Genomic DNA, 129,309 nt, shown 5'->3' on the forward strand with positions numbered 1-129,309 from the left:
AGGATTAAAAAAATTCTTAAACATCTTACCTGTTGAAATTATGAAAAAAGTAGTTTTGTCAAGCTTAACTATACTACTCAAAGATGACAAACCAAAGTGGATACTGTCCTTTTAGTAGCAGTTAATTTCACAGTGGCTGAGGGTAGTATAATGTGGCCATATCATTCTACCCCCATTCTGCTGGGTGGGAGGGAAAAATGGTAAACAGAAGAGGCGAAAGCTATGGCTTTCAGACTACCAGCAAACTATGCATAAAAGCAATGAGGTTACTTCCCTGGAATAGTCGTTTTTTGGGAATAGGTGGGCCTGTTATGTTCACAGCCCATTTCTACATGGTAAAAAATGGTTTTAGGAAAGTTACAAGGCAAGGAGAATAGAGCTGAGAATGGTGGGTTTTAAACTTTATCCCTACCAATTCATTTAACCTGCATTAGAAGTAAGGATTTCTGCACTAGCTAACAATGCTTTAGTGTGAACAGGGATTTTTAATTGGCTAGAAGCATGAACACCATTAGTAATGAAACATTTTTTCCATCTAGGTATTTAGTTTTGTTAGTGGTGTGTTTAAAAAAAAAAAAAATACAAAATGACAAATCCAAGAAACACCAGCCAGGCAGAGACTCTTGACCAGTTTATGAAACTTTGCTCTTATTTTACGAGATTAGATAGGTTTCAATTACAATGAGTGGTTAGGGCAGGACTGAAATAGGACTCACAGGAAAAGAAGAGACTGGCTCAAAGTAGAGATGCATGATTCATACAGGACCACTGGAAAAATAATTGTCCCCACAACTGTTTAAAACTCTTTATGATGAAGCTAGTGAAAGAATTGCTCCAGTTTGCTACAATGTTGATCTAAAATTTAGCTCTATCAACAAGTTCTATTTGCCTTCAGCGAGTTCTGGAAATGTTTTCTTCAAATAGGAAGTGAAAGCCAACTATACAGTGCTCATCATCCACCAAGAGTCCAGGATTTCCTTACTATACCTGCCACATCTATAGCTATCCCATCAATCTAATGTGCATTGGGTCTCTCAGAGGCTCATAAATCAAGTAAACATAGATTTGGCTTTGATGTTTACACAAGACTTCCAGGCCAAGACACCACTGTAAGAGTAACTTTGTTCTTCTGTTCTTTCAGCATGGGAATTAGCTCAGAGTTGCTCATTCCTACAGCAGTTACTCCATTCACTGCCACTATTTCATCTCCGCACCTAATAAAGGAAGAGGAAACTGTTGTCAGGATACAACCCAAACTCCCATTATCAGTCTTACAGAGACACATAGTGACCCTGAATGATCAAGGTCCCATTATGCAAGGCAACATACAAACACGAGACAGTACTTCAGCGTTTACAATCCAGATCAATGGGACACAAAGGGGGGAGGTGTAAGGGCAAGGATGGCTTGCAAAGCTCATGTTAGTGCCATCCTTTGCGGTGGAGAGGTTGGGAGGGGATTAGTGTAACAGATCTAGGAAGCCAGAGGGGACAGGAGAAGAGGCTTAAGTCAAGTGAATGAGGGAAGGGTGGTTAGAGTTCAAGAAAAGAGTCTGTCAGCCCAGAGGAAGACAATCTAGAGAGGAAAACTGTAAAAGGCAGAGATGGGCATGGATGGTATAATCTGTCCAAAGGTCCCTGCTGCAGCTGCTTGTTTAGTAAATAGCTGATGGGGAAGTGCTCATGTGCTTCATAGAGAGTGTGGTCATGCTGGCAGTTTGAATTTGCTTTACAGGCAGATACTGGAGGACACATCCAAACTACCTCATAAAAGGTCCTACTAACAGTTTACAAATCAGTCAGGATGACAACCCCTAGTTAAAACAGCTGCCTTGGAAACAGATCAGTAAAATTAATGCTAAGAAAGAAGAGATGATATCCAGAGAATGGTAGGTCCCGTTGACAAGACACTAATTTAATATCAGAACATAACTGCCAAATAACTGAAAAGTCCTTAGTTGGATTAGTGTCTGTACCATTCACAAACACAGTCCCCTCTAGAATGGTGCGAGATCTCTGCTCTGACAGTATCTCTGGCAGAGGAGCTAAAAGGGCAACACTGACATCTTCTCTGGAAGGAGCCAGCAAGCAGTATATGTTCCTAACTAGAGAGGAAGATACTGTAAAGGGAGTTTCCCAGGGAAAGGCAACTATAGAAGTTAAAGAAGGGAGAGATTAAGCCATGCAGCCTGTTTCAGAGCCAGTAGTTTTCCTAATGCGCCAACCACATTAGTTTTAAACACCCCAATCAACAGGGATGTTTAAATACCAGGCCCTTGAGAGATTATTCACAACTTAATAAGGCTCATTGTCCAGAAGTTTCTCCTGATATTAATCTTAAATATCCCCTTAATTTCATCCAGTTAATGTTAGTTATACCATAATTGCCTCTTGTAGTAAATTAATTCCTTTTCCATTTGGTTATTACACCCTTCACAGAGATGGAGAAAAAAGTATTAACTCACTTATAAATCACTTGTAAGCAGGGCTTGACGAACGGCAGCAAAAGCTGCTTGCCAGCCCTGCACTGCGCACATGCAAGACCCGCATTGCGCGTGTGCGCGCTGCAAATGAACGGGGCACCTGGCTGAAATCTACTCGCCACGGGTGAGTAGATTCAATACTTTGTCAAGCCCTGCTTGTAAGCTTACTCTTCTATCCTAATTGTAGAAATAAAGACAACTGGTTGTGTGGTCATTGGTAAGAGCTGGGATGAAAAGGAACTTGGCTAAATCACTAAACTTCAGTCAGGCTAGTTAAAAAAAAGCTCAATAAAATTACACAGACTACATTTAAACTCAGTACTTCTGGAATGGATATAAATAATGAAAGAAACATTATACATACTTTAGTCTTCTATCACGGAAGGCAGGTGTTCCAGGCACTATAGTTTTAATGAAAAATGGCTGGTTTCCTTTGCCTTCTTCAAAGCCTCCAACAATGCTGAATCCCCAGCTTTCTGAGTTAGTTTTATGAAGGACAATATCTTGACAGCAGTGGAGGTAACTGGAAAACAAGCACTGTCACAGAAGTGGCACACATGATTTGTTCTTAAGCACTTATTTTCCACCTAGAATTGCTTGTTTAAAAATCTTCATTGTTCCTTGTGATGTGGGAGGTCTCAGATAACTTGTAACTTTTGCTATACTACCTGCATCCATCAGGGGACAAAGTCTTATCCCACCACAAGCATAAGTAGACTGCAGTCAAGGTTATTAAGGGGTTACACCTTACAGAATTTTTTTTTAATACAAAAAGTAATTGCAAGAAGTATTGCTGGGCTCTTATAATTAACCTGCAGTCAAGTTTCTGGTTTCAAACATGTATTGTGGGGACTTAGTACAACAGCTGCATTTAGCAGCCAGAGATCACAGATGGAAAGCAAACATTACGGTGGTTAGGCAAAGCAACCTTTCTTCTATTAAATGATCCAAACAATCGTATCAGAGTTTGTTTGTGAAGGGTTTTTCATGCAGGACTTATCACATTTTGGAGTATACCTGCTCAGTTTCTAATGTTTGATGTAATATCATATCCCAAGACTAGGTCTGCTTGCCAGACTTCTTCAAAAGATGACACAAAACTAGTAGCATTTGCTCCTGGAGTATACTGCTCTTAACAGCAAGGGAGAGTCCAGTGACCTATACTAGATATCCAAAAGGAGTGGATGGAGTGCACCAATACTGGGAGAGCAAACATAGCAGCCATAAATCAGCACTCAACAATAATCAGAAGGCATGTAATTAACTCTGGCACTCATTACCACAGAGGCAAAGAATGAAGAAGGTTTAGACATTTATATGGACAATAAAAATGCCCCCAGTTATGTTAAGAGGGGATAACAATCAACACGGGATAGCAAACCTTCTGCTTCAGAACATAAGCCATCTATTAACTGCTTGGTAGGGTAAAACTAGTCCAATGATGCAGTGTTGGTGTCTTACATCCCCATCTGCAGCATCTGATACTGGCTACTGTCAGCCATAAAAAGCTAGGCAATAGACCAGATGGCCATCCATCTGGTCCTGTAGAGTAATTCTTGTGTTTTTAATAGCTCATACACAGCTTTGAACATCAGAAAGAATCTGTTATTGTGAGGAGAAGACTAGTTAGGACACCTGGGATATTTCCTACTCTAACTTCCACCCAGGCAGCTTACTGGAGACAAGACAGAGCCCTGTCATAGAAAAGGCTACCCTTCTGGCAATGCAGTGTGGCAATGTCAGCACAGGACAAATACAAAGGTGTAGAATACAACCAAAATGAGCTAGCCAACAAACTACATTTGACACAAACAATAAGCCACAAGTGCAAATGTAACAGAGTGGAAACTGTAAGCACTGTGGACAGAAGTGTTGAAAGTTAGAGTTGGTCTTGCTTGGAGCAGGGGACTGGATAAGCTGACCTGAGGTCTTTTCTTATCCTCATCTTTTATTATTAGGACTGAATATGCCAGTAAGGCTTCCAGCATTCCTTCTTCGTACTCTGCTCTTCCACTACCAAACTACTCTAACAACAAATATTTAGCTTTCTTCAACAAAACAAGAGCTATCTTCTGGATTAAATATTTACTGGGGGGAGGAGGAGGAACAGACCGTGTTCTAGTAGTAAGCTTCTGATTTTCACACTGCGTTTCAAAACACAGCTCTCAGGGACTGTTTCAAAAAGGCTACATATAGTGATGGCTCAAACATTTCCTAGAAGAAGTTAAAAACTAAAAACCAAACCAAACTGAGCAGTGTATAAAAGTCAGCATGGCAAAAAGCCTGAACACCTACATTTAGCTGAAGAGGGCAATGAGAAACTCAGCATTGATCTGCAATAAGTTTGTTTTTCCTCAGTGGTTTAGTAAAATTATAAAACACACAGCCAACTAGTCATTATTAACCACCACTTTGGGCAACTGGGGAAATTAGTAAGGAACCTCAAGGAATGAATTACCATCATATATATTGTTTGGAACAAATTATGTAAACATTGGCAGACCACAAAATGAAACATACCCGCCACGTGCCCCTCAGACCATATCCTAAAAACTTCACCCCCTGAAAGCATGTCTGCAGTCTGTTGTGTAATATTCTGTATTCAGAAGATGCCAGAATTCAGTTCAGAGCAACAGACTCATAACACACTAGAAATGGAAGGGAACTCGAGAGAACATTGAGTCCAATCCCCTGCCCTCACAGCAGGACCAACCACTGTCTAGATCACCCCTGATATGTGTCTGTCTAACCTGCTCTTAAATATCTCCAGTGATGGAGATTCCACAACCTACCCTAGGCAATTTATTCCAATATTTGACCACCCTGACAGGAAGTTTTTCCTGATGGCCAACCTAAACATCCCTTGCTGCAATTTAATCCCATTGCTTCTTGTTCTATCCTCAGAGGCCAAGGAGAACAATTTTTCTACCTCCTCCTTGTGACACCCTTTTAGATACTTGAAAACTGCTATCATGTCCCCTCTCAGTCTTTATTCTTTACAAACTAAACAAGCCCAATTCTTTCAGTCTTCCCTCATAGCTCATGTTTTCTAGACCTTTTAATAATTCTTGTTGCTCTTCTCTGGACCCTCTCCATTTTCTCCACATCTTTCTTCAAATGTGGTGCCCTGAACTGGACACAATACTCCAATTGAGGCCTAATCAGCGCAGAGTAGAGCAGAAGAATGACTTCTCGTGTCCTGCTCACAACACTCCCGTTAATGCATCCCAGAATCATGTTTGCTTTTTTTGCAACAGTGTCACACTGTTCACTCATACAGGCAGTCCCCGGGTTACGTACAAGATAGGGACTGTAGGTTTGTTCTTAAGTTGAATCTGTATGTAAGTCAGAACTGGCGTCCAGATTCAGACACTGCTGAAACTGACCGCCAGTTCTGACTTACATACAGAATCAACTTAAGAACCCCAGGCGTCCCCAAGTCAGCTGCTGCTGAAACTGATCAGCAGCTGATTCCAGGAAGCCCGGGGCAGAGCAACTCTGCCTCGGGCTTCCTGTAGTCAGCGCTGGTCAGTTTCAGCAGAAGCTGACTTGGGGACGCCTGGGGCAGAGCAGCTGGGGTGCTACTGGACCAACCCAGCAGCACCCCATCTGCTCTGCCCCAGACGTCCTGATTCAGCCGCTGCTGAAACTGACCAGCAGCGGCTGAATCAGGACCTGGGGCAGAGCAGCTGGGGTGCTGCCGGGTTGGTCCAGTAGTGCCCACGGGCGCTGCAGGATCAATCGGCAGCGCCCCAGCTGCTCTGCCCCAGAGTCCAAAACAAAAGCCTGGTCTGCTGGGGGGGGGGGGAGCACACTAGCTGCGCCCCCCCCCCAGCAGACCAGGGACACGGGGAGCGCAGCGGGGTGCCGCGCCTCTGAGGCTTTGCTCTGGCAAAGCCTCAGAGGCGAGGGACCCCGCCACGGCTGCGGCTTCAGTCTGGGTGCCTGTGGTCTGCTGGGGACTGCCTGTATTTACTTTGTCATCCACTATTATCCCTAAATCCCTTTCTGCAGTACCCCTTCCTAGACAATCACTTCCCATTCTGTATGTGTGAAACTGATTGTTCCTTCCTAAGTGAAGTACTTTGCATTTGTCCTTATTAAACTTCATCCTGTTTACCTCAGACCATTTCTCTAGTTTGTCCAGATTATAGAATCTGATTACTCTCCAGCCACTGCTTCAGTGCTGGAAGGGTACTTCTGACATCATGGCTTTTCATGTCAGTGGGAAATGCTGCATAGGGTCCTGTGAGGATGTATACAGCCATCACTACTTTTTAAAATGAGAACACAACTTTATGATCTTAAAGTTGGCGAATTTAATCATAACTTGGCTCAAGATCTCAGCCAATTAGGGTAAGTGAAACCAAACATTGAATATGTGTCAAGCAAGGTACTTCGTGGATACTAGCTCTGAGGCCTATACTTAAAACAAAAGCAGATGACTAGTACCCTAGGAGGCTGACATAATCAAAATGGAATTTTGGAAAGCAGAGTCTGTACAACTAGGAAATCTTTAGAAAGAACACTCTTCACCTTCCCCAGCATTTGTGATGAGATGTAAAAAACTTTTGCTCTGTAGTCACAATACACCTGCCCAAGAGTGACCCCTATAAGGAAACCCTAAGTGCACTAAATGGCATAGAGATTTAGGGGTTGAATCCCAGCTTCCTACATCAACATGAGTTAATCAGGTACAGCTGAGACTAGCTAGTCTCAGAACTTTAGGTTACTTTCAAGAGACAGGCCAAGATTCTATGTGCAAGAAGCCCAGAGACATAGTTCTCTAGAGACATAAGAGCTGCCCTCTGAGGTTTGTTGTTTGGGGGTTACAAACTGATAAACTGCACATGGGAAGGTAGCCACAGGCTTTGCCAATTTGATTCCTTTGGTCACACGAGAAAAGCCTGTAAATAAATCCAAACCCTTAGCAAAGCTTTTGTTTAACCTGAACCTCATGTAATCTCCCTGTCTAGTCACTCAAGCCATAGCCTACATCTCTTCTCAGGATGGAACTCACTCCAAATTGTCCTTTAACCGAGACCAGTAAAGAGGAGCATCTGCTATCTCTTTCCAGAAATGAAAAGCTGAAATGTTCAAACCTTAAAAATGCTCTGCCACATGGAATACAGTAGCAACACAATTCCCACTACTGTTGGTACTAGCAACATATAGTAAAGTCTACCTTCTAATGTATTGTAGCAAGGAAATTCAGAATTTGGCATTCTTTTCCTAGGATTAAAAATTACACAGCTGAGATGAGGTTAAGACTTTGCTTGCTTTGAAGCAAAGCAATGAGATTAGTTGCTAAAAGGCAGTAGTCCTGACTTCTGTTAAGTAGCATAGAACATGATGCTTTAGGGAGGATTGTTTGCAGTGCATGTGTCACAATTCAAATGCAAGCTGTGTAATAAAACACCTTCTCTCCTCCTCCCCCTCAAATAAATACATTCTTGCTTTTGTTCTCAACTTCTGTGACATATTCAATGTGAGAAAATGTTCAGTGAACTGTCAGATACCTAAAGTCTGACCATATTGAAAAGAGGTGAGGTTCAGAAATACTGAAGAGCAATGCAAGTTTATTAATTTATTTGTTTTACTGAGAACATACTGACAACTTATGGTCTATTTTACTTTTGTTAAAAGGGCTTGTCACCAAATTTGACTTGGTTCAGGGTCAGCCAGTGATTCATTTTGCTTAAATGTCAGATAAGGTAGAAAACCTGAATCCCTAGCAATACTAAGGATAGAAAATTGACCAAACAAACTTACCTAGGTAATCCAAGCCATGTGATCCAAAGGGGTGACCAACTGAATCCATGTTCCCTGATATCTGAGAGTGGGTCTGTGGATTCTGGTACCCTCTCTGGTAAAAGGATTTCCAAGGCTTTCAAGACTACAGTGTGGGAAGCTGCATTGGATTTCAGAGCTGAAACAGCTTCATAGTAGTTTAGTTGAGTCAAATCGATGCCATTTATACTCAAAAGCACATCTCCTGCAGATTATATAAAAAAAAAATTATCATGGCCACAGAGATTTATCCTTTTGTAACAGACAACTTCTGACCTTGGGGTGTCACCCAGGACTTAGTGCTTCAAACTTCATTAATGTTTAATGCCAACTTTCACTTACAAAACCACTAAAACCATTCACTGAGTTCATTCATGAAATTATAAAAAGAGAAACTGGGTCTGGAAAGCTGCCTTACCTCTCTTGATCCTGCCATCCCTGAAGAGGCATCCAATAGGTTGCACGCTAGTAACATAAATAGGAAGTTTGTTTTTATTGTCCCTTCCACCTCCAATAGTTATTCCCAAAGATTCCTTTAGGTCCTTTTTTATTGCAACTGTCTTTTCCTGGCTGAGATATCCCTGAGGTAGATCCTACAAAGAAATGGCAATGATTATATGGATTACTAACACAACAGAATTTAGAAAGTCCATAATTAGGGTAGAAGACAGAACTCTATAATTTCACTGCTGGTGAAAGATAGCACATTAACAGCATCTGAAGAGTGAAGCTGTTTGTTCAGCCTCAAATAGCAAAGGCAGCGGAAGTGATAAACCATATTCTGAAGGCAATTCAAACTTGACTCAGAGGGGTTGCTGCCAGGTATCTGAGGTATCTGTCTGTCTACATGTCCATCTAATCCTTTTTCTGTATTGAGGCTTCATATGATGAGTTTCTTTCCTCTTCCTGGTGAAGAAACTACACACTCATTTCACACAGGTCAAACATATAAAAGAGGTTACTCACCTTGTGCACTGGTGTTCTTCGAGATGGGTGTCCCTGTGGGTGCTCCATTGTAGGTGTCTCGATGCCCCTGTGCTTATAATAATTTTTTAGCAGCAGTACCCTGGGTGCAGATATGCATGTGTGGTGCCACTCGTGCCATAGCGAGCGTGCCAAAGCACGCATGTGACATCAACAGTCCCCCGTTCCTTCTCTACTGCAGAGAGACGTTAAGACTGCAAAGCAGAGGGGGGAAGGGAGGGCCATGGAGTACCCATAGAGACATGCATCTCAAAGAACACCAGTTACTGCACAAGGTGAGTAACCTCTTTTTTTCCTTCTTTGAGGAGTGTCCCTGTGGGTGCGCCACTGTTGGTGACTATGGAGCAGTACTCGTGAGAATTTGGAAGGAGGGGCTTCAGATCTGTATTGTGAATGGCAGATAGAACTGCCACTACAAATTTAGTGTGTTGAGAGGCAAACCTATCTATGGCATCGTGTTTTGTGAAAGTATGTACTGAAGCTCGCGTTGCGGCCCTACGAATGTCAGTGTTAGGGACATTCTGCAGGAAAGCTGTAGAGATAGCTATTGCTCTGGTGGAGTGAGCTGGTGGATTTGATCTGGGAGCGGTACTTTGTTGATTGAGAAACACATCTTGATGCAACTGACTATCCATTTAGAAAGTCGTTTGGAAATGGCTTCACCTTTGGAGCGATCTGCTATGGCAGGGGTGAGCAATAATTTTTGACGGGAGGCCATTCCAAGATTCTGGAAAGTAGTCAAGGGCCGCACTCTTCCATGATATTCATGGAGGAGGTGCGGGGGGTCTGGGATGGAGGTTGGGTGCAGAAGGAAGCTTGGGGTAAGGGATTGTGGTGCAGGAGGAACAGTGGGGTCTGGGAACGAGTTTGGGTGAAGGATGCAGTTGTAACCTAAGGCAGGGGACTGGAGTGCAGGAGTTTGTGTTGTAACCTAAGGTAGGAGAGAATTGTGATCTGGGGCAGGAGATTGAGGTGCCAGATCTGGGAGGAGGTGTATGGGTGCAGCAGGGGGGCAGAAGGTTTGAGCATGTGGAGAGACGGGACAGAGGGCTCAGGAAGAAAGGGGCTGGGGTGCCAGAGGCAGGCTCTGGCCAGGAGACTTACCAGCCAGCAGCCCTATCAGCCTACCTGCCTGCAGAGCTAAATGCTTGCAGAGTTTTAAAAGTTTCTCAGCCTGCCTGTCTGCCCCACAACTCCACAGCTGTGTGTGTGTATAATAACTGAGTTGGAAGGGAGGGAGGTGTGTTGTTTCGTATGCTTCCCGTTAGTCAAACAGGCAGCTCCCATTGGCCAGAAAGCTGGTCAATGGAATTGTGCTGGGGGCAGGAGTTACACCTGAAGCCTTCCCCCTTCTCCTCTGGGCTCACAGTTTTTAAAGAGAGTGGTGTGGAGGGCTGCAGGGCAAGCAAGAGAGCCAGTGGCTAGGTGGGCCAGATTCGGCCCATAGGCCATATTTTTCCCATGCCTGTGCTATGGATAGAAACAGTCTAGGAGAACGTCTAAATTGCTTTGATCTTTCTAGGTAGAAGGCAATTGCGTTACAGACATATAAAGGATGGGAAAGTGGAGTCTGCCAGATGATCCTAGCTGGGTCCCAGATGGCCTCATTTATGGGGAGGGCTGTCTTGGATAAGGTGGAGGCATGAAGGTTATCTGTGAGTTTATGCTTGACTTTAAGAACTTCCACTAGGAAGCTGTCCAGTGAATCCATAACCCTTCTGAATAAGTCCTGGAAGGACCTGAAGAAGTCATTCCCAGATGGTGATGTTGGGGGCATGATTGACTTGTCAGGAGAGGATGAAAACAGGCAAGCTGAGGGAAGAGTATCCTGTTCTTGGATCTTCTCCATATCTTCTATGTCAGACCTCCTTGATACTGGAGGTTTGGAGCCACTGGCTGTAGTTTGTGCTGTGCTGCAGCTTGAGATACTGCCATCTGGGCTCTAAAAGGGGCCCAAGGATCCCATCCTTGACAAGACCGGGGAAAAGGTATGGGCAAGAACCAGGAAAAGGGCTGCCACATCTATCCTTGGTTTTGTTGCTGTTGTTGAAGTTGAGAGAACAGTTTGGGAGAAGAGTGGCATGGAGAGAAGGAAATCTCTTCATCATCTTCATCCTCACTAGAAAAGGGTGGCAGGCCTGCTTGGTCCCTCAAACGTAGGAGTGGTGTCAGCGCTGAAGAGGGCGTCCTGTTACTGATGCAATCGCCAGCTCTTGCTGCATAGTCAAGGAGCACAGTTGTGGGAATAACGGTACCAACAGTGCTGTCATCTCGGTATGTGTGGTGTGGGTATGGAGGCATTATCCGCCCGAGCTGTCATTGTCAGTGGTACCAGAGATGTCTCAGTATGTAGCCCCGGTGCTGTCTTAGATTGGGGTCTGTACCGAAGAATCTAAGTGGCCCTTAGTTCCGGTGCCAATGCTATGGTACCAATGGAGCAAAGGCAGTCTTTTTAGGTTTTGAAGCTGAAACCGCAGGATGTGCTTCCTTGACTAGCACCACAACCTTGGACTTATCCACGCCCAGAAGCTGCCCATCTCCTGAAGCCTGTGCCATCAGTACCAAGGATGACTTCTGTTGAAGGGATACCTTTCTTGTAGCCTTCCAGTGGTAGGAGAGGACGTATGCTTCCTCTGACATCTTCTTGGCTGGAGGCTCTTGCAATACCATTGTCCCTTGGTCCAAAACTGCTGTAGGAGACATTTTGCGGTGGAGAGGCTTGCAATACTGGTTCAGACACTGGCCTGTCTTCTCCATCATGAGAAGTTTGAGCTCCAAGTGTCTGTCCTTTAGGGACCTGGAGGAGAGCTTCTTACAACGATGGCATTTTTGTGGGGAATGATCCTGCCCCAGACAACTGATGCACTGAGCATGCCTATCGAACATAGGGATGAACAGCCTGCAAGTAAGGCATCTCTTAAATCCAGATGAGTCTGGCATAAGTAACAACAAACTGAGAAAACAGGGAGTTAAAAAAACAAACAACAACTTTTAAGAAAATAGGAAGGAAGGCACCGAAATTATACAAAGGGCTAATTAGGAAGAATTACTCTAACAGCAATCTTATTTGTATAAAGAACTGGAGCCCTGCTGGGTTCTGACCAAGCCTGAGGCAGCTGAGAAGGAACTGGAGATGGTTGACTATGCATGTGCAGTGGCATGCTCACTAGCAGTGTGAGCAGCACCACGCGTGCATGTTGGCACCCAAGGTATTGCTGCTAAGAAGTTGTGATTATAAGCGCAGAGGTGCAGAAACACCCACAGGGACATTCCTCAAAAAAGAACAGGTGTTACCAACTTTTTATCTTTTGAAATTCTGTTGAGATGGATGTGAACCAGTGACACAGAGTAAAAAGGCATTTCCAAATCTATTTACAAAGGCTGAGCTATCCAATCTCATACATGTTTTAGATCAGAGCTTGTTACTACCATATCCCTGTTTAGAATGATCACATTCCCTATTTCTGTTTTAATAAGCCCAGTATACAGTAGAAACTCAAGAGTTATGAACTGGTCAACTATACATCTCTTTTGGAACCGGAACTAAATAATCAGGAAGCAGCAAAGACAAAAAAGCAGTACAGTACAGTGTACTCTCTATTTTTTTATATCCACGTGTGGAATGAATTTTGTTATGTGCACCAATATGGAGGTGATGTGTTGCAACACATCACTTCCATAATGGTGCATATAACAAAATTCATTCTTCACATGGATAAACTGGGGTGGTGCCAAGGGGTTCAGAGTGTGGGAAGGGGCCCAGGATTGGGAGGGATAAAAAAAAAGATTTAACGCGGTAAGGAAACTGTTTCTGTGCTTGTTTCATTTAAATAGTAAAAAATAAAATTGTCAGGCATGTAGAAGAACATAATTTGTTGGACAAAAGTCAACATGGTTTCTGTAAAGGGAAATCATGTCTTACTAATCTAGTAGGCTATGTCTACACTGGCGGGTTCTTGCGCCAGAAATATGCAAATGAGGCTAAGCGTGGAATATCGCCAAGCCTCATTTGCATATCTAATGAGCTGCCATTTTTGCAGAAGAGGCTCTTGCACCAGAAGGAGCTGTCTACACTGCCTCTTCTGGCGCAAGAAAAACCCTCTTGCGCAATGCCGTTATTCCTGAAAATAATCAGCGTGGCAGCATTGCGCAAGGGGGTTTTTCTTGCGCAAGGGGCAGTGTAGACGCTCCTTCAGGCACAAGAGCCTCTTCTGCAAAATGGCGGCTCATTAGATATGCAAATAAGGCTTGGCGATAGTCCACGCTTAACCTCATTTGCATATTTCGGCGCAAGAACCCGCCAGTGTAGACATAGCCTTAGAGTTCTTTGAAGGGATTAACAAACATGAAGACAAGGGGGATCCAGTAGATATAGTATACTTAGATTTTCAGAAAGCCTTTGACAAGGTCCCTCACCAAAGGCTCTTGTGTAAATTACATTGTCATGGGATAAGAGGGAAGGTCCTTTCATGGACTGAGAACTGGTTAAAAGACAGGAAACAAAGGGTAGGAATAAATGGTAAATTTTCAGAATGGAGAGGGGTAACTAGTGGTGTCCCCCAAGGGTCAGTCCTAGGACCAATCCTGTTCAACTTATTCATAAATGATCTGGAGAAAGGGGTAAGCCAGTGGTCTCCAACCTTTTTACACCCAAGTTCACTTTTTAAATCTCAGTACAGGCAAAGAACTACCGCCCCTCCCCTTCCTTGAAGCCCCGCCCTCTCTATTCTCCTCCTGTCCATCAGTTGCTATCCTCAGCCCTTACTTACACACTCTGATAAACAGTTTATTTTTAAATTATGCGATACATAAAATTAAAATCAGGTGTTAATAGTTATGAAATAAATGGTCTGTTTTTTATTCATGCTATTTAAATCGAAAATGAAGCATTTATAATTATACATTTTGTGGGGACAGAGTTCTGCGGCTAGGGGCAGGGGAGAGAGAGCAGGGTGCTGGGAGGGCAGAGGACAGGGTTTTGCAGCAGGGGACAGAGCGCCAGTGCGGACAAAGTTCGGGGAGTGGGGACGAGGGAGTGGGGACAGAGTTCGGGGAGTGGGGACAGGAGTGGGGACAGCGTTCTGTGGCTGGGGAGTGGGGTGCCAGCTGAAGAGTGCTGTCCGGCCAGCTGGAGGAGGAGGCTGCCTCGCACTCCAGCTGATCGGTGGCTTCCGTTGTGCACCAGCCCATGTGGAGCATGATGCACCCGGGCTGAGCGCCATGGCCAGCTGGCCGGGCAGCCGCTTCTGTTCCCGCCTGCCAGCTGTCCTGCGCTCAGCCCAGGAAGCTTGCTCCAGCACAGCTGGAGCTAGGTGCAGCCTCCCTGGGCTGAGCGCAGGGAACAGAAGCAGCTACCCAGGGCGCTCAACCAGGGTGCACCACGCTCCACAAGGGCTGGTGTACAGGGGAAGCTGCCTGGCCAGCTGGCTGTGGGTTCAGTCCGGAGGAGGCTGCCCCGCGCTCCAGCTGATCGGCGGCTTCCCTTGTGCACCAGCCCACGTGGAGCGTGGTGCACCCTGGCTGAGCGCCAGGGCCAGCTGGCCGGGCAGCCCAGGGAGGCTGCACCTAGCTCCAGCTGTGCTGGAGCAAGCTTCCCGGGTTGAGCGCAAGGCAGCCGGATGGGCGGGAACAGAAGCGGCTGCCCGGCCAGCTGGCCATGGCGCTCAGCCCGGGTGCACCACGTTCTACGTGGACTGGTGCACAAGGGAAGCCGCCGATCAGCTGGAGCGCGGGGCAGCCTCCTCCAGACTGAACCTACAGCCAGCTGGCTGGGGTTTTTCAGCCCTCCCAACCTCCCACCATTCCTCGCATCTACTCACCGCTGGTGTTGTTCCGTGAGTAGTTGCTCCTCAAATGAGGAAATCTAATGTAAAGGTACTGTGCATGCGTGCAGTTCAGAGAGGGCTCAAGAGCTACTCTGAGAGCCTCTGAGAGCGACCGGTAGATCGCGAGCTACCAGTTGGTGACCACAGGGGTAAGCAGCGAGGTGGTAAAGTTTGCGGATGATACTAAATTGTTTAAGATAAAGACAGAAGCAGACTGTGAAGAACTTCAAAAAGATCTCACCGAACTGAGTGATTGGGCAACAAAATGGCAAATGAAATGGAACGTGGACAAGTGTAAAAGAATGCATGTTGGAAAAAATAACCCCAACTACATACAGTATGATGGGGACTAATTTGGCTACCACAAATCAGGAAAGAGATCTTGGAGTTATTGTGGATAGTTATCTGAAAACTTCCACACAGTGTGCAGCGGCAGTCAAAAAGGCAAATAGGGTGTTAGGAATTAAGAAAGGGATAGAAAATAAGACACAGAATATCTTACTGCCCCTGTATAAAACTATGGTACGCCCACATCTTGAATACTGTGTAAAGATGTGGTCTCCTCACCTCAAAAAAGATATTTTGGCCTTAGAAAGGGTTCAGAAAAGGGCAACTAAAATGATTAGGGGTTTGGAACGGGTCCCATATGAAGAGAGGCTAAAGCGACTGGGACTTTTCAGTTTAGAAAAGAGGAGACTGAGGGGGGATATGATAGGTATATAAAATCATGGGTGGTGTGGAGAGGGTGAATAAAAAAAAAGTTATTTATTAGTTCCCATAAGAGAGGAACTAGAGGACACCAAATGAAGTTAATGGGTAGCAGGTTTAAAAGTAATAAAAGAAAGTTCTTCTTCACATAGCGCATAGTCAACCTGTAGAACTCCTTGCCAGAGGAGGCTGTGAAGGCTAGGACTATAACAGAGTTTAAAGAGAAGCTAGATAACTTCATGAAGCTTAGGTCCGTAAAAGGCTTTTAGCCAGGGGTAGGAATGGTGTCCCTGGCCTCTGTTTGTCAAAGGCTGGAGATGGATGGCACGAGACAAATTGCTTGATCATTGTCCACCCCCCGGGGCACCTGGCGCTGGCCACTGTCGGCAGACAGGCTACTGGGCTAGATGGACCTTTAGTCTGACTCAGTACAGCCATTCTTATGTTCTTATTTTGTAAATTAAGATGGCTAAAAGCAGTGTTTTTCTTCTGCATAAAGTTTCAAGCCTGTATTAAGTGAATGTTCAGTTGCAAACATTTGAAAGATCATAACGTTTTGTTCATAATTATATAAAACCTCCATTCCGAAGGTATTCATAACTCTATGCCCTCAGGCCCAGAAAGAAAGAAGGCAATCAGCAATGCAAGGTACAGAGTATGAAGAGGAGGAGAAACTTATTCCTGAAAATATCCAGCATCACTGCATGGGATGAAAGGAGAGTTTATAATGACTCAAATGGCTTATTTATTTTCAATGAGAATCTAAGGGTGCAATTTCTCAAAACAGCTCAGCATTGTCTTAACACTTCTCTACTTAAAGTCAGCTGCAAAACTCTTAGGGTACATCTACACTTGCTCCCTAGTTCAAGCTAGGGATGCAAATGTAGGCGACCGAAATTGCTAATGAAGCGGGGATTTAAATATCCCGCGCTTCATTAGCATGATCTCACCGGCGCATTACTCCACTCAACAGCTGATTCGAACCAGGAAGTGTGTGCCGGGACGCGTTAGTTCGAACGAAGGGGTTTGGTTTGAACTAACGCGTCCTGGCGCGCACTTCCTGGTGCAGAATTAGTGCTTATGAAAATCTCAGCCCTAAGCTTCATGAAATATTAGCATCTCTCGTTCTATATATCTTAAGAGCAGTGAACTCCAACCTTTTTTACACCCAAGATTACTTTTTAAAAGTCAGGACAAGCCAAGATCTACCCCATCCCTTCCCCAAGACCCCACCCCTTCTTTGAGGCCCTGCCCTCTATATTTCCCTCCTCTCCATCATTTGCAGTTCCCAGCCCTTACTCACTCTCACTGGACTGAGACAGGTGCGGGCTCTGGGGTGGGAATGAGGGATTTGGGTGTGGAAAGGGGTGAGAGGTGCAAGCTCTGGGAGGGGATTTGGGTGCAAGAGGAAATGGAGAAGGGGTTGCTAGCTCAGGGAGGAGAATGTTAGGGTCAGGTGGAGGGTTGGGGTGCTGAGCAAGCCACAGGCTTGAGGTGGGGGTGCAGGAGTTTGGTTTGGGATGTATGAGGGGCTCAGGGCGGGGGGGGGGGGAGGTTGGGTGTATGATGGGCTCCACAAGTTTGCAGTGTGTTGGTTGGTGCAGGAGTATTGTGGCAGAAGACTGGGGATGCGGGGGTGCAGGAGTTTGGGGATATGAGGGGCTCAGGGCAGGGGGTTCAGATGTATAATGGGCTCAGCGTTGGGGTCTGTGGGAGGTGCAGGAGAGTTATGATGCTGCAGCCAGATGGGGGCTTGACCCCAATTGGGGGCTTGTTGGCCAGGCTTCATTTTTAAATAAAATATTATGTCCACCACAAAATGTTTCAGCATTGTCTTAATTTATGGGAGGGGCATGGAACATGTTTTGGGTGAGGGGCCATTGACCCACAGAAATATCAGTCAGAGACCACACAAGTGAGATGCAAAAGAACTCCTCCTCCAAACCTCCCCAAGTTCACTGATGTGACCCTGAGACACCTCACTCCCCTGGCACTCCAGCCCCATGGGGGGTGGAGGGTAGGCAGGACTGAAGTTTAAGGCCTCAGGCCAGATTAACTCTTCTGCTGTTCCAGGGTTAGTGGATTTTGTGGGCCCCTCTAAACTTTGAGGTGGGGCCAAAAAAGAGGGATCCAATGTGCAAGACAAGGCTGCCTGTGCGTGGGACAGAGATGGGAGGTGCAGAATCTGGGTGGAAAGTAGAATACAGGAGCAAGCTAGGGGTAGGTGTCTGGCCACAAGGGAGGGAGCGGGTACAGCAGCAGGGTCTTGGTGAGTGTCTGGCCTGGGGCCAGGGAGCTGGTAGAATGTTTGGCCAGGGAAGAGGGGGCAGAGGCAGTTCGGCCGGTACCTGGGGGTCTCCAGGGATGAGGATCTCTGGGGCAGGATCGGTGGGCAGTGCTGGAGGAAGCGCATATGCGGCTCTTTTAAAAAATCCAGCCGCTCTGGATCCTGCACTGCCATCTTAACAGCCCCTCCTCCCCCCAACACTTTCTTGTCTTCCCTTCCTTCCCCGTGCTGCCTTCCTTCCTTCCTGTGGTGTGAGGGGTAAGTCCTGAGGGCTTCGCACCAGATCCCGCTTCTCAGGAAGCGCGAGCTGCTCCTCCCTTTCCCACAACAGCACATGTGCTTTCTGAGGGGGCAGATCTGGCATGGAGCCTCAGAACTCCCTCTCCCTGCCCCATGCTGCAGGAATCCAGAGCTAGCTCCATTTTTGCTGGAGGCAGGAGGCTGAAGTGCCAGCACAGGCTCCTCATTGGGGGTGGGGGAACACCTCCTCATGACTGACTGTTCGTGCCCCAGCGATCAGAGGTGGGTGGGGTCAAATAGAAAAAGGGTGTTAGGGGAGGGCATGGTGGAGTTATCGGGAAAGAAGATATTGGCATCGGCTGTAGCGGTCAGAGGTTGAAGGGTCAAAGAGCAAGGGGCACAGGTTCAAAGGGTGTTAGGCACTGAGGAGCAAGGGGCTGGGTTGGGACTATGGGTTAAGGGGGAAGGCTGGGGCTGAGGGAGAGCATGGGTTAGAGGTCAAAGGGCAAAAGGGGGTGAGTTGCAATGGGTCAGTGGTTATGAAGCCAGGTGTGGCACAGCTCGTGCTTCTGTCTTGGTGGCAGCACATCTGAGGGTGTCTGAGTACGGTCAGGGGGCATCAGAGCTTGTGGAACAGGCAGTTGCAGGGTCAGTGGGGCAGGATTAGGGTTTGGCACAACAGGCAGTCATGGAGTCTATGGAGCAAGGGGCACTGGGAGTAATGGGGCAGGATTGGGGAAAATGGGAGGTTGTCAATTTAAGTCAGGGGTTGCTGTGACACAGCATACCAATGCTGGTAGTGAGAACAAATGCAGGATAGGCTCCAGACAAGACAGAGGTGGTTGACAAAAGGAAGTTGGCAGCAGGGGGTGTTGAGAAGCAAGAGATGGTGGGCACCGGGGTGACAAGCTTGGCAAGACAGACTTATGAGGTAATGGGGTTAGTGGGATACAGGAGATAGTGGATGATGTGTTTGGCAGGTTTAATAATAGAGATACAGAGTACCAGGGTTGGCGGGATGAGGTCAGAAAGTGCTACGATTGGAGGTAGAAGGATGTACAGTGACGACGGGGTCAGCAGGTGAGTGGGTTGGTGGCCAGGTAACATTTTATTTGCACATTTTCATATTCATCATGCAAATAATGAATATGCAAATAAAATTTTACCAGTTCACCAAAAGTTTGTGAATGGGTTTGCCGGTCTGCAGTATAAAAAAAAGTTTGGGAATCACTGCTATATGGGACCAAATGCTACTCTTTAGAACCCTGCAGTTGTCTGTATATATTTTAATAGCACTCAGTGGTAAAGTAATAGATTTAAGAAACAAAAAACCCCCAACATTAGCCCAGAAGAAAATAGCATTATTATTACAAGATTTACCTTATGATAATTAGATTTTCGTCTGTAATGATTCTGATCAGGTCTCCTCTGATGGTGCACTGGACTCCCTCCATTGCTGCTGCTGCTACTGTTTGGTGTGCCACCATCTTCAATAGCATCTGGCAGCTGTACACCAGATTGCCTTAGGACCACAAAGTTCACTCTTGCCGCACTGGTCTGCCAGGAAAAGCAAAAGGAGAAGCTTGAAACTACTGGAACATGATTAAAGGGTTAAGTTTCACCATGGCTCATGCAGAGATTTAACTTTGTGACTTCTGATGATCTCTCTGAAAGTTGCATGACTCATACTTTGTGTAGTATTCTGAAAATGTAATAGGCATGCACCTACTTCTAGGGACCAGATAAATCTATGAAAGGAGCTGATAAGGAGCATCATATGTAAAATACAGGAGGTAATTTTTCTCTTCTACTCAGCATTGGTGAGACCTCAGCTAAAGTGCTATGTCTCAGTTTGGGCACCACAATTGAAGAAAGACGGTAAAGGAATTGGAGAGAGTCCAGAGGAGAGCAACAAAGTGATAAGAGGTTTAGAAAACATGGTCTTGAGCAGTGGTTCTCATCCAGGGTTACATGTACCCAGAGGGTCTTCAAAGATCTTCCGGGGGGGGGGGTTCCTCAATTCATTTAGGGTATAGCTACACAGCAGGGTTACAGTTGAATTAAGCTATGCAAGTTCAGCTATGTCAATTGTGTAGCTAAGTTGAAATAGCTTAACTCGGCTTCAAGTGTTGTCTGCACAACAGGAAGCTGAAGGAAGAACCACTCTTCCTTCAACTTCCCTTACTCCTTGTAAAATGAGGGTTACAGGAGTCACAGTAAGAAGTCCTCCAGCTCAACATTATTTTGAAATCAAGGCTTGTAGTGTAGACGTGCTCTTTGTTGTTTCAAAATAACATCAGCTATTCTGAAATAACGCTGCTGTGTAGACGTACCCTTAGATATTTGCCTAGTTTTACAAGAGGTCACATAAAAAGCATTAGTAAAGTCCATGAAAACTAAAATTACACAGACAATTATTTGTTTATACTGCTTTATGTACAATACACTGAAATGTAAGTACATTCCAACATGTGTATGTTTACATTTCGATTATTTGTTTTATAATATATTGGCAGACTTAACTGGAAGAATCCAGGCAAAGCAAGGCAAGGGGCTGGCAGTGTAACAGGTGCAGGAGTGAGGGCAGGGCCTTTGGAATGTGTCTGGGGGGGGAGTGCAGGAGGAAGAGAGCAGGAAGGGTTATGACAGTGAGGGATGGGGGCGAGGAGGGACTCAGGGCAGGGGTGGGTATCACATCCACCAGGGGCCCTTTTTTCTCCCCCGCCCCGGACCCCACTCACTGCTGTGGCCAAGGGCTGGAAAGAGGGAAGGGTTTGAGGCAGGGGAGCTCCTTACCAGTGTGCTAGCAGGCAAGATGGCAGAGCTCCAGCCCCACTGGCCACTCCATTGATGATATGGCAGTCCCTAGTGGCCACTCTGCATATCTCTCCCCCCGTGGGCTCGCTGCCCCTAGTGGCCACTCTTATATTGTGTCCCTCCGAACAGCAGCCTCTCCCTTTGCATGTTATGGAAAACAGTCCTTTCCCCAGGGTTTCTGGTTGTTTTGATACAACCAAACCCTGACCTTGCTTTAAGTTAGGAGAAGAGGAAGCTGCATACCAAATTTGGTGGTCCTAGCTCTTACTGTTTAGCTTGGACCCCCCACCCCCACCAGACATGGGCTGCTGCCGTGGAGCAGCCTGTCTGCAAGGAGCTCAGACCCCCTGCAGAGAGGGGCTGCTGCCTGTGGATCAGAGGCAGCAGCACAAGGTGGCAGGCAGGAGCCGGTCTGCCTGGGAAGCCGGTTTTTAAGCCAGCTCCCCTTGCTGCTGCCTCACATACAGAGGCAACAGTGCAGGGTGACCAGGGGCTCCTTGGGAATGGATCCCGGAGCGCAATGGCTGCTGCCCCGCCTCCAGGAACTATCGAATGGTCATGTAAATGCTAAAATCTGAAGTGGTCACGTGACTATCCAGTTACACACTAATATTCCATGTATATATACACACATACACACACCTGGTGTTACTTGGGTCCTTAACTCAATATTTGTTTTTCTTCATCTAAATCATTGCTCTGGGTAGGGCTGGGAATGAGGGGTTTAGTATGCAGGCTGCCCTGGGTCTCTCACCACAGCAGATTAGGGCCAGGTGAGAAGCACCTCTCTGCGGTCACTACAGCTCCAGTGGGCATGGCTAGGGGACAGTTGCATGTCCCCCAAACAGACAAACTCTCTCAAATATATAGCAGATAGCTGTCTCTATCCATCCTTGCCCCCTGCTGCCCCAATGGGGTTATAGCTGTCCCAGTCCTCATCTCTGGCACCTTGCTGTCCCCCTTGTAATCATTCTATAAAATAACTGCCTCTGCTTTCCATCTAGCCCCTGCTGCTCCCATGTGGCCATTATATAGCAGAGACCTCCATTTCTATTTATGAGAAGCAATCCTATTCTACATCCCATTTTCCTGGCACAACCAAACCCTTTCCTTGATTTAAGTTATGATAAGAGGAAGCTGTATATCAAATTTCAGCTCTTACTGTTCAGGAGTTTTTGAACAGACAGACACACAAACTTCCTCAAATATATACAGGTTGAACTAGTCCAGCAACATGGTCCAGCATGATTTTAGTTAGCCGGTGGTTCACTTATTGTGGGTGTGACCAACTTTCCCATGGTCCATATTAGATTTTATTCTATACATACCCCACCTTGTGGTCCAGTATTTTGACACTTACTAATTTTAACAGTATGTTTTGGGGCTTTTCAGTCAGTCCTCAACTCTAGAAAGTTGTTTATCATGAACATTTGTTGACTTACTCTCCATAATTATCAGAACTCTTCCCTTTTTCCTCCCACTACTGACTCCCCAAATTACCAGAAAAAGAACTAATTCTCTCTTATCCTTGGATCTTTTCTAAGGCTTAAACTATAGGTTCTGGTGAAATTCCCAGTGTTTGTCATAATTTTCAGGGGGAAAAGTAACAGCTATAGAAGCAGGAGGTTACTACCTCATGAGACTATTCCACTAAATAACATTTTAACTGAGAATTTTATCACCAGCATTCTCAATGCTTCTGTACTTCCAGGCCACATAGCTTCTATTCAGACCTCCCTAGTTTAGCTCTAGAGAAGCCTCACATGTTTTGTTTCATATATTCTGTCCTAGTCTCTGTTACAGATGTGTGCTTTGTGTGCAGGCATTTCTCTTGTCAAAAGGCTACACATAAAGATGATCAGTGTGCCTTTGCTGCACTCAACTACTGGAGACATCTGACTCACTGTGGTATTGTCAGAGATGACTCATGGAAGATTCCTCCCTGTTAGTTTGTAATAACTAACAAACTAATCCCCACCTGTGTAAGGAAACCACTCTCACAAAAACAGTTACTTAAGGGGATCCAATTTGCTCTGGAACGTTTTGTTAGCCTTTGGGTCAGAAATGGAGTACTGCGCTAGAAATGCAGACAGTCACAGAATTACTAGACAGTGGCTCCATTCAATACATTACCTGTATTATCTGTGCAGCAGTCTCAGGTGTTCCCTGCCTCAGGTCCTGGCCATTTATAGAGAGCACTTTGTCATTCCGACTCAGCTTTCCATTTTTGGCTGCTAAGCCTCCATCAAGCAGGTCCAGAATAAAAATCCCTGTCTCATCAGTCTTCCTAATCAGTTTAATTCCCAGGGGTTCAGATGGGTCTCCCTTCATCAATGTAACATGAATCACTTCCCGGTTAACAGCAGGGCTCGAATCCTGTTGGAGAGTCCTGTTGGAAAACCCCTTTTCCTGCAGGACTATAAGGTGAAGAACAGGACCTGGGTGGCGCAACAAGGAGATAGCTTGGCGATGAGTCACACTGCTGATGTTGACACCATTCACCTAGAAAGAGGAAGGAAAATACACCATTTAGGTCCTGGAGAGCCAAAAGGACTTCCATTCTACCTAATAGCACAAGATTAGCAAAAAAGCACACTTGATCCTCTCTATATGAGGAACCATCTCTGAAATAGCAGCTGGGAGCCCATACTATAGACTTGAAGGTTTCCAGGATCTTCATCCTAAATCTTTCTTTTCTCAAGGTAATTTTGTAACTATTCTTCCTCTGCCAGGGGGCAATCATGTAGGGTTCCATCCTGTCTCATTTGAGTTCCATCCTGTCTCATTTGAGTGTGCTTATGGGGCTATTGGAAAGGTTAGCAAGAAGACAAGGGCACCAACATCTTCAATGTTCTAATGACACCTAGCCTATCCTGTTGAATGTCTTACTCCCTTGGCTGAGACTGGGCGTGGGGTGGGGTGGATGAGGCTCAATGAGATAAGATGGATGTGATGCTGATTGGCTTGGAGAAGCAACTTGAAGATATGACCAAGACTGTATTGGCCACTCTGAATGCATGGGCCTGCCAATCCACTAGAAAGTATGATCGAAGGAGCTCGTTGGATTTCCAGTTTTTGGATTTCTATCTGGCCAGATGCAATATTTCTTTAGGATCTAGACCTCACTACCATGGTATGCACCTTTATCACCTTGAGATTAGACTGCCAGCAATGCTCTCTCCATGAAGCATTAATTCAAATTTGGAAACCAAAGCTAGTAGCACGGAATGTGGCAGCTCATTTGCTTGGCACTAGTATTCCATGCTCTGCACTAGCTGCCAGTTGATTTTCAGGGTGAATTTAAAATGCTATTTTTGACATGCAAGGCTTTAAATGATTTAGGACCTGCCTGTTTGAGAGAACACCTTTCCCCCGTGCAATACTGCTGTTAGAGAGATGAAGTGAGGGGTAAGATAATATATTTTATTGGACTATGGCTACAAATACTCTGCATACAAAGCTCATAAAAAGCTGTCAAATACACGAACTAAATAAAATAGACTACTAAAAATTGAAAAGTTCAAAGAAAAAATAACCTAAGGAGATCTGTAACAATAGGCAGTAAAACATTTTCAGACAGAAGAGGTATGTGTCAAATGGAATGAAATTGTTTTAAAATCCTCTTAGTTACATCTGCTTCCACCACTCTCAACAATACTGCTTCCCCCTTTGCACTTGCACCTTTCAAGTTCGGGATCTAGTAAAAAATAAGAACCAATCCAAACCTTCTGAGGTTTAAAAGTGTTTGACACCTTTTTAAAATTTTCTCATTTCCATGTTGCTGTTAGCCCTCTTCAGTTGGGCTCAGAAATAACCAAGCACTATAAAAGAAGCTGCTGTCACGGTATTTCTGGCCTGATAAAACAGGGAGGGTCAGAAATTACTGAAGACAGTATCCAAACTTGGGATGCTTATCCAAATCTCTTGAGGTTTGCATAGCTGACTTATACATTTTGCTATTCCCTATCATAAAATGCCTTCTCTTGGACAAAGAAAGGTGGTAACTTAACTTTATTATAATGAAACAAACGTACCTCAAGGATATGGTCTCCAGGTGCTATTTTTCCATCTGCAGACACAACAGAATCCCGAAAGACTTCCTGAACAACAACATTCCCTAAAGGGGTGTCTTTGCCTCCAACTATCCGCATCCCTAGCTCTTCTTCTGGATCATCTCGGTGAATTTCAATCATACTTGTTTCAGCCACAAGACTAGCTTTCTGAGGCAGGTCTGATTGTGAGAATCAGAAGAGAAAGCAACACGTGAATACAGATAATATCCCTATGTCCTTTTTCTATTCTAGTTTCACACATACATACACACACATACACACACACGTCTAAGATGTCACAAGATGACTTGTCGTTTTGAAAGTTACAGACTAACACAGCTACACCTTGAGACTTTAAAAGCAAAAAAGTTTAGTGTCCTAGCCTCTCTCTCCATATGTTCCCAACTTGTGCTCACGTGGCGCAACACTGATTATCAGATGGTAAATCAAAAATGGAAAAAAAGCATTTTTGAGGCCTTTTGCAAAAAGATGTTTAAGTTGCAATTTTGATCATCTCTTCTATATCTACTGAGAGGTTATTCTAAGTCAAATTACTTAGAATTGAGGTCTTAGTTCCCAGTCTGATGATCAGGCCATTAGAGAAAGGGACTTAGTTTAGTGCTCGAACCAAAGAACTGGAAGCCTAGAACTCTCCTAGAACTCTCCATTCTAATCAAACACTGCTTTGATGTATGACCTTGGACAAGTCATTTAAGCTCTCTAGTTCCATTTCCCTACCCCCTTTGTAAAATAGGAGTAACATTTATCTATTCAGAGGGCGGAGGAAAATTAATTAATACATCCAAAGCATTCTGAAGGTGAAAACTGTTAGCACTCCCTGCACTTTTGGCAAAGAATGTTAAATCCATCATCACTACACCATTTATGCAAGCCAAGCACTTTAGGTGCTGTAATGAAGGCAATCACAATGCTAGCCAAGTACAACTGTAGTTCTCTATCACACAGTGGCTTTAATAGAAGGACTGATATGTACTTGGGAAAACTCCAACACAGAACCATGTTAATCTACACAGTAACTACTAGACAGACTTCCCGCCTCTCCCCCTAGTTCAATTTAAGTGCACACAGGAATTACAAAAAATATTTTGAAACATGTTATCAAGAGCTTTAGGCTATTGATTGTCATTCTAAAGATTTAATCAAGTGAGTCATAGCTATTTTCATTTGTAGTCTGATAGATTTGAAAGTAATCAGTAAAAACAAATCTAAGTACTAGCATAGGCCATAAAAATGCTTCTGTTTAGTAGGAAGGAAGTAAAATAAACAACCTGAACAAATAGTTGCCTCAAAGAAGTAAATACAAAACCAAAAACAGATTGGTCCAAATTCCAGATACTAGCTGCTTGGCATATTCATGATATGTTTAGTATCCTATTCTGATGGGGGTGATACATACACTTTGTCTCCACACAGCTACAAAAGAATATTATTACTGAAAAGTTTCAGGTATATATTTTTTTAAAATTGGTGCTGTCTCGATAGCTCATTAACCTAGGGTTTGTGAAAGAATCTTGCAGTATTTTGTGTACTGTACATGGCCAATATGAGAGGGGATAAGGGAACTACTACTCTTATTAGGGTTGCCAATTCTGGTTGGATGTATTCCTGGAAGTTTCATCACATGACAGTCCTGGAGGCTTAGGAACCTCAGTTCTTAGTTAAAGAACTTTAGTGCTAGTGGCAGAGGCCTGTGTTGTTTCAAATTGAAAGGGCAAGAGTAAAAAGCAAAAGTTGAAGCTTAAAACTATAGTAGGGTTCCAAGTTTTTGTACATACAGTTATGAGCAGAATCCATGACCAGCTCTTTTAAAGACTATCCCTAACATCACTTAAAATTGTTTTTAAAAGGCGATTTGAAACTGAATTGCATTTTGTAGTGTTAAATGCAGCAGTGTCAATGATACTTTGTTGGTAACTGCAGAGAGAGTGACATTACCACCTTCTTCGCCCTCCTCAAAGGCTGGATTAACTAGTCCTGGCTCCGCAGACCCCAGAGATACTACAGCCGCTATAGAGCTTTCTGCCACCAGTGATGATACTCTGTCCGGTGGTTCCACCTCTCTAGCAGTGTTTGTTTCCTCCATGGTAACAGGATCTTCCTTCCCTTTGGAATGAGGATTTTTTCTCCTTTCTAGTTCTGATTTGTATTTCTTGAAGCCAGGACACCTAGAGAGAGTTTGGAAGCAACAATCTCAGCTTATACAGTAAATTTAGCATATACAAGCACTGAATAACTAAGGTGGTTCAGGAAGAAGGATTCAGTTTTGTCAGTCACACATTTTCTTTCCAGCTACCGGTGCTACCAGAGATTCATTCAAATTTCAGCCTCAAATTGACACTGGAAGAAGAGAGAGCGGCAGAGAAACTCCTTTGTCAATTGTTTTTAGTTAAGAGACTGATTAGTTTAATAAATCTGAGCAATACAGTAGGAAGGAGTTTCCTTTGTTAAGATATTTACCATTCCAGCCCTGCTGCTCCCAATGAAGGTGACAATATATTTTGTAAGGCATAAGCAAATACTTATTCCTTCTGTTCTTTTACAGCCAAGGCCAGAATGTTAACCACACATTTGAATCTCAAAGGTTTTATAGCCTTGAATATGCCATGGTTTCCACCAAACAAGCAACATACAAGACCAAGTGAGGCAACATGAGGAATTTTGCACTGCTGCTGCTGTACCCAGTTTATTATAAATAGAAGTTCTCTCTCATCAAGAAGTTCTCTTATCCATCCAGTTTTTCTCATAAGCACTGACAACATTTTAAAAAGCACCCCCCAGACCTTGTACCTGGCAACCCAATAATCAATCAAAACGTTACAGAAGTAGGAGGAGAAGGAAAACAAACTTAAGCTATTACTACCATGTGTAAGAGGATGGATGGCAAGTTCAGGTGGTGATGCACAAGTGACACTGGAGGCTCAATGGTAGTTCCTTTTCCATGAATCATTACTGAACCAGTACTTCACAACTATGATATAGGATACTATGTTATGGGAGTTACCATTGTGTCCAAATCAAATTCCATTTGGAGTATTTATATTTTGGCTACTAAAGTCCTTCTGCAATTTCACCTACTCTTGTATTTCTTCCTAGTCACTCTACACCCAAGCTAAGGATGGCCAAAGATGCCTCTCAAAGGCACAGGGCAATCAAACCTAATGTCCAAAATAGATCTGCTTGTTGACAAATTGGAGGCCCAAGGAATGGTCCTCAGAGCCATTTCAATTATTAATATCGGCATCTCCCTAATACACTGTTGAGATCTTTGCAGTCTGGCTTCAGAGTGCAGGGAAAAATTCAACAAGACTAGTCGTTATTGCTGCTCATTCTTTTTTTCAAGCCACAACTGTGGCTTGGTCTCACTAAAGGTCATCACAAACTGAAGCAAAATACTTTCCATATGGTGGTTTTATGCCACTTAGAATCTATCTTGAATCACCTTTATGTTAACACAGTCCATATATTTTAAAAAAATACTAGACTCTTGGAACCTGTTTTCAGTACTGATTAAGTCACAATGGACTAAACTGCAAGCCACCAAAATATGGTCCGAAAGGTTAACCTTCCAATACGTAACTGCATATTCACTAAAGCTGAACGACATTTCAGCTAGCAGAGATAAGATATGAGCACTTTTAACTCACAGTTACAGGGACTTGGGAAGCGGGGGAAAAAGAATATTCAGTGCTGAAAGTGTGCATAAGGCTCAAGTAAAACAGTACCAGCCTTTAAGAGCTTATAGCGTAAGACACAGGAACAGGAGATAGGATGCACTGCTAAATCTAGAGACTCAAATAGGTTTATTTTTTGAAGAGGGGCTAGGTTTTAAAATAATCGTGAACTCTCAACCTGTATATTGAAAGTATGGATAAAGATAGGGAGAGTGCACCTTAGCTTTAGATACCACAAGAACATGCAACAGAAACACACAAATGCTGCTTTCTTTACCTCAACTACCACCTGCACATTTGTTGACTTTGGTATGGCTATAGACAACCATGATATATTCAAACGGTATCAAATCTATTATGTGTTCCCCATTACATATAAACACAATGTGCGGTCACTGAAACTTTGCCTTTGTTTACAGTATGGCTTGCTCCCAGCTCCATTCTGGGTAATCATTAACTAAGAACAAAGGTTCTTCAAACTCCATGGAAAGATTCCTTTGATGTGTGCACTTTTCTAAAACCATAGTTCTTTGTTCCAGCTCAGATAGTCAGCAATGGAAATGCCAAAAACATCTGTGCTGAGAAGTCAGACTCCCTTTCTCTATATACACATTTTCATTTGCATCTATCCTTATGGAAGAGTGAAGACAGATAATGACATTATAAATAGGTAATTCAGCAAATGCATAATGCATAGGGTGAAAGGAGTTCCACTATTTGGATCAAAGACTCGTATGTTACACCAATTAAGCTAGCAGTGTTTTACCCCTCATTTCTTTCCTCTAAGTGTTCTGGAGCCATGCACTGTGTTTGCAGCAAGAGGTATATATGTTTATAATTACTTCAAAGACGCAGGTACATAAAGACTATTCAGTTAAAAGGAGCACTGTACTCATGCACAGGTCAGGAGCTTGTTGCATTCAGTTTAGTATTGATTCTGCTTATCTGTCTCAACACACAAGTAGTTTAACCTGCACCCTCAACACAGATGCATTAACTACCCAAACATGTAAGTACTGTCTTCAACCTCTCACCTTACTGGCCCCTTCTTCTGTCATTTCTTCCTGATGTTCCGATCTTAACTTAGTTTCTAAATTGTTCTGGGTAAGGAAGCCATTTTTTTGTTCACTAAGGCACCACAAATAGTGTTACAACACTAATAATTATATTATGTAAACATATACACACCTGTTCTGTAAGTGAGCTTCTAGTTCACACCTCTGCATAGTCTGCTGACACTCTTTCTGGAATGGACAGAGGATAGTCAACTTATCCAGCAGGTTTCTCACTAAAATACTAGACTTCCTGCAGTGTTGGAAACACAGTTTTTTCCGATCCATGGGACAAAAGTTATACTCCTGCATGAAGTTCTCAAGGCACTTGAAACAGTATGTATGTCCACAGGGAGTATCCATGGGCTGCAGCAAAGGCTGAAGACAGATATGGCAAACCAATTCATCATCTGCTTCATCTTGGAAGTTATAAAGATGATTGTCCTGTAATAGGTGGCATTGGCCACATTTATGGCAAAGTTCACTGATTTTGGAGTCCTGCTCTTCCATTTCAGGGTCAGCCATCATATCCAACATCGGAAGAAAGTCTGTCAGTTTGAAGAGCAGAAGTTAGTGATCGGACAGGACTTCCCTAATGAAAAGGGGGAGGGGGAGAGAGAAAATTAATCACTTAGTTGTCTAAAATGCAAGTGAAGAGGCCACTGTCAATTTGATATCTAGTCAGCTAAAAGTATGTTAAATGTAGTTTTAAGAAGTACACCTGTCCCAAGTCCTCCTGCCAATCTTTTTGATTTTGCATTCTCCTCCCACTTAATTTCTCCTTTCTGCTGTAACTATGAGAGATACCAACCTACACAATAGGGGAATGTAAGACCCTGATTTAACAAGCAATTGTGCATCTGTTTAAGCATTTTGCTGATTTGGATTCTGAAAGATTGTGCATGGGGAACAGTGACACTGACTAGACACAGTTGTGTCAAATACAAAACAAACTAAATTGAAATTCTTATTTCTTCTAATTACAATAATCAGTGCAAGAAAAAGTGACTTTGTCTTTCTGATTGGTATTGCATGTCTTTATCTTAAAGAGATTAGTGTTAGTGGGGAGATTTGGGAGTGCAGGAGGAAGAAGCAGTGGAAAGAAAATTTTAAGTCTAGGAGGCATTTCCTTCCTCCCAGCCCCCTCCCAAAAAAGCCCCTATTCATTTTAACCATGGGTATATTCTTCACTACTCACCCAGGCACACCTTCTGCTTGTGTTCAATGGGAACTTATTATAAAACAGTTGATTTTTTAGAAAAACAGATAGAAATATCCATCTAGGCCACTACATAATTCAATATCGTGTACCCAAAGTACTTGAACTTCATTAATTTTCTAAATAAACCTCAAAGTTGTGGATGATGAAGTTAATGGGGCACATTCAGATCTGTGCAGCTGGGACTACATAGATTTTGATAGAGTTGCATTCTGAATAATGCCTTGCTCATCATGCTGAGGATGTTGGTTTTTTTAATTTGGCAGTTGTAGTACAGTAAGTTGTAAGGGAAGCCCACAAGGATGGAATTCTACATCCTGTACTTTTCTAAAACTTACATAAAAATAATTAGGAATGAGAGCATTCTAGTGTGCAATAAGGATGTTAAATTGTAGTTATCTGGCTAATCGTGTAGTTAATATAATCTCTATCAACTACACGATTAGTTGATACGGACCACTGTGCAGAGCCGCAGCAGGGGTAGATCCAGGAGCTGGCTTGAACCGGGACAGCTGAGTCCCAGCTCGTGCTGGCTCCAGGAGCCACCCAAGTTGCAGATCTGCGTTTTAAATGTAGTAAGAGTCGCCAGGCAGCATCCTGGACCAGCATGAGCCGAGACTGCTCGATCCCGGCTCATGCTGAGTCCAGCAGCCCTGTTTGAAGTGGCCAGCACTGTCCACTGTGAACAGAGGCTGCTCTGGCACCAGCCCCTGTTCGTGGTAGCCCACGAAGTAGGGCTGCTTGGCGGCAGCAGTCCCTCTCTGGAGGGGGAGGAGGAGAGGAAGGGGAAGTTCCCCCCTGGAAACCCCAGGGACAGGGGCTGCTTCGCAGCAGCTTCCCCTATCCCCTCGCCCCGGCTGCTTCTGATAGAAGTAGTGGGGGGTGGGAGGGCAGGGTGGCATCATGGAGACATTGCTAAGGGGGAAATCAGCTCTTAAGCACTGGCTCCTGTTCCCCCCATTGCAGCCTTTCATTGAGGCAGCTGATGGGGGATGGAGGAAGCAAGTAGTTGATACTTGTCAACTACCTATAAGCTTATGCTTGCTAACATCCCTAGTGTGAAAAGTGCACAAAAATAAATTTTGGATTTGCATGACGTGTCTTGAAACAATTCCTTTACAGAATGTGGAAAAGGTTTAAATCTTGGACAGAGCTTGTTTATTCAAATGCCTGGAGGAGGCTGTACAGAGGAACAGTAACTTACCAAAAACTGTAAGTATAAGTCAGTCAGTTACTGTAAGTGACTCATCACAACTTCCCAGTCTAGAAAAAAATAGAAGGCATATTTCAGATAATAGGAGAATGTTAACAATATACAAGCCCATGTAGTGTAGATGAGGAATGTGGTATCCCATGTTCCAGCACTGTAGAAACCCCAGCATTTGCCAGCTGTAGCAGGCAAGTACATATAGCTAAAGCAGTGGTTTTCAAATTTTTTCTCTCATTACCTAGTTGAGGAAAATTGTTGATGCCCTCAACACAATTTGAATAGAGCATGGACTCCGGGGTGAGATTGAGGATGAGACCTTTAGGGTATAGAAGGAAGCTCAGGCTTTGGGGGAGGGGAGGAGTAAGGGGTACAGCAGCAGGGGCTTACCTTGAGCTGCTCCCAGTCAGCAGTGCAGCAGGGAGAGAGGCTGGGAGGGATGGGGGGGTAAAGCTGGCTTCCTGCTTCTCCTGCACTGCAGACCACGCTGGTCTCCAGAAACAGCCTGCAGCAATTTCCCCGGCCAACGGGAGTGCAGAGCTAGTGCTCATGGCAGGGGCACTGTGCAGAGCCCTTTGCACTCTCCTCCCCACACCTCACCTAGGAGGAGACTGTTGCTGGCAACTTCTAGGGCACAGTACAGTTTGAACTGTCAGGAGAGGCAGACAGCCTGCCTTAGCACCCCCACTGATCACTCTGCAGCAACAAGACCCAGTGCCTGACATTCCACAACCCAGTACTGGGTCATGACCCTAAGTATGAAAACCATTGATCTAAGGCACATAGGTACAGCCTCATTTACCGTATCTTTCAAAAAAAGGAAACTTCTTGGGCCTCACTTATCTTGAAAACTAAGAGGTACTAACATTACAACTTTAGACAAGCCCCTGGCACTACTTAATACTTCCTTTCAGTCAGTCCAATTCCAACAACTTAACACCCCCATCTGCCACACCATGCTTTAGCTATCAGGAAGACACAGAATCACAGCTGTAATTCTGGTTGTATGCTACATGTTTTAATAGTTAGATAAAACACTGATTGGTTTTAAAAAAATACATACTCTCTCAGTGAAAACCAAGAATTCACTCTCACTTTTGCTGATAAGCCATTTTTCAAATGAATCCTACAGGATTTCAATCTCTGTTCTTTCTGCTACAATGGTAAGAGGTAAATCCCATATGTCATTTATAGACTAATGGAAAAGACTTCTGTATCTGACTCCAATAAAAAAAAATAGTTCTAAATGTTATTTCGCTATAATCTCAATGTTAACTCCAAATCAAATTTCTGAAGGGTCCACATTTAAAAATAGGAAACTGGACGCCTAATTTGTCTAACAACTCTAAGTGCTCAGATAGCATTTACCTTATATCACTGTCCTTTCAACAAAGAGGAAGTTGCTTCAAACATTTGCACACCCACTGGCAAGCGTACCTTGCTAACAGCACTAGTGAGGCAGCAAGATTGAACATGCCTGTTTGCTGTTCCTTGATTTCAAACAAAGCAGATGTGTTCAGTGTAAATAAAATTAATAAGAAGTTACTCAGCAAAGACAACTGTTTAAGTATCAGTTTTGATACATTACATTTTTAGAGGATGCCATTCCAGCACTGTGGGTACAGTTCTACTCTCATACTGGTCTGAGTGCATTAGCTTTTATAGAAGCACTCTAATCGAGTATTATACCAAAAGCGAGAGCACAATTAGGCCCTGTAAACTCAGATTCAAGTTTTAAAGATACAATTGAAAATATGCCTGGAGTTATTATGGGCAGTTTCTATCAAGTTTAAACTTCTCATTCTCACCTTAGAGGGCCAAAGATCAACTCCTTTCCATCTCACCACACTTTCGTTTATACTCTCAAGCTTCAGCAACACCGCTTAGGCCAGGTCTATACTAGATTGGAAAGTCAGCTTACCATAAGCCGAGCTCAGCGCTGTCCTCACTGCGGGAGGCTGATGGGAGCAAACACTCCCCATTGGCTTCCCTGAGCAGGAATCGGCTGCAGCTGCCCTCAGTCTTCGATTTATGGGTCTATACTAGACCCACTAAATTGACCGCCGGAATGTCAATCTCCAGTGTGGTGAGTGAAGATATTCCCATAGCTTTCTTCCCCTGCTTCCACTTTTTTGCCTTCTTCTAGGTTGTGGCTTAAGACAATGTGCTAAGCTCCCTATATTATTCAAATCTCTAAAACCCTCTTTTACCACAAACACCAACTACATCAGTCTACCCCAACACAAAGACAAATGTTGTCTTTTACTCTTTGCACTACACAAACAGACACTATGAAGAAGCCAAAGGGCAGCTTACTGTTTACTAAATTGTGGTGTTTTAGATGCTGCTTGTAATTATTAGAACTGGGAGCACTGGTTGTTGGAAATCTGGACGCACAGGAAACAGGAAGGAGGGGGGAGAAGATGGGCCAGGCCTGAGTGAGAGCTACAGAGGGGAGCAGCAGCAGCTTTGTAAAGAGGTTTCACCTTTGTTAAATAAAAGCCTGTTTAAGTTGCTCCTACCTTGCTTGCATGAGACAACATAAATATACACAAATCTGTAAAGCCTAGCTGCGTGCTATTATTGCTCTTGACTGTTTTCTGAGTGCTTCTAAAACAAAGAATACAGTGAATGCCACTGAGGATTCTTCAGACTACACTATCCCAATACCTGTGGTGTCCAATCAGTTCTGAAGCAATCGCCACTATAGTGGTTACTGCTATAGCGAACTAGCCACAGTCAACTGGCCAACTAGCCACATGTGGCTAGCAGCTAGCATACTGGACACCACAGTCCTATATGCTACAGAAAGGGAAGAAGATAGAGCAGGAGGAATAAATCCTAGAAAGCAAAAACTTTCCTCTAGATTTTACAATATAGCATGTCTTATATACATCAGAGTGGAAATTCCTTAGAAAGGAACTATTGTGTTTTGGCTTTACCACACCAAATGCATCCTAGAGTATTTATTTAAAAAAAAAAAAAAAGCGCACAGTAGAACCTCAGAGTTACTAACACCTCAGTAACAGAAGTTGTTGTAACTCTGAAATGTCTGCAACTTGTAAATCTGACCAACACATGATCATTTTTTCAAAAGTTGACATTTGAACATCGACATAATACCTTTGAAACTTTCCTGTACAGAACAAAAATGCAGCTTTCCCTTTTTTTAGTAGTTTACATTTAACACAGAATTGTATTTGTGTGGGTCAGATGGTTTTGTTTTGATTTTGGGGAGGGATTCAGTTAGAAATGGTGCGTGTCGTTGATTGGTCAGTTCGTAACTCTGTAGTTCCTAACTGAAGTTCTATTGTATAGCCTATGTTCTTGTACTATAACACTGAATTACAGAATAATCAAAATTGGGTGTCTTCCTTTCTCTATTAGGTTGTCTAGTATGCCAATACAAAACCATTCCCTGAAATCTGTTAGTTAGTGGATTGACTATTCTTATTTCAGTTGTGTCAAGTAATGGAGCTCCCAGCACTCCTTGTATCAGATATAGATGCCCTTTCTGTGCTCATCTACAGATTAGGAATAGCACTAATTAATAATGTAGCGTGCCAATAAACACACAATGAACCTTTCAGTACCATGTCAGGCTATGGAATTCCAATTACAATTAAATTCAGATATACTCTTAAACTTGCAAATGCTAATTCAATACTCTCATAATAGGATATTTTTCAAAAGAATGCTAGTTTAAAACTTGTGGGCAGGGGGAGGGTGTTTTGTCCATTCAAGGAATTATACTTCTGCCTGTACTAACCTTATCTATACTACTGTAGTACCTCTTTTCCAGAAAAAGAATTGTGGTTGGTCTTAAAGTACCCAGATACAGACAGTCCCCGGGTTAGGTCAATCCGACTTAAGTCGGACCCCTAGTTACGAACGGGGGGGGGGGGGGGGGGAGACTCAGCTAGTGCGGGGTGCCTCCCCCACTGTCGCCGCCTCCGGCGGCGCGGGGGCGCTTCCCCCCAGCAGACCAGGGAGACACGGAGCTAGCGTCCTCCATGGCGAGAAAAGCTGCTCCGCGTCTCACTGGTCTGCTGGGGGGGTGCAGCTAGTGCGCCGCCTCCCCCCCCCCCCCAGCAGACCAGGCTTTTCTCTCCGCGGGACCGCCAAGATGCACCGCGGTCCTGCCACCAGTGTCCTCCACGGCGAGAAAAGCCAGTCCGCGTCTCCCTGGTCTGCTGGGGGGGGGGGAGGGGCGCAGCTAGTGCGCCTCCCCCCCCCCCCCCCCCCCCAGCAGACCAGGCTTTTCTCGCTGCTGGTCAGTTTCAGCAGCAGCTTACTTGGGGACGCCTGGGGTAGAGCAGCTGGGGTGCTGCCGGGTTGGTCCAGTAGCGCCGAGGAGCGGCGCTACGGGACCAACCCAGCAGTACCCCAGCTGCTCTGCCCCTGGCATCCCCAAGAGCAGCTGGGGTGCTGCCGGGTTGGTCCCGCCTCGCCAAGGGTCGGCGCTACCAGACCAACTCAGCAGCACTCCAGCTGCTCTGCCCCAGGCGTGTCCGATTCAGCCGCTGCTGGTCAGTTTCAACAGCGGCTGAATCTGGACGCCAGTTCCAACTTACATACAAATTCAACTTAAGAACAAACCTACAATCCCTATCTTGTACGTAACCCAGGGACTGCCTGTATTACAGTATCACTGTTTGACATGCCATCAACTGAAGGTCTGTCATTTCCCACAATTTCCACTTCCTGTTTTCAGCACTTATAGCTCAACCATAAAAAAAATAGTTTGGAGCACAGATGTGCAAAATAAATTGGGCAGATAGACCTGGATTATATATATGTATACCCCATTCCCTGGAATCCTCTATCTAAATGCTTGACAATCTGATGTATTTATCCTCACAACACTCCAATGAAGTAGGGAAATTATACTATTTCCACTTTACAGATAAGAAACTGAACCAGAAGTGACTTTCCCAATGTCCTACAGAAAGTCTATGGCAGAACAGAGAATTGAACTTGGGTCTTCCAAGACGTAGGTCCCCCAAGATTTAATTTTAAGAATTAGATTTATTCTGCATTGCCTGTGACCAGGGCCAACCAAGGGAGCCGGTGGGGGAGAGGAGATTGTGCAGGCCGCCCGCCAGGTTCTCTCCATAGCTAGCTCACTGGGGAAGCAGTGGACAGACGTCTGAACTGCCCACGACTATGAGGATAACGGATGGGGCTCCCCGGGGCCATACTGCTCTGGGGAATGCCAGGGGCTGTGCTACATGTTCAGGTGCCCCTCTGCAACCCAGGACTACTGCAAGGCTTCTCCCTGCTCCCTTCTCCAGAATCCAGATAAGCTGTGGGAAAGGAGAGAGGGCAGGAAGCCTCCAGCTTCCATTTAGGGTTGCCAGGTGTCCGTTTTTTAACTGGACAGTCAAGTATTTGAGTTTTTTGTTCGGGAAACAAATACTGTACTGTGGGACATGGGGACCAACATGGGTGGGGGAGGGAACCCTGCCCAGTACCAGCCCAGGAACCTTACCTGTGGCTGGCAACATTCAGAGCCACTCCCGTGGCTGGCCAGCCCCTGGATGGTCACTCTGCAGTATGACTGTCCCTCCTCCCCTCTGCTTCCTCAGGCCTTTATGCAAAGAGGTGCGGGTGTGCAAAGTCACCCCACCCAGTATGAGATAGCTCTGGGGCTGCCTTCCTGGTGGACCGCCACTTGAGCTCAGCTCCCCTCCTACCCTCCACTGCACGTAGCCAACACTGGTGCTGGAGCAGCATCCCCCTCTCCCACCCTGTGCGGCTGGAGCACCAGCACCTTGCTTGGGGGTGGGGGAAAGAGGGAGATCCAGCTCACAGGGAAGAAGTGCTCTCCCTTCCCCAGCTGGAGGAGGGTGAAGAGGAGGAGGAGCGCCTTTTCCCTGTGAGCTGGATCACACAGCAAGGCTTGGGGCTTTCTCTTTCTCCCCACCCGCCCCCCACAAGCAGGAAGCCAGCACTGGCGCACCAATAGAATCTGGCCAATGGGAGCAGCAGGAGGAAGTGTCTACGACTAGCACAGGACACAAAAGCAAGTAAGTGTCCCCACGCCCTCATACCCTCAGCCCTCTCAAATACCAACATCCTACCGAGACCCCACACCTCCAGCCTGCTCCTGCATCCTAACCCTTGGCCAAACACCTATCCCTACCCTCTTCCTGCACCTTCCCTCCTGGCCACACACGGCACCCTCCCTTGCTCCTGCTCCCTCCACCTGGCCAGACACCCTACTCCCAGCCTGTTTCTGCATCCTACCTCCCATCCAAACCTTGCAACCTCTCCCACTTCTATGCCCCACCTCCCTCCCAGATCCTGCACCTATCCCACTCACTGGCAACCCTGTCCCACACTCTGAACTCCTCATTTTTGTCCTTACCCCAGACTCTGAGGGGGTCCATAAAATCCACTATCCCTGGAACTCCAGAAGAGTAAATCTGGCCTATGGGAAGCCCCAAACCTCAGTCCTTTCTGTCCCTCTCCCGGTGGGGCTGGAGCACCAGAGGAGTGAAGTGTCTCAGTTGGGGACCACATTACTGAGGGTTGGGGGAGGAGGGATTGGAAGTGGGTTTTTTTTTTTTTTTGGCTTCTCACTTGTGTGGTCCTCAACTGATTTTTCTGTGGGTGAGTAGCCTCCCAAAAAGTTTCTCCACCCCTGCCATAAAGCAAACATGGGAAACTTTTGTGTTGGACACAAATTAATATTTTACTTTATTTAAAATGAAGTTTGATAAACTACCATGAGAAAGTTAAAGCACTTAGTCTGTTTAATAATTTAAATGAATATTTCCTTTATTACTGGTTACATTAAACCATTCTCCCTTAGCTGCAGCACTACCAAAATGGCTTAGGCGTAATTATGTAATTAACAGCAAGTTTCCATTAGTAACTGGTGGTCCACGGAAAGGCTTGCATTCAGCCAGGTGGGCCACGGGCCAAAGAGTTTGAGAACCACTGTGTTATGGGAATGGGAGAGTGCTGTGTTGGGGGGAATGGGCAGGTGAGGCTGGTGGCAGTGTGGCAATGCCAGGGGAATGGCGCCTCCAACCTGTGAGGAGCAGCCCAGGCCTGGCACTGCTAGCTGAAAGCCCCACCCACACTCACCTCGCACTGGCCACACCGAGCAGGTAGAGCAGCAGTAGGCAGAGGCGGCTGAGGGAGAGCAGGGCCATAGCGGTTGCGCTGCCCGCCATGATCTCAGAAGGTAATTTCTATAAAACCTTTATTGGAGTATAAATTTTTAGTATGTTATAACAAAATCATTTTACCAATCACTGTTTCCACTCAAATTTTTATTAACTTCTCTTATGCACACTTATAAAGGCGTTTAAAGTAGTCATGCAATATTTTAAATAATTGCACTTCAAGTGTACAAAAAGCACCCTCCCACAGAAATTCCTGTGTATGGGCCTGATCATTTTTTCCTGCTAGCCAGTAGGCTTCTCCCTGCCCCTTCCTTCTGGCCAGCTAAGGACTCTAGTTCCACCCAGCCCCTCCCTTCTGGGGAATACAGAGCTGTGACTGTGTCCCCCTCTGCGAGGAGCAAAAGTTTGCAGCGTGTGAGTGAGCCTGTGGGGGTTGGGCAAGGCTTGGGAAAGAGGGAGCTGAACTCAGGAAGTACAGCCAGGAACTGACTTCAGGGAACAGTGTGTGTGTTGGGAGCAGGGGCGGGAGGAACCAAGCTGGGGATGGCTGCCACAGGAGTGAGGCTGGGAAGGGAAAGGATGGGGGCATACATGTAAAAGGCTGATGCTCAGTGCAGGGAGACCCTGCGCAAACCAGTAATCAGCTTCTCCCAGCTCACGTTGGATCCCTCCTGCTGTGCCTTTTAAATGTATTAAGAGCCAACAGGTTATCGCTTATCGACTAGTTGATGGAATATCCATCAACTAGTTGATTAAACTAAATTTAACACCCCTAATTTATACCAATATAAAAGATCAAAATCCAAACAGAATTGTTCATACTGCAGAAGCATCATCATTTCTATTTTACACTATTTTTTCTTTTCACTTTAAAACTACCCCATGGAAATTCTCTATGCTACATCGGATCCCCTGTATGATGCATGTTTTTAAAAGTTACAGAATATCAGTTGCATGTGTTACAAGACCATAAAGATTACATTATAGCCTGTTAAAGTACAACTTTACAAAGGAAGAGCAGCTGATTTAAATGGTACTCCTGGGGAAGTAAAACAAACTAGGGATGTTAAATTTTAGTTAACCAAATAATCACTTAACCTTATGAATTCTTATCGGTTACATGACTATTCTATAGTCCCCAGAGGTGGGGATGGCAGCCAGTGCAATTCGGTCCCACTCCCAAAGAGCCCCCTGCCACTCTGCATTGCTGCCTCTGATACAGGAAACTGCTCCGGGAGGGGAGACAGCTTAAAAAACAGCTCCCCTCACCGATTGGCTGCCTGTCGCCCTGCGCTGTGAGTGTGGGGTGCAGTGTGGGGTGACAGCAGCCCATCCAGGGGACTGAGCTCCTGGACCCAGCATGAACTGGAACTGAGACAGGCTGCTGGCCAGTCTCCTAAAAAACTGACTCCTGATACACTTTAAATGCAGAACCACAGTGGGGATATGTCCCGGACTTGGCGCAAGCCGGGACTGAGCCAGGCTGCTGGCCAGTCTGCTAAAAAAATTACTGGTGGAGAGGTGGAGGGTTGGGGGTGGAAACTGCATGTAATCTATAGCATTAACCGATAAGCTTTTGCTTATCAATCGACTACACTATTACATTCCTAAAACAAACCAGACAAGGTAGACATGGAATTTGGCAACTTTCATTACCACCCTTCTATGAATGTCCACTTCCTGGCCCAGGTTAATGATATAGCAACTAGGGATGTAAGCAACTAGTTGACAATCCGATAAGCATAAGCTTATTGGATATTTGACTAACAATGCAACTAGTCACTCTCTCCGCCCTCCCACCCCCAGCTGCCTCTATCAAAGAGAGGCAGCAAGGGAGGGAGCAGGGGCCGGTGCTGGGAAAAGCTGGCTTAAAAGCCGGTTCCTCCCAGCACCATCTTCGCAGGAGGCAGGGGAGATAGAGGCACATCAGGAAATGGCACAAGCGGGAACTGAAGCAGTCTCCACTTGCACGGGTTCTGCTGTGATTCTTCTTTTGAAATGTACAAGAGCCCTGCTCTTCTATACATTTCAAAAGCAGAAGCCCCGCAGGGGAGCCCCTGCTGGCCCTGCACTCCCTGCAGGGCTTCTGTTTTTGAACTGTAGCAAGAGCCTGGCAGTTGAAAGGTGGAGGTGCCCTTAACTAATGAAGTAGTTGATGGAAATCCCATCAACTATTCGATTAGTTAATTAATCTAAATTTAACATCTCTAACAGCAACATCACTCTTCTGGCAATTCTAATATTCTAAAGCAAAGGAACTCCATTTTTAATCTCGTCTTACTTATAACAGTGTAATTTGTTTTATTTTTTTTTCAATCATTATTCCTAATTCATAGCCACGTAACACAAAGATAATCTAGCTCTGTCATTATCCTGGCAATGTTCATTTAATAATTCCAAATGGGTTCCCTCCAACCACCTTTTTATTAAAAAGATAAATACATATTTGCAGAAGTGTCTAAGCATAATTAGCTCGAAGACCTAAACAATGGGTCTCTTCGGGGCCAATTTAACAGAGATTCAATGACATGTGAATTGATCAGAAGACAATTTTAGATGGTAAAGTAGTTGTGATTATTTTAATTCAAAATGTGTACAATGAATGCCAGAAGAGCAGAAAATAAGGGTAGGCATAGCAGGAAAATGAGCTGGCTTTATCATTTTCCCTCTTGATTGCCACATACCTTATACATTCTTGCTAGATGCTTTTTCTGCTACACCCATAACCTTTTCAGACCCCTCTCAGCATGCACCTTACCTCATTTAACACAATGCAATGCCAAGTTTGTACAACTGTCTCTTTTACCACTTACAACAATTTATGTCACTGGTGAATTTGGTCCAGAGCAGCATTCTTAAACTTTTTAAGACCAAGGAACACCAAACAATTTTTTTTATGAGGAACACCAAGGATTTTTTGTTGAGGGAAAAAAAAGGGTCGGGGGGGGGGGGAGGGAGGAGGAAGTTATTTAGAAAAAAAGGGTTGGGAGAAGTTCAGGGGGGAAAAAAGGTTGCCTGCCCCTTTAAGGCCAGCCATTTTGAATTCTGTTGTTCTCGGCAGCACACCTCTGACTGCCTCAGAACACAGTTTAAGAAACACTGGTTCAGAGGCTCCTAAGGGTGCATTTGGCCTTGTGTGTTGCATTATGTTTTGTGTTCTTTCTTCCAATGGAATGTCTCTCCTCCTAGAAATTAAATACTACCCTTACTCTTTTCTTTGATACTCACTTTGGACTTGGCAGCCATCTCTGTACAAAAAAAGTTTTTATAAGACTGTTATCTCCATCCTTAAATTGATCTTTGTATAAACAAGTAGCTTTGTGGAGGAGAAGGGGAAAATTCATCCACTGGTGCAATTTAAGGATCAAGTATTTAAACTTTAATTATCTGGCTTTCTCCTGCAATTAAAACACAAAGTCCAAATCAAAGCAAAAAGACTAGAAAACCTGAAGTTAAGACTCAGGCTTCATCCAAGTAACTAACATCTGAAGAAGTGGGCTGTGCCCACGAAAGCTCATGATACCTGTTTTGTTAGTCTGTAAAGTGCTACCAGACCTTTTGTTGTTGTTTAAGTTTATCCTTTTTCCCAAGGTTCTGGTATGCATTTGAGAAGAAGGGATGAAGACCTCCTGTCAATCAACTACATGACTAATAGGCATTCCTAATACACATCATCTAGTGTCTGTCTGTAAATTCCATTTATTTTGAAGACAGGAAGAAAATACTAAGTCAGCATTATGGTTTACAAGCTCTTATGTGTAATGTGCAGAGGCATGTCTTTGGCATATGCCTTTGTTCTAATAAAACCCTGTCAGTTGCTGCAGTAACTTGAATAAACACATGTCAGTGCTCATATCAGATCTGGATGTTGTCCACATAATACATGTGAAAAGAAAGCACTTTTCACCCACCACAATAATTTCTGAGCAGCATGCCTTACATAATATAATTGTACATCAAACAGGGACACTTTTATAAAATTCAGCATTAAAAATCTACCCAGTTATATACCAGTGAAAATAGTGTGGGGAGTAGTGTTTTAAGATGGAAGTTCCCCTCCTAGCTTAAAGGGAACTTTAATTCTGGAAAGAATGTTTTAAAATTAATGCCTCTAAACATCAATCTATTTACTGATAAGCAACCATTTGCAATTGCTGCTTTTTTAGATTATATGGCATTTCTATACTGACCCCTGATTTCTTATGGAAAAGTCTTATAAACTTTAATGTGGATTAAAACTAATATCTTAATATTAATTTAAAAAGCTTAATTTCTATAGCTTTTTATAGTTATACAGGCTGAACCTCTCTCATCCGGACTCCTTGGAACCTGGTGCCGAACCAGAGAATTTGCCAGACCACAGGAGGTCAATATTGTCTAGCAGCATTGCCAACACTTCCACTGCTTGCTGGGCTCTTAGAAGACATTTAGGGGTAAATTACAGCTAAATGCCAGCACAGAACAGTGAGCATCAGGACTGATGTCTATAAACAAACTTTATGAGAAAACTTGGTCACACCCATGATAAGTGGGCATCCAGTTAACTAAAATGATGCCGGACCACAGATGTAGCTGGACCAAAGAAGTTCAATCCGTACTTCAGAATTATATCCTTGCATTAGAATTATCCATTTTCCGCAGGATAGCTGAAATACCCATAGGGCAATTATTTGCTAAAGCACATTTGCATAAGGAGCTCAATTTTTTTCTACCACCACAAGACATCTGGCAATAAACTAGCAAGAATAGTCTCTCCCCCCTATTCTATCAAATATGTATTTGAAAGCAGAATTTTACCCTATATGGTAGAATATGTTTCATCCCTGTCAATTTCATAGCCACAGATGGAGACATCATATACAAGATACTGATTTTTTTACTGAAGGATTAAGCAGTGAGCCAAGCAGAGCTGAAGATGAATGTTCCTCAGTAAGACAAATTTTGCTCTGTTATACCGGTGTAAGTCTTACACCAGAGTACCACAGCAGACTTTGGGCCAATGTACCTTCTTGACACATGGAGGAACTCGAATCTGACTTCAGCACAGCAAAGCCAGATTATCAGAGGCAACCCAAGAGCACATGTGAGGAGATAGGTAATGAATTGCCCTTTAGAAATTCCCCAATTCTGGGCCTAGACTAGACTGGACTCATCCTTCAGGTTGTTTTAACATGTTCAAGGTGACAACAGCAATTGGCTGTGCTACTATGGCTGATCTATGCCATCCATGGACACCAACAATGGTGGGTTATTCTGTCAGAGTGAAAGTTTCTGGAGTGGTGCAAAGCCGTCAAACGTTTGAGCCCATCTTTTTTCCCCCAAAGTAAACTACAGACTGTCTAAAATTATTCTTAAATTGTTTTCTGGATTTTCCCAACATCTTAATTGAACGTGGATGAGAAAAGTGAAAAGCAACTCATTAAAGCTTCAGATTCTAGAAAGTAGAAGCAAAAAAAGATCATTGGACAATTAAGTCTGCTGCCTTTTGCATGTTAATAGGCAGAAAAGCATTATGGCTTTTTTTTTTTTAATTAGGATTGTATTCTGTTCTCAGTTACACCTACACAATATAACCATCTTCAATGTGGCTATGTGGATGTAATTTAGGGCAGAATTTTTTCCTTTCATCTAATAATTTTGTTGGTTGTTTCTCACTGAGTTTAGAGACTAGCAAAAATAAAGTTTGTTTCCTTCTACTGTGTTTTCTCCAGCTGCGTGTTTTCTTGACTTTGCTAAAATAAGGTCTGAGCCTACATCAGAAATATCAATAGCTTCTATAGAACCATTGTTACCTTATCCTGAGTGCAGAAATGTACATATTTATACTGTGAGTAAGCAGATACTTATCTTTTAGTTTCTTTTCCTTTCTGGTTAAAGTTGCTGGAGTGACTACAAAGGAGACTGAACTCTTTTAATCCAGAAAAATAGGGCAGTGACAGCACATGCTTCCCCAGACTGTCACCTGCCAGTGCTCCTCTAATTTGCTTGAGTATGTGATAGAGTATGTGAGGGAGGATGTTTTCTCTAGCTCATAGGTCTATTAATTTCTTGGCCTTTTTTCAAGACTGCCAACATCTGGCTAGCTGGCAGAAACGGTGCAGTTTTTTTGTCACAGGACTCTTTTACATGGCATTTATTTCACACAGGCCTCACAACATACAGACAAATGGTAAAAATCTTTTGGTTGCGATCAACTGAGGTGTATTCAAATAGTACACAGTGCCAAGCTTCAGCAGCAGCTGAGCTGTCTCTCTCTCCTGGGTGTGGTTCACAGTCCCATGCAGTGGCACTTAGACCACTTGGACCAGAGATAACAATGAGTGACCTCTACAGCCTTAGCTGAGAGCCAGCTGGCTTATAGCTGAAGCTATAGAAGCTCATACTTTAAGTACCAGAGATCCCATGTTCAATTCTACCTGCAGGTGGTTACATGTGCCTATGTGTTTATAGCATGTCTCCCTCCTGACCAGGGGAAGGGATGAAAGCCACAAGAACCCTGGATCTGATTACCATCTCCAACTACCTTGGCAGTCCCACATCTTGCTATAAGTAGCCAGAGGTTGGGACAAGCAGCCCATATGTGACTATCTTTACAATACCTGCACAGTATAGTGTTTGTTTCCTCTCCCATCTCTTTTGATACCTGACTGGTTACTTCAGATTTCACATGATGTCTGGTTGACTTGTTAGTCTGTAACTCAGACAGGGTTCAAAAAGAACTAAATAAATTCATGTAGGATAGGTCTATCAGTGGCTGTTGAACAGGATGAGTAGGAATGGTGACAGGGGAGGGATCACTTGATGATTATGTGTTCTGTTCATTCCCTCTGGGGCACCTGGCATTGGCTACTATCAGTATACAGGATACTGGGCTAGATGGACCTTTGGTCTGACTCAGTATGGCCATTCTTATGTCCTTATCTCTGGGGTTCCTATCTTTGAGGTTGTACTGTACTTCTTCAGACTAAGGTTCACAGGGCCTGAAGGGACTGTCCATGTCTATTCCTTACAGAGAAAAATGTCAGCACCTAATATATAGCTGAATGCTTCCTTCATCTATTATGTATAGGTTTGCTCCTCATTATATTCTGGGCTGGTAATGGTTCACTGCAGATGAAGAATTAAGACATAGCATATGATTCCAACCGGAAAAACACAAAACATTTGGTCACTAGCTTTTTTCCAAAAACCCAACACAACAATCCATAGAAAGGATTAACTGCCACTGAAAGACTATGCTTTCAAAGAATGAGCCTGCTCTAATTGTCATCAGAAAAAAATACATTTTTATAGAAGAACAATTATTATTTTACTCAAATTAAAAAAAAAAAAAAAAGAAAAGAAAAAGATAGAACCTCTTAGATCTACTCTAGAAAGTCACTTTCCGAAATAGTTCCTTGCATAACCTCTGGCTCCTGCCACTTTCTCTACATGAGTAGTCCCTTAAATTCACAGAGACCCTTTGAACTCAGGGGGACTCTGTGCTAGGGATCTGAATGACTAGTCTACTATCCGATAAGCCAGGGGTTCCCAAACTTTTTGACACAGGGACCAGTAAATCCATTCACGAGCTTTTGGAGGACCGGTAACATTCATCTGCATATTTGCATTAAGCAAATGATGAATATTCAAATAAGTTGTTTCTTGTCCTCCCAAAGCCCCCAGTGCCAGCGTTAGCAAAGCTTTTGATACAATTACCCACAATATTCTTGCCAGCAAGTTAAGGGAATATAGATTGGATAAATGGACCGTAAGATGGACAGAAAGCTGGCTAGATCAGGGTTTCCCAAACTTTTTACTTTAGTTGGAACCCGTTTCTTTTCAGATCTGTTTTTCGCAGCCCAAAAATATAAACGCATACAAAAAAAAAAGAATAAAAAAAATGAATAAATTTTCAGTGTTTCACCCAGCTGCATCCTCCACCCAGCCTGGGCCAGGGCTTGGGAAACCCGGCACCACATGGGCACTCCAGGAGGCGGGAGCAGGAGCAGATTGAGGGTAGGGTATCTGGATAGGAGGGAGGGTGTGTGACTGCACATTGGGGGTCCCCCGTCTCCTGCACCCCAAAATGGCACAAACAGACTGCACCAGCCGGTGAAATAGAGGAAGTTTATTGCCTCTCCAGGATACAGCACAGCACAGATGTAATCTGGTCACAGAGCTGGGCTAGGATGCCTCAGGCCCCCCTGAGATGGGGGGAGACTGGGCCCCTTAGCTCCAGCCCCTTTCCCTAGGCTGTCTCCTCCATGCTCCCAGACCTCAACTAACTCCCACTCTTCCAGCCCTGCCCCCCAGCCAGGGCAGCATTCCACCCTCCTTTGTTCCTCTCCATGGGGGGTGTCTGGTTCAACAGGTTTGGCGTCACCTTTGCATAATGAGGTTTTCCCTGCTGGGTCTTGCTCCAGACAGTAGAAGTCACCACAGCCCAGCAAGTACCCCCACTACGTCACAGGGTGCAAGGAAGGGTAGGGTTTCCAGGTGTCCAGTATTTCAGGGTTTTGTCCGGGAAACATACTGAGAAATTACCAGATGTATAAAATGTTTGGTATTTTCTAATTAGGTACGTTTTATTAAAATAGAGCAAGGTGTGGGTACAGGAGCAGGAAAGGTTTATCAGTCCTTAGCTGTGAACTGCCTGGCAGGTAGATGTGCTCACGCAACCTGAGTGTGTCTACCTGCCAGGCAGTTTGCAACTACTCAAGGGAGGGTATGGTGGGGGGGACGGGGAGGGGAGGCAAAATGGAATCCCTGGCCAGACTCACTCGTCTGCCAGGGTCTGCATGTGCCTGGGTCAGTCCCGCTCCCCACCCCTTTCTCCTCCCGATCTCCCCAGTCCAGCCCTGCTGTCTCCGTCCAACCCTGCTTCCAGTGGCCGGTTCCCCCCGCCACCCACCAATCTCCTCCGGTCAGTCCCGCTCCCCCGATGACTCCCCCCATCCAGCCCTGCTTCCAACAGCTGGTTCTCCCGTCCTCCTCCTTCTGATCTTCCCCGGCCAGCCCTGGTTCTGCCGCCTGCCCTCCCCAATCTCTGCCAGACAGCTCCGCTGCCCCCAACCCTGCTTCCGCCGGCCACCCACCCTATCCTATCTCTGTGGGACAGCCCCGCTGCCTCCAACTCTGCTTCCACCAGCCGCCCGCCCAGATTTCTGCCAGACAGCCCTGCTACCCCCAACCCTACTTCTGCCGACCGCCAGCCCACCAGCCCTGATCTTCGCGGGACAGCCTCTCTGCTCCCAACCCTGCTTCTGCTGACTGCCCGCCTCCTCCCATCTCTGCGGGACAGCCCTGCTGCCCTCAACCCTGCTTCCCGGCAGCGGGTAGGAGGTAGCATGCAGGATTAGGCAGGGACTACGGTATCTGGCCTGAGAACAGGAGCAAGCTGGGGGTAAGTGTCTGGCTAGGGGGGAGGGTGCAGGAGCAGGGTGGGTGTAGGTGTCTGGCTGGAGGGAAGGTGCAGAGCAGGGTGTGGGTGGGTGTTTGGCCGGGGGGGAGGTGGCAGGAGCAGGCTGGGGGTACAGGGTCTCAGCACAGGGTGGGAGGCTGGGGGTGCAGGGTCTAGGCAGCACTTACTTGCTTTTGCGCTGCTGTCAGGCTCCCTGTCCCAGGCATGGCTTCCCCTCTGCTCCATTGACCGGATTCTGGCCAATGGAGCAAGGGAAAAACTTTCAAGCAAAGTGCTTGTGCACTGCTATTCCCCCAGTTGGAGGAGGGGGAATGCACAGACCCATTTGTGGCTTTGCTTCTTCCCCAATCATGCAGTAAGGCTTGGGGCTTTCTCCAGCTCCAACCCCAAGCACATAGCCAGCGCTGACTCCAATTTTGCACGGGGTGTGAGGCTGGAGAGCCAGTGCGGGCTCTCCATTGCGGGGAGTGAGCAAAGGGAGCTGAGCTCGAACTGTGAGTCATATTTGGCTCTTAAGTGGCCATATGTGGCCCACAAGCCAAAGGTTGCCATCTCCTGCCTTAGGATATGTCTAAACTGAGGATGCATTTCCACTTGCTGCACCAGAGAGGTCTAGTAAAGACCTGCTAAATCAAACACTGAGGGTGCCCCTAGTCGGCTCCAGTACTCCTTGCAGTTATGAGGAAAAAGAGGAGCATCTTTGAACAACAAAAGTTTTGTCGATTAGTTGCAAGTGTAGACATAGCGTTAGACCGTAAGCCACAAAGCCAACACACTAAGTGGGGAATGGCCTAATCTACTCAATGGGTGAAACCCGTGAGGGATCTGTCCTAAATTACGGATGTTATGTATCAGGTAATTGACTAATTGAATAGTAGATGCATTTTGCCCTACAGTCAGATGGGGACTTCAAAGGCAAAAGCGCTGTATGGCTCCTGGGGTCAGCTGGGGACTTCCCCGCTGGCCCTGGGCTCGGTGCAGCATTGCTGCTTTGAAACGCCACTGCTGATCCCAGAGTCCACGTGGCACTGACGCTTTGAAACACCACATACAGCCTAGGTACACCCCAGCTGGTCCCAGCTGCATGAGGATTTTCAAAGCAGCAGCGCCACATATAGCCTGGGGTCTGGCTTCAGGCTTCAAGTGGCATTGCCGCTTCAAAGTACCCCCTTTTCTTTCCCCCCACCCCTGCTGCCTCTGATAGAGGCAGCAATGAGGGGGAGGGGGAAAGTGACTAATCGACTATCTGATAAACATTTGACATCCCTATCCTAAACCCCACTCTACGCTGAGTTCAGGTGCTTCCTTGCAGGCTCAATTTAAGTTCTGCTACCAATTCACAACTGGGAATCGCTCTCCTGGAGTCAAGCAGTATACAGTGAAGCTGTTTCTTGTTAAAGGTGCCTGTCTAGTTCTAACGGCACATAAATTAGCAGAAGAAGGAGAGGAAGAGGAGGGGTCACTGACATTACATTTTTTTAGCCCAGTGTTTCAGAGCACTCACCTGGGATGTGAGAGACCCCCTATTCAAATCCTCTCTCCCTTTCTGCTTGAGGGGAGAAATGAAATCCCTATTCCCCATCTCTCACATCCCAAGCCAATGCTCTAACAACTGTACTAAAAGCTATATGGTGGATGAGAATCTCACATCTACCTCTTCTTTCAGACAGATTTTGAATAGAACCTGATCCAGTTGGTAGGCTATGAGTGGTGCCTGATCTGGTAGGCGTACACATTAGACAGGTGGGTAAATGCCTATCTGGAGCATAGGCAGGGGATAAGCTGAGTATGGCAGCAGTGCACATGCTCAGAGACACAGAAATTAGGGCAGCATTGAAACTTCAACTCTGAAAATGTAGCTGTTGTGTGAATTTAGGTACAGGTTGCACCTCTATAAACCAGGACACTCTGGTCCGGCAACATCTTTGGTCTGGCATGACCACAGATGTTCCAGGATCAGAGCATCCTGGCGAGCTGCAGAGGGGCAGGGAAGCGGGAGTCCAGTACGCAGCTCAGCTGGGCTGCAGGGGAGGGGTGGGAAGCCCAGAGGGGCGGCAGGAGAGGAGGTGGGGTCAGAAACAGGGGGGCAAGAAATGACCTTCCCTGATCTGGCAAAATCCCTCAACTGGGACCAGTCAGGAGTTTGTTGAATCATAGCCTAAAACTGAGGTACTTATGTCTGAAGTTTATGTACCTAAGTATCTGTGAATCTAGCCCTAGATCTCTATAAGATGGCCATGCTTGTCTGGATACATTAGATCTTGCTAAGAATATCAGCCTCCTTTTCAAAATTCTTCTCCATACTGTAAGGGATGGATTTACTGACAGCAAACATGCATGCTCTTGCTCTGATCAGCCCCGATGGCTATTCTAGCAGATATAACATTTCTCCCAAGGAATGTCCTGCCAGGTGAGTTAACACGAGAAAAGATGAAAAGGAGGGAATCAGTGGAGCCCTTTGGATTAAAAAAAAAAATGAAATGTGAGTTGCAGCTGAACTATACAAAACTTTTAAAATGCTCAAACCAAGCCAAAGATCTGATGATTAATAATGTTTTGGAGAAAGACTCCTTCAATCTTCCATCGATGCCCTGTCATTGTCAAAACTAAAGACATTTGTTCTGAAGTAAAGAGCGTCCCTACAGAGTTTTCAGGTGCTGTAATTAAATGTGTATTACACTTGAACCTCTGTACTCTGGGTGTCCCTAATATGGGATCACCCATGGTATAGAGGAGACAGAGGCTCTGCATGCTGCCCTCTCCCTCCCTCCAACTGGGGGAACAGCAGTGCACAGAGCTGCTTCCCCTGAAACTTCCTCCCCCCCAACAACTCCCATAGTGGCAGCAGTGCCTGGGAGTGGTGGAGAGGGAGGAAGCAAGTAAGCACCACAATCCCACCTCCTGACCCTGCAATATCTTTAATACCCTGTTTCCAGGGTTGCTGGATTAAAGAGGTTCAAGTGTACTTCAGAGCTTCAGTGTGTCCATGTGTTCATTAAGTAAAGAAAATGGAATAAGGGAAATCAGGGTTGGGGGAGTTACTGTTATAGCATTTTAAATTAAAAGCATTAACTAGTTTTCTATGACATACAAATTGATGGATATGGATATGCAGGTGCAATTACCTCCAATGGCACAGGAGTAGTATTATGTGCACAATCACTATCAGAGTTTGTCAAGCCACGAACAGTAAGGGTGCATTTTATATCTGAGTCAATCGGTCTCCTCAATGCTATGAATATTTGTGTTTTTAACAGAAACTAACATGCATTTGCTATCCCATTGTAAAAACATAGTGAAGACAGGACACTGTACTTTCACCAAAAAGCCAAGTTGGTGAGGTAAGTGTTGTGCTCTCTCTCAGCAGCACAAAAGAATGATGGAATAATTCATTTTAAAAATGTCTTTGATTTTGGCAACACAAAACAGTAAACTTATTGGAATAAAGATCATCACTGAAATGTACCATAAAAATATGTAGCCTATAACAGAATATAAAATTAAAAGGAAAAAAGATGTATGTAACAAATGAAGTATCAAATATGTGTTTCAATGTTTGCAGAATGAAGAATTACTTAAACAAGAATCTGTAACAAAGTTTCAATTAGTGTGTGTGGGAGGGGAGGTGTTACTTGAAGTCCAAAACAATATTGAATATTATAGAAGTGTACTTGTATACAGATTCTTTGTGAGAGGGAACAGTACACACACGTAGCTCGTGCACCCTAAGGACTCAGAAAAAGAAAAAGGCAAGAACCATCTGAAACCATTTATTTTCATGATTTTAGGGTGCATAAAGACATTGTCTTTTAATTCTTATGATTGCTGTGTATTTATGTTTAGTAAAAATTATAGTAGAAATTTACCTTTGCAAAGGATTCTATAGAAGATAGCATACTATCCTTAGGCCAGATTTTTAAAGGTATTTAGGTGACTACTGGGATTTTCAAAAGCATCTAGGGGCTTTCAACTCGGTCTTTAGTGAATAGTTATATACACAAGTGGTGATGTGAAAAAGCATTAGAGTGTTGCCCAAAGAGCCAAAATAAATTCACGAAGGGCATCTTATTATCAGATCAAAGGAAACTGAAGTAAATTTTGACACCAATCCAGAAAGTCAGCCTTTAAATCATATAATCCTAAGAAATACATTGTTGCGATTGAAAAGCAAAAATGTGGACTCAAAAGTTATCGTTACAAAAATCACACTAAAAACTGGAAGAGTTGATATTAGGAACATGTTTTCAGTGATTAAACAGCACCTAGTCCCCCATCTGCACCGTGTTTACAAACGTCAAGGATGAAGCGCAAAGACTCACCCTCTGAAGAAGTCAATGAAGGAGACCCGCCCAGTGGGACTTCACTTCTCATCAGGAAAGCAGAGGACCCAAGTCTGTCAACTGCCATGAGGCTTTAGGCAGCCCTATCCCCGCAGGAGGGGTTATTCTAACCGCCACTAGCCGGCCGGGGATCTGTACCTATTTTACCCAACCCGGTCCTCAGCTCAGCGCAGAACTGCAGCCGGAGCGGAGCTGCCCTGTCCAGGCTGCACGGAGCCTTCAGCCAGACCGCGAGGGGCGGTGCCCGGCCCGAGGGGAGCCAAGCCCCTCAGCTTCGCTTCCTCTCTCCCGCCCGCACCCAGCTCGCCCCCTGCCTCGGGCTGGGTTGCCGTTAGGACCCTCTCTCGAACCGGGGGGGGAGGGGGAAGGGCAGTCGCTGCCCAGCTGGGACTTACCTGGGGGCGCCCAGGTCCGGCCTGTGGCGGAGCCCGACGGGCTGCAGCGAGCGCGGCTCGGCCGGCGAGTTTCCGGGCGGGGCAGAAACTCGAAACCAGCGTGAGGGGAGGAGGTCGCGCAGCCGCTCAGGTGTCTGCGCCCGGCTCCCGCCTAGCAACGGCCCGGCCCCTCCCCCCCGGGGCACCTGGCACCGCGCTGCCGCGCCCAGCGCCCTTCGCTCTCCCGCTCCCCTCTGCCCAGCCCCAGGCACGCGCCCCGCCAAGGTATGGCGGGCGGGGGGGAAGGTGACGGGTCCGTTTCCATGCCGCGCGCGCCAACCCGCCTGGCCCCGTGCGCGCCGAAACTTGGGCACGCTGCCCCTCCCCCACAGTGCGGCGGGTGCCACTTTCCGACGCGCGCGCCGCTCGGACCCAGCCCGGAGCACCTGGCGGGCGCGGTTCGCCCGGGCTTCCCCACACTCAGCTCGGGGGGGGGGGGTTCCTCTCCGCGTGTGGTGTCATAGACGAGGAAGTTGCGTTCTCCGAGGGAAAGGAGGCTCAGTCGCTGCTCCACCTCTGGGAGATCCCTCTGCCGCTTCCTGCCTGGCCTCTCTCCTGGCAGTTGGATTATGTCCCTCGCCGCAGTTAGATCCAGGAGGGTGGTTTGTTGCCCTGGTGCTGGTACAAGTATCACACGGTCCAGGCTCCCCTTCCTGGGGAAGTTTTTCTCCTTACTAATAGAGAATGTCATTGAACACTTCCCAACGTGCGCCCTTTTATTATGAAGATGAATGGCAGAAAAAAAGACTGGCCTGAGACCATGTTAAGCTGCTGCATACTTCAAAACGGGGCCCCAGATAGCCTGGGTAAGAGAGTGAAATCTAACTCCATGCCCACGTAAAGTCCTGATTTGTGGGGAGTCAGTAGTTGCCAATAATGGACAGACTGAGAAGCAGTCGGATGTCCTTGATCAGTTTATGCGTCAAGCCAAATGTAAATAAAAATGATATATATTTGGGCTGTATCCCTCTCCTCCTACCTTCATATGCTGCTTGTCTTCTTAGCCTCAGCCCATTAAATGGGACTGTTCTAGAGTGAAGAGTTAAACTTATGCTAACTAAGAATTTGGCATTTTTGCAGCAAGTTGCAGCCTTACAGCTAAGCTGTTTGTTACAGAGACTGTCTGAACCAGGTTCTTAATAGGTCCACAGTCCTTTGAGAGAGGGCACAAGCAAGTTTTAGGGGGTCTGCCCAGCAGGATCAGCGTTAGACTTCTTGGGTCCCAGAGCAGGAAGCCTAAACCTGAGCTCTGCCCTGCAGGACTGAAGGAGCTGAAACCAAGCCCCTCTGCACTGGTGGAGGGGCTGTGTGGTTGTCAGCCAAGACATCAATGGACCATGACACGGGCATGTGCTAGTCAAAGATACCCCTCACGTCTTGACAGCAGAATTGTTGATCAGCACCAACAATACATTTCACACTGTGTAAGTAAAACAAAAATTATATTCATTTTTGCAACAATATTTACCTTTTAAAAATCGTATATGGATGTGTGTTTAACTTGTATAACTATCAATTAAATACAGCTTTTAATCTACTGGATATGCCAAAAACTTTGCTGTGGCACAGATGGGCCATGGAGTTTTTTTTATGGCATGTTGGGAGGGTGGAGGCTGAGAAACAAAAAGACTGATACTGCAGTTCTAGGATATTCTCCAGATGCCTAGTACTGGCTTGATTTAACTTTTAAGTTGTTTCTAATCCTGCCTCCTTAATTCTTACACCATTATCGGATATATTTAAACTATTTGTGTAAAAATTCCACCAAACACTGGCAAAGTGTGTTAGTCTTTCTGCTTTTTAAGATTGGGGAAAAGTTGATTGATTGGCATATGCCACTTTTACCCAGCTGTACTCAAAATGCTAGGGGGAAAAAATTAAAAAGACTTTTAATAAAACTTGGTGAAAAAATGCAGAATGTATTTTTTAAATTATTTTTGCTGATATTTCAATTTGTTGACATATTTCAGCCATACTTAAAGCTGGTCAAAAATAGCAACATTTAAAAATTGTTCATGGAAGTTTTTCATATGGCTCCTGTTCTTAATTTGGTGACAGAGCAAATCCTAAAAGCCTGTGTCCATATCTGCAAATATTGTGCCCATTTGTCAGCTCCAGAGTAGCTGTTTCATTGTTAGTATCAGTACAAACTCTAGTGTAGACAAGCATCTAGACCAATTCTGTGTCCTGGAAGATCAGAGCAGGGTTTCAGGAGGAGATGCTAAACATGTCTGAGTCCTGCCTGAACTAGCATTGAGGAACTGCACTAAATTTGCTAATGTAAACCCAGTCAAAGCAGTGGTGTAGCCAGCAGCATGGGTCAAACGGGAGGGCCCTGACTTCAGGTGGGAGGGCAATGATGGAGCCACCTTTCCCCCCTCTCCAGCTGGCCATGGGGAAGAGAGGGATAGATATACTGGCAGCAGAGGGGAGAGCATAAATATGTATGCCTTGCACTCCCCAATCAGCATTGGGGCTTTCCCAGATCTGTCCGTGGAGCACTCCTCTGGAGGAGGGGGATCAGAGGCTTGTCCTGGTCCGCTCATCTGGTGCTCCTAGCGGGGAGCAGGATTGAGGTGCAGGGGCTTGCCGTGCTCCATCCACTCTCAGAGCTCTAAGCAGGGCCGGGACGTGGGATCTTGTTTGGTATCATGGGGCTTGCCCCACTCTGGCCACCCAGTGATTTGCAGGGTCAAGTTGCTGGGATTTGCCCAGCCTAGTGCTCCCAGCGGGGAGCGGGATTGGTGCTCTGGGGCTTGCCCTGTTCTACCCATCTTATGGTCCCAGAGAGGAACAGGGTGGAGTGCTAGGGGTCGGGACAAGACTACTACATTAACTACCACCAGTAGTTACTACTACACTCTGTTACAGCAAATATAGATGAGATTTAGGAAGAAATATGAGAGCTAGGGAGAGAGAAATCTTGCTGCAGAGAGGAAGATTAATCTTTTAGTTAAGGCACCCAGAAGATCTAGGTTCAGTTCCCAGCTCTGTAACAAGCTTCTTGTGTGACCTTCAACAGTTCAGTTAATCTTTCTGTGCCTTGGTTCCCCAGCTGTTAAAATGAGGATAATACTGCCTACATCATGGGTAGGATAGAGTTATGAATGGAAGCTGCTGAGAATATACCAACAAAATGTTTTTTTAAATCTGACTGTGCCAATTGGTTGAAACTGAAATGTCTCATTGACATATATTGGTTTCAACAAGCTTTTGCCAAACCACAGACTGGATTTTGACAAAACCCTGCCTGGTTTTCTTCCAGGTCACATAGCAGGCTTCTGGGGAACTCAGGCTTTCAGAGTCCACAATTACAGGGAAGTCCTGCCAAATTGGCTGCCTTGGTACCAGGGATCTCAGAGCTTCTAGGGTTCATGGCTTCCTGACAGCCTGATCATGCACTCAGCTTTTCATCCAGGAACCCCAAGGCTTTCAAGTTCCCTGCCACAGAGTTGGGATACAGAAACTGAGTCTCTCAGTTTGAGATGAGACTCTCAGAGTTTCTAGTTTCCTTGCTTCATGGTGGAGGACTCCTCTCACTCAAGGGCTGTTGAAAATTAAGCAAAACCTTTTTTTAAAAAGTCAGAATTCCCCTGGAATGGAAATCCTGAGCTTTGAGCAGTTCTAGTCATGTGGTTGTTACATTAAAGAATTTATCAGAGATTCTTGTATAACACAGAAATGGATCCATAGTATATAACAACTGTTTCCAACCGCCGGTCCGCGGACTGCGGGCTGCCGGGCCGCAGGGGCTGCCGGAGCTGCCGCCAGCTGTTTGCAGCATCTCTACCTGCTGTTGCTGGGGTATACCCCGACCCCCTGAGCCACTGCACTGCAGCCAGCTTTCAGGGCACTGCAGCCTCGCCCTCCCACCTCGCCCCCCTTCCCACAGCACTGGCTTCCTGCTGGGGGGGCGGGGATAGAGAAAGCCCCGAGTCCCACTACATCAGGCATGTCCAAAGTCCGGCCCGCGGGCCAATTGCGGCCCGTGTTCCGGTTTAATACGGCCCCCCAGGTAATTTGGCAATATCTACCTTTTATGGCCCCCAACGAATCCATATGTATTGAGATGAATACATTGTAAAATCTCAGTTAATGTCAGTTGGTCTAAATCAGTTATAAATATATTTGGATACAACATGTATACTTGGTGTTATGTTATTTTTTGAACTTAAAAGTTGACAGACAACCTTTATTACCAATAATATGTAATGTACTTTACAATGTTCCTGACATATATTTCAGCTTCCTGGATTTTTTTTTCATCTGGCCTTCAGATATGAAAGGCAGAGTGATTTAACACCTGTTTAGATTTGTCATCCATGTGACGAAATGAAAAGTATGCCGTTTGCAATAAACTTTGCATAAAATAGTTAATTTGCATTTAATTTTAATGGTTCAAAGAATGTCAGGCAAAATGGTCGGCCCTCATTCATGTTCACTTCATCAAATCTGGTCCTCTTTGAAAAAAGTTTGGACACCCCTGCACTACATGATCTGGCTTGTGAGGAAGAAGCACTTCCCCTCCCCCTCTCCCAGATGAGGAAACAGCAGCATGCTCTTCTTCCTCATGAGTCAGATCATGTTGTGATTAATACCTGCTGATTGCTAGACCAGCCAGGGTTTAACATAAAATGTGTGTCCCTAGTATTTTAACTTTGTGCATTTAGCAGTACTTTGTGCATGACTAAATCTTCCATTTGATTTGTAAACTCCTGCAGTTGGTCTGTTTCCTTGGCTGTGGTTGTGGACTTTTCACAAGCCAACAGAGCAGTGAAACATTTTAATAGAAACAAAAATGAGATTGAAAAGCTCCCAGAAATGGTCAGGGGGACTCAGGGCAGAAACAGTATCTGAGACTGTATTTTTAAAAATTTAGATTAATTCCCACAATGTCCATGTGGTCATCTTATTAATTCAAATTGATCTCTCTTGTAGAGAGCACCAAATTGATCTCTCTTGTAGAGTTTAATTAATGGCAGTTATTAATTAAACTAAAAGAAGGAAATGCGGAGAATGTCTTGGAGGGGATAAGAACAATAGCTTGTAATAATTTGACCTTTATTCTGCAGATTATTTCTATCTGGATTCTTATACTTGATCTGTGAGGGACAGCATTTATCTATTTGTATCACTACAAGTTATTTGCATTCTACCAGTATAAGAAACATGTTTTCTTAAAATTACCATGATCCAAGTTCTCTGCCACAGATTATTTATTTTGAGCAAAATCTTATTTAACTTCCACACAGCCCTCACCAAAGTTAGTTGTGTTCATTGAGAGTTTCGAGTAAACAGTTCTCAGTAGCCTATACAGCATCTCTGAAATCCTACCCTTCTAAGTGGAGAATAATTATCACTAAATGCACTGGCCAGGCCAACATACATTTCTGGTTAATATGATTTTGATTCAAATCAGTTGAGTTAAATGGGAATCTTTGGGCTCATAGGAATGGGCTTCTCTGGATCACTTGAGTTAGTGAAGTGTTTTTCAAACTGTGCTCCGCGATGCCCCAGGGCTCCACAAGACATCTCCAGAGGCTCCGCGAGGTTGATAAACTGGAAACATCGATAGGTATAACACATACAATCAGTGGACTGCTGGGGCTCTGCATACATTTTACGCATGTAGAGGGCTCCGGAGCCCAAAACGTTTGAGAACCGCTGAGTTAGTGACATTATATCAGCTGCCTTCAGAAGACAGAATGGGCATGTCTAGATTACCCATGGCTTCCGAAAGAAGATATGCACATTTGGCACGTATTTGCATATCTTCTTCCATTCTCTTTTTCGGAAGAGTTTAAAAAAAAAGTCTAGATGGGGTTTTTCACGCGAAAACACCCTTTTTCAAAAGAACCTTGTAAACTTCATTTTTTGAGACTGACCCTTCTCCTCCTCCATTCACTCTGATGTTCACATCCATCAGATTCTCTATCAGAAACTCTTTGAAGAAATGACCCAGGTTCACATTCTGCATAATATCTGTCTGTTGAATGTTTATTTTTGGCAGCTCTTTGGGGGTGGCTTTTTCAATCACAAGTTAAATTTTTGATGATTGATGCCACATAAATATTGTTACTTATCAGATGCCCTTCTATTCTCCTATTTCCATAAGGAAGCTGGTGCCCTGGCTATACAGAAAGCTTTAGAAAGGAGCCCAAAATGCACAGGCAGCTGGTTTCTGTGGTATAATGGTTATTCCATTTATCTAACATGCAAAAAGTCCCTGCTTCAAAGCCAGCCAGAAACAAAGTTTCCCTTTCCTTCATATAATGTCCATTTGTTTTTCAATCCCAACATATTTCTACAATAATCCTTAACTTCTATGCTTTCTTCATCATTATTGTTTCCTTTGATGGGACTTTAAGAAGGGGATTAGCCTGCATGTTGAGGAAGGCTAAGATCCTCATTTGAGAGCATGGTTGCCAGCTACTTAGCCAATACGAGCATAATGCAGTTCCAAACTTTGGTTCTGCCAGCCAGCAGTTCCCCCTCTTCCATTTGTTTTCAGCTCACTACAAACCGTCTTACACGTGAGGATGACTGTGTATGAAAATTAGCTGTGGTATAGAATGTCTGTAAGGGGTTGAAAGAGATGTGCCACCTTGGCCTCCATGAGTGAGGCGTGAAACATTTAAGAAAATGAGGGTTGAGAGATCATGTCCATCACCACCATCAGGATGTCCAGGTGCTCCAGGGCCATGTTTAGGCATTTGAAACACATGCGATTGCACTGGGCTCCTGGAAATTTGGAGCACCAAATTTTTGGGTGTCCTTGTGAAGCTACTTCTGCTTAAGGGGCAGCAGCTGCATCAGGGTGCAACACACACATGGTGGCACAACAACATGCAACATAAAAGCCCTTCAGCTCAAGCCATAGGGCTGCTTTGGGATTAGACCTCTCCCCTGCCAGCACAGCCTCATGCAAAGACAGGCAGGGAACAGCCTGGGCACCTAACCTAGATTCCTTTCCAATCTCTCTCTCTTGCCCTTTTCCTCCCTCCCCCCCCCCCCCCCCGCAACTTTGTGTGCTTGTGACAGGCTCCTTTCCCTGCCTCTTTCTTGTGCATGGGGGCTCAGCCGGCTCCTTGCTATTGAGCACCTACAGCTCTCTTGTTGATCCATATCTTGTGGGAATGTTCAACAAAATAATCATTTGGGTATCAACTTTGATATTTCATCACAAAGGAACCCAAATTTCCATCCAATCCCACACTGCAAGAATGTAAACAAGAGTTAAATAAAAATTATTCCCACAAGTGAGAAGTGGAGGTTGTCCCAGGAAATTACAATTAGGTGGCTTGGGAATCTTCCTTTACTGGAAAGGGGGAAAAAAACTACCGATAAGAGCCCATATGAATGAATTAATCATATCAACAATGTCTACAAAGTCATGCATCTGTGGATCAGATTTCTTCTTTGTCTAGTGCTTCATCTTTGTTCTTTTTGTTTCATTATTGCCGATTTGCAACAAAATAGCTCTACGTACAATACTTACAGTTTCTGTGAAATGCAGTCACTTCTGGGGAAGAGAAATAATTTAAGCCCTGTTGCTTGAGACACTTAAAAGTAGAGTAGATAAAACACTAGAAAGATTAACAGAAAATCATCTTGTTTTGGCCATAGTTGAGTACAATACATTTTCCATCTCTAACTTCTATTATGCTTTTTATTGTTAATATAATATTACATTACTTATTAATAATGCTGGAGCATTTGGGCTGATAGGTCTTTAAAGTGTTTTCATTAGAAGTAAACTGATTGATCCTCTGTGTATAGAGAAAGGTATGTGTTGTTAGATAAATGACATCTGGCTTCTCTCAGCAGAGGAACACATCTGACTTTTCTCAGTGGAGGAGGATACCATAATATTTTCTGCAATCACTCATACACTTCATTATAAAAACTGAGGCATATCAAATGAATAGCTTGCACTCGATTCTTCCTTCGCTTACTCTAATTAATAAAGTTGGTGTCTGTTTTGTAATTTTTAAGTGATTCTTACTCTTCAAATGTAGCCCCTACTTATTAATGAATATTGATGAAGTATATGCGAGTTTGGATAATGATTTCAGGGGCATCAGTTTGGCCTATAATACTGCTGTTTTTACATCTTAGGACTTGATCTTATGCAGTAGTGTGCACACTTAACTTTCCTTAAAGTAAAGATGCAGTTAGCACAGTGTCATCTTCAGCATTTAGAACTAGGAATGGTAAATATCAGTTAATTGAATAGTCAATTAACCTCATGAATTTTTATCAGTTATTCGACTATTCTGTAGTCCCTGAGGGTGGGACTGGCAGCCAGTGCACTCCAGCACCACTCCCAAGGAGCCCCCTGTCACTCCATGCTGCTGCCTCTGTGGGATGCCAAGTGGGAGCTGGTCCACAAAGGGAGACCGTTTAAAAACCAGCTCCCCTCGTGAACCGGCTGCCTGTCACCCTGCACTGCTGCATCTGATACAGAGGCAGCAGCATGGGGTGGCAACAGCCCCTGTCTGGGGGAAAGGTCTGAGGCCCTGAACCCGGCACGAGCCAGAACTGAGCCAGGCTGCTTGTCTACCTTGCTCCTAATATACTTTAAATGCAGAGCCGCAGCAGAGGTAGGTCCCGGTTCTGGTGCAAGCCAAGTCTGAGCCGGGCTGTTGGCTAAAAAATTTACTGGCAGGGGGAGGAGATGCATGTAGTCTATAACATGAACCAATAAGCTTTTGCTTATTGTTTAATCAACTGCACTATTGCATCCCTATTTAGAACGGTGATTTCAAACTAAGGGTTGCGACCCAGTACTGGGTTGCGGAATGTTAAGCACTGGGTCGCTTGGCTGTAGGGTAACCAGGTGATCATCAGGGGTGATACAGCAGGCTTCCTTCCTATCCTGGCACTACAAAACCCACTGTGCTCTAGAAGCAGCCAGCAGCTGGTCCAGTTCTTAGGTGGGGCTCCCTGCACTGCCTCCACCCTGTGCCTCAGCTCTGGGGACTGGTGCCAGTGGGCGAAAGCTGTATGCAGAGCCACTTATGCATCTCTGCCTATGAACCAGACCTGCTGCTGACCACTTCCAGGGTACAGTGCAGTCTGTGGCAGGCAGGAAGCTTGCCTTAGTACCCCCTGCTGCACTGCTAACTGAGCTGGCAGAGGAAAACCCAGGCCAAAATCCTGAGCACCAACTCCCTGCCCCAGCCCTGAGCCTCTCCAAACCCAGAGCGCTCTCCTTCACTCCAAACACCTCATCTCTGTCCCACTCCAAATTATGCACCCCAGATGGGGCCTGCATCCATCTTGTAACCCACTTCCACCCCAGTCCAGAGCTTTCTCTTACACCCTGAACCTCTCTGCCCTGCCCCCCAGACTGGAACCCACATTATACTCGAAAATCCTCATTCTTTCCCACCCCAGATCCTGCACACCCAGATGGAGCACTCCCTTCCCCTGACCCCATCCTGTCCCCATCCCATAGCCCTCACTCTAGTCAAAAGATACAATTATGTTGGTTCGCAGGCATCAACAATTTTCTTCAACTGGGTCGTGAGGAAAAAAGTTTGAAAACCACTGGTTTAGAAAATAGTAGTCATTGCCTTTGTCTCGTTTCCATATGCATTAGTTGGCATTAACTTTGTTTAAACCAAATTCAAGGAATGTAATCTGTGTGGAGTGCTACTGTTATTATCAGATATTGATTATTATTAGTTAATTCACAGGGCTTGTGGAAGTTATGGTGTGAGTGGGTCAATGGGAAAGTCCTGCTTCAGTGAGATGATAAGCACCACTTCTGCTCAGCAGGGTCAACAGCCACCATGGTCCTGAGGACAAGGTGTGTGTGTTGGGAGGAGGACAGCTCCACACCCCAAGAAGGGGCAGAGCCTAGAGCAGAAAGGGCAGCACCAAGGACAGCCATTAGCACTTCCCAGAACATGGTGCTGGGCCCTTCCCTTTAGCCCTCAGAGCCACATGGAGTGCTCAACATGGCACTCCAGTGGCAATTTAAAGGGGTCTGGGGCTCTAGCAACCACTGCTGCCACAGTAGCAGCGGCGATGGCCGAGAATGCAGGGCCATTATGAAGGGGATGGTTTGATGAGATAACATGATCTCGGTAACTAATTGACGATTCATTATCAGTGGTAAATAGGTCAATGGAGGGATGATAGGAGTTACTATAGAGAACTTTCTGGGTGTCTGGCTGGTGAGTCTTGCCCACATGCTCAGGGTTTAGCTGATCGCCATATTTGGGGTCGGGAAGGAATTTTCCTCCAGGGTAGATTGGCAGAGGCCCTGGAGGTTTTTCGCCTTCCTCTGTAGCATGGGGTACAGAACACAGCTGAAGGATTCTCTGCATCTTGGGGTCTTCAAAGTATTTGAAGGCTTCAATATCTGAGATATAGGTGAGAGGATTATTCTAGGAGGGGGTGGGTAAGATTCTGTGGCCTGCACTGTGCAGGGGGTCAGACTAGATGATCATAATGGTCCCTTCTGACCTTAAAGTCTATGGCTGTGTCTACACTGGCCTCCTTTTTGGAAAAGGGATGCTAATGTAGCACTTTGGAATAGGCAAGTAGGAATAAGAGATCCTCTGGAAAAGGCTTTATTTTCCAGAGAATCACGTCTAGACTGGCGCTTTTCTCCGGCTTATCTCCAAGCCGGAAAAAAGCGGCAGCCATGTTAATGCAAATACCGCGGGGGATATTTGAATCCCCCGCGAATTTGCCTATTCCAAAGTGCTACATTAGCATCCCTTTTCCGAAAGGGAGGCCAGTGTAGAGACAGCCTATGAGTCTATGAGCCCTTTTGAAACACCAGGCTATGGGGCAATTGTGTCTTCCCCCCATTCCCATCGGCAGGATTGCTTCTGCTAATATTGAAGGGATATTTAGTATTTCCAAAAGTTAACTGTAGATGGATAACCAAAGGCTGACCAGTCTATAAGCCTCTTCAAATTTAGTTATTTTTCTTAAGAGGCAAATATATATAGTTCTTATATGCCAGTTCCACCTGCTTTGTGCTCATTTTCTTATTGCTCTAAAGGTGAATGAGGAAATGCATACATAGCTTTCATAATTGGAAATTTATCTAAATACTTGGTGCGTGCATTCTGAATAATTGGCAAAATGATTCAAGGGGTTATATAACAGGATATATAGTATGTACATGCGGAAAGAATGTGACCCCTTGCCTTCTCTTTTCTCAATCATACAAAACGAATTGTGTTAACCTTTAAAAAAATGAGGATGGTGAGTGTATTAGACTGGAGTCCCTGAACCACTGAATGCTTTGCAGTTTTGGCTAAAATTTCTTTCTGAAACCAGCTGCTAGAACTGGCCTTAAATGTAAGCAAACAAAAGGCTAGTTTGGTTCCTGCTCTTTTTATGAACTTGTCAAATCATAGGCAGCTCTGTCTGCTTCTCTGACAGCTGGTACAGAAGGAAAGATTACCCATTCAGTGATTTCCTGCTCCTCTTGGCAATGAGGCATTCCCCCACCCTGAGGCCCTAAAAATCAGTGTCCCCTGTCCAGTTTGAGACTATACCAGCTGGCTTCATGTTCTCTTGTGGAGCAGGAATTGCAGGCACCACTATATCCAGTTTACACCGCTATATTCCACACTAACTCTGGCACCCTGAGCAATAACTATGTCAGGGCCTTTGAGTATAGATCATAGAATGATATTTCTTGTTTGTGTTCAGGTCTTGCACATGATTTCAGGATAATGATGGGCCAATTTCTACTGTAAATCTAGAGTATCCCCTTGACTTCAGTTTGTGGACTTACAGCTGCAGAATACTAGTAGATGGCCTCTGAGTGACCATAACATTAGCCACAGGATGTATGGTTTGAGTAATTTGAATTTCAGACAGATTATTTACAGAACAAAGAGTGTCTGTTTCCTGTTTGGCCACACACAATGACACTTTTTGTTAGCTAAAAAGATATTTCCAATCAGGAAACTGAACCAAGAGACTTGGTTGGTGAATAGAACAGCATCTTAGAAGAACAGCATCTTTCAAAATAGTAGTTATTTCTGACTGTAATAGAGAGTCCTCTAGCTAAACAAATGTTCCATTCTCCTAAATTGCATTGTGCAAAGATGAATCCAAGTAATTATAGTGTCACATCTTATGAAGAAAAGTTAGCCATCATCAAGAGACGATTATATTTTGATAGCTATGTAAGAAATAATTAAAGTACAAAAATGAAGATCCTAGAAGCACGAGAGATCCCAAAGCAGGATGCAAACCATTTTCCTAAGGAGGAGGCCCAGAGAGAGGTCTCCAGAAGTGCATCTGTCCCACGGTGGAGAGTATGGGATAACAGAAGGTGTTATGGGGGCATGGCTTAGCTTGGTACACAGCTCTCAGAGGGCAGAGCCAGCTACAGGCAGGGTTCCAGCCAGGGAAAAGAAGGTCAGAGATATTCCAATGTACAGTACCACTGCAATGTACAGTCTGGAAATTGTAGGAGGAGGTATGATGCAGCCTTGCTGACCCCAAATGCCCCTATTCCCTGTGGCAAGTCCTAGAATCCAGGCAGCAGTCCCCTCACATTGTTGTCCTGCTGCGTACAGGTTCAGGAAAGTGCTAGGCTGCAGCACTGGGACTTCGGCAGAGGCTCCCGCATTGAGCAAGCCTGTCTGTTACCTCCCATGTGGGTTCCTACTGTCTCAGACATAGCTTGGAGGAAAATGGCAACTGCCAGGTCTCTGTTTAGTGCTGTCCAAGGATGGGGAGGGGTGTATGGCCCCATCCCTTCTCAAAGCACTTTAAATACATAGAAAATGTATTCATTGGGATTTCTCCACTGTGCAGTGAAATACTGCTATCTCTATGGTAGGAGATAGGGGCTGATAACATTCACAAACACTCCATATCCCAACACCTTAGGACAGCAGGTGAAGAAACATCCTACTGTCCATGGACATTAAGTGGAATTGAAGTACCCACTTTCAATTTTGGCCATTTTTGCTGTGGTCTATAACTACTAAAATTGACTACCACACTTGTGGCAGGGTCATAAAAATAATTATAATAATAGCAAAAACCTGGGAAGATTTGAAAAGAAGCATAGGTGCTAGCTGCAAAGCTCATTAGGGAAAATTTTACCATGGAATCAGTCTCACCATAGGCTTGTTACACCCAGAAAATTATTCTTCAAAATACTATGTAGATTAATTGACACATTTCTGGTAAGTGTCTGGTGTCAGGACTCTTCAGCCAACAACATAAAAAGGAAAAATCATGAGGAAAACCGATCAAGTTGGTAATCATTATGTGCTGCAGCTAGATATCTAGTAAATGGGTATATATATTTACAAGATAATATAATCAAAGTTAATTCCGTAACATCTCTTGAGAGACAGCAGAGGAATTAGAGGTATAGTCATTGAGGGTGTGTCTAGACTACAGGGTTTTTTCAAAAAAAAGTGGCCTTTTTTAAAAAAAACTTCCCCTGCATCTAGACTGCTGCTGCATTCTTTTGAAAGTAAATCGAATGAATGCGACAGTTTTTTTGACTGCGGAAAACCTCGTTTTATGAGGAAGAATGCCTTTTTTCGAAAGTGCTCTTTCAAAAAAAGACGCTATGTAATGCAAACTGTGATTTTTTTGAAAGAGAGCATCCAGACTGCCTGGGTGCTCTCTTTCGAAAAAGCAGCTTGCTTTTTTGAAAGTACTGGTTGTAGTCTAGACACTCTTTTTCAAAAGAGGCTTTTTTGAAGGTATCGTTTGAAAAAGCCTCTTTTGAAAGAGGCTTGCAGTCTAGACGTAGCCTGAAAGTCCATTTACATCATGAGAAGTGATGCTCTGAAAATGTCATTGTGTGTTTCAGTGTTACTTGCTTCTCACTGACTCCAGATCAAATTTGTTCCATTTCCAAGTCAAAAGTTTAATTTTGCCAACATCCAGTTATAAAAGACCAGCAAACTCTCTCAGGAGAGATGGAACCTCTTGCAACTTCAGTAGAGATACAGGGAAAGAATGGTGTTGTGGCTAAGACACAAGAGTGACAAGAAATTAAGGTTCCATTCCCTGCTCTGACATTGATGCATTGCATGATCTTGGACAAAGCCATTTGTGTCCCAGATTCTATAAAACGGGGGTGATGATACTCTGCTACTTGATTGGACTGCTATGGTGTTACCATTTGCAAAGCACTTTGAGATTCTTCGATGGGGCATATGGTTATGGTGGCCATATTTTCTGAATAAAAAATGGGGACACATTAGCCTCACGCCTGGTACTTCCAAGGTCAAAATAGACACATGAATGGAAGTAAAGGGTGTCATGTGACCCACCCACCCTTAAGAACTCCTCCCACCATCCTCTACCAATAGGGATGTGTTTGGGCCCCATAGGACTCCCCCATGCAACTATACTGCAATTGCATTAACCCAGCCCAAGATCTAGGGTACTATGACATTTCTACTTGCTAGTTTTCAAAACAAGTGAATGCATATTTATCCAACTAGGGAGTCGAGGCAATGGTGTTTGACTTATTGACCCCTAATAAAGTAGGGATGTAAAATCCTGTTTAATCAGTTAACTGGTTAAATGTTATGGTGCTGTGGGCAGGGACCTGCTGCAGCCCAGCCAGGCCTGTTGTGCCTCAAGTTGCTTGGGCAAGCTGGGCCCACCCCAGGCGTGGGGCTGGCCGGGCTGGGCTCACAACACTGCACCGCAGGCGGGTGAGGAGTTGCTCCAGTCTCGCTTGGCTGGAGGGCTTTCCTCCCCGTCTCCATGGTGCAGCAGGCCCAGAAGGGCTGGAGCAGCCCTTCTGAGCTGCCAGGTAACCAGTAACCAGAATGCATCGCCCAGTAAGTGTGATGTTTACCAGTTAACCACTGACATCCCTATCATAAAGAAGCAACAGTGCTTATATTTCTTATATGTATGAATTGAAGAAATTCTCTTAAATAAGTACAAACAGTGAGTTATGGATATTCTGCAAGGAGAAACAAGAAGCTAATTTTTCCATCTTACTAACTGAATAATTTATTCTGCTCCAGTTATTAAGGTTCTGCAACTAGAACTCTGCAGAAAATTTTGATACTAATACATCAACCAGAAATACTTAACACCTACCATTCTTAATGACAATATCCCTGTCTCTCACATTAAGTGTATTCTCTTAGTGCATACAATGAGACAAATCTCAAAGCCTGCACTCAGCAAAATTCCTGTACATTTTGTCCTAATATGATTACCAAGACAGCAGATGAAAGCTGATAGACATATAGCCAAATAACCTGTTCCCCTCAAAATTAAAACCCTCTCTAGGTCATGGCGTATGCTCACCAGCATCAATCATTGAAAAATAGAACCTTGGGCTGCATTTATAAGAATTATGATAATCATGCTGTTGATACTTCTTAGGAGAGAGTCCCCATGTTCTGAAGATGCTGTCCACTGGTCATTCAGAGTTGAATTCTGGTCTCTAACTTTAATTGATTTACTCCAGTTATTTTGTTGTCATTGAAAACAGAATTTTGCCCTTATTTCCAGTGTTGTTATCCTCCTTACCTAACTGCTAAATACAGCAGCTTTCAGCCTGATTATTCTTTGTTCTGTTGGTTTTTTTTAAACAAAAGCTACACTGGGCTCTGTTTATCCATCTGTCAATGACATCCGAACTGCTCAAACATTTGGGTGAACAAGAGCAGGTGATCTTTTTGTTGTCAATCTCAAAAAACATAATTGTACTAGGGTTTATAGGGGACTTTGTTAGGTGAGATTTACTTGGTATTATTACACTGATATATATTAATTTAAAAATTATGAGAAGAGTTTCTCAAAAAGACCATAACATCTCTTCTGGGTGCAACTTTATGGATGCGTGCACCCTCTTGTCACTCTCTTACAGGTATGTACACACAAAGATACACACAACACATATTTTTCTCAAGAAGTTGAAGACACTTTCCATTCAGACTCACTGACACATTCTGATAGCTGGTCTGACTACATTCCTCATCCTGCAGGAAAGTTTCATACAGTTGATGAGCAGGTTGCCAGGTTTTCTTCCCTAATCTATAGCACCACTCTGCCCTTCTCTATCCCTTTTATCTGACCACCTAAAAGTACTTTGCAGACATCAATTAATCCTCAAAGCACTCCCCTAATTATGATTTTCATTTTGCAGATTGTGAAACTGAAACACATAGCGGTCACAAGTGATTTTTGCGGCACTACATTGAAAGTTTGATATATCCAGAAATGGAACATGAAGGGGCTGACTGTGTTCTTATTTACACTGTCTGTGCGTAAATGTGCAGATTATTTTGGTACATATATAAAGGAAAAAGGATTGACTTGATTCAGCAATCTTCTTGAATTCTTCAGGGAAGAAGGCTTTCAGAAGGATCTCTGCTTATCTCAGGAACCTTTTGAAGAGTCTGTAATGCTGCAGTCTTGGTCAATTGGGGTTGAATTTACCAATCATATGATTCTAATGGTGTATATGAAGGTACACTGGGAAATAAATTTGACATCCAGACTTAAAAACAAGGCACAGGTATGTAAGAGTCATTATAGTATTTATCTGGGTCAAGGTTGTGAAACATATATTGTGAAATTCCCTCTTCCTGTAAGAGGAAATTTGTGGGACAATGAGAGGGACCACATTTCTTTTGGGATTCATGACTGACAGAGGTTGCACTTTTGTCATAACCTTGTATGGAAGAGCATTAATCCCAACACATGTTTGCCCATCCATAGGAATCCCAATAAAATAGTCTGAGGCAAGGAAGATGATGGTGTGGCAAAAAGAGGACCACTTTGTATGAGGGGCATCCAGCTATCCTCAAAGGGATTTGAAGATATGACCTTGCTCTCTTTTTCAACTGCTATATTATATAATACATTCTGCTGCTTTCTGCTGAGGATTTACTTAGAAGTTGCTTCAAAACAGCATTGAACAGCATCCTCAATAAAGCACCTCAGAACTTAGTTCTGCATCTGCGAGGTGTATACATTCTCTGTGTGACTAAGACAGTATCAGCATTTTTATACCAGTGCACCGCAGTACCTAAGACAGGCTCAGGAGAAGGACAGGCACTTGTCTTAATGTGAGTCAAATGGAGTAAAAGAGGGACTCCCCTATAATGTTTATGATGGGTTACACTTCTTGAAGGTGAGGTCTCCCTGCTTCTAGCAGCAAAACCCCAGCATAGTGGAGATACAGAATGTAGAATAACTGCAATGTCCGTTTCTCTCACTGGTCTCTTCTATAACCACCTCAATTAGTAATCAGCAACCTCTGCATATAATTCCCTCTTTTCCAGAGAAATGTTTGTCTTGCTCCTGATTCAGTTTAGGAATATTCATCTCCTATACAAACACTCTCTCCAGTCCCCTGGAGACTAAGGTCTGGTCTACACACAGTTTTTGTACCAGCATAAATATCTCAGGTAGGGCCTTTTTGTGTTTATTTAATATAGCTATCCTGGTTCAACCTCTACTATGGATGCAATGATAACAATATAAATGCACTTATACACATATACTTATTTTCCTTCTGTTATGGCAGGGGTTCCCAAACTTTTTGACACCGGGACCAGTAAATCCATTCACAAACTTTTGGGGGACTGGTAATGTTCATTTTCATATTTGCATATTCATTAATCAGATGATGAATATTCAAATAAGTTGTTTCTGGTCCTCCCAAAACCGCCAGTGCCAGCTTTAGCAAAGCTTTTGATATGGTCACCCACAATATTCTTGCCAGCAAGTTAAGGAATATGGATTGGATAAATGGACTGTGAGACAGACAGAAAGCTGGTTAGACCAGGATTTCCCAAACTTTTTACTTTAGTTGGAACCCTTTTTTTTTTCAGTACTGTTTTTTGCAGCCCAAAAATAGAAACACACAAAAAACAAACTGAGAAAATACCAGACGTTTAACATGTCTGGTACTTTCTCATTAGGTAAGTTTTTATTATTACTAGATGTATCATTTTGTAGTTTTGAACTGCCTGGCTGGTAAATGTGCTCAGGCTGCATGAGTGTGTCTACAAGCCAGACAGTTCGCAACTACTCGAGGGTGTGTGTGTGGGGGGGGAGGGGGGAACAATGGAATCCCTGGGCTGGACTAATTCGTGCTTTGCCGAGGGGGGAAGGGGGACAGCGCCCCGAGATCTGCATATGGCCACGTCAGTCCTGCTCCCCGTGGGCCAATTCACTCCTCTCCCCTCCACCCGCTGCGCCTCTGGCCATCCCCACTTCCCCCAACCCCCTCCCGGACAGCAAGTTCTCCCCCTGCTTTTCCTCCCAATCTCCCTTGGCCAGCCCCACTGCCCAAGTCCAGCCCTCCTTCCAGCAGCCGCTTCTCCCTCCCTCCCACATCTTCCCCAGCCAGCTCCATACCCCTGACCTTGTGCTCCCCGGCAGCCCTGCTTCCACCGGCCCCCCAATCTCCCCGGCCTGCCCCACCCCAATTCCCCTGTCCAGTGCTGCTTCCGGTAGCTGGCTCTCCCCTCCTCCTTCCCCTGCCACCCTCCGCTAGCTAGGACTCTGCCGGGAGCTGGATCATCTGGTTGCAGACTCCGCCCAGGCCGGCCAAGGGCTTGGGGGACTCGGTACCACACGGGCACTCCATGAGTGCAGAACACCCTGGCAACCACGCTAAGGCCCAGCAGTTTCTTACTGCGGCCCGATACCGGGCCATGACCCATATTTTGGGAAACGCTGTGTTGTGGGAATTAGTTACAGATTTGAACCTTTTTAGTCCAGCACAGTCTGGTCCGGTAACATCCATATTCTGACATGATTTTAGTTAGCCAAATGTCTACTTATCATCAGTGAGGCCAAGTTTGCCACAGCCTCATAAAGTTTGTTTACAGCCACTAGCCCTGGCTTTCACTATTCTGTGCTGTTATTTAGTTCTAATTTACCCCTAAAAGTCATCTAAGAGCCCAGTAAGCAACGGAAGTGTTGGCAATGCTTGTAGACAATATTGACCTCTTGTGGTTCAGCAAATTCTCTGGTTTAGCATCAGTCAGGTCCCGAGGATGCCAGGTTAGAGAGATTCAACCTATATATTAGTATAAGCACATTTTGGGGTTGTACTGCTTTAACAATACCAGTTTAATTAAACCAGTACAGAATCTGTGTATAAGATAGTTTAGTCTATCCTGCTGCTTTCATTATACATGGCCTAAGGCATTCAGAGTGCGTGAGTAAGAGTCAAAGATCTGTTCTTTGGAGACGACCACATAGCCCTTACCTTCAAAAAACCATTTGACATAATTTTCAGTTTGATTTTGTTTGTTTTCTTTTCCTTCCTACAGACAGCTATGTATAATGAAACACTTCAGGACAGCAAAGTCATAAGCAGCTGTGGGTTCTTTTCTTTCCACCAATTTTCTGATCTCTAAGGGTATGTCTAGACTACATCCTTCTTTCGCCAGAGGGATGTAAATTAGACATACCAAAATTGCTAATGAAGTGGGGATTTAAATCTCCCACGCGTCATTAGCATAAAAACGGCTGCCACTTTTTGTCGCCATGGAGCTTTGGCGACGAAAAGTGGCAGTCTAGCCATGGTTCTGTTGCTCACTAAAGCCTTTGGTGACAGATCCCTTATGCCTCGTAAAACAGCAGCCATTTTTATGCTAATGAAGCCCGGGAGATTTAAATCCCCACTTAATTAGCAATTTCGGTATGTCTCATTTACATCACTCTGGCGACAGAGGGATGTAGTATAGAAATACCCTAAAAGTCCATTATATTTTTCTGTTAATTATGAAGTCAGAAAAGCAGAGGGTATGTCTAGACTACATAGTTTTTTAAAAAAACTTCATCTGCGTCTAGACTGAAATTGCGTTCTTTTGAAATTAAATCGTAAGAATGTGGCAATTTTGTTGATATTGTTAAACCCCATTTTACAAAGAACAACACCTTTTTTGAAAGAGCTCTTTCAAAAAAAAGCGTGTGTGGACGTGGGAGGCAGTTCTTTTGAAAAAAGAGGCCTCCAGGAAAAACCCTTGTGGACAATCCGTCTACACTAATCACTGCTCTATAGTTCCTGTCTCCAGCCAGGACTTAAAGGCACAGGCATCTGGGTAAGCCACTGTGGCAGGAAGCCAGCTTCAGGGAAGCACACTGATTGCGCAGCTCTCCCTGCCACACCAGCCATCAGATATGGCACAACCACTAGGCTCCGGAGGTCACCCTACCCTTCCAGGGAGCTGTCTCAGGGGTCCCAGGACCCCCCCGGGGCAAGAAATGCAGTGCACCTTCCTGGTCAGGGGCTGAGATCCAGGCCCTCCTGGAGCTCTGGACTGAGGAGGAGTCTCTCCAGGACCTTCAGTCATGGCGCCAAAACACAGACACATATGGATGGATGGCCAAAGCTCTGGCCACAGAGGCCACCACCCTCGCACCCTTGACCAAATCCAGACAAAGGTAAAGGAGCTGTGGCAGAGCTATGCTCAGGCCTGTGAGGCCAGCTTCTGCTCCGGGGCAGCACAATTATCTTGCCCATACTACAAGGAGCTCCAGCAGATCCTGGATGGTGGTGGTGAACCACAATCTCCATGTGGAGTCGGGGTTAGAGACACCTGTGGTCACCCAGCCGGTGATCCAAGAGGGGGCGGACACAAGTGGAGTCATCACCCACAGCCTGGAGCCAGTCCCCCAGGCCCAGGACACCTCCCGGGCTTCATCTGATGGCAGGGAGGGAACATCAGGGGAGTGCTGTGAGGTTGGCGCACACACAGGGCAGGGGAGGCAGGTTCATGGGATGGGGCACGCTGGGCACAAGGGTGTATGCATGACCCCACACAGACTGATGAGTGTTGCACATAGCACACGGCGTGAGGCACGACCTGCTCCTGCAAACAGTGCTGCCAGGTGCAGGTGTGTGTGTGGGGGGGAGCAAGGATGGCCACCTAGGAACTCCCTCTGGCCAGACAGTTCCCTAGCCTGCTTGTCCATAGAGCGGGGGGAAACATGCAGGATGATCCTCTGGGCACCTCAGGGTCCCTGAGGCCGGGGCTGCTGGGCGGGTAACACTTGGCCTGGCTCTCAGGACATCAGCGTCACCTCTACCAAGGACAGTTGCTCACTGCTCATAGAGGAGTGTTCAGGAACACAGAGTATGTTCAGGAATGACTGACCGCCTCTCCCTTTTGTCCTCCACCACTGGGCCAGCTGTTGATGAGGGGCGAGCCACCCCAGCCGAAGCCAAGGGAGCTGCAGGCACTGGCAGGCACACCAGGACCTGATGCGCCAGCATATCTCGATCATGCAAGATCTTCAACAAACCCTTGCCCAGAAGTACCACGAGGAGGCCGAGTGGTGCAAGCGCATGTTGGGCAAGCTGGTACGGCAGGGAGACAATATTTGTGCCACGATTCAGGAGGGCATGGCCTACCTGGGTCCTGTCCCGTTGCTGCTCCCCCTGCTCCTGCCCCCTGCTCCCTCTTCCCCCCCATCGCCCCTGCCATCTCTGAGTTAGCTGCAACCCCCCCACCCCTCTTGCCCAGCCCCCTGTTCTCCCAGGCTCCACCCAACCCTGAGCCCGTTGAGGTCCCCGGATCCAAGGCAGCAGTTGCAGGCACTCTAGGCAACACTCCCAGTCCTGAGTTCCCCTCCTAGTTCCCTTCCTCCTGCCAGGTTCTGAGTCTGCCCTCCCCCCTCCAGGTTCTGAGCCCCCCTCCACCCTGGTTAATAACATTTTTTATAAGTTACAACAAAGTTTATTTTCAAATCCAAAACAGTGTCTTTATTAATTTTCCAGGGAATGGGGGAAGGGTTAGGGTTGTGTTGGGAACAGTATTGCTGGGGCAAGGTAAAAGCCCCCACTGGAGAGGACCTGGGGAGAGTTACTGGGCTCCTTCAGAGAACCTCTCCCTCAGGGCCTCCCGGATGCGCAACCCCAACTGATGGGCCTGGCAGATGGCAGCTGTCCGGGGCTGTTCAAACAGCCTCCCCTCGCCACCAGCCTCTGTCCCCCACCATGGTAGGAAGGCCTCCTCTTTGCTCTCCACCAGGTTGTGGAGCATGCAACACGCAGAGACCTCCTCAGGGATGTTGCGCTCCCCCGTGTTGAGGCAAGTCATCAGGCACTTGAACCGTCCCTTTAGATGCCCGAGTCTGGTTCAGGTGCACATTAAATTGTTCCTTGGTTGGGTCCAGGTGACCAGTGTAGGGCTTCATGAGCCATGGCTTCCGTGGGTAGGCCACATTGCCCACGATGCAAGTCGGCATCTGCAGGTCCCCAAGCACAAAGTCCTGCTGTGGGAAGAATGTTCCAACCTGCACCCTGCAGTACAGGCAAGAGTTCTTAAATATGCGGGCATCATATGCGTGGCCCGACCACCCGACACAGATGTCTATAAATTGTCCCCAGTGGTCGACAAGGGCCTGCACCATTGAGAAGTAGACTTTCCTGTTAATAAACTGGGCTGCTCGATTGGGTGGTGCATGGATTGGAATGTGTGTCCCATCGACCACTCCTCCACAGTTCAGGAATCCAAGGGCAGCAAATCCGGCCACGATGGTATCCACATCTCCGAGGCAGATGATCCTGCACAGCGGCACAGAGTTGATGGCCCTCACCACCTGCAGAAGGAGACATAGAAACACACAAAACAGAAAATGAAAGGCAGTGCTAGAGCCCCCTCTTCTCTAATGCCCCCAAAAGACCCCAGGAGGCACTCCCCAAGCAGAAGGGCTGGGTAAGGCCAGGATGCCACTCCCCCACCCCCCAGAGCTAGGCCTTGTCCCCACTCCACCTCCCCCCAATCCCTCTGCCCTTTCCTAACAGTCCCCCTCTTTTAGCCCTTGCTTCCCCCCCGCCGGACTGTCCCCCAAGAGTGCCTTACCTCCATCAAGATGGCCCAGGCCCGAACTGGTGTCCCACTGAGCAGTAGCTGTCGGGGGTGGTGAGCTTCTACACAACAATAACAACTCTCTTCTCCAGAGAGGATGGTGGGCCACCAGTGGGTGACCTGTCGGAGGGCAGGGATGAGCCAGGTACACAGCTCCATGAAGGTGACATTTCGCAAGCAGAAGTTGCTGAGCCACTGCTGGTCGTCCCACCACTCCAGGCCCAGGCAGTCCCACCAGTCAGAACTGGTGTCCAGCCTCCAAATTCGCCTCTCCAACATGAAGTTCGGGGGCAAGGCCAGTACTCCTATTTCCAGGGTGAAGGTCTGAAGGCCGGGCTCTGAGTTGAGCTGGGCCAGGGCTGTCCAGACAGTCCAGAAGCTGCAGCATGGCAGTGTGGGGCCATCACATGCCCATGGGCAGCTCCGAGTCCAAAAAGAAAAAAAAATGCTGTGGCATCCAAGAAAGCTAGGCAACCAGAGCACATGCTGCAACTTGAAGAGTTAGGCAAGCAAGCAGCTGTAGCAGAGAAACAGCTGTCCAGGGGGGTCCCTTTAAGTGTGTGTCTCAGCTAGACTCAGGCAGCAGCACCCGGAAGTAACTGCTGCCCATATGCCCTACTAGAAGTGGTTCCAGATTGCCTTTTTGCGACAGAGCTTCCTAGTAGTCTGGATTCTCTCTTTCGAAAAAGCGGATTACTTTTTTGATCCGCTTTTGTAGTCTGGACACAATCTTTCAAAAGAAACTTGCAGTCTAGATGTACCCAGAAAGTAGGATTGCCAGATGGTTTCAACAAAAATACCAGACACATTGACATTACATCACAATCTACATTACATCTTATTTAGAAAATACCAGACATTTATATTTTCTCATTTATATTTTCTCAATTTGTTTCCTGAACAGAACGCTCAAAAGCTGGACTGTCCGGTTCAAAACCGGACACCTGGCAACCCTACCAGAAAGTTTGCTTACCCTCTTGAGCCACATCAGCTCAGTTTCATCAGCTCAGTAGAAATTCAAAGTAATGGCGGCCTCTGCTGGAATTCTCAAGAATTAAACTCCTGTCCTACTTGTAATGCACATTCCAATAGCACATATCTGAGTCTTCCTTTTGCCCATATAAAAATATTTATTTATCTTGGAAATTCATTCCATCAGTAACATTTTTGTATTTCTTTTATTTTTTCAGGCATTAATTATGGCAAAGAGATCACCTTTTCAGCAAGAGATCTGATGACAATATATCTCTTCATTATAATGTACAAATTAAAATGTTTTAAAAAAGCATTTCACAGAGGTCTAGTGAAGTGATCTACATATTTATACTGTTAATAATGAAGTTAATGTTAATACTAGGCACTGAAAGTGATGTTAAATCTAGTGCTCATGCTTTTCACTTTAGTAGGCCTTGATCCAAATCCTGGTATAAGTTATCAATGAAATCAGTTTCATGGCATCATAGAAATTACAGCTGGAAAAGACCTATTTTGTTACACCCGGCTCACACTCTACTTCCTTCAGAAAGTTCAAGATGGTTCCTAACAACTGTATACTCTAGGCTTTCTGAACTTGAAGAGTAGGATCAGGAATTTAGGTCAGGAAAGAGGTATATTGGCAGAGCTGCATAGAGACGCAACCCAAGATTGGGATTGCGGTGGACCCTCTGGGATCCTGGTCCTGCTGCCAGAAGGGTCTTGGCTATAGTAGTGAGAGGCTGTGCTGTAGTTTATAGCTGAAGGATGAAGCTGAGGGTGAGGGAAGGATGGGTTAGGAGGGGAGGATGGGTTACCTCACTTAGCAGGACAATCAAGCACTTGTACGTAGGAATGATCAAGAGACCATTTGTGGAAGCGGTGAGGACGAATGTGGCCTGGGTCAGTGTTAAAAATAGTTTTTACAGATATACTGGGAAGAACAACAAGGAGTACAGGGGAACTTTGTAGACTAACAAATTTATTAGGACATAAGCTTTACTGAAATACAGCTCACTTCCTCAGATGCTTGAAGTGAAAGAAAGGCAGGAATACAGAGATTGGAGTGAAACATCAGTGCTAATTAAATCAGGGTAGATATTGCTCACCTCCAACAGTGATGAGAAGGTGAGAGTACCTGAAGAGGAAATTACTTATTGTAATTGAGAGAGCCATTCCATGAGTCTATTCAGACAGCTTCTGAGGGAATCAAATTTACATATGAATTCCAGCTCAGCGTTGCAGTCTGTTTTTTTAAGTTTTTTCATCTAGGAATGGCAACTTTCAAGTCAGTAACTGTGTGGCAAGAGAGGTTAAAGTGCTTCCCTACTGGTTTTTGAATGTTACCATTCTTGATGTCTGATTTGTATCCATTTTTTATTGAGGTAGTCTGGTTTGTCCAATGTACATGGCAGATGGGCATTGCTGGCACATGATGGCATATATCTCCTTACCATTGGTCCAGATAATGAAGATGTCATCAGTGTAGTGCTAGGAGGAGAGGGGCACTTGCAGGTGAGAGCTGAGGAAGTGTTGTTCTAAGTCAGCCATAAAAATGTTGGCTCACTGTGGGGCCATGTGGGTACCCAGAACAGTGCCACTGACTTAAAGGTATATAAATCATCCCCAATTCTGAAATTCTTATGGTAAGAATAAAGTCACAAAGGTCAGCAACCAGCTGTGCCATGACATCATCAGGGATATAGATTCTGACAACTTGTAGTCATCAATCTTTATGTGGAATGTTAGTATAGAGAGCTTCTACATTCAAAGTGGCCACGATGGTGTTTTCAGGAAGATCACTAATGGACTGGGAAGAGGAATTTGTCTTGCAGAAGGAAGACAAAGGAAGAATCCAGGATGAGAGGTGGTATGGTGCTCGTGGATCCAGGGCCCTGTTTAGTTTTAATCTGCTCCTGACTGAAAGAGTAGGATGAAAGGAGGAGCTGCAGGCCAATACTGGGGTTCATTGGCAGAGCTAAGGAATGAGGCTGGAAATGATCCTGGCATCTGTTTACATTCTGTCTGGCTCTAAGCACTCACTTTCAAGAACACCATACCACACATTTTTAAAGAAAGAACATTCCAGATCCTTTGGACAGCTAATTGCTCTGTTGTCTATCACTTGCCTGCATGTCTGCAGCACTTAGGAACCAGATGCCTACATTGGGTCCTGGCACACATGTTTAATGAACTGCTCCATAGCTGAGCAGCTGTTGAGGGTCATAAAATTCCACATAACATGACACTGGTGCTCTTAAAACTGGTTTAGCAATGATCTTCTGGAGCAAACTCTGGCTGCCTCTGGTGTCCATAAAACATCAGGCCCCTCTCGTATATTAAAGCTATTGCTCAGCAGGCATCACAGAAAACAGATCCCAAAATGTCACTTTGGATTGGTACAGAGAATAGGAGGGGAGTAAATTAATTCATCTAGTTTGTCTGCTGTCCTCAAACATTCCTTTGGAAACCTGAAACACAAGCAAACCAAACCCATGCATTTGGGGATGCTTCAGTAGTCTCAGCAGCTTACCCAGGAACTGGGAGCAGTCAAATTGGACAGAAAGCAACATAGTCTGATTTGTTTTTCTGTTGTTGGCAGCTTGGACCTCAATAAATCCAGCTTGGTAGTGTCCTACACTGGCCATGTCAAAGGAAACTATTAGGTGTGTGCTCTACAAAGGGAATGAATACAGCAATTAAAGGGTTATCAATTTTGGTGATTAGCCCTCTTATGGGCCAAAATAATAGTTACACTTGAGATGAATTTGGCCCAATAGGGGTCTCTTCCTAATTGGCAAGCATTGGCTCCAGAATGCTCAGTTATAATATGTTTTATAGCTAAAATTCTAACCTGCACCCATGTAAGGGTACGTCTACACAGCAACATTATTTTGAAATAATTTAGTCCGTGTCTACACAGCTGGCAGTTATTTTGAAATAATGTTGAAATACTGTCAAGCTGAGGGACTTCTTACTCCGACTCCTGTAACCCTCATTGTACGAGGAGTAAGGGAAGTCGGAGGAAGAATGCTCTATTTCAAAATAAGTTCTATGTAGATGCTCCCAATATCAAAATAAGCTATTTTTAAATAAGCTACACAATTGATGTAACACAATTTGCGAATCTTATTTTTAGTTAAGCCCTGCTGTGTAGATGCACCCTTATAGGCCACATCCTGCTAACTGCTAAAACAGTTCTTCCTTTGGCTCATGTCATAGTGCTTTTGTAGAAATAAGAGCTCTCAGTTCTTTCCCTGGTATCACTATGAAATTCTGAGACACCATGGTGGTCATCACACTGGTGAAGCACTAGGCCCTGGTCTAAAATAACTCCCCTTATTTCAAAACAACAAGAGGAGCATCAACACTACCAAGCCTGTTATTTCGAAATAAGAGGCTGGTTTCCACAAGGAATAGTACTTATTTCAAAATAGTTATTTTAAAATAGTGTGAATGTTCCATTGCTGCTATTTCGAAATAACTACTTCCCAGAGTCATTCAAAGTAATTACTTCCCAGTGTTTTCTGGGGCTCTAAGTCTTTTCCTGCCTTGAGGGCGGGGGGCTGGACTCGATGACCTCTTGAGGTCCCTTCCAGTCCTATGATTCTATGATTCTATGAGGTAGAGTGTCTACATTAGGGAGCCTGCCTCAGACTAATTTCAAGGATTCCCTGTAGTGTGGACACACCATTTTGAAATAGTTATTTTGGGAATTATTATTTCAAAATAAATTATTTTGAAATTATTTCCTAGTGTAGACAGGCCCTAGCTAGTCACAGATTTTCTACAATATTGAATCAGCTTCCATCTGTGCTATATAATTACTGCAGTCAAGAAAGGCTTATTGGACTAACAGGTGCTTACATTTTCCCAGCTCAGTCCTAAAGAAAAATTAGTTTGCTTTGCTTTGCGTGGTTTTATTAGTTTTGCTGTACTGATTTATCGATGTAGCTATCCAGTCTAATCTTCCTTAGCCTCTGTCCCCTTTCACCAAAGTGTGCTTGTGTAAAATGGAATCTAAGGGGAAAAATGGATCATAGTGTCACAGACTTCTGACCAGAGATAACTCCACAACATAAGATTTGCTGTTTTCCGGAGTGGTGGTTGTTCTAATCCAACTAATTTGATTTGTTTTCTAAAACCTGAGGCTTTTATCAATCCTTAATTGTACTACATAAACCCAGTGTTCAATTCCAGTAGGGATCAAATGAATCCCATCAGATTAAGAGGCTTCAGCATAAACACCCTTTCTGGGGCTTCTTTCAGGATTCAGAGAGACAGACAAAGCTCTATCATTAGCCAAGCAGACAGTTTCCAAGATTTCTCTACCCTGAACCTTCTAACCACTGTTTTCTTTGCACTTCGATACAGATATCCACACAGGCCTTTTATTCTATTATGATGTTAATATGTGCTCTCACAGACACTAAAGACGGACAGCTACAGAAGGATTTTGTAAAGTTCCTTCCTTGGAATTACAGAAATTAGAGCTGTAAAAGATCATTGGGTTAACCAGCCTATGCAAGGCTATTCCCTACAGCATCTTTTATAGTGTTTATAGGCATTTTTCTTTCATTCTAGCTGTCACTTTTCACAAGACATTTCTTCCTTTCCTCCAATTCCTATAAAACTAGAGGTTTTGGTTGAAAAATTAAACAAAGTTTTAGTTTTTGAAAAATTGATTTTGTTTAAAAAATGAGGTTTTGGTTAAAATGTTGCTTTTGGTAAAGTATAACACAAATATATAATAATAACTAGAGCACAAGTTTTTCACCTTTAAAAAAATCTTTGCAAGAGGAAAAATGCTAGAGAATTAAATTTCACTGGTACTCTTCTGTTGCTGTCCACAACTATAAGATGAACAGTACACATCATATTTTGGCACTCTTCTCAGATATAATATGTTTAATATTTGTCTTGGAGGTCTTCGCACTTCAATTTCCCTACCTATAAAATGGGGATAATAATGTTCACCTGCCAGCTGCCATTTTAACGTGAGCATGTAATGATAGGGGATTTTCCTCTCTAATTCCCCTATCTCTACCCCAGTGGTCAGAACTGTTGTCATTTTAGTTATTTTCCAACCCCACCCCATATATTTGAACACTCCCTCTAAATTCAATTCCTGGGGGGAAACACTGCGGAGGCTACATAGGGACAAAGTGTTAAATCACTATTTTATGTTAAACATTTGCCAATATTTAGGAGCACATGACTGTACTGTCTGTTACCTAAGAGCGCTGAAAAATAGCCTTAAATCCCTTACAATGAATACATTTAATTCAGGTTCCCCGCTTGAGACAGAAAAATGACAGGGCGGAGGAAGAGGGAGAAAGACGGCTGGTGGAATATTCACATAACTGCAAAGAGACATGTTGTTCATTACAACTACATTAACCTCAGATCAGAAGTCATGACCTTGTGTTGACCCTGGCTGGGAAGCAACAGCTCTCTGCAGTACAAAACATGAAAGTGTGGGAGGTATAAGTACAGTGGAGGAGAAAGGAGTGGCTTTTCATGGAGGAGGCTTCCAAACCTATTCAGACAAGGTGCCGAACAATAGCTGCAGAAGGACAAAGCAGAGGCCATCTCCACCCAGCCACTCACTACTGAAACATTTTCATGCTGTGCTTGAAAAGCCTTTCATACACAGCTGCAGACTGACCTGACCTTTCAACTGTATGATTCCTTTTAAAACATAACACTGTGATAAAGCAAAAAGAAGAGGTTTGAGCTCATCCTGGAAGCAATCCTTTAGCTCTCCCATTTCTATGCCGCCTTCTCTGACTACACAAAGCCTTGTCAACCATAGAAACTTATGCAGACACAACTAGAGATAGGGTTGGAAACTCTTCTCTAACCACCTGAATTTCAGAAGGGGAAGGGAGGATCAGAAGAAAAGTATTTTGCAAATTCAAATCTTCAGAGTGCAATCCACCCTGTGTGGTTTATTTTGCCGGAAAGGACCAATCTGATGACAGAAATCTCTGTAAAGCAGCAGATCTGGCATTACTTTATCATTTGGGTTAAGCCAGAGATGGGAAACCAAGAACAGCGAGTGGGTTGCGTAAGTGGCCCTCCTTCATCTCAGTGATCCACAACAGCCTGCGACCCACTGGGGTTCCACCTGCAGGGCCACAGCCCACATTTGTTCCCTTTCCTCATACTCCTCTTGTACACTGGGGCACAGAGCCCTCCCAGCACTTTTGGAGCACCACAGATTGCCTGATTCTTGCTTCCTCACTGCTGCTCCCCCTTCCTCCCAGAGCTGGAATGTCATGAATCAGCTGTTCACCGCTGCTCAAGCTCTGGTAGGGAAAGGGAGGAGTGAGGACAGAGCATGAATCAAGTGATGACAGTGCTGGGAGGGAGGGAGAAGAGTAGGAAATGTGGGACTTCTGTGCACCAGTGTGTGTAGGGGAGGGGAGAAGAAAGAGGGTCAGAGGGCTGCAGGTGGTGCACCAGTTGGACGCAGGTTGCCCACTACTGGATTAAGTTCTCATGAGAGCAGTTTGCAAGATTTCCCAGACATATAATCTGAACCCCCAGTTTGGTTCAGCCTTCATAAGAACCTGAACTTGATCGTAAACCTAACTCAGTTTTGAATCCAAACATTGCCTCCTCAGTTGATCTCTTGTACTGACTACAAGCATCATCCAGCTGCAATCCTTACAATGCTAATGTGGGTTTTGGAGCTCCATTGCATCATGCAAAGAACCAGCCCTGGTGTGCTGAACGACAGCTTTGGTTTAGTGACTAATGAAAAATATCTATCTTCATAGCACAACTTCAGTCCTTTTTTGCAGGTATAGGATTCATTAAGCAAATGTATGTCGAGCATCAGAATGGCTATAAAAAAGAAATGCCACATGTTTTTCTGTGGAAGTGAAATTATCACTGGGGGAGGTCAGAAATTATAAAATGTCAAACAAAGAAAAGAGACTATCTTAGATAAAATAGGAACAATTTGATTTTTTTCCCAGACTTAGACCAAACCTGAGATTCAAGCTTGTTCTGAGGTTCAAAAGTAGGAATAAATTTCCATCTTCACTTAGTGCTCTGCAATTCTTGTTTTTATAAGACTTCCAGCCTGGTTTCTAAGACACAAACATGTAATAGTTCAGAGATTTTTCAAATAAGCATATGAATTGTGGGTGTTTATTTTAATCCAATTGACCCTCAAAGCTTCCCGGGATCACACTTTTTTTGAACCAGAAACCTTAAGAGCATAGGAATTGCTCTGTTTTGTTAGTCTTTAAGGTGCTGCTAGACTATTAGGTGTTTTTTAAAGTTTTTCCATCACACCAATTGTTCATCCAGTCTGGTTTCCTGTCTCCAACAATGCTACATCCAGAATGCTTTGCAGGGAGGTTCAAGAAAACCCATAATGGACTATTATAAAATAAACTATTCTAAGAAGTTTCTTCCTTATCTCTAAACAGGTAGGCTGCATCTAGACTGGCATGATTTTGCGGAAATACTTTTAACGGAAAAGTTTTTCCGTTAAAAGTATTTCCGCAAAAGCATATCTAGATTGGCACGGATGCTTTTGCACAAAAAGTGCTTTTGCGCAAAAGCATCCGTGGCCAGTCTAGACGCGATTTTGCTCAAGAAAGCCCCGATCGCCATTTTAGCCATCGGGGCTTTTTTGTGCAAAACAGTTCTTCCCTGGCTACACTGGCCCTCTTGCACAAGTATTTGCGCAAGAGGGCTTTTCCCCAAGTGGGAGCGTGAAAGTATTTGTGCAAGAAGCACTGATTTTGTACATTACAAAGTCAGTGCTCTTGCGCAAATTCAAGCGGCCAGTGTAGACAGCTGGCAAGTTTTTGCGTAAAAGCGGCTGCTTTTGCGCAAAATCTTGCCAGTCTAGACACACCCGTAGTGACTGAAATGCCTTGGAGCATGCAAGTTTTTGAAAGTGTAGCTTTTTAAGAACTTTCCGTGCAAACGATTACAAGGTTGAGAAATGCAAGCATTCAAAAACCATGAGTCAGCTCCCGACAAAATCATGAGATGTATTAAAAAATTATGACTGGTGTAAAAATAATAAATGTTGGATTCTTTTTATTCTCTTTCTGATTTTTGAGCCATTAGGGCTCATGTTTCATGACTTTTCTCCATGACTGCTAATATTTACTCTTTAAATGAAGCCTGGGATTCTCATGGAGTTGCAGATCTCCAGAACCTGGGCTATTAAGAAAAACACCAAATATTGTGAGACTCACAACAAAAGAATGATAGCTGGCAATAACATAATGAAATTCCATGCAGTATCTTTGTGCCAGGCCAGGAAGAATCCAGTTGTATATAGGCACAGAGTCTCAAAGGGACTATATGTGTTGTTTGATCTCCAGAGGTCAACACCAGATAGGCTTCCCTTTGAGAAAAGCCAGGGCCAGCTGTGACTTGAGCCATTCCCCCACTTCTTTCCACCTCTCATTCACTCACCTCAAGACTGCTGGCCCCGTGTTCTGTTTACACATTCCCAAATTCAAGGAGGAAAAGTGAATTTCAAACAGGCCTGTTCTCTTTTGATGTGGCCAAAGGATGATGTCAGGTCTGGATTGCAAGGGGTGTATGTGCCTTTGAGGCTTGTTTGCCTTTCCCTGGACCTTCTGTGCAGGCCTTTAACCAGCCATCTGAATCTTCAAAGACTCCCCAAGCCCATAGCTGCAGCTTCTTTTGAGCTGGCACTATCACCAGGCCTATGTGTAGGGTGGAATGAGAGGGCATGAGGGTTCTTTTTCCTCTCTACATCTCTTGAATCCTATTTGTGTGTGTGTGTGTGTGGGGGGGGGGGGTATTTGTGGAGATTTCCCCTTTATTTTGAAACCTGCACAATCCAACTGAGTCCAAAGGATTCTTGGAAGTGGGAGATCTGGTGTGGGCCAGTTTTACCCCCTTGTATTGAGATTCTTCCTTTCAGTGAAGTATGCAACATGCCTTCATGTGGGACTCATCAGTACAGATTTGTGAATGGCATTGCAGGCAAAGAGGGCAATAGCTGCACTTTTGTAATTTTACCAAGGGGAAGGGCAGATGGAACAAGGTTGTATGTCTCTGAGAAATAGATTAGAGCTCTGGGTTTTCTTTTGAACCAGTTTACTCGGGTGCTGTTTGAGTGAGCTTATTATTTATGATCTTTGGATACTGTTTCCATCACTTATACACTATCCACATTAATACACATACTATCTACACACGTGCACACAAGCGCACTTATGCATGAATGCCAGTGTAGGACTGAGTGTCTGTTACTTCTGAATAACCCCATTTCTGCTGCTGCTTTGCTCTGTGACCTGAGGAAAGGATCTAAAGAGATGCCAGCTATTTGAAGTCTACTCAAACCCTCAGGACTTATTTTTCTTTGCTTATTCTAGTTCTTTCCATATATACTGAATTCCTTGTGGAAAATTATCCATATTAGGGAATGTCATATAAATAGTCTTGTTTTAAAAGAGAGACTAGTCACCCCAACTTGCCCCTTGTGTGTCCCAAGGAAGGGGAGGGGAGCATAGTTTGGGAAACACTGATCTACAGTATCAGCCATCCAGAGATTAGGTCATTTGAAGAGCATTGTTATGCTTACATATTAGGGATGCTCTTGAAATATATCCTAATTCCAGTTAAACCAAAAGCAAGCTAATGATTTTATTCCTACATTCCCAACTGTTATCAGGCTCTGCCCTCTACAGTTAAGTGGCTGCTATTACTAGCAGAGGGAATGAAATCATGATGGAAGGCAAAACCACTCAGAGGGTACGTCTAGACTACATGCCTCTGGCGACAGAGGCATGTAGATTAGGCTACCCGACACAGTAAAATGAAGCGGCGATTTAAATAATCGCCGCTTCATTTAAATTTACATGGCTGCCGCGCTGAGCAGACAAACAGCATCCCAGGAGGCATACCTGGGTGGTCGACAAATACCTTTTATGTCGGCAGGGGAGCGTCCAGACTATCGCTCTGAGCCGACAAACAGCTAATCAGCTGTTTGTCGGCTCAGCGCGGCAGCCATGTAAATTTAAATGAAGCGGCGATTATTTAAATCGCCGCTTCATTTTACTGTGTCGGGTAGCCTAATCTACATGCCTCTGTCGCCAGAGGCATGTAGTCTAGATGTACCCAGAATGTGTAGAGATTCTTTTTTGCATTTTGTTACTGGTCTATGTGAATGAACATTGCCTTGCTTTGAAGATATTTTTAAATTGAAGATTAGGTCCTTTATCAACTGAACATAAGAATGGACATACTGGGTCAGACCAAAGGTCCATCTAGCCCCACATCCTGTCTTCCAACAGTGGCCTATACAAGATGCCTCAGAGGGAGTGAACAGAACAGATAATCATCCAAGTGATCCCTCTCCTGGCATCCATGTACAGCCTCTGACAAACAGAGGGTAGGGACACCATTCCTACCCATCCTGGCTAATAGCCATTCATGGACCTAACGTCCATGAATTTATCTAGTTCTTTTTTGAACTCTGTTAAAGTCCAGGTCTTCACAGCATCCTCTGACAAGGAGTTCCATAGGTTGTGTGTGCGCTGTGTGAAGAAAAACATCCTTTTGTTTGTTTTAAACCTGCTACCTATTAATTTCATGTGGTGACCCCTAGTTCTTATGTTATAGGAACAAGTAAATCTTTTCCTTATTCACTTTCCCACACCTGTCATGATTTTATAGACCTCTATCTTATCCCCCCTTAGTCTCCTCTTTTTTAAGCTGAAAAGTCCTAGTCTTTTTAATCTTTTTCCATATGGCACCCATACCAAACCTCTAATCATTTTTGTGAACCTTTTCCAATGCCAATATATCTTTTTTTGAGATGAGGCGACCACATCTATACACAGTATTCAAGATACGGGTATATCATGGTTTTATATAGAGGCAATAAGATATTCTCTATCTTATTCTCTATCCCTTTTTTAATGATTCCTAACATCTTGTTTGCTTTTTTGACTGCTGCTGCACATTGAGTGGATGTTTTCAGAGAACTATCCATGATGACTCCAATATCTCTCTCTTGAGTAGTTATAGCTAAATTAGTCCCCATCATTTGGTATTACTTTACATGCATTACTTTACATTTATCAACATTAAATTGTATTTGTTGCCCAATCGCTTAGTCTATGAGATTTTCTTGAAGCTCTTCACAGTCTGCTTTGGTCTTTGCTATCTTGAGCAGTTTAGTATCATCTGCAAATTTTGCCACCTCACTGTTTATCCCTTTCTCCAGATCATTTATAAATAGGTGGAATAGGATTGGTCCCAGTATGGATCCCTGGGGGACACCACTAGTTAGTTACCTCTCTCTATTCTGAAAACTTACCATTTATTCCTACCCTTTGTTTCTTGTCTTTTAACCAATTATCAATCCATGAGAAGACCTTTCCTTTTATCGCATGACAACTTACTTTATTTAAGAACCTTTGGTGAGGGACCTTGTCAAAGCCTTTCTGGAAATCTAAGTACATTATATCCACTGGATCCCCCTTGTCCACATGTCATTGACCCTCTCAAAGAACTCTAGTAGATTAGTAAGGAATGATTTCTCTTTACAGAAATCATGTTGACTTTTTCCAACTGTGATGGGACAGACCGCCTCTGCCCCTCCGAGGCAGACGCACCCCGCACTGACCCGGCAGTCGCTCTCGTGCTCCTCGGGGCGAATCAGGGGGTGCGGAGACTTTGTCTGCCGTGCACGGCTGTGGCGACACAGCTGAGCAGTGGGGGCAGGGTTAGGCACACGAGTGGGACGCGGCGGCAGAAGGCGCCGGCGTCGACGGGGGGGTGATGTCAGCACGGAGTCAGGGACGTGAGGACATCAGGAGGATCGGCGGGTGACGTCAGGAGGCGGGAAGGTTAAAAGGGAGGGGAGTTCCAAGGAGAGAGAGGGAGAGGAGGAGGTTTTGGCACGGAGGAGTAGAGAGGAGGAGGTTTTGGTACGGAGGAAGAGGGAGGAGGAGGTTTTGGCACGGAGGAAGGGAGAGAAGCCAGACCACGGGGTAGGAAACAGCCCAGGGCAGGGCCTGGAGGTACGGCTGGTGAGCCGGTGGGCTGTAGGCTAAGACCCCTACCAGGTGGACAGGTTCAGTCGAACCTGCCCTTAGGGCCCTGGGCTGGGGCCCATGAGAGAGGGCGGGCCCGGGCCTGGGCCCCCCTATCCCGCGGCCACCCTTACAGGGAGGCATCACTGAGAGAGACGCCAGATACTTGTGATCCCCAGCGTGGGAACCCCCTCCCCCAGTGGCGGTAGGACAGCGAGTGGCGGGCTGCACGTATACTGAACTGACACCGGTGTACTCCGCACCTCAACACCAACAAATTATGTTCATCTATGTGTCTGACAATTTTATTCTTTACTACAGTTTCAACTAATTTCTTGGTACTGATGTTAGACTTACCAGTCTGTAATTGCCAGGATAATTTATAGAGCTCTTTTTAAACTGGAAACAAGTAAAAAGTGCTCATGGATTCAAAGTCTGGAACTCAAATTGTGACATTTGACACTGAAATCTTCATGTTTTTGAATTTCACCATTTAATAAAAAAAGTGAAATTTTTCATGAAAATTTACAGATGTCTTTTCTCTAGTATCACAGCCTTATATTTGTGACAAATGAACAATTTGAATAAATAGTGAATTCATTTCAATATCAGCAGCTGTTGTTCTGTTCCAGTTTATAGATTACCATAAAAAATAAAGCAATATCATCTTTCTGATATATGAAAAAGGTTCTTGATTTATTTTTCTAAGTTTTAGATTTCCTAATTGTTTTTTACCTTAGAAACCCCAGAAATATCAGTCCTGTTTAAGCTGTCATGGGAGTTCTACTCATGGAGAACTGCAGGATCTGTTCCACAATATTTGTTTATTTATTAGTTGTGACTAGACTTGGAAGTACTAGAAATTTTGCAGTAATATTCATTCCAACTTAATTTTTCATGCTTGACAGCCCAGATAGGCATTAGACATCTAGAGTTCTTTTGTGAATCAAATATGAACTTTTTACTTCCAGGTCAGAGTAGTCTCAGAAGAGGCCTGATGGAGAGTGGGCATAGTTCACTCTAAGCCGGGATGGGCAATAATTTTTGATGGTGGTCCATTCCAAGATTTTAGAAAGTGATCGAGGGCCTCACTCTTCCGTGGTATTAATGGAGGCGATGCAAGGTCTGGGATGGAGGTTGGGTGCAGAAGGGAACTTGGGGTAAAGGATTTGGGTGCTGGAGAGAAAATGGGGACTGTGAAGGACTTTGGGTGATGGAGGAAGTTGTGACCTAGGGCAGGTGACTGGGGTGCAAAGTTTTGGGATGTGACCCAGGGTAGGAGGGGATTGTTATCTTGGGCAGAAGATTGAAGTGCCAGATTTGGGAGGGGATATGGGTGCAAGAGGGGGCAAAGGGTTTGGATATATGGAGTAGCGGGGAAGGAGTGGGGGACAGAGGGTTGGGGAAAGGAGTAGCTGGGGTGCCAGAGGCAGGCTCTGGCCAGGAAACTTTCCAGCCAGCAGCCTAACCAGCCTGCCTTCCTGCAGTGCTAAAGGCTTGCAGCGCTTAAAATGTTTCTGCCTGCCCAGTTATGTGCGTGAGTGAGTAACTGAGCAGAAGGGGAGGAGGGCTGTGCTTTGTGTCTCTCTGTTATTCAAACAGGGATTGTGCTAGAGGAGGGAGCAGCATCTGAATCTTACCCCTTCTCCTCCAGGCTCATAAAGAGGAAGCGCCCCACAGCCACCTTTCTGAGCAGCATGCAGGGCTGCGGGGCAGGGGAGCCTACCTGGGGTGTCCACTGCCTCCATAGCCCAGATCTGGTGGCTTGGCAGGCCGGATTTGGCCCACGGGCCATATTTTGTCCAGACCTGCTCTAAGCCAGTGATGGGCAATCTAGGTTAATGAGTGGGCTATATGAGTGGCCCTCCTTCATCTCAATGAGCCACAAGATTTTCTTAACCAAGATGGTCTCCCAGGATAGGGTAGTTTTTCTAACTGCACTTGCATACCTAGAATTTGTGGGGTGTAGCAACTGAATCATAGCAGTGCTTTGACTGGATGCAGAGGAAGCTCACGGCTCTCACAGTCAATATTATGTGCAATCATCTTGCAACTCGCTTCATGTGCCCTTGTTTTATCTGCATGTCACTTTAGTAACACTGGATATGTCTACACTACAACGTTAATTCGAACTAACTTAGTTTGAATTTGTTAATTCGAATTAAGCTAATTCAAACTAACGGATCCAGACTAAAAAACTAGTTTGAATTAGCGTTTTGCTAATTCCAACTAGCATGTCCACATTAAGTGGACCCTGAACCGGGGTTAAGGATGGCTGGAAGCAGTGCCGGCAGGGCATCAGAGAAGAACTTAGAGTGTGGAGATGCTTTCTCAGGCTAGCCGAGGGCTGTGCTTAAAGGGTCCTGACCCCCACCTCGGACAGAGAGTTCTCAGGGGTGCCCCGCTTGCAAAGCAGTCCTGGCTTGGATTGCCTAGACTACCCACACTGGGCACATCACACCACTCGGCCATCAGCCCGGCTGCACTTGCCGCAGGCTGCCATCTGGGGAGAGGAGGCAATTGGGGGGCTGCAGGAGAGCTTCCACCCCCAGAAGCCCGCAGAGCCAGCCCAGTCCTCCCCATTGGGGGCTCGTGCCCCATTCCTCCCTCACCTCCTTCCACTTACCCTTCCCTAGTCCCCCTTCCTGATGTACAAAAGAAAGAAAATGTGTCTTCCAAAATGGAATTGTCTTTATTGAACAAAACTGGGGGAGACTGGGAAAAGGAGGTGGGAGAGGGGAAGAGAGAGGCTGGGAGAGGGGAGGGCAACTAAAATGATCAGGGGTTGGGAACAGGTCCCATATGAAGAGAGGCTAAAGAGACTGGGACTTTTCAGCTTAGAAAAGAGGAGACGGAGGGGGGACAGGATAGAGGTCTCTAAAAGCATGAGTGGGGTGGAGAGGATGCATACAGAAAAGTTCTTCATTAGTTCCCATAAAGAAGGACTAGAGGACACCAAAGGAAAGGAATGGGTAGCAGGTTTCAAACTAGTAATAGAAAGTTGTTCTTCACAAAGCAAAGAGTCAACCTGTGGAACTCCTTGCTGCAGGAGGCTGTGAAGGCTACAACTAGAACACAGTTTAAAGGGAAGTGAGATCAAGTCATGGAGGCTGGGTCCATGGAGTGGTATTAGCCAGGGGGTAGGAGTGGTGTCCCTGCCCAAGGCTTGTGGAAGGCTGGAGAGGGATGGCACGAGACAAATGGCTTGGTCACTGTCTTCGGTCCATCCCCTCCAGGGTCCCTAGGGTTGGCCGCTGTCGGCAGACAGGCTACTGGGCTAGATGGACCTTTGGTCTGACCCAGGACGGCCATTCTAAGCCCAGGGCTTAGGGTCGGGGGTCTCACTGGACCCCCTTGATTCTCTTGCACACCTGCTCCTGGGTGGCTAGGCTGGCAGCTCTCCTGCCCTAGACAGCCACTTTCCTGTGCCTAGTGCGGAGATCGTGGACGAGGTCCACGATGTCTGCACTAGCCCAGGCGGGTGCCCACCTCTTGCGGTCCCGGGCAAGCTCCCGGGAGCCGCCAGCCTAGTCCCGGGAAGAGGGGGAGGGCTGGGGGGCATCGGGTGGGTGGCTCGATCCATTCCAGGTGCAGGGTCTGCTGGCTGGGTGCTGGCAGGCTTGCACCTGGCACGGGCACCATAGCCAGCCCGTGCCCCTTTAAGGGGTCCGGGGCCGGGAGGGGGGCAGAAGAGTTTCCCTGGTGTTGGCCAGAGTGGCCACCAGGGAAACCTGGGGAGGGCTAGCCTCCCACTAGTTCGAATAAAGGGGCTACACACCCCTTAATTCGAACTAGCTAGTTCAAACTAGGCTTAATCCTCGTAAAATGAGGTTTTCCTAGTTCGAACTAAGAGCTCCGTTAGTTCGAATTAAATTCGAATTAATGGAGCGCTAGTGTAGCGCCTATGAAAGTTAGTTCGAACTAACGTCCGTTAGTTCGAACTAACTTTGTAGTGTAGACATACCCACTGGTAGTAAAAAAACCAACATGGACAGAAACCAGCGGAATCTGGCAACCCGGAGTGTGGGTAATGGTAAACAAAAGATCTTGCGGGCTACAAATAGAACTTTAATGGGTCATGTGGCCTGCAGTCCACAAGTTGCCAACAGCTGCTCTAAACCACCTGTATTCTCTTTGAATTCTGGGCTCTTCTGGACTGCTGGTACAATTTAGAGTACCTAACAGACTGTTTTAAGTTATGGTAGCCTTAAATGGCCTTCTGTAGGCTGCTCCAAGCCCAATGGATTGCTCAATCCAATGCACGTTCTGTTCTGGCCAGCCCTCCTCATGCCCCTCAGCAGGTACCTATGCTGAAGTCTGCACTGAAATGTGCTCTCCTATGCAGGAGATTCCCTACATACGTAGGTCCCAGCCCCTTGATACTGATGGAGCAGTGTATGGAGACCAGAGAGCGGTCCAGGACTGAGGCTTTTGTGTTTAGTCCATTACTAGCAGATAGACTGGCCTGTGTATTGTAAGTGCGTTGTATCAGGAGTCTTGTCTTTTTCCTCACATGTCAAATGGCTGGCATGCAAATCTAGTTCTTCATCCTCTGGTAAAAGCTCTTCCTTTCTTAGGTAAACAGTGCTATTTCACTTCCTTGGTTGATGTTGTAAGTGGAGATTTACAGATAACTCATTTTTTGAGTGCACTAGCGGAACCAAAATAATAACAATGAATAACACCAAATTTCATATCAAATGAAAACAAAAGCCTTCCATATTATTTTGGTGACAAACATTTTATTTGAACAAAAATGAAACGTTTTGTTTACTTTGAGTTTTTTTATGTTATGTAAAAATAATGCTAAACTAAAATTTGAAATGAAAAGTCATTTTGACTAAAAAAAAAAATCGGAACTATTTGACTTTTGGAATTTTGGGGAGTGGCATAAGAGGGATAGATCAACCATTTTGATGAATTCAGCATGAATTTGTGAAATGTTTTGGTCAACCCGAATCTGATTTTTCACTGAAAAAGGTTGTGTGTGAAAATTGTCACTTTACTTTAGTGGTGAGAGCTCCCACTCTTGATTCTGTTTATTTTCACTGGTGCACTGATAATCCTGTTGAAGGTCACAATCCCCTTCTTCTTCTTCTTCTTTGTATTATTAGAGAACCTATGATTCCAGTCATAGAGCAGGACCCCATTCTGCCAGAGTCTGTACAAACATGATGCAAAAACCCTCAAACAAACAGTCCCCAACCAAAGAAGCTTACAATGTAAGCATAAGACAAGAGACAACAGATGGGTACAGACAGTTGTGAGAGTACAAGGAAACAATGAAAAATGATTATCATAATTGATCAGCATAATAGGCAGTGATTTCTTCTACAAGTTACAATGCATGGCCAAGCCCACATGGACTTCATTAGATCTCCACAGAGATACTGGAATCCCCACAATTGAAGTGCAGTACTGGTGTTTAAATGATCAGTAATATTAATGTACTCTTAGTCTTCCTTATCCAGACTTCAAAGTATGACATTAAGGATGAAATATTGGAGGTCATGTGTGATATAGGTGAGCCACACATCATTGTATTTTATGATAGCAGCCATTCTGTAGTGAGTCCTGCAAGAAACTTGCCTTTGTTGAGATTGCTAGCTATGCAAGTATTTCTAGCTTTAGAGAATGGACAAAAATTATAATGCAAAGTCCTTAACAGGGGGCCAAAATAGTATTTGGAACTATTTGTTTTCCTTATCCCAGATGACTGAAAATATCTCTTTAAGCCAAAGCATTCTCCTTCTGTTTCCTGTTCTTTGTCTTTAAATTGTAATCCTCCACTTAGGGATATGGTGATAATTTCCATGGCAACTCGGATTCTGGAAGCAAATAACTCTTGAGTAAATTGTATTGAGGTGGTGCAAAAACAGAAATGTAAAGGGCCTCCACTCGAGTAATAGCTGTAGGATAATTCATGCTTGCATTTTAGACTGTGAAACCCCAATTTTTCTAATCACAATAAGCTGAGGATCTGTAGACTTTAGCAATGAATTGCAGTGTGCTTATCGAAAATGCACACCAATGTCCAGCTATTAAATCCTCATTTTTCTTAGCAAACCACACCTTAACTCTAATATTCCTATACCCACAAAATAGAGCTTTCTAAACTAATCGTAAACCGGGCCCACTCATGTTTAAAAAAATACACATAGGAAATATCAAAGTGTATTTTAAGATTTCAAAATGATAGATATAAATTCCAGAGATGGACCGGGACCAAGAACTTGATACAAATTTAAAATCTAGGTTCAGATCCAAATTTGAGCTTGAATTTCTCTGTAAGGGTCAGAATCCAAACATCTCAACTTCGAGAATGTTTGTGTTGGGATCCAATTTCAAACTCCCTATTGCATAAGTATTGGGGTGTCAGTTCTAATCATTCTGGAGGTATTAAATTTTGGGCCAGATCTGGAGTTTTTGATTTAGACCTATTTCTTAAGAAATATTGGGAGAAATCCTATCACTGTTGAGTCAATGGAGTTTTCCCATGATCAATTATAATTGTCCAGGATTTCATCTATTACCATTTATTATTTTGTAAGTACCAAAATTGCACTTGGTGCATTATAGGACACAGATGAAGATAGTCCATGCCCAGAAGAGCTAAAAGCTTTATGAAGGCAATTCACCATATCTTGCCCAAATCAGTTGCATGTAAGTCAGTTATGCTTAGCACTATAGCCCCAGTGCTAACCCATTCTAATACATAACAGTTGATAGATATGAAGAGGCTTTTGCTGAAACTGATCTTGATCATTCCCAACACTCTGCACACACTCATCACTGTAACAACTGCTCATTATTTGCACTAATAGCCTTTCAAAGAAAAAATAAATAATTGCTTCTTTATGCTGCATTGCTCTTTTGTTGTGCTTCTTTTTTATATATATCAACAAGCATTGCAATTACACTGCTATGCACCCATCTTTAGAGAAAGACTGCTCTTCCTGCCTCTCTCGATACATGGTTTATTTACATGATAAATCATGTTAGTTTCTGATTTTTTTTGTTTGCAGATTGCAGAATTGGTTAATTGTTGTTTTTATCTTAAACATGTTGATGCTGTTTTTGTTCACTGATAGATAGAAGGGATGAGGAAAGTTTATATTCTGTTGTTTGGTTTTGGAGGATTTACTCATGACATAGTAGAGGCCTGATCCTGGCCGAGACTTTGTGCTACCATAATATGAATATTAAATAGTGAGAATCCAAATAAAAATCAGAATTCCTGGAACATGAAGACTTTGGGTCACCTCTGGCCTCAACTTTCTTCTCATTTAGTGATTAAAAATGCAAATAATTTGAGAGATTGAACTGCATCAGATCAAATGGATATGCTGTTTGCTACCAAGCACTCTAGATCAGATTACCCAACACTCAGGGTTCTCTTTTGCCCTGCACTGCGTGTAGCTATTTTCACTAGAGCAACATGGGTGTAAAATGTTGCCATTCTGATTTGTTAACATTTTGCACGTACATTACATTGGCATAAATGCCTATGAAAGGTGCTGGGCAAAGGGAAATCAGGCCTTAATCTTCTCTGTGACAGCTCTGATATTCTGCATTCCTCTCAAAAGCCCACGTCACCTGTGTAGGTGGCAACATCTGTGGAGACCATGCAGGAAGACTGCAATGCTCCATGACAGCTGTCTGTGTAGATTTCCAGTGTGGAGATAGTCTGATTACAACTCCCATGCTAAGGTGGTATAGTCTAAATTAACTATTTAGGGCAGAGGGTGACCAGATGTCCCAAAATTAGGGGCTTTGTCTTATGTGAGCAACACACACAAATATGGTGATTTTTCACATGTGCTATCTGGTCACCTATCACGGGAGGATGTCTCCTGCTCCCTCCATGATCGAGAGAACAGATGGGTGAAATTTTTCATATGAATTTATTCAGTGAAAAATGCAGTTTTGGTCAATCTGAAACTATTTATGAATTTGACACAATTAGTTTCAGCCATTCACAAAACAGATAGAGCAAGCAGTGAAAGAGCAGTGGCAGCTGCCAGTGCCACAGCTGCCTTGCTCATCACCACTTAACCTTTTCCCCTCTTCCCCTCAAACCAAACCAAACCAAAACAAAGCCTTTAACCCAGTAGGTAGGGCATTCACCTAACATGGCAAAGACCCACTTTCAAATCCCTGTTCTGTAACAGACCCAAAACAGACTTGTTTCACCAAAACTTCCAAAAAATGTCAGGTTTAATTCACACTGATTATTTTCTTTAGATCTTTCAGAATCACCACAGAACCGAAATGTGAAGTATTTGTCCAGTTCTACTCAATAGTAACTTTGCTGGAAGTCTGGCTTGTTGGGGACTAAGGATTCCATCCCTCTGGCCTACATTTTAATGCAAAGCAAAGTCCTTAAACTGTGTTCACTCTGTCTGTCGGTATTTGGACCTATACGTTCAGCTCCTATTTATGCAATCCTAGTGAAGTCCTATTAAATGTGGAAAACTGATCTGCACAAAATCTCCCTTTCAGTATTCCAGTGCTTCTGTTTTCTTGTGTAGGTTGAATCCTGGATATTCAGGGGAAATGAGAAAATGATACATAATGGAGAAGGGGGAGTTTTTCATAAATCTCAGAAAACCCTTTGATGGAGTTTCACTTTTGGATGAAAGTCTTACAACGAGTGTTTGCTTGCTTACCCACATCTGTCCCTATAAATTAATGAAAACTGCCCAATTACACTGAGATTCTTCTTGCTGTGCTTTTTGATTGAGGCAGAACCTCAAATATTGAGGCAATGCTCCCATTGGAGTCTATGGAATTTTGGACTGTGTCCTTTATTTGGAAGACAGTGTGAATTATTTGGAATGTTAGCGGTTGTCCCATATATTCTTTATCACGTAAACCTGTTTCCTACATCCTCTTAGTAAGCATGTTAAAACAGAGCACTTTGCAGCAATTCTATGCCCGCTGGTCATCTCTGTGTTGCACTTAGAAAAATCACAAAAGACAGCCACACTCATACATTGTCCTTCTGCTTTTGCAAAACACATGCCTTTGCTGCTCACTGTACCCAGAATGCTGCCAATTTACATTGGCAAAGGATACAGTGCCTCATGTATTTATTTATTCATGTGTTTATTTATTAAAATGTTACAGTTGTACTCAGAGGCTAAGGCTATAATCTGAGAGCCTGTTGGGCTTGGCAAACATAAATGCAGACATAGTCCTCCTCCCAAAGAGATTGCAATCCAAGTTTTGTGCTAACAGAAAAACTTCTTAGCTGATTACGGTAGTGGGTCCCTATTTTACCGAAAAAAGAGCAGTGGTATTGAAAGTTTCCATCTCTGAGATTCCCAGAGGCACAGTTCTTCACTTCAGAGATATTTTCTTATATACCATAGTACAAACAAACAGAAGACCCCACACTCCAATCAAGGCCATGTGTTTCCATTTTACTCTTTACACTACTTCCCTACTCCTTTCTATCATTTGGGAGAAGAAGAACTGGGTTTGATTCCCAAGATGGTGCCCACTCCCTCGTGTGGTTGGCATTGTTCTTTGGAACATGTAGAGACTGAAGTATGACATAGGCAGCATATCAAAACCTTAGTACAGCTTGGACCCCTTTTGGCATTATCTAGCTACAAAGTCAACCTCATCCAGAATTCTGTGGCTTTTCTGCCTCCGCTCTCAATCCCACCTTTCCCCTTCATTTACCATTTCTTTTTATCTAATTCCTACTCTGATTCCCACTAGCAGTCCAGCTTGATTTTTCTGTACACCCATCTTCTTCCTTATTCCTGGCATCTTTCACCACTCAGAGTTCTGCTAAGGGGAGAATTGTAATTATATGGTAGTGAAAATCCATCATTGTTTTGGAAAATACTACCTGTAACCATCCTTTAGGGTTTGCAGAGCTGTAGAGAGCCTTGCCTTAGATTCCTGGATCCTTTTCATTCCCTAGCAGCTTCTGGAATTAGAGATGTGGAACTGCTGAGGGCTACATGAACCTTGTTACTCTAACCCAAATGTGTTTTAGTGAGTTATCTCCTGCCAAGGAATTGGTTCACCCGAGTCACAGACTTTGGCCTAAAAGTGTTGTGGAATCCCATGGAATCAAAGTGAAACAACAGAAAAAATTTCCAAGTGGAAAATTATAGGGGATAGTGGGATAAGAGTTATTTTTTGGCTATATCAGTGAAGCTACAATGTGGCCTGAATAAAAGAATTTCAAGCACTAAGGGACTGTACTTAGCTCTAATTAATTGGGCTGTGTTATGTGAATAGTTTGTCTCTTTTACTGTCTGTAAAGTTTTAGAGAGAAGGTGGGTGCTCTTCAAGAGTTCTCTATAGCCCAAAAGCTTGTCTCTTTCACCAACAGAAGTTGATCCCATTAGCAATATGACCTCACCCAGCTTGACTCACTCATATCCTGGGATCAACATGGCTTCAGCAGCACTATAAAGCCATAGTAAGAGACATGTACTAAAATAAAGCTGATGCTGAAAAAACTCGGAAATTATTTAATAAACGATTCTGAATTAACTGGATGTTCTTAAAACTGGAATTTACCATCCAATGACTCTTTGGCTCATGTGATATGGCTTGCGGGGGGAGGCAGCTTCTGTACAGGTATCCCTATAATAAAAATCACAGCTACACATTGTCCCCCGATTGACTCTCATCTGAGGAGCCAAAGATCGCATTAGCATAGGGGATGACATTCAGTGGTGCTGAGCAACCTCAGCTCTACTTGATTTCAATATAAGCAACATTTCTAAAAGTCAGGCCCACAGAGACTAATTTTTAATCCTTCCTGGTCAGGGTTGAGGCTTGGTGATGGTATCTGTGCAAAGGTTAGATGAATTAAACAGGTGATACTGAATCAGAGAAGACTTAAGTCAATATTCATGTTAAAACAGAAGCTGTTACCAGTTCTAAGGGGTTTCCTCCTGCTATCTTTAATCATATAAGTAGTTTCATTGCTGTCATTAGACCATTAGTGTGAATAAGGACTATAGGATCAGAGCCCGGAGCCAGAGGCAGATACAAATTAATATTATAATGCAGTAGTTTTATGCACTGGGGCCACATGCAGAAATTGAAATGATTATTCAGGGTGGCATTCATTTAAGTTCAGAGGATGCACAAAATTCTTCATTGCATAGGCCAATGTTAAGTACTTAAATGGTGCAGGACGTCGTGTGACCTTTCTTCAGTAGGAGGCATTTGCCCTTCAGTGAAAAGCACATTAACTCCCAGGAGCTATAGCAACATAGATCTGTATTTAGTAAAGAGAAAAGGAAAATACAGCATTAAAAAAAATTGTCCTAGACACTTATAAGTGGGGCTGATTTTAGAGTGCTGGAAGCTCAAACAAGAGAAAGTCTGCGCTTTGAAGACCGCTTTCCTAAGCGGTGGTCTGTGAGGAACTAAAAATGGCAATAGTGATGGAGGCAATGTGCACTTTAGCAATTTTAGCTCATCATTGGGCACTGTTGCCTACACTTTGCTTAGACGTGTAATGCACATATACTGTCTGATTCTATTTTGGAATCTCCGAATCAACAGAAGTCATGAGCTTTGAGCACCATCTAATGGACAATTTATAGTCACATATGAAATTTACCAAGCTCCTGAGCCCAAAGCATGAACAATAATCAGAATTCAAAGTTCAGGGTCAGTGTGAGAGCAGGAAAAATCACAGAGTTTAAATAAACTTTGAAGGGCAAGGAGTAAAATTACATGTGTACATGTACACCACATAAATTCCCATTCTCTGCAAACTGGTAATGTCACCTACTGGTACACAGATTAAATACACATGTCTTTACTCACGAAAAAAAGAGGCTTTTTGCTTCGTGGCTTCAAATACATTAAAAGGGTTTTTATTTTTATATCATAGCTTTTGTCATCAGGGGAACAAATGAAGAATGTTCTGCTATGTCATAGGTCAAGCAGCTGGGTCTGCTTAGTGTGTGTCATCAGCGAATGACACACTGTCCCCTAATCCTTCTGCCTGATTCAAGGTTGCTGAACAATCCTACCACCCTCTGGGTAATGTCTGGAGATGGAGAACATCAACTTATAAACCCAACATATGCAGACTTTATTACCTTCTTTGGCCCCATGTTCCTGAGCCAAGTTAATCAACTACATACAGTATGTGCCCTTCATGCTCTGCTATTTGTTACGGTGCCACTTAACAGCTGTCTCATAGAACTGGACTTGGGCTCCCTGGTGCTTGAATGTGGGCCTAACTTTAGACATCATTCTTGGTCTTAGAGATGAATACAAGGCTCAAAGGATATTTTAAAGTGGCTGATAAGAATTTATCAGAGAACAATTGAGGAATATAAATTGAAGTACCCCTGTGGCTGCTCTGCTTTAGTTAACATTGAGGCCTATAACACAGTTGGAGCAGAAGGGAAGGAGGTTTACACAACATGAAGTGACGAGGTTACTTAAGTTTGCCTTGTCTACATCATGTTCCACATACTTATAGGTGGGGCTTGACAAATATGCTCGCCTGTGGCAAGTAGATATTACCAGCTGGGGAGTAGCTACAGACACAGGCGTGTGCACTATGAGCTGCACAGCCTCATCCATTGGCTGGGTGGAGAAGCAGAGCGCCGCTGGGGAGAGAGAAGTGCGGCAATTCTCACCGCCAGGCTGCCTGCGTGCAGCTCCAGTGCGAGGAGGCAGGGCACGAGCCAGAGAGTGGGACACTGGCAGATGCCAGGACGCTGGCGTGACGTCATGGCTGGCGACCACTGGATTAAAAAAGGCTCCAGCAGCCTGGAAAGCAGAAGCCAGGTAGGGGAGGGGAAGGGGGAAAAAATAGAGGGAAGGGGCTTGTGCTGAGGAGAGAGGGCAGGTCAAGAGAAGAAAGGGGAAGGCTCCAAGGGACAGGGTGGAGGAGAGACATGCCAGGGGGCCAAGTGGAGACAATGAGGAAAAGGGCAGGAGGGGAGGTGTCAGTGGGAGGGGGGACAGGATGATGCTGGGAGAGGAGAGGGTAAGGGCATTTGAGGTTAGAGGGGGGAGGTGCTGGGAGAAGGCTTGAAAGAAGGGGTGAGCATGAAGGGGGGGATGGAGCAAGGCATGTGTGAGGGCACAGGCGCATGAGGGTGGCAGAGGGTGGTGAGGGGGTGGGTATCAGGGAAAAAGAGGACAAAGGGCAGGGGCAGTGAGGGAAGGGGGAGGCACCAGAAGGGTGCAGATGCCAGGGAATTCTGGGGGTGAAGCAGAAGGGCAGACACCTGCAGGGGAGGGACCAACAGCAGAGGAGAGAGGCAGGACAGGTGTGTAGAGGGAGGTGTTAAGAGAGGAGATGAGAAGGGGTAGCTCACATGATCAGAGTGGGGCTACTGGAGGAGTGGGCACAGTGGGGAGAGAAGGGCTGGTGGAGGAGGCAAGTTTCAGGAAGGCTGAGGGCAGTGAAAAGGGCAGGAGTCAGGATAGCAGAGGTGGGTGAGGGGTTGGGGGGGCAGCAGGCACCAGGGGAGCTGATGGAGCAAGGGGAGGAGTCAGGGCAGCAGAGGGAAAAGGTAGACAGGGCAGACAGGGCAGCAGAGGGGAAAGGTAGAGGTTTATAAGATATTTATTAATAACTTGGGTGATATTTAATAATTAGTAATTACTGTTCTTATTCTTATTAGGAATTTATGCCATTAAAAACACTTTTTGGGGGGGTGGCGAGTCCCTTTTTTGTCTGGCGAGTAGGGTTTTGCATAATTTGTCAAGCCCTGCTTATAGGTTATTTTATTTTAATTTAATTTAATTCAATTAAACTGGTGCTAGATTTATTCTGTTTAGTTTCCTTTTTTAAAAGTAATTAACAACTGTAATTGGGAAACTAGATTGATCAGTTATACTTCCTACCAGTTGGTAAGAACCAGAAAGTGAAACTTCATACATAAGAATGGCATCCTAAACTAAGAATAAAATGGTCAGGTTGAGCATCAGTAGAAAGAGGAAAAATTCCGCTGCATCAAAGATCTTGATTTTATGTAGCTGTCTTTGTTATTAATAACATCAGTAAAACACACAGAGAAATATAAATTAAAGAGAGAACACAGAAGCAGCACTGATCTTAAATAATATGACCTAACTTTTCCATGACTGGTTTCCTCAGTGTCTCTTTAATTGTATTTATATCCTATTAAATAACTGGACTATAGCAACCAGTTTATTTTAATGTGTTAGCTCTTTTTTTCAGACCTGGATTTCTGGGTGTACTCTGTAATACTGCTGCTATAATAAATTTGCATGCTCTGGTGCGCATAGCTATTTGCAGTATACTATGTCTGTCATTTCTCCAATTGACAGTGCAGCCTCCTGGTACCTGGACCTAGAGCAGCAATTGTAGAGGTTATCCATGCCCCAAAGCATGTGTGTACTTGAGCACAGAGCTATTGCCCCAAAACTACAAGCCTCAGGCAGATGCAGAATTTCCCCTCCCCACTCACACTCTCAGTTCCATTGGCCTGACTGGAATTACCTCCCCAAAAAGAGTAGTCAAACGGTTTATGTCAAAAAAGCTTTAGTTAGATGCTCTTTGGAATTAGAGGCGAGTAGATGATTACCTGGTGAATGTAACATTTTTGCTCAAAGAATATCTATGATGAAATCATACTCTCTACCTTCATTGGTATTCAAAAGCATTACAAATTTTATTTTAATGATTTTGCTATTTATTTCTGAACTGATGCCGAGTGGTTCTTGGAGAGTACTGAGGTTATACTTGGTTCATCATGATTGGTTAGAAGGAAGCAATGGCATTGTTTCTGTTCTCAAAGTGATTGTGCACACAAGCATTTTTCATATACTTCTAAAACTGTGTGAATCTGGGTGCACTGCTTTGATGTTGTCATTAATTGTTACTTGCATTGCGGTAGCACTAGGAACCTCAGCCATGGATCTAGGCCCCATTGTGCTAGGTGCTGTACAAACACAGCACAAGAAGACAGTTCTTCCCCAGTAAGCTGCATATTTAACCTTTCAATGCACTTTTGTGCCAGTAAAATGCAATCACTCAGCTGTGCTTGGAGAGTGAAGGCAAAAGAGGCTCATTGAGGCCAAAGAAAATTATTTTCAAAGAGCTGTGGAACAGTCAGATTTTATTTGCACTATTTACTCAGTTAAAGTGCCCAGGTGGATGAATTATTCTGTGTTCTTGATATTTTGCCTTCTGGTATTATGTTACTGCTTCACTTCTGGGTTTCAAAAATATTGTTTTAGTATAACTAATTTTGAGCCCTGCTGTTTTCCCCAGGTTGTCTGTGTCATGACCCACACATTTTGAACCTGGGTCTGCAGGACACTCCAAACCTCTGCCTGAAGCCTACTGACAGCTGCTTACCTAGAACTCACAAAGCTCAGCCCCCGTTGGAGGCTCTGTCTTGAGACCTGTTGACAGAGACCTAGTGCAGCAGATTGGCTCTCAGGCCCTAATTAAGCCAGCAGCTGGAACAGAAAGCTATCTAAACAGCTGAGCTCCACTGTACTCTGGATTGTGTGCCTTGTGGGCCTGGGGAGAGAGAAGGCCCATGCTGGTTGGGGAGGAGAACAGGCCCTGCCAGCCTGGGACATGGAGGGACCCCCTTCCCGCACTTCCTCACCCCCCAACCTGCACTCTTGCACACCCTCAGCCTCCTGCCCCTCCCCCACATACCCAAAGCCCTGCCCTGACTCTGGCACCCTCCTCCCACTGCCAGCCTCCTGTCTTGAAGGACCCAGGTAACAGGATAAGTCTTCTAGTGGATCATATAGAATAGAAGAGAAATCTTCATATGCAAGAAAAGCAAGCACAATCAACAGTGACCCAGTATCCTGACTGTGTAATATACATTAGCACATTCACCAGGAATCAAAACTGCAGTTTATGTCTGGGCAGCAACTCTATGAGAAACTCAAGAAGTATTTTGCAATATAGCGTGGGAACAGTGCCCAAAGCAGAAGCACATTCACATGGGAGATGTGGAGCCAGTTTGGAGCAGGAAACTCTTAAAGTTACACACACTCTTCCAGCAGGGCTGAAATTGATTCAGATAAACTATTCTTTGGATTGGTGTGTGGTTTTCAATTAGTTTAGTAGCACTCCTTCCCATTTTGACCTTACACCATGAAACTGGCATAGCAAGAAAACATTTTGATTTGAAACATTCATTCCACATTACGTGATTCTTGATTAAAAGGCCTATTCGAGGAATATTTAACTCTTTCTTCCTTCCTGAGAATTCTAGACAATTCTGAGTTTTAAAGACTAATGGCAAACTGTCTAAATTAATGGTGAACATAGACATTCTTAGTCAGAAAAAACTAACCAGCACTCTTGATGACAAGCTGTAGTAAAGAAGCCAAGAACTGATTGATTGGGCAATGAAAATTGAAAATATCCTCTCGGTCCTAATGATGGTTTTTCCAAGTTTGGGTTGAGGCATAGCACAGTGTGGGGGAAGCTTGCATTGTCATCTATAGCTATACTGTTTATAAAAGGAGAGGTGTCCATCACATAGAACATTTGAGAAGACTTGAGAAGTTTCTACAGGGAGGCAGGCCCCCAACCCCACCTAAAGTCACGCCCCCTCTGCTGAGGCCCTGCCCCCACCACAGGGAGGGGAGAGTGTGCACGCACCCCATCATCCCTGGAGCATTGGGGAGGGAAGAGGATGTACGGCCCCAACCCCTCACCCCCACTGCTCCCAGCGGGGTGGAAAGAGGCTGCACCGTCTAAGCCTCCCCACTCCTCGGAGCAGCAGGGAGGGACAGAGCCCTGCAGCCTGAACCTTCCTGGCCCCAGGAGCAGCAGGGAGGGAGAAGGCCATGTGTGCGCACACACGCACCACACCATAGGGAGAGGAAGAGTGTGCATCCCCAGAGCAGCAGGGAGGGAAAAGGGTACACAGCCCTGTAACCGTCTCCTTAAAGGCCACCCTGAGTCTGGGTGGATAGTCGTCCTATATCGGAGGTTTACCCTCCAGGCGGCCTCCTAGCCACAGCGTCTCTCTCGCACTTGAGGCGCGATCCGAGCCTGCGCGGATCCCAGGGGACCGGGAAGGGGGCTCGGACCCCCCCTCTCTCTGAGCCCCGACCCAGGGCCCTAAGACTGGGAAGTGCATCCCTTGTCAGTGGAGGGGGTTAAGATCCCCCAAACCCTCCACTCGCGGGGTTCGTGGCCCCGCCCTGGGTCCCTTCTTCATGGTCGGTCCTCCACCGGCTCCCCCAGCGCGGGGACAAACTTACTCTCCGTCTTCCACTCCAGGGGGCTTCTAGCGGCCTGGTCCTCTCTGGGCCCGATCTCCCTGTTAAGGCCTAGGGTTCCTCCCAGGGCCGAGCACTCTCCCCTTCCTGGCCGCGGCCCTTTTGAATTCCCTGCCGGTTGGCGTCTTGGGCCGACGCCACTTCCGCATCCATGGCCCTGCCCTCCTTGGCGTCCCGGCCAACGCCCCCGCTGACGTCACGGGGAGACGCTGGACTGCGCCGCGGGCCACCGGCCGCGCCGTTGCTCGGCGCAGTTCCCTGGCTCTCGGCAGCGCGCCACCAGTCGCCTAATCCCCCCTCCGGACCTTCACCCCCCACCTCAGTGTCCATCCCAGTGCGGGGTAGAGCAGATGGCCCGCCTGCCCCATCACAAGCCCCAATCACTTGCATGCCCCTGGGAGCAGCGGGGAGGGAAGAGGCTGCATGGCCCCAATCCCCTGCCTATCCACAGGAGCATCAGGGAGGGAAGAGGCCACATGTACATGGCCCCACCACTACCACAGGGAGGGAAAGAGCGTGCACACACCTCAGCATCCCCAGGGAGGTAAGTGGGGAGGTAAGAGGCCTCATGGCCCGAGCCTTCCCGCCCCCGGGAGCCATGGGGAGAGAGTAGGCCACATGTATGTCTACTGTAACAACGGGACGGGTAATGCTAATATGTATGACTTCAGGGCTGTCATCCTCGCTTCTTTCACCCGTACAAAAGTTCACATGGGAAAAAGATTAAACTTAAACAGAAAATAGATAAAACTGCCATTCTTAATCATAAGCACAGCAGGGATTGAAAAAGACCCCTTGTACTTTAAAACAGAGTACAGTGCAAGCCATCTAAAGCAACCCCTTGCAAACTTAAGAAAAATCAGTGGATAAATCACAATGGAATGTTTAATATGGAGCAAAATATATGCAGTACATGGGGGAGCGGGTATTTGAGAGAGATGTAAACAAAAGGGTGAGCTTTTGTGTAGATTACACTCTTCAGAATCAGATACAATGGCACTAAACATTTAACACAGTGAAGAATGCTGCTCACTGATATGCAGAGGCCTGTGTGGATGCAAAATTTGTATCCACTTCTGTAAAAATGAGCCATGGATACCCACAGATATAAAGTGGATACTTACAAATTTTTTATCTATAACCCTGCAAATTTGCATCCGCATCTGTATCTGCAAAAAGAGCCACAGATATCTGTATCTTCATTTGGAGATGCTGATGCCCATAGATATAGAGTGGATATCTGTGCATTTGCAGGTCTCTACTGAGCTGTTTGGGGTGATAATGGTGATATTAGTTCTGGCAGTGGCAATTTTAAACCCTGTTTTTGGCTCTTGGCATCTAAAAAGATATACAGGAATTGTTTTCACCCAGGGTGTGTCTAGACTACAGGGTTTTGTCGAAAAAAGTGGACTTTGTCAACAAAACTATACCTGCATCAATACTACCACCGAGTTCTGTTAACATGACGTCGACAGAACTCGGCAGTTTTGTCGACAGCGGTAAACCTCATTCTACGAGGAATAACGCTTTTGTCAACAGTTCTGTCGACAGAAGGCGTTATTGCATCTACACGGTCTTTTGCGTCTACACTCTCGTGTCGACAAAGCGGCTTGCTTTGTCGACAGAACTGGATGTAGTCTAGACGCTCTTTGTCGACAGAAGCTTTGTCGACAGTATCTGTCAACAAAGCCTCTGTCAACAAAAGCCTGTAGCCTAGATGTACCCTGAGTGATGACATATGTATTCTGTTACCACAGCAGTGGAGTCATGCAAATAGCTAGCATATCACAACGACACTGCTGCAACAACCTTTTTGGACAGGAAGTGAAGGATCATTTGAGGTGGACAACTGCCTGAGTTGGAATGTGGCTTTGGTACTAGAATTAATGCTACTGCTCTGTGGGAGATATGCTGGGGATCTTGAAGGATAAGCTGAGGCCTGGACTTTGGTTTTACTTTCATCAGAAAGCCAGCACCCCCAGGAGCACTGCACAGCATCCTCTAGCAACCCAATGAGATGCTGTTTCAGTACTGACTCACGTGAAAGACTGCTTATGCGCTCAGTGACCAATATTGCTGCTTTCTGCACTTTGGATGCATCTCTTCCAAATACCAAGCTTGACAACACTAGTTGGTATCTAAAGCTGATGGAACCAGAACATACAATGGTTTAGCTAAACACAGGCAAAACACAGGATCCTAGAGTTTAAGACTAGAAGGGACCGCCAGATCATCTAATCTAAAGTCTGTATATAACAGGCCGAACACCCACAGTACCTACACAGTAAACCCAACACTGAAATTAGACCAAAGTATTATAACCCACAGGAGTCTAGGCTGTAATGTGTCCCACACAGATCAGGTGGGACTAAGGCACACCAGTGCCCAAGGTCTCCTTATTGGCAGTGAAATGGCTAAGTGAGACTTACCCAGATAATCCTAGCAAGTGATCCACACCCATCTGCTGCTGAGGAAGGCGAAATCCTCACAGTAACTGCCAATCAGGCTTCTGGGAAAATTCCTTCCCAGTCCTATATAGGGTAATTAGTTAGAGACTCTGAGCCATGTTAGCAAGATCCACCAGTCAAGCATATGAGAGAGAACGTTCCATACCAATGCAGGGCCCTGGGCCTCTATGTTCAATTAGTCATGGCCATCCTTAATGTTTTTCAGAGGAAGACGTTTTAAAAAAAAAATCAAACAGAATATTGGGGAGAAAATACCCCTTCTTAGCCCCTGTAGGTGGTCAATTGAAACCGTGAACAATGAGCTTTTAGGAACTTAAGACATAAAGCATAAGTAACCCAAAGCTGATAAGCCCCCACAATCACAAGGAATCCTGTCCTACAATCACACTCATAACCTATTTTAGCTTCCTCTTAAACATCCCTGTATGTTAGAAACTCTTCAGGTTTCCACTGGAATTTGTTCATGGCCAATTTTTATCCATTTGTTCTTGTGCCAATATAGGTGCTGGAACTAGAAATGTGAGGCTGCTGCACCCCCTGATGTGAAGTGGTTTCCACTATATACTGTACAGGGTTTACAGTTTTGTTCAATGATTCATAGCACCCTCTCTATAAAAATTGTTCCAGCACCTTGTGTACTAGCATTGTTCTGAACTTACATAACTCTTCAACTTCCCTGGTATTTACCCCTGATGTGTTGATAAAGAACAATCATCTCCTGTCTCAGCCTTCTAGACTAAACAAGCTAAACTGTTCCAGTCTTCTCTCATAAGATAGGCCATCCATTTTCCTGGTCATCCTAGTAGCTCTTCTCTGCACCTATTCCAGTTTAAATTAATCTTTCTTTATCATAGGTGACCAGTCTTATACACAGTATTCCAAATGTGGTTTCACCAGTCTCTTGTGCAGTGGCATTAATACTTTTCTATCTCTACTGGAAATGTCTCATCTTTAGGATTGCATTTTTCACAGCCACATCACACTGGTGACATAGTCACCCTGTGATTGACTCATAAACCCAGGTGTCCCTCCTCCTCCGTTGCTCCCAACTTATGGCTTGAGTACTCAAAATTTCAGCCTGTAGCAGAAATTCATATTGCACATTGTCAGGGGGTTCACACCCCCAGTGCCCCCTGACTGTCCTCATATAGCCCCTCTCCAGGCAAGTTACAGTCTGTACGGGTTGCTTATCATAGGCATCGGGGTTGTCTCAACTGCCTGCTTAGCTAAGCTGCATCAGGGTCCGCCTCCAAACCAGGGCTTTGCCTCCAGCCCCTAGCCAGGGGAGTCTTGGCTGGCCCTCCTCCAGCTATTGCTGGCTATCCCCAACTTGTCTCCCTCCAAGGAGCTCCTTCCTCCTCTGCAGTCAACTCTCCACTGGCGCTCTCTCTCCCCCCCAGTAAACTGTGCTTCCCCTTTTATAGCTGACAGCTGGGCTCGCCTAGCCACCGGGCTTCCCGGATCTCTGACAGCTGGGGCTAATTAGCCTACCCGCTTCAGCTGGGTTCTTTCAGCCACCCTCAGGCTCAAGGCCTGAGCCTTGGGCTTAAAGGCCCAGTGCAGGGCAGGCGCCCTGTCACACATGTGAAGTGCAAGTGCATGACTTTGCACTACTGAGTTCCATCCTATTTCTGTCACTCCCGTCTTAAAAGTCATATAGGTCTTCCTGTTTAATATTGTCATCCTTCTCTGTATTGAATGCATCCCAACTTTGTATCATCAGCAAATTTCATTAAGCACACTACTACTATTTGTGCCAAGGTCATTATTAAAAGGTTGGTCTCAAGACCAATCCTGGAGGAACTCTACTAGTAACCCCCATCCAGTCGTATAATTCACCTTTCATCACAACCCACTGCCCTCTCCCCATGGACTCCAGAATCCTCATGCGCAACTTTTAGACACGTTTTCTTGTGCCCCTTCTTTTTCCAAATGTTTTAGGGAAAGTTTGATAGCCCTTCCTGAATGTAAAATGAAACTACTGTACATGGCAAGGAGTGGTTCTCCTCCTTTAGTGGATGGAAACTGAACTGTTCAGCTCAGTGTAATAGACACCATTCTGCTACCAAAGGTCAGGTGACAGGGCCTGTGCTTACAGAGCAGAAAGCTGTGAGTTCTATTCCTACATTCACAGTCAAATGTTGAATGACCGTAACCTTGACAGATTTGTTACAATATTCCTTTACAATTGAACATATATTTGCGTGTAGGTGGGGAGAGGTCCACTTTAATGTGATACTCAAAAATTCTCAGCCCTTTTCAGCAAGACATAATAGAATCTTGGGAATTTTAAAGTGAAATAACAATGTGGAACACAGAAAATGACTGGGAACCTGGATCACAGTCAAGAATGACATAATTCAGTTGTTTGTGAATGTTCAAAGACTGTGTCTGAAAAGGCACAACCCCCATTAATCTAGTGAACTCTAAGCAATACAGAAAGTACTGTTTGTCCTCCAGATCCAGTAAGCAAAACCCACATCTTTCCAAAATGTCCAGCTACAGATCGCTAACATTCTATGTTATTGCCCAGAATGAAAAAAAAATGTTCATAGGAACAGTCTCCACAATCATTGGCTAAAACAGCATTCAAGGCATGTGTACTTTTCACCCAACAAATTCAGAAAATGTGCAGCTTCCCCCTGGACTTGCTGTGGAGTAAAAAGTAAGTGTCTTTGAGACAAGACCCAGAGACTTTGATTTGAAACCCATTTGGATAACATGGAAAATGTGAAAAAATTATTTTTTAAAGAAAGAAGAACTAGTCTAATGGCACTCAAATAAATCAACGCAGAGGTGTTTACCAAACCTGTCAACTCATCTATCTGCTTCTCATTTTGCTTTTCTTTCTCTACAGGAACCCTCACTCATACATTATCGTTTAAGATAAACCTCTGTCCCTTTGTAACAGATTGCTTGCACCCACCACTAAGGAGATTAATGGCTGAAAGGAGAGTAGAAAAGAGTTGTATACAGCCCTTTCCATGATCCAACATTCCCAAAATCATTAAGCATCTGGCAAGCAGGCACTATACATGCAATTTCAACAGCTGTTCTGTGCTCATCAGTAGCTTGCATGGCATCTTACAAAACAGAACTTTCCTAATTAGAGTGACCATATTTCCCTATGCTGAATACAGGACACCTGGTAAAAATGTTTGTATTTAAGAGAGTTCAATATCAATCAATCAGAACTATGCAGTACAAACATTCAAATTAACATCAAATTGACTGAGCCCCCGTTAAAAAGAAATACTGAGTAGCTGGAGTCTTTTTATTTACCTCCTTATCTTTAAAGTTTGCACAGGGAAGGGTAACACCCACACCAACACACTCTCCTACACCTCTCTCACATGAGGGTGGGTGTGGCTGGCTGACTTGACCCAACCCTTTCTGCCCAGTGCTCTCCACCCTCCATGCCTAGCTGGGTCCCCGGAATGTACCACCTCACTGGGTACCTGGAGCCACGTCTTCTCGAGGCAATGTATGGGGGCACACAGGGTCACAGGCTCCCCTCCCCAGACTTCAGTGAGTGTTCACACCAGAACATGGCCAGCAGCAGCCTTTTGGCACTGTTCAGGAGGGGAAGGGATGGGAGCTGCTTCCAGCAGCAGTGTAGTGGGGGTGAGGGGAAGGGATGAATTGTCCTATGTCTTTGCAGAGCACATCTCCCCCCTCTCCCCTGTGCTTAGAAGCAGCTTGTGCCTTCCTGCCCATAGAAAGACAGCTAGCACCTCCAAGCTGCTGCTGGCCACCTACATAATCTAACTTCAGACCCCTGGCTACACTGTGGGTATGAAAGGGTTAAGCCCTAAGGATGCATTGGGCACCAGGACCCAGGAAACCTGCCTGCAGGGGCTTCGAAGAACCCCATCAGGGAGATGGCTCAGCAAGAGAGGGTGCCTAGGGAATCGAGCAACCTGACATTGCCTGGGAGCAGGAGCTAGGGTGGGGGCAGTGTGTGAAGAGAATGCTAAGCCACAGCCTGGGGTGCGGCTGCAGAGCCTAGAGAGTCGGGGCACTAACAGGTTGGAAATAGCTTCCTTCCTACCACTCCATCGCTTAGCTGAGGAGAGGAGACACTTACCCAGGCCAGCGTTGTGTGGGGTTTTGGCGCATGCAAGGCTTGGCTCCTCCTGGCCAGCATCAAAGGGTCCTGATTTTTCCACTGCTGCAAGCCCAGCCAGAGGCAATAGGGGGAGGTAGGAGCCGGCCAGCCAGACTGTTGGTGAGTTGAATGATCTGACCAGGAGCAGGTTCTCTGCACAGCACTGGCAGTGGGATGCCCCCTGCCAGCGGGGATATGGAAGCAACGGGGCTAATGGGGTGAAGAAGCAAAGCAGGGAGAGAACAGTGAGAGGGAAAGTATGTAAAGAGACAATGGGTGGACAGCAAAGAGGAGACATGTGATCATCCATCACCTGCCCGCCCGCACCAGGCATGGCAGTAAGCAGCCAGTGCTGGATGGAAACAAGACGAGGGTGATGGTGGGCTGCTGGCCAAGAGGAGGCACGCAGCAGGGAATGCACATAGACCAGCAGGGGGAGGGCCAGCCCCAAACACATCAGCTTTGCCAGACCTCAAGCCTAGCACACCTACCCCCATCATCAGCCATTCTACCCGTATCACTCACCTCTGGTGGATAGGTGGGTGGCTAATGAGCAAACAGCAGGACCCACTAATACTAATAGGAGGGAGAGACAGAAAATATGGGACACTTTGCCCATTTTTAGGAAAAATCAGGATACCTGCAAGAGGGCTTAAATATGGGATTGTCACTTTAAAAACAGAACATCTGGACACTCTATTGTGATGAACTGGAGGGAAGTCAGAGAATAGCTAAAATGGTCAGGATGTTGTAGGGACTGAGATGTATGGGTATGTCTACACTACAAAGTTAATTCGAACTAACGGAGCGCTTAGTTCGAACTAGGTAAACCTCATTCTACGAGGACTAAGCCTAGTTCGAACTTACTAGTTCGAATTAAAGGGTGTGTAGCCCCTTAATTCGAACTAGTTGGAGGCTAGCCAACACCAGGGAAACTCTATTGCCCCCCTCCCTGCCCCGGACCCCTTAAAGGGGCATGGGCTGGCTACGATGCCCGTGCCAGGTGCAAGCCTGCCAGCACCCAGCTAGCAGACCCTGCACCTGGCACGGCTCAAGCCAGCCACCCGATGCCCCCCAGCCCTCCCCCTCTTCCCGGGACCAGGCTGGCGGCTCCCGGGAGCTTGCCCGGGACCGCAAGAGGCGGGCACCCGCCTGGTCTAGTGCGGACATCGTGGACCTCGTCCACGACCTCCGCACTAGGCACAGGAAAGTGGCCGGCTAGGGCAGGAGAGCTGCCAGCCTGGCTACCCAGGAGCAGGTGTGCATGAAAATCAAGGTGGTCCACTGAGACCACCGACCCTGAGCCCTGAGCTTACAATGGCCGTACTGGGTCAGACCAAAGGTCCATCTAGCCCAGTAGCCTGTCTGCTGACAGCGGCCAACCCTAGGGACCCTGGAGGGGATGGACCGAAGACAGTGATCAAGCCATTTGTCTCGTGCCATCCCTCTCCAGCCTTCCACAAACTTTGGGCAGGGACACCACTCCTACCCCCTGGCTAATACCACTCCATGGACCCAACCTCCATCACTTGATCTCACTTCTCTTTAAACTCTGTTCTAGTTGTAGCCTTCACAGCCTCCTGCAGCAAGGAGTTCCACAGGTTGACTCTTTGCTTTGTGAAGAAAAACTTTCTGTTATTAGTTTGAAGCCTGCTATCCATTCCTTTCCTTTGGTGTCCTCTAGTCCTTCTATTATGGGAACTAATGAAGAACTTTTCTTGGTGCACCCTCTCCACCCCACTCATGTTTTTATAAACCTCTATCCTATCCCCCCTCAGTCTCCTCTTTTCTAAACTGAAAAGTCCCAGTCTCTTTAGCCTCTCTTCATATGGGACCTCTTCCAAACCTCTGATCATTTTAGTTGCCCTCCCCTCTCTCACCCTCTCTCTTCCCCTCTCCCACCTCCTTTTCCCAGTCTCCCCAAGTTTTGTTCAATAAAGAGAGATTCTATATTTGACCACACGTTTTCTTTATTTTGTACATCAGGAAGGGGGGCTAGGGAAGGGTAAGTGGAAGGAGGTGAGGGAAGAATGGGGTACGAGCCCCCGATGGGGAGGACTGGGCTGGCTCTGCAGGCTTCTGGGGGTGGAAGCTCTCCTGCAGCCCCCCAATTGCCTCCTCTCCCCAGATGGCAGCCTGCGGCAAGTGCAGCCGGTCTGATGGCCGAGTGCTGTGATGTGCCCAGTGTGGGCACTCAGGGCACTCCAAGCCAGGACTGCTTTGCAAGCGGGGCACCCCTGAGAACTGTCTGTCCGGGGTGGGGGTCAGGTCCCTTTAAGCACAGCCCTCGGCTAGCCTGAGGCAGCATCTCCACGCTCTAAGTCCTCATCTGATGCCCTGCCGGCACTGCTTCCGGCCATCCTTAACCCCGGTTCAGGGTCCACTTAATGTGGACATGCTAGTTGGAATTAGCAAAACGCTAATTCGAACTAGTTTTTTAGTCTGGATGCGTTAGTTCGAATTAGCTTAGTTCGAATTAACTAATTCGAACTAAGTTAGTTTGAATTAGCGCTGTAGTGTAGACATACCCTATGAGAACAAAACAGGTCTAGCTAAACACTGATTATGCAAAAGATTGGGATGTAATTGAGCTAAATGCTCTGAGCACAAAGGAAGGTGTAGAACTTTTAAGCTGGTCCACAGGAACGAGAACAACTAGGAGACAGGGGATGAATCTAAGAAAGGCTTGTCTACATGCAGAATTCCACTGGTTTAATTTAAAGCAGGAATGGGCAATAATTTTTGGTGGGGGACCACTACAAATTTGGAAAGTGGTCAAGGACCACATTTTTCTGTGGAGCAGATGCAGGGTGTAGAGTGGAGGCTGGGTGCAGAAGGGCACCCAGGGTAAGAGACTGGGGTGCAGGGTGTGAGGTCTGAGAGGGAGTTTGGGTGAAAGAGGGCTGTGACCATGTTCAGGGGATGTAGGTTCAGGGAGGGAGTATGGGTGCAGGAGAGGATTCTGGCCTGGGGGAGTGGCTCTAGGAGGAGGTGCAAAGTCTGGGAGGGAATTGTGACCTGGAAGAAGGGAAAAAGGGGATGCAGACTGCAGAGGGTTTGGGTGGTAACCTGGAGCAGGGGAATGGGGTGCAGGATCTGAGACAGTGTTTGGGAGCAGGAGAGGATTCTAGCCATGGGGAGGGGTGTAGGAGGAGGTATAGGGTCTGGGAGGGAGTTGTGACTTGGGATAGAGGGATGCAGAGGGTTTGGATGGTGACCTGAGGGAAGGAGTTAGGGTGTGGAAAGGGCAGGAGTGCCAGAGGCAGGCTCTGATTGGGTGGTGCTTACCTAAGCCAGCAGCCCTGTAGCATCCCCAAGGCAGCTCCAGATCACTTTACATTTGCAGGCTTGTTCCGTCCATGTGGTTCTCAGCTGCAGAGGGGAAAGAGGCTTGCACTGCCCCCATTTCCTCAGGCCAATCTCTGAGCTCTTATTGGCTGGTTGTTTCCAGCCAATAGGAGCTGAGAGATTGGCTGGGGGTCAATTCCTATTGGCCGGTTGTTTCCAGACTATAGGAGTTGAAGATTGGGTGGTGGGCTGGGAGATCACACGAAGCCTCCTCCTACTTGCAGAGCAGAGACCTGAATGGACTCTACTTTAAACTATGGCAGCTGCATGCTTGAGGGCCCCAGCAGGGTGGTCTGTGGGCTAGATCCCATAGCATGGTGGTCTGGATCCAGCCCCCAGTAGGTATTTTGCCCAGCCCCGACTTAAGGTGTGACTGTAAACTGAGTTACATAAATAAAAGCAAAAGGTCAAGTGGACATTCTTATTTTGGCTTAGAGCAGGCTTCTTTTGGCTTAGTTTAAATCCTTTTGGAACAGGTTTCAAGTTAAACTGCACTCAGCTACTCTTAAACTCAAATGTGAGTGCTTGCATAAGGGTTTGCACTAGTTTAACTAGTGCAAATGTGTGCATGGAGACGGCTTAGCCTAAGAAGGGAAAAAAGTATCAGGATATCAGAAAAAAGTCCCTGAAAATTCATTCTATGGGTTGTGAATACTCCCCCAAAGAAATTGTGGAATTTCCCTCTCTTGGAACTTTTACAACCAGACTGAATGAAGCGCTAGGAAAAGTGCTGTAGGAAACAAGCCTGGACTGGCCTCTGTGGAGATGAACTGGAAAGTCTTTTCCAGCTCCTGCATCTGTGGTTCTTGAGTTTCCCCAGAAAGATGGAATGTTTAATTTTCACCTAGACAGCTCACCCGTGCCATCCAAAAAATTGCTATCAATGAATACGGTTATGAACTGCGTAAAAATGCCTGGGAAGCTAGGAACTAGCATGTGCCACCTACATTCACCAGTTCCAGGACCAAATTCAGACCTCACACATGTAGCAGCTACTCCAGTGAAGTCAATGGAGTTGCAGTTGCTTGTAGCAAGTCTGAATTGGATCCACTGTTTCCAACCTTGACATTGGATGCAAGGAGATCCAATTTCTATCAAAGGCTCGGCAGTTTCATAGTATTTTTCAAATGACCTTTTTTGGCAATCAGGTGGCCATTCCAGATTATAGACTAAGTGTTGGGGTTTTTTTGGTTTTGGGTCTCAGAAATGGATTATTTCCCTCTCATTCCAGACCTAACATGAAACACATGCAGAGGGAGATGATCAGCCAGTTTTCTTCTCCCTTCACAATCCATTTGATATGCATCTGGAAAAAGTATGGCTCACTATGGGAGCAATGCTAATAAGGTCTTTTATAGGTTCACCATGCATCATTTCCAGTTTACATCAGAACTCAAGATAAGACTGAAACTCAGACAACTGAGCATAAATGCCATAAGTTAGAGATGAACTAAAATGCCAAAAATATGACCTATGACTTGGTATGCAGGCTCTGGTCTTGTGCCAAGGGGTACGGAGTGTGGGAAGGGCTCCAGGCTTAGCCCAGGGTTTGGGGTCCAGGAGAGGTTTCAGGGTGCAAGCTCTAGGAAGGAGTTTGGGTGCAAGGGGACTCATGTCTGGGGCAGGAGGTTGGGTGCAGGAGGAGGTTCAGGGCAGGGACAGGGGTTCAGGAAGTGGGCGCCATTTAACCGAGACTGCTCCTGGGTAGTGAAGCAGCAGGGTTAACGCATGCTTACTCCTGCCCTGGCCCTGCACCACTCCTGCCCTGGCCCTGCACCACTCCTGAAAGCAGCTGGCATGTACAACGATGGCTCTATGGCTCTATGGCACCATGTCTATGAGGAAGGACCGAAAGAAGTGGGTTTGGTTTGGAGGACAAAGGATTGAGAGGGGACATGATAGCACTTTTCAGGTATCTAAAGGGGTATTACAAGGAGAAGGGAAAAAAGTTGTTCTGCTTGACCTCTGATGATAGGTCAGGAAGCAATGGGCTTAAATTGAAGCAAGGGAGGGTTAGGCTGGACATTAGGAAAAACTTCCTGTCAGGACGGTTAAACATTAAAATAAATTGCCTAGGGAGGTTGTAGAATCTCCATCCCCAGAGACATTTAGGAGCAGGTTAGATAGACATCTATCTGGGATGATCTAAATAGTGCTTAGTCCTGCTGTGAGGCAGGGGACTGGACTTGACGACCTCTCAAGGTCCCTTCCAGTTCTAGTATTCTATGATTATACAAACTCTTTTGAAACATAAAAAGTGTTTGAAATCAAGTTCTGATTTTTTTGTGGGGTTCCCAACATTAATGTGCTTTGAATCTATATCCTGGACATCAACAGGCCTCAGCTTTGAGGTGCTAGATCTAGATTTTGTGGTTTAAATCCATCTCTATCATAAATGGAAGCAATTGCTCAGCATTTGATAAAACCTAGTGTTTTTCAAGTTTAGATCCAATCCAAAAGCACTTTGTAGACATGAGTAAATATCCTTATTCTTATTTTACAGACAAGAATACTGAAGCAGAGAGACACTTGCCCAAGCTCACACACTGAATCTGTGGAGCAATTAGGAATGGAATCCTGACAACCCTATCCATTGAATCATGTTGCCTTTGCAAGCAATTACCAGTGTTAGCCTGAAACAGTGAGATCTATGATTTTACTGGTCAGAAGATGGGCTGTCTGAAGTATCCTACCTCACTCTGCATCTGTTTTCAGTGTTTATTGTAGTTGAGATGCAGGCAGGTTAGATAAAACAACAAGATCTTTATTAGATAACACAAGTAAACAAACTAGGATTCCCTGCAATATAACAATAATGGCTCAGAAGTTAGCACATGGAAGATGAAGAGCCCAGACCCTTACAATAGGGAAGCAAGACAATAGGGAAGGACTATGCCATGTCCTGTAGCCCCTGGGATGACACAGGGGAGGACACAAGAATGCCAGAAATTGGATTCCAGGAATCCCTGGCACAGGTAAGTGGACTTCCCTCCATCTTCTGTCCCACCGCCATCCTGCGTGTGGTATGCGGACACTCCTTATCTGGTTTTGTGTATAGATGTAAGTTAAAGGGTCCCTTCTAGATGTTATCTCCCCTGGCTCTAGCTCTCAGCAAAGCTGGCGTCTTATGGGAGGTCTCAGTGCCCCACTGGGATGACCTGCTTGCACAGCATCCAGAGACACAGAGCACTGTCAGAGAGACAGACACTCCCCTATATGCTTTCCAGTTGCTGAGCAGCATTACGATCACATGGCATTCCATGTTCCCACCCTTTCCTCTGTTTTGGCCCCAAAAGCCCGGAGAAGAAGGGTCGCCATGGAGGCCAGGTTGTCCTTTTGCCAATTCAAGATGGAGATTCAACCAAAATGGCAACCACATAAATCAAACATGTATTTAACCCATTTCTTTCCAACACCAGAGCTGCCCCTGGGCATATGCATATGGGTGCCCCTATGCAGCCATGTGTGCTTGTATGCCCGCATCTGCTGCAGGGCTTCTCCCTGCCCCCTTCCCCACATGCTCATGGCCAGCAGGAACCAGCTAATGAGGGCTCCGTGCCACCAGACTGGGGGCAGTGAGGAGCCCCCATCCTCTGCAGCTCCACTCCAGCTCCAGGGAAGCCCCTGAGTCCTGCAAAGCTTTGGGGGAAAGCGTGAGGGAGGAGGTGAAAAGAAGCAACATGGCAGGGAGGGAGGGAAGACTCAGGTCCCTCAGCAGGAGCCACACAGGGTGGGGGGAGGAGTTGGGAAGGAAGATCCAGGCTTGAGCCATGTGGGGAGGGGAAGGAAAGCACCAGGCTCCCAGCAGAAGCTGCATGGAGAGGGTTGGGAGAGGAAAGCCCCGAGCTAGTCAGGTTCCCAGCAGAAGCTGCACAGGGAGAGGATGGAAGCGCCTGGACCCTGGCAGTAGCTGGTGGAGGGGTCCCTACGTTGTGTAGGGCCTCATAATTTGTAAGGACAGCCCTGGGAATTACAAAGAATTTACAAGAAATGCAGTTGAAAAAATGTCTACAGAAAATACACTTATTTAATAAATATGCTAGATAGTCCAAGACCCAGTCTAAATTATTACAAGAGTGCATGGTGCTATAAGTGTGCCTTGCTCAGTCAGTGTATAGCCTACTTTGTCATCTGGACAAGTTTCTCCATTGTTAATTATGTTCTCTTCCGGAAATGATGATGCAGCTCAGCTCATGAGAGGGTGGATAAAAATCAACAATTTTTTAAAACAAAAATGTATTTTATTTAAATTGGATTATTTTCATTTTTTAAAAATAATCAAGAAAGTACTAAATTTCTCATTTAAAAATAACAGTTACAATTAAGTCTCATCACAAACATACTATGCATACACATACAGTCTCATAAAAATGAATTAATGGCTCTAATCTGTCTAGGTCAGGCCTGGGCAAAATACAGCCGTGGGCTGGATTTGGCCTGCCAAGTCACCAGATCCGGCCTGCAGACACTGTGGGGAGCTCCAGTCATGCTCTCTGCTTGCCTCGCCCCACCTGCACACAGCTCAGAAAAGGGGCTGCTGAGCTATTTCTCTTTCAAAACTGTGAGCCCAGAGGGAAGGGGGGGGGGAAGGCTTCAGGCACTGCCCCCACCCCTAGTACAATCCCATTGGCCGGTTTCTAGACAGAAACCAGCCAGTGGGAGCTGCCTGTTTGAATAACAGGCAGCCATGAAGCACCACACCCCCTCCCCTCCAGCTCATAGTTATTCACACATGCACATGGCTCTGCCTGTGCGGGGGCAGGGCAGACAGGCAGGCTAGCTGGCTGAGAAATGTGCTGGGCTGCTGGCTGGCCAGATCCTACCTCTGGCACTCCAGCCCCACTCTTCTCCAAACCTCTGCCCCCTACTCCTACCCCGCTACTCCGCATACCCAAATCCTCTACCCCCCCATCCTGTATCCATATCCCCTTCTAGATCCAGTACCCCAATCCCTGCCCCAGATCACAATCCCATCCTGCCCTACGTCACAGCACAAACTCTTGCACTCCAATCCTCTACCCTAGGTCACAACCCACACCCCAGCACACCCTCCTGTGCCCCAATCCCTTACCCTTGGTCACAATCCCTTCCTGCCCTAGGTCACAACCCAAACCCCTGCATCCCAGTCCGGTGCCCCAGGTCACAACTGCCTCCTTCACCCAAACTCCCTCCCAGACCCCACATTTCCTCCTGCACCCAAATCCCTTACCCCAAGCTCCTTTCTGCACCCAACCTCCATCCCAGACCCCACACTTCCTCCATTAATATCATGGAAGAATTCAGCCCTTGACCACTTTCCAAATTCTTGGAGTGCCCCCCATCAAAAATTATTGCCCACCTCTATTCTAGCCTAACTATTAGTTCTTGCTTCTTGAAAGTTCTAGGCTTTCAATTTCTGTTTCTCAGCAGACTTGAAAATAGTGCAAAGAAAGACACAGGCTGGATAGGATTGTTGCTGTTTTGTACTTATGTGGGGGTGGATTTTGGTAGACAGAGAGACAAGATATAGGAAAGGATGGAGGCAGCATAGAAAGGAACAGTGGAGTGAACTGAAAGAAAAAAGGGAAGATATTATTACACACACATACAGCTTCCTATATTCCCCACACTTTTGCAATAGAAAACGGTCATGCCTTCTGAGCTTAAGAGAGAGCCTATCTGGGAATATTTTGAAAAAAATTGTTCCCAAGGTAACAAAGGAAAACGTGTCAAGTGTAAGGAGTGCAAGAAGAAGATGCAAGACCTAGCTACAAGAATGGCACATCTTAGGGTGTGTCTAGACTACCTAGTTTTGTCGACAAAAGTGGACTTTTGTCGACAAAACTATACCAGCGTCTACACTACCGCTGAGTTCTGTCAACATAACATCGACAGAACTCAGCAGTTTTGTCGACGTTGGTATACTTCATTTTACAAGGCATAACACCTTCTGTCGACAGAACTCTGTCGACAGAAGGTGTTATTGCCTGTACCGTTGCGTCCAGACTACGGAGTTCTGTCAACAAAGCAACTTGCTTTGTCGACAGAACTCAATGTGTCTGGACGCTCTTTGTCGACGGAAGTTTTGTCGACAGTATCTGTCGACTAAACTTCCGTCGACAAAACGCGGTAGTCTAGACGTACCCCTAAGGAAAATTGCTTATTCGGAGAAAATGATGTGGCTGAAGATGTGGATACTAATCTGTCTCCAACTGGTTAGTAACATAAATAATTCACTTTGTAATACATCATTCTTCAAGACTCTCTCTATGCCTTTCAGTATAAGTATGTTGTGACAAGTAAATTCCCAAACTGTTTGCTGTGTTGGATGTTGCTAGGGAAAAAAAGTTTAGCGTAGCTAATTCTTATAGCTTGTTTAATTACTTAATTAGGTTTAGAATCTATCACTCAAGTATACAGTACAAAAAGCTGCAGTAAGAGAAATCTAGAGTTGGCAGTTGTCACTGTCATTTTCTTATTTTATATTGTATAGTACTGTTATACTGTATAATAATATTGTTTGTACACCAGTGGAAGAAGCCTGGGTAACAAACAGGAAGAATTGGAGGCCCTTGACCAGTCTAAGAACTACGATTTGATTGAGATAACAGAGACTTGGTGGGATGACTCACATGACTGGAGCGCTGTCATGGAAGGGTATAAACTGTTCAGGAAGAACAGGCAGGGGAGAAAAGGAGGAGGAGTTGCACTGTATGTAAGAGAGCACTATGATTGCTCAGAACTCCAGTACATAGAGGGAGAAAAGCCTGTTGAGAGTCTATTGGTCAAGTTTAGAGGTGGAAGCAACAGCAGTGATGTTGTAGTTGGTGTCTGCTACAGGCCGCCAAATCAGGTGGATGAGGTAGATGAGGCTTTCTTTGGACAACTGAGAAAAGTTTCCAGATTGCAGGCCCTGGTTCTCATAGGGGACTTTAATCACCCTGACATCTGTTGGGAGACCAATACAGCAGTACACAGACAATCCAGGAAGTTTTTGGAGAATGTTGGGGATAACTTCTTGGTACAAGTGCTGCAGGATCCAACCGGAGGCTGTGCGCAGCTTGACCTGCTGCTCACAAACAGGGAGGAACTAATAGGGGAAGTAGAGGTGGGTGACAACCTGGGAAGCAGTGATCATGGAGATGGTAGATTTCAGAATCCTGACCAAAGGAAGAAAAGAGAAGAAAATACACACCTTGGACTTCAGAAAAGCAGACTTCGACTCCTTCAGAGACCTGATGGGCAGAATCCCCTGGGATGCTAACATGAAGGGGAAAGGAGCCCAGGAGAGCTGGCAGTATTTTAAAGAAGCCTTATTGAAGACACAGAAAGAAACCATTTCAATGCATAGCAAGAGAAGCAAATATGGTAGGAGACCGGATTGGCTCACTAGGGAAATCCTTGGTGAACTTAAGCACAAAAAGGGAGCTTACAAAAAGTGGAAACTTGGACATATGACTAGGGAGGGGTATAAATGTATAGCTCGAGAATGCAGGGGAGATATCAGGAAGGCGAAAGCACAATTGGAATTGCAGCTCGCAAGGGATGTGAAGGATAACAAGAAAGGTTTCTACAGGCATGTTAGCAAGAAAAAGGTAATCAGAGGGGGTGTAGGGCCTCTACTGGATGAGGGAGGTAACCCAATGACAAATGATGTGGGGAAAGTTGAAGTACTTAATCCTTTCCTTGCCTCTGTCTTCACGGACAAGGTCAGCTCCCAGACTAATGCGCTAAGTGGTGCAATATGGAACAAAGGTGGACAGCTCCTGGTGGGGAAAGAACAGGTTAGGAACTATTTAGAAAAGCTAAAAGTACATAAATCCATGAGTGCGGACTTAATTCATCCAAGGGTACTGAGGGAGTTGGCAAATGTCATTGAGGAGCCTTTGGCTATTATCTTTGAAAAGTCGTGGAGATCAGGAGAGATCCCAGGTGATTGGAAAAAGGCAAATGTAGTGTCCAATTTAAGAAAGGGAAGAAGAATGATCCAGGGAACTATAGGCCGGTCAGTCTTACCTTAGTCCCTGGAAAAATCATGGAGGGGATCCTCAAGGAATCCATTTTACAGCACTTGGAAGAGGGGAAGGTGATCAAGAATAGTCAGCATGGATTCATGAAGGGCAAGTTGTGCCTGACCAATCTGATTAGCTTCTATGATGAGGTAACTGGCTCTGTGGATATGGGGAGGTCAGTGGATGTGATATATCTTGACTTTAGCAAGGCTTTTGATACGGTCTCCCACAACATTCTTGCCAGCAAGTTAAGCGAATGTGGATTGGATAAATAGACTGTAAGATGGATAGAAAGCTGGCTGGAAGGTTGGGCCCATCGGGTAGTGATCAACAGCTCGATGTCAGGATGGCGGTCGGTTTCTAGCGACATGCCCCAAGGTTCGGTTCTGGGACCGGTTTCGTTCAACATCTTTACTAATGACCTAGATGAGGGGATGGATTGCACTCTCAGCATGTTTGCGGATAACACTAACCTAGGGGGAGAGATAGATATGCTGCAGGGCAGGGATAGAGTCCAGAGTGACTTAAACAAATTGGAGGATTGGCCACAATAAATCTGATGAGGTTCAACAAGGACAAGTGTAGAGTCCATTTTTTGAGGAGTAACATTAGTTCAGGCTAAGGGCTTTAGTCCGAACTAACGCGTCCCGGCGCGCACCTCCTGGTTCGAATCAGCCGTGATTCGAACTAGCGCGCCGGCGAGATCATGTTAATGGAGCGCGGGATATTTAAATCCCCGCTTCATTAACTACTTCGGTCGTCTCCATTTGCATCCCTAGTTCGAACTAGGGATGCAGTGTAGACGTACCCCTAGAGAATTAGTGGAGTCTCCATTCCTAAAGGTGTTTAAGTCTCAGCTTGACGAAGCCCTGGCTGGATTGATTTAATTGGGATTGGTCCTGCCTTGGGCAGGGGGCTGGACTTGATGGCCTTCTAAGGTCTCTTCCAGCTCTATGATTCTATGAATACGTGCCCCTTATTTTGGAACATCATGGCCACAGACCATAATGGTGATGTCATAGGTCTATTCACTATTTTACTTCAGAAAAACTCAGCTTTTCCAAGGAAACCCCATTCTGTACTTGTTTTCTCAAAAAATAGAAGTGCCAGTGAGTTCAATGGGGCTTACTGCAAAATTAAGTGCATTCTAAGCATAGTCAGCCTTAACTTTTTTGGTAACTTCATTTAAATCAATGATTTTTTTTGGTGATTTAAATAATGATTAAATCAATCCACCCTGGCGAAGGATGCTTTGTATACAGATGGAAAAGGGTGGCATGGACTAGTGTTTGGTGCAAATGGCTGGAATGAATGAAAAAGAACCTGGTTGCAATGTCCACTTGAACCACTTACTCAACCATTTAGCCTCGAGGCAAGTAATTTGACTTCTTTGGACCCAAGTGAGCCTCACTGCAAACCCCACTGAAAACTAGATGCTATACCTGATTTGAGCCAACTTAGGATAATGGAAAAAGTTTAAAAGAAACATAATTCTGCAGATAATTTCTGTACAATGGAATCCTCTCAACCAAATTAATGTGGATTTATCCCTGTGTAACTGAGAACAGAATTTGGCCTGATACTTTTGCTGGAAACCCCAATCAATCCTCCCTTCCATTCCTTTCCATATGTGCCAAGCATGTTCATTCAAGCCCTCCTTCCTTGCAGTTTACTGGCACTAATCCAGGATTGGACTCCAAAGATATCTCAACACTGCAGCTGGAAACTCCTCGCCTGGGTGGACAGACAAGCACTATCTCTGCTTCAGTACTAAAAATGGCAATGTGGACATGGAGGCAAGGGCAGTGGTATGAGCTAGCCATCATGTGTTTATCCAGCTGAGCTGACTGATATTTTTTATTAACAAATGTAGGCATTCTTTTGGAGAAGGTGTAACTTTTTATTTTTATGTTTTCTTCTCTCCATCATCTACCCTCTTTCTGAGATAGTGGCCAGGTTATGAACATGTATGAAGTAAGTTTTGATGATTAAACTAACCTACTTTCATTAAATAGGGGACACGCAAAGTTACTTCTTTCAGAATCATAACACTACATTAACACTTGCGAATCTCAAACTGAAGCTATAGTTCCATTGCTTGTTATACATTAAAGACTGTTGTTTTAGCTCAGTATTATCCTGTAATTATAATCTTATGGATTTTTCTAATCTAGGATATTCTCGGTGTGTTCCCTAGTGTAATTCACTGAAGTTTATAGCATTTCATATGCCTGTAAATTTCTGAGAGAGCCTGTTAAATAATCATTATATCTTGGCTTTTGCATGCTTAGACCTGGTTCTTTTCCAGTCCAGGTAAGAACAGTATGATGGATGCCTTGTCACTTTTGTCATAAAACTGGCTAGACCACAGAATACAGCTTCAAATAGTCTTGTTTATAAAAATAATAACAAAAAAAAGTCTTTCAATTTACATACCAGCTCAGCCTGGCCACCCTAGCATGACTGCTTGCCAGTTAATCTTTTGCTTCAAATATGTCCATAAGAAGCTGTGTGCTGAGTAAAACTTAAGCTATGGTTTTCTTAGTGATGTTACTTCTAACCAAATAACATTGCCAAAGCTTCCTTGGCTGTCCAGCCATCACTAACGCTTTTTTTAAAAAAATGCAGCGTAAATCTCCTCTTGTGTATGTTTGTGTGAAGCATTAAAGACAAATGGAGCCATGGTTTAATTGCAGGTGAGTCATTGTACTCTTGGATTAATCCATAACAATTACCTTCAAATCATTAACTCCTACTGCAGAGCTGTGCCTGTAAAAGCATCAGGATAGTATTATACCATCATGGAGAGATCTACTTATTCCCTATGGCTGTGTCTACACTGGCATGAATTTCCAGAAATGCTTAAAACAGAATAGTGATAGATTCAGTTTTCAGTTTTTCCGGAAAAGGAGCATCTACATTGGCAGGCTGCTTTTCCAGAAAAGCCCTTTTTCCGGAAAAGCGTCTGTGGCCAATGTAGACGCACTTTTCCGGAAAAGAGTCCTGATCGCCATTTTCACGATCGGGGCTTTTTTCCGGAAAAGACTACTGGGCTGTCTACACTGGCCCTTTTCTGGAACAGTGTTCCGGAATAAGGACTTATGCCCGAGTGGGAGCAGAATAGTTTTTCCGGAATAGCGGCTGATTTTGTACAGTAGAGCATCGTAGCTTTTCCAGAAATTCAAGGGCCAGTGTAGACAGCTCGCAGCTTATTCCGGAAAAGCGGCTGATTTTCCAGAATAAGTGGCCCAGTGTAGACACAGCCTATTAGTCTACTGAAAATAATAATCTCTTGTACAAGGATCATCCCCAACCAAACCCTGAACCTAGTGACTCCAGAATTTTCTGAAAGCTTGGAACAGATTATTGTTTTGTGATTTAGTCCATCTCCACTCTTACAGGCCACTTCTGCATAAAGCGCACAACTAATGTATGGCTTTGTTGATTTATGTTGTGTACACACACAGACACAGACACGCACATGCAATAAAATTGTCCCATCAGCTGAGCGGGCTTTGTGGGAATTGTTCTGAGGTTGATTAACTTTATTTATACAGCTAATTTCTTTCTACAGTGCTAACAAAACTAAGGTCCTATTTTGTTTTTAAAAAATCGCGTGATGAAGGTTACAGTGTCAGAAGTATGTGCCAAGACACAACACGATGAGATGCTGTCAGTGTTGAAAGACTGTAATGTGGGCATATCTGAAGGGATTAAATAAAGTCTGTTCCAGAACACCTCCCTGATTCCTGTTTTCAGCTGATGCCAGATGAAGGAGTTCAATATTTTTTCAATAATGAAAATCCAAAGGGTCATTGCCAAATCCTTGGAGCACAAAGAAAAGTAATAAACTCTTCAATCTAGGAAGTCAAGATGCTGTGAAGCTTTATTTTTAAAAGAAATCTAAGAAATCCATTCTTATTTCTATGATGGGCTTGTTTGCTCAAAGGGACATCTTCATCCTGAAACCTACTCGATTTGAAAAAAAAAACGTTTAAAAATAGTTTCAGATCAGTTCCCTGCCCACCTTTGAGTGCCCCAGCCCATTTTTATGAACAACCACACTTCTCTATTTTTTTAAATGTTTTTTCTCTCCTCTTGCCATGTGGAAGACCCACACAAAAATGGAGGAGCAGACAAAACTGACTAAAAGGTACTGTCAAAGTAAACAAACTGGAAAAAAAAGAGAAACATTTTTTCCTCTAATCTTTCAGTTACAGTCACTCTACGTGTTATCTGCAATAACAATAAAAAATCAGAGCCGTGATATTTTTACACTCCCTTTAAAAGGGCACTGTAATGATAAAAATCATATTTGAAAAATCCTTCCCATTATAATAACTTTATAACATAGAATGTAAAATATCTAATTTGAATCTCATTTGGTTTTCACCAATACTATTTGTTTGCTTTTTGAATTTCACTTAGCTATCACAGGATAGAGAAAGTAGTTTAGTGGAGTTTTATTTTCTGTATATAGTCCTGTGGTGTCCAAACATGCTAGCCACTAGCCACATGTGCCTATTTGGCCAGTTGACTGTGGCTAGTTTGCTATAGCAGTACTTGTGCTATAGGGGCTACTGCTTCAGAACTGGTTGGACGTCTGGGTGTGACTAGATTACATCTCTCTGTCAACAGAGAGATGT

At 45.0% G+C, this 129,309-nt stretch overlaps 2 protein-coding genes and 1 long non-coding RNA gene across 13 annotated transcripts; 1 reads left to right on the forward strand and 2 right to left on the reverse strand.

Moving 5' to 3' along the window:
- Positions 1 to 237: 237 nt before the first annotated feature.
- On the reverse strand, positions 238 to 54,459 carry LOC102448049 (ligand of Numb protein X 2-like). 9 transcript variants are annotated; one of them, XM_075940862.1, is made up of 12 exons: positions 53,630 to 53,759; positions 39,451 to 39,566; positions 32,353 to 32,411; positions 30,066 to 30,477; positions 27,142 to 27,371; positions 25,168 to 25,364; positions 23,267 to 23,635; positions 19,697 to 19,873; positions 8,691 to 8,865; positions 8,255 to 8,477; positions 2,847 to 3,005; positions 238 to 1,214 (listed from the first exon to the last, which is right to left on the reverse strand). In XM_075940862.1, exons 4-12 carry the CDS (start codon positions 30,464 to 30,466, stop codon positions 1,079 to 1,081), a joined length of 2,067 nt encoding a protein of 688 aa, XP_075796977.1. In that variant the 5' UTR covers positions 30,467 to 30,477; positions 32,353 to 32,411; positions 39,451 to 39,566; positions 53,630 to 53,759; the 3' UTR covers positions 238 to 1,078. The 9 variants fall into 9 exon arrangements, with proteins under 9 accessions (XP_075796977.1, XP_075796975.1, XP_075796979.1 ...); XM_075940860.1 differs by having other exon boundaries at positions 30,066 to 30,521; XM_075940864.1 differs by lacking the exons at positions 39,451 to 39,566; positions 53,630 to 53,759 and adding an exon at positions 54,055 to 54,459.
- Positions 53,770 to 77,776, forward strand: LOC106732890 (uncharacterized). Of its 3 annotated transcripts, none has more exons than XR_012906899.1 (5): positions 53,770 to 53,893; positions 54,929 to 55,092; positions 69,798 to 70,169; positions 74,807 to 74,978; positions 77,679 to 77,776. It is a non-coding gene; the product is annotated as an uncharacterized LOC106732890 (long non-coding RNA). The 3 variants fall into 3 exon arrangements; XR_012906898.1 differs by lacking the exon at positions 77,679 to 77,776 and adding an exon at positions 76,581 to 76,715; XR_012906900.1 differs by lacking the exon at positions 74,807 to 74,978.
- Positions 75,115 to 76,767, reverse strand: LOC142831228 (uncharacterized). Its single transcript, XM_075940867.1, has 2 exons — positions 76,483 to 76,767; positions 75,115 to 76,219 (listed from the first exon to the last, which is right to left on the reverse strand). Exons 1-2 carry the CDS (start codon positions 76,765 to 76,767, stop codon positions 75,680 to 75,682), a joined length of 825 nt encoding a protein of 274 aa, XP_075796982.1. The 3' UTR covers positions 75,115 to 75,679.
- Positions 77,777 to 129,309: the final 51,533 nt, after the last annotated feature.

The sequence above is a fragment of the Pelodiscus sinensis genome, chromosome 13 (assembly GCF_049634645.1).
Source record: "Pelodiscus sinensis isolate JC-2024 chromosome 13, ASM4963464v1, whole genome shotgun sequence".
In the NCBI taxonomy this organism is placed as follows: domain Eukaryota; kingdom Metazoa; phylum Chordata; order Testudines; family Trionychidae; genus Pelodiscus; species Pelodiscus sinensis.

Coding starts and splice junctions, on each gene's coding strand:
- LOC142831228 (XM_075940867.1), bottom strand. CDS start 76,767: ATGTTGGAGAGGCGAATTTGGAGGCTGGACACCAGTTCTGACTGGTGG. Junction 76,220..76,482: donor CCTGGGCCATCTTGATGGAG/GTAAGGCACTCT, acceptor CTCCTTCTGCAG/GTGGTGAGGGCCATCAACTC.
- LOC102448049 (XM_075940864.1), bottom strand. CDS start 30,466: ATGTTGGATATGATGGCTGACCCTGAAATGGAAGAGCAGGACTCCAAA. Junction 8,866..19,696: donor GAAAATCTAATTATCATAAG/GTAAATCTTGTA, acceptor ATTTCTTTGTAG/GATCTACCTCAGGGATATCT. Junction 3,006..8,254: donor ACATGGCTTGGATTACCTAG/GTAAGTTTGTTT, acceptor CTTGTTTTCCAG/TTACCTCCACTGCTGTCAAG.